This window comes from Pseudorasbora parva, chromosome 1 (genome assembly GCF_024679245.1).
Source record: "Pseudorasbora parva isolate DD20220531a chromosome 1, ASM2467924v1, whole genome shotgun sequence".
NCBI classification, from domain to species: Eukaryota; Metazoa; Chordata; class Actinopteri; order Cypriniformes; family Gobionidae; genus Pseudorasbora; species Pseudorasbora parva.
Window position 1 is genome coordinate 34,458,872 of NC_090172.1, and position 141,523 is coordinate 34,600,394.

General features: G+C 37.3%; 4 protein-coding genes and 1 long non-coding RNA gene across 6 annotated transcripts in view; 2 read left to right on the forward strand and 3 right to left on the reverse strand.

Annotated features, from left to right (window-relative positions):
• Positions 1–28,407: 28,407 nt before the first annotated feature.
• Positions 28,408–30,787, reverse strand: LOC137084196 (uncharacterized). The gene is made up of 3 exons (XR_010906716.1): positions 30,634–30,787; positions 29,364–29,448; positions 28,408–29,108 (listed from the first exon to the last, which is right to left on the reverse strand). It is a non-coding gene; the product is annotated as an uncharacterized lncRNA (long non-coding RNA).
• A 4,659-nt stretch (positions 30,788–35,446) lies between these two features.
• On the forward strand, positions 35,447–52,602 carry rnf32 (ring finger protein 32). Its single transcript, XM_067438607.1, has 8 exons — positions 35,447–35,521; positions 36,748–37,006; positions 37,090–37,232; positions 39,755–39,787; positions 40,545–40,669; positions 40,769–40,849; positions 42,461–42,677; positions 51,078–52,602. The coding sequence occupies exons 1-8, from the start codon at positions 35,513–35,515 to the stop codon at positions 51,291–51,293; spliced, it is 1,083 nt and encodes a 360-aa protein (XP_067294708.1). The 5' UTR covers positions 35,447–35,512; the 3' UTR covers positions 51,294–52,602.
• Positions 52,603–52,699: 97 nt separating this feature from the next.
• On the reverse strand, positions 52,700–121,448 carry lmbr1 (limb development membrane protein 1). The gene is made up of 17 exons (XM_067438596.1): positions 121,221–121,448; positions 97,380–97,452; positions 94,505–94,544; positions 94,039–94,178; positions 93,349–93,452; positions 84,084–84,210; positions 83,909–83,977; positions 83,142–83,206; positions 82,961–83,033; positions 74,056–74,145; positions 69,690–69,766; positions 69,473–69,550; positions 65,789–65,862; positions 65,510–65,600; positions 64,520–64,586; positions 55,473–55,634; positions 52,700–55,245 (listed from the first exon to the last, which is right to left on the reverse strand). The coding sequence occupies exons 1-17, from the start codon at positions 121,281–121,283 to the stop codon at positions 55,160–55,162; spliced, it is 1,479 nt and encodes a 492-aa protein (XP_067294697.1). The 5' UTR covers positions 121,284–121,448; the 3' UTR covers positions 52,700–55,159.
• Positions 121,449–123,253: 1,805 nt separating this feature from the next.
• On the forward strand, positions 123,254–134,136 carry nom1 (nucleolar protein with MIF4G domain 1). Its single transcript, XM_067438620.1, has 12 exons — positions 123,254–124,401; positions 124,716–124,828; positions 124,980–125,117; positions 127,714–127,771; positions 128,839–129,165; positions 129,346–129,456; positions 130,226–130,396; positions 131,209–131,330; positions 131,773–131,905; positions 132,369–132,500; positions 132,739–132,848; positions 133,150–134,136. The coding sequence occupies exons 1-12, from the start codon at positions 123,439–123,441 to the stop codon at positions 133,325–133,327; spliced, it is 2,556 nt and encodes an 851-aa protein (XP_067294721.1). The 5' UTR covers positions 123,254–123,438; the 3' UTR covers positions 133,328–134,136.
• Positions 134,137–135,804: 1,668 nt separating this feature from the next.
• The window catches only part of mnx1 (motor neuron and pancreas homeobox 1), a 9,839-nt gene continuing 4,120 nt past the window's right edge, over positions 135,805–141,523 (reverse strand). For both annotated transcript variants that reach the window (XM_067450230.1, XM_067450240.1), the window contains 3 exons: positions 138,004–138,694; positions 136,617–136,777; positions 135,805–136,386 (listed from right to left, as the gene is read on the reverse strand). In XM_067450230.1, coding sequence (XP_067306331.1) covers positions 136,105–136,386; positions 136,617–136,777; positions 138,004–138,496 — 936 coding nt within the window. In that variant the 5' untranslated portion in view covers positions 138,497–138,694 and the 3' untranslated portion in view covers positions 135,805–136,104. The remainder of the gene's footprint in view (positions 136,387–136,616; positions 136,778–138,003; positions 138,695–141,523) is intronic.

A 141,523-nucleotide genomic window follows, 5' to 3' on the forward strand; every position in this document is an offset into this window, starting at 1 on the left:
TTCTTTTAGTGTATTTGTTTCATCAATACTTTTTTTTTTTTTTACCAATGTAAGACTATTGTGCACCAGTGGTTCACAATCTTAGTATAGGAGTTCTTAAAGCAATGAAACACACTGTGATACCGATCTCGAACATTTGACAGATATTACACAAATAAAGTAAATGTTCTCATAAATGCTCACTGAATCTGGAGGCCAATCACCACCTCCTTACATCAAGAGCAGAAATTTACACTATACAGTAGCTCTGGGCCACTGACCACCATCAATATTTTATCAGGCCCCAACCCTGACACATAATTTTTTCATGTGACACTTAAGCGGCTGTGGAGATGGAGGTTCCTAGGCATGTCAGAAAAACTGCATTATTTTGTTCACTGGGATAAAAGATTGTTAGGAATACGAAATGTTATTTCTCTCTTATGTGTGCACACATTTTTCAAACATGACATACATATTGTAGATAGTCATGCAAGTTGACCTACAGCAAATGCATGATTTATGAATGCAAGAGCTCTATAAGCTCCCGAGGGAATTATTGCCTGCTTGAATACAAAGGTGTGGTCATAACCTAATGATATTGTTTTTATTGATAAACAATGCATGTGATTTCTGTTTCTAATAAAACAAATCCAGCAAAATACTGTAGGCATGCATACTGCACATCACAGAAAAAAATGCTCATTGTCAAAAGTGAGTTGATTACAATTAAAGTCGGATATTATGGAAGGGTGTGAGCAAGAAAAAGAAAAAAAGAAGAGTGTCCTGTTTGCCCAACAGTAGTATTTGAACGACAAGGATGAGAAAGGATTTGTGGTAAAAAGGAGGTGTGGTGGGGAGGGGGGATAGGTGGACAAAAAAAAGCACAAAATCTTTTCAATAACTCTGCCGAGTGTTGAGGCCTCAGCCCTGCCTGTCTGTTGCCCTGGGTGCGTGTGAAATGCTTCCCGTGAACAAAGTAAGCCATGGGCGCATCCCAAAGGCCTTTGTGGCCAAAGCCTGGTGAAGAGGCTCTTCACAGCGCCAGCAAACACAGACTACAGCCTCTCACCACAATTTTGCAGATCCTCCCATTGTGTCCCAACACACATTACACACTCGAGAGGGAAAGAGGAGAAACAAGGCAAAACTAATGAAAAGCTTTGAGTGGCTGCTCTTCTCGGAGCACACCCACTCTAAAGCCCAAGAACTGCCCCAGACGCACACACGCTCACATACCTCACTTCCAGATAATAATTGCTATTGAAACACTTATTTGCTGTTGTTACCTCCACATCCTGCCACATCAAATGGGATAGTTTTGCTGTGGTGTTACTCCAATGACCTGGAGGAGGGACGTCCTATTCCTTATCGTCACGTATCATGTAAGGCACACACACAAAAAAACGATTTCCTCCTCTCTGAAATAGTTAAAAAGAGGTTCACCATCAAGTTAAGTAATGTGTGGGAAATGTCAAAACAGTGTATTGTACTGAGCAAACTACTGCTGGTTAGAACAAATCGTTTTCACAGAATAGTCCAGCTAAAGAATTTTGTGTTATGGGACATGTTCATAACAGCATAGATGAGACTAGTTATTAAACTTAATGGACCCAAGAAAAGACAAGAACACTTTTGGGTTTCGTTCTGAATTAGGTTTATTCATCTTTCATACTGATATTTGTTCTTATTGTATTGTCTCTTTATTTAATATACAATATATGCTTTATCATGTGTAAGTGAAAATTTATCATAATAAATTACAGGCCAAATATTTAGACCTATTCCACCCACCCATGACCATAAATCTGCAATTGCGTTTTACTCGCTGCACAGAATATTTACAGATTAAGATAAAGATGTGAAGATGCGATTAAGATAATGAAGCGAAGATTGAGATAATGCAATAAATTGATCAAATGTAACAGTAAAGACGTTTATAATGTTACAAAGATTTCTAATTTAAATAATTGCTGTTCTGATTAACTTTCTATCGAAGAACTTGCTTCTCAGTCCTAAAAGAAAATGTATTTCTGTTTCCACAAAAAGCAACAACTGTTTTCAACATTGATAAAAATAAGAAAGGTTTGTTAAGTAGCACATTAACATATTATAATGACTCTTGAAGGATCATGTGACACTGAAGCCTAGAGTAATAATGAAAAAAATTCAGCTTTGACATAACAGGAATCAATTACATTTTTAAAAAGATGTATTTAAAAAACTGTTAATTTGACAGTTTGAAGCCTTTGTAAGTATAAAAAACAATGTTGTGCACACACAGTCACCTCTCCAAATACTACGTAGTCTCTCTCACTCTCTCTGCGCAACAATAAGTATATTAAAATGAAAAAAGAGAAAAATCCTCAGTTTCAAAATTTATATTAAACATCTAAAAAGCTCATTTGTTCAGATCTTGCTAGAACTTGGTAGAAAAGCCTATATTTATTTTTGGAATTAATATTTTATGCATTATATAAAATGAAGGAAGGTCAGCGAGCCAGTCAGCAGTTAAGAACTTTAAAAATATGCACTGTGTATGAGCGCAGCAGAGGGAGGCAGACATGTGGCCCTGAGTGCATTTTACTGTATTTCATCAGAAAAAGATACATTCTCTAAAAATAGGAAGGATGAAGAACTGGATGGAGAGGGAGGGTTAAGAGGACTCTGAGGTAAAACAGGCCTGCTGATCAGTGTAAATTTAGAGACCAAGATGCTGAGTAACTTTTTTTGTATAATGTTCAGGTAGAACATTGGTAAAGCTGCAACAAATAGATCTCAAAATAAACTGCCAACTACTCCTTGAGATTTTAATACATTTCAAATGTGGAACATATATTAGTATCAAGACACTGGAACGTGATGTTGAAGTTGTTTTGACTCAACAAGCACATTTTGTCTACAAAAAACAACAGCTGAACTTTCCTTTTATGTATTACTAATATGTTTTGGTATGTACTTTTGTCATTATTGCGGAAGAGGATATGTTTAAGATATTACTGTGGAAACATGTTGTGGAACCCTCTGACATCAGAGATCATTTAGAGATAATCAGGGACTACGCTTTAAAATATTGTCATATAATTATTTGCTGTTCTAATTGTGTTCATGCCCAATCCCATGAGTACGAAACACATCATCTGCCTGAGTATCCTGACATGATTTCCACACATAGTTCTGTAACCGCATGACATTTTGACTCAGTTATCTGAAGCATGTCTCACCACCTCTCTATGTTGGGTCTTGTCCTTTTAGGATGGAGAAGCTTGTAAAAATATTCTCAAACTGCAAAAGAAAAACAACTTAGTTGAAGGGGATTCAGTAAATGGCGAGAACAAATTAGTTTTTTTCTCTTTTCTCTTGAGTGACGGATAACTGCATAAAGACATGGCAGCTCTGTTTCCCATAGGGAAAAAAATTCATTGTAAAGATACAATACAATTACTAAGACACCAGGAACTCAGTATTGTCAGCGGCACAAATGTACATTATGTGTTTCTGGATTTCAATTAACAATATTTTATCTAGTCACCAGTTGCATAAGAAACTGAATAAAACATCACATACATCATTATTTATTAGCAGGAAAACAAGTAACATAATCCAAAACGTCCAGCAAAATTGTCCTACCTTCATGATCACACCTTTATGTTTTTCAGTTTGTGGTGGAAGGGAATTCTTGTCTGGTGATTCTGACAATCTTTGTAGCAATGTGGGTAACACGAGACAAAAGTTACTCAATGGCATACTATCACAATACAAGACCTAGTCTATAACAAAATGCAAAGTCATGGGGATTCATGCGTAAACTCATCTTCAGAATATTATGGGAAATGTCCTTCTAATAAGCCTAGAAGATGATAATCTCCCAAATAAAATAGGTGCAACGCTTGTTTATAATACTTAATATGCAGCACCAGACCAGCTGTGCCCTGATACTGAAAGACACACATTGTTCGCCTCCTGTGAACTGCTGGAAAAGAACCAGCTTTGAAATGTGATTTATGTATCATCTGTGTCACCTCAATAGCCATATATTCACATCATAGAGCAGCTCTGAAGCAACTTTATGGCCAAACTGTGTTAAAAACAGTTTAAACAGCAGATATCATTTGATTAAATGGTACCAGTGTTTTTCCTGACACTTTTTAGACTCTAATTTTTACAATGGACAACATCAAGATAAGATAAGAAGCATTGAGATAAAATGCATTAAGAACACGGGGTAGTGTGCTTATAAAATAAAGCTGCATAATGCTCAAAAAAGCATTTCGTAGAGTATATTCACCATATATCCTTTGCACCTTGCAGGAGAATCTAAATATCAAAGCAAGCAAATATGGTAATTTTGACATTTTACAACTTGTGACCAAATCAGTGAATTAAAGAAAGGATCTAGCATTTTAGGAATACAAAAGAAGTTAACCTGAGACAGTTCACCCAAAAATGCCAATTCTGTCACCACAATCATGTCATTCCAAACCTGCATGAATTTCTTTGAAAAATGTCCATTGAACATGGTCTATTGTTGCAGTCCAGTGTTGTTTGGACCTAGCGGTCTTCGAAATAACTTATTTTATGTTCCACAAAAGAAAGTAAGTCATACAGGTTTAGAACAACATGACAGTGAGTAAAATATGAACAAATTTTCATTTTTGAGAACTATTTCTCAAGGGATCCTTTCATTTAATTATTTTGTTAGTTCTAAGGAATATCTAAATGCATTGATCTAGAAACTACTGTGTGTAAGTCTGAAAACGACTGCATATATAAAGCCGCCTCAACAGGTGTAGCAATTCACTTTCAAAAGCTATGATTACTGCTTTTAATTATATGATGCAACTCTTGTTTAAGCGCATTTTAACGTTTCATTCATTTTCCCCTCTCCTAAATATTAGAAGTTTGCCTCTTAAATGCAATGGCCCTCTATGGGTTTGAAACACTGATACTGCATTTACAGCAAATTGCACCTTCACTTGTAAAAAAATTACAGTGCTCAGTGTGTATTTAAGTAAGACTTGTATGCCTTTTGGAAAGCAATACGAGCAGACTCCATGACCACATGAAAAACAACTTAAAACTGACTTCAAAGAGCAATGGAAGAGCAGCAGGAGCAATCTCTGACAGCAAAAACAATAATTTAATCACATCATTATAAATATTAAGCAAAATTCTGATTTCTCTCATCATCTTTAAAGTGGTTTTTTATGATGTTTACTCCATGTAATAAAGGGTTAGGATGATTGAGGTGTCATGTGGGTGGAACCCTCAGCTTCCCCTCGATTAACATCTAAACACGATGCGTCCGTTTATCTCTAAACTATCTGCAGACACTGATCGCTCACACCGCCTGCAGCGGATGGATCTTACAAATTCATCTCCAAGCTGTTAATTACATCTTTAATTTAATTAACTCATCTTTGAGTTTATGCCGATTACTTTGTATAGATACCCAGTTTCAAAACATAAGCCACATCAGAAATGGCATATGTGTGGAAATTCACTTGTATCTAATATGTAACAGTATGTAAAATGTGAGGTCACCATAATGAATACAACTGACATTCTCCTCATTTAAAAGTATAACATTATATAACATGAGTTGTCAGCCATGTTTATTTGAGTCTCAAAGCAACAAAAAAAGCTATTCCACACCTGTCAGCTGAGCATAATTATGTTCATGTTAATTTGGTGTTCATGTTTTAATGTTCAGATAGTTATCAAACTTGAATATATCAAACTAATCAATACCATGAGCTCTGGCATTCATACCTGTGAAGCGTAGAATTACATGCACAAAACGGTTTAAATAGAACCATGATGTGCTCTTGTGAAAGGTATGAGCTTAATCTATCCTGTGTAAACCAGGGAAATTCCTATTGTTGGCAGACAGGCCTCAGTCCTCAGGCATTTAAAGTGCATGTCTTGGCTGCACACGACTGCCTAAAGAACACAGACAAAACACACAAGCACAAAAAAGAAAGGGAAAACAATCAGAAGGGTTGAAATTGTAAACCATGATAGCGAGGCTGACCTAAAGGATATCCTCTTGTGAAGGATTTGTTCTGCACAGAAAATCAAGAGGGCTTCTGTACCATGGAAACATCTACAGAGAGATGAAGACTAGAGAAAGAAAGCTACATTCACGTAACAGTGAGTGCGAGAGGACTTCAACATCTCAAAGGCTAGCTCTGTTGTATGCTACAGACAGACGAGGCAAGTCCAGGCTCATGACTGTAAGCATTTAATAAATCTTGCTCTGAGGGAGGAAAGGCCTCCAGAGATTGATGAACTGCTGACAGTTTTATGGCAAAATTACTATTGTTGCACTGGGGGCACTCATCATTAGTAAAATCAATGATAAGGTATTATCATTTCTTTTCCGACCACACTTCTCCAGCTACCAACAAGCCACACTCCTCCTCCCTTTAATTTTGTCACTAGTCTATCAGCATCTCTCTTACTGTGATATGCTGCAGGTTGCGAGGTCTGTCAAACTGAAGCGCTGCTGTGAGTTTGTCTCAGACGTTTGTACACCACTCATGCAATATTGCTTTGATCTTCAGTGACAAATGCTATGGCAAAACAATTTGGACTAATGCCTCATTATATAGACTTCCTAATGCATGAGGACAGGCGAATTAATTTGAAACGATCTCATTCAATTTCGGTGCACGCACTGGCCGTTTTGTCCAGAATTGAATGTGGCCTACTCAAATGTCAGCAGAGTCTGTGTTTGGCTGATAGTCAAAACTGTTAAATAGGTTAAGACAACACCTCGTACTTGCATTGACCTGTACAATCTACCTATAGGTATCATTTCACTTAAAAGACAGCACTAGATTTGTTGAGCACAGCAATTAGCATTTATGTAACCATCTGCAGGTGTTTGTAAATGATCTGTTAAAAAATCTACTGCAGGTTGTGTAGAAGCAATATAATGTTACTAATATAATATGACTAGTTAAACTTCTGAGTCAAGCGTTCACCCCTTGAGGCTGGAAAAAAAAATCATTTATCATCAATAAAGTGCAGGTAGCAATTAAAAAAAACTGACATCTAGGAATTCAAAATTTTACTCTCTAAACCCAATAAAATAAATGGTAAATAAACAGGATGTGGCCAAGAAATGTCTTAAAGGATTAGTTCCTTTCCAGCATAATGCATGAAGTTGTGGACGCTAGTGCAAGATGAGCATTTGTGGTTCAAAAGAATATTAATTAAAAAAAATTTTTTTTTTTTGAAAATTACCAATCGTTTCACTAGATAAGTCCCTTATTCCTCAGAGCTGTATTGAAACTGCAATTTGGACCTTCAACCCGTTAGACCCTGTTGAAATCCTGGAATGTTTTCATCAAAAACCTTAAGCTCTTTTTGACGGAAGAAAGAAAGATATGAACATCTTGGAACACATGGGGGTGAGTAAATTATCAGGAAATTTTAATTCTGAAGTGAACTAATCCTTTAAAATGATATAAAATAGCATGCCCTGCTTTAATAATTCCTATTTACCTTCTATTCTAGTTTGAGTCCAGTTTTTTTTACATAAAAAGCTTTTAATTTGAGTGAAGTTTCAAAATGGTATATATATTGTAATTGCTATAGTGTTTGCTGAGTTTCCCTCCTCCCTGAGTAGGGCAAGACACAATAGTTCTGTTGCATTGACAGCTCCTCGGGTTCTCACTGAATAGAGTGAGAGTCTCGTGGACAGCAAGCTGACATAATCTGCACAGCGCATACATCTACAGAGATGGGCTTAGAGTGGCCACAGACGCTCAAAGCTGGAATCCTTTGCAATTACAACGATGTGCTTTACATCCTGAGCAAGAGCACAGTGGAAAAGACTTTGCTGTTTCCCTGATCCACACACTCAAACACACACATACTATGCTCTATTCTCATTCAACTGACAACAGTCCGTCCTTAATGGGATTCTGCTTCTGATGAGAAGCTGGTCAAAGAAAGGTCTAGACCTACCGCTAGACAGAGAGACAACTAAAGAGACCATTCTGGACAGAGGGACACCACAAAGCATCCCCTCATTAGCAGAGTCCAAACACTCCAAACAAGAACAGCTGTCTTTCTGAGAGCAGAGAGAGAGAGGGGTGTCAAGAAAGGTCAAACAGACAAAAGTTTAGTGAGCTTTCTTTCATACAAATCACAGAGCAGTGGTCTTTAATAGAACTGAGGAATGCAACATAACATGACAATGATGCAAACTATAAACTATGCTGTATAAGGCATAAGAGACTGTGCTATATCACGAATATCGACATCTGACTTATTACTTAACAGTTACTACATCATTTTTTTTTAAAGGGATAGTTCACTTTGAAATTAAATTTTGATATGTTTTAGCTTACCTCATGGGCATCCGAAATGTAGGAGTATTTGTTTCCCCAGTAGTTTCAATTTTGATCATTTTAGGTCAAACCGTTCTTGTCTGTGCCTCACATAATGCAGGTCTATGGTCACCACCTCAAAGAGCATACACAGAGAAGTCCAAATTAAACAATCCCCCATCGTAAGTACACACTGATGGCCTAAGACACGAAACGAGCGGTTTGTGTGAGAAAACGAACATTAATTATATAGTTTTTTCCTCTCGTACACCACTACGTCTGACTGATCCGAGGGCGCGCGTGCGTGTTTCCTTTTGTGCCATTCGCGCGTTCTGGCAAGTAGTCTGCGCAAGCGCGGAAAGCGCCAGAAGTGGATCTCTCGCGCGTGTACATCTCTCATTGTTTACACAAAACAGTTGTCTGGTCCCATGGCATGAAATATTTATTTTATGAGGTTTTTCAACATTAATATGAGTTCCCCTAGCCTAAATGTTGTCCCTAAGTCGCTAGAAATTTTGATCAGTATAAAACGAGATCTGGCTGTCTTTCTCTGCCTTTGAGAAACTGACAGCCCAGACGAGCTGATCTTGAATTCTCCTGTTATGATGTCATACCAGGAAAGGTTTCCTCCCCTTCCTCTGCTTTGCCCACCCAGAGAATTAGTAGAGAAAGGAGTCAGTTTATCAGTGGATGTCAGCAGCACGGATTCAACAGCACCGCCACAAACAGTGAGTAACAGTGTTCATTAATGCCTGATCTGGGATCAGTGAGTTCTGATGTGTAGCTAATCATTCAAGTTCACACAGACTTTCTTTCTAAATCGTTTAAAACTGTCAGTCCTGCAGCTGGCCGTCTTGATGCATCAGTGAATCAAGCCAGTGACTAAAACCATCAACTTCACGTCGATTCTGTTAGCAGCATGAAACAAATCTGTTATTTAAATGATTAAACTACAGAGAGCAATTAAAGAACACTCTTTATAATGTTCAGATTGGTCAATCACACGTTTGAATGACGCTGCTCATTATGCTCAACAGAAGCTTTTACTGTAACATGTCGATGTCGTGTTTGTTGTTAGCTGTGCTGAAAGCATTTTGTGAGAGAAATAACATTGAATAGTTCACTCGTGTTTATTCAGATCTCTGAGATACAAACAAAATAAACTTGCGCTCTCAAAAACTCGGTACAATAACATTTCCTCAGCAATCTTTCCCCAGCTCTGTTTCTCTCTCTCTCTCGACTGGCAGCGCTGCAGCTGCTCAAGCTTGCCTGACTAAACCACGCCCCCTCCGCACATAATCTCATTTCAAATGTAAAGATGTCAGCCAATCACAACAGTGGGTGTTTTCACTGAAGACTCACAGCAGACACGCCTCTTGAAACAGAGCATTCTAAACAGAGGGCTAATATCAGTATAGAAAAAATGCCTTTTATTTCTAAATTATGACATTTTTTTGATGTAAAAACCATACTAACAATATAAGTACACCCCAAGACACATTAAAAAACAATAAAACAACCCATGCCATGGGACCTTTAATATATCGAAATCTTCTGCAATTGCGATGTCCTGTACGTCCAAATATGTTTAGATCTTCACAGTGAAAGGTAACACTTTTCCAAATTTCTGTGTATGAGAGACGTACACGTGCAAGAGATCCACTTCTGGCGCTTTCCGCGCTTGCGCAGACTTAAAGCCACAACGCGCAAATGTCACAACAGGAAACACGCACACGCGCCCTCGGATCAGTCGGACGTATTGGCGCACAAGAGGTAAAAACGATATAAATACTGTTAGTTTTCTCACACAAACCGCTCGTTTCGTGTCTTAGGCCATCAGTGTGTACTTACGATGGGGGATTGTTTAATTTGGACTTCTCTGTGTATGCTCTTTGAGGTGGTGACCATAGACCTGCATTATGTGAGGCACAGACAAGAACGGTTTGACCTAAAATGATCAAAATTGAAACTACTTGGGAAACAAATACTCCTACATCTCGGATGCCCATGAGGTAAGCTAAAACTTATCAAAATTTTATTTCAAAGTGAACTATCCCTTTAATACACAAATTTATGAATTAACACATTTTATTAAGCAAATTCATTAAATACCCTTCTGCTACAATATAACACTGCTGTGCAACAAAAACATGATCCGGATGCTGCAGAGTAATGCAGTGAACAAGTGTTTTACACACTGTAAAAAATTATTTAGAAAAAAAGTTACCTGGTTGCCTTAAAATTTTGAGTTCATTGAAATTAAAATTTTGAGTTAATACAATGAACATTTTTGGAGATTCGACAACCTTTATTAAAATATTATTAAAAGATTTTGTAAGCATATTGGGTAATTAAACAAATAATTTCTGATGACGCAGTGACATATGCCAAATTGTGCTATTTTCATGATTTATCAAACATTTTTATGTGGTTCAGATACAATTATATTTTTAGTTTCTATTTATTAAACAAATTTCCTTCATTGTATCAACTCAAATTTTTAATTTCAATAAACTCAAAATTTTAAGTCAACCAGGTTACTTACTTTTTTAAGTTAAACCAACAAAAACCAGCATTTTTTTACAGTGCATCGTAGCTGTTACTAAATTGTGATTTTAGCACACATGGGCCAGATTTACTGTCAGGATTTACTAAAAGACACGCAGTGAAAAATATTGGCCTGAAAAAGCATGGAGAGGGTTATTTATGTGGCTGACCTTATTGCATATGCATTTGTAGGAGTTTCCAAAATTGTATGCAAGGATAGTACTACTTAAAGGGTTAGTTCACCCAAAAATGGACCCTCAGGTCGTTGGACACCTGTAACACCATCATTCATTTTCGAAACACAAATGAAGATATTTTTGTTGAAAGCTGATGGCTGAGAAAGGCTTCAGATAGGCCTCCATTGGCATTCAGTACATTTCCAAAAATATCTTCATTTGTGTTCCGAAGATGAACGAAGGTGTTACGGGTGTCCAACGACATGAGGGTGAGTAACTAATGAAATAGTTTTTGGGTGAACTAACCCTTTAAATCAATCATGCAAGGTTTACTGGTAATCAATTAATTTACTGGTATGTGTGCCATTATTTACTACTACCCCCAAAAAAGCATGTATTGAACCAGATGCTAATTTGCACTGCTCTTGGTAGACTGTGTTGGTCATCATGAAAATGATCCAGATGCATCTGTGTTCTTTAATTTGCACGTAGCCAGTAGAACACGCAAGGAGCGATTTTTATAGGATTGCGCTCTCACACTAATTTGACCTGTTTAGCAATTTTATTATTAAAAATGAGACCCCGTCACATTTCAAACTTGTGACTGGAATTCATTCAGTTTCACCTTGAGGGAAAATGGTATTTTCCTTCTTCTGTCAACAAGTTATTAGAGAACTAAAACCCTTTCATAGCAAAAGTAAAAGGCTTCCTAGTTCAATTTACAACTAGTGCAGGCTCCAAAAGACCTTTTTCACTTTCATATCGAGTGCAAGAGACTAATAGAATGATAGTGCCATGCGGAAAGACATTTTGCCTCTTTTGTTGCAGGCTATAGTCTGAGATGAAACACGGAGGCAAGAGGCAGGTCAATTTCTGCAACACGCAAGCTGATGGACAGAACCAATTTCAGCTTCCAAGACCTCCAGACTGATTATATAGCTGAAGAAGTGGTGTGAGGCTGTCTAGACAGAGGCGACCAATGAAATACCAGTGTTAGTAAGTCAGCCTATGTAAGAAGTTCTATCCAATTATTTCTCAAAGTAGTAAAAAGTAAATGAGAAAAGTTTTCTTCATCCCTCAAGGGTAAGACATTTCTATACTTTCCCAAAATAGCTATTTCACAGTTCATAGCTCTGCAGAGTAAATTGGTATTGGATGCTACAAAAACATTAACTCATTAACACATTAAACTTACACAAAAATCTTATCTGAGCATAATTAAATACTAATAACCACAGACCTTCACAGCTAAAAATATTTAGTACATCACTGTTGATTATTCCTCTTTATCAGGAATTATGATGATGATGATGATGATACTAATTATTTGGAAAACAGATTAGGGATGTTTACTGCAGCCACATGTTTGTCTACTGTTAGCCAGGAGAGAAAAAAATCACCTGCATGAAAGAGGAAGGAATATTGGCCCAAAAACATTAACCAATAGTTAAAGTAAGTCTTTACAGCCAAGCAATGTTATTATACAGACATTAAAACTTAGAACCCAAAAGAAAACTAAACTAATATCTCAACATTTAAGTTTCCTAAACACCTGAGCAGCTTCGAGTTTAGTTGCAGATTCTCATTTAAACATGTATAAACTTGCTGCTTATCACAGATTACTGTGGCAGATGAGACTTGCGTTTGATCTTCGTATACAGGACATGTATACGTGAAGTCCTGTATTGAATTCTTTTGCACAATAATGTAAGACTATCAAAGGAAGAAACTTTACATGACCTCGGCCTGAGGTCACTCTTGTATGTTTTTCAGCTCTAGCAGTTAGTAACTCCATCCGGAGCCATCTTTTTTTCCCCCAGAGAAGTGTCTATTTACTAAACGGGCCAAACGCAACCCTTACCCTGGCTGGTCAGCTACAAAGCAGAATTGAAATGCTGAAAGATGAAAGCATGACTGAGGCTGTCACTCACCCCATCCGACCTACAAGCATCGCCACGTTCTCATCATCTGTCACTCAAACAGGTGTACAAAAGAGAGACAAAAGGATACAGAGTGAGAAAGGAATAAACAGGTCAGAGTAGACAAAGCTGGTCTGGTGTGGGCCAATTTAACGGTTTTGTGTGTGTCTATGCAAGATGCACAGCATGGGCTTTGATATGTACCCTCTTACTGAATGTATGTGTCAAGGTGATGAGCAGGAACTTGTTGGGTCCTTGATGGCTTGTTTATTAATCATGAGGCTTGTGGGATAAGTCTCTCATCACCCTAACAGGTATAATTAAGCATTAAAGGGCACGCAAAGCTTGATGTGTCTGAGTCTTGCTTTTAGGTTTCATTCTTACCTCATCCACTTCTTTTGATGTAAAAATCTGCATGAGAGGAGTTTTGCAATGGATGACATTTTATGCTGAGTCCTAAATGGCAATGTCTGAGGGGTTCCTTTCCAAAAATATGGTGTTGGGTTCCATGAACAGTTCTTGCGCATACATAACACCATAAACCCACACTGTACTAATGCTGCACTAAATGTACTAATGCTGCACTGTACTAAAGTGTACCTGGGAAACTGGGTTTCCGGAAACATAACACGGATCCTGAACAAAACAAAAATGTTTGCCTATGTCGTGAACAATAAACCCCAAAAGCTTTATATCTAAATTCAAATGTGTATATATATATATATATATATATATATATATATATATATATATATATATATATATATATATATATATATATATATATATATGTATATATATATATATATATATATATATATATATATATATATATATATATATATATATATATATATATATATAAAGATATTGTCAAAACAGCACTTCCTGCACCATCGGAACGTACTCCACGCCCACTCGTTCACAATCACCAGCATTCTGATCAGCTGACCTGCGCATCATCACCAGAGCCACATAAAAGCACGACATTCACAAACACTCATTGGGTGCGTCTCAATCAGCTCCCTAGTTCAGTTGTCAGGGCACTGTGATCAGGGATGACTTATGTCCTGATCAGTGCCCTGACTAGTGAACTAGGGAGCTTATTGAGATGCAGGGATTGTTTGGTCTTGCCCCGATCACCGCCTATGACCATCGTCTACATACCTGTTGTGCTATCAGTCCCTCCATGATTTCGCGATCGCAACTATTAACGCAACTTCAACAAATCCCTGTGAATTCAGTGCGCAATTTTGACCAATCACCGCAACTTTTTTGCAACTTTGACCAATTATTCGCGGCCTCCTGATTTTTATACCGAGCACATTCTCTGCAGTCTGAGCGCGATGCACTGAAGTTCACTCTCTCTCATATCTGAGGTAAATCATTAACACCATCACGCTTACATGTTTTATTGAACTAAATACATTACAATCAGCTAAAACAAATACGCAGTTTACTTTTCTGAACAAAAGCGCTCCAAGTCCGTGTTTCTCACACTATTCGTGTGAATCGCCGCACACACACAAAATACCGGCAGTTCAATAGAGTGCCGAAGTCATGACGTCACTTTGTAGGCCAACCCGGAAGTTAGCGGCGCATAGGTTCCCTTGATCAAAAGCCTATGCATTTTCCCCATAGACTTTTGGACAATCGCAAAAAATAAGATCTGTGTTCAACAAAGAGTTATGACCCTTACACGTTTTGTCTATCAAGATAATCTTTACAATTGAATCCAACATGTATACCGTTTGAAGCCTAAATAAAGCCGTCAGATATAAAATGCTAACGGTAGGCTATTAATGGACTACAGCACAGTCGCGGATCTACGTCATCATCAAGCTTCCTCAAACTTTATTTAAAGGCACAATATGTAATGTTTCAGCATTAAAAATATAAAAGATCACTATATCTATGTTATATATTTTTTAAAGTTGTGTGTTTACATTATCCCGACAGTTCCAATTAACTTCTAAATCCAGAGAAATTAATATTTTAATTCGAAGACACGGACCGTGTCTTTATTTCCGTTATGTCGCCCGTCTTTCACGTCATATCCACGTTTGCGTCTTGCTTCCTGCGGAACTCGGCGGAACCGCCAAACTCAAAGAGGAACACTGACAGTATAAGGGGAACACCCGTATAAAAAAGTCTGTATGATAATGGATCATGACTACTCTTTGCCTGTACGTTTTGCCAGCTCAACAAAGCGCAAACGTACGGGTGAAAAAAAATGACCCGAGAAGATTTTGGGACAGTAGAAGAAGCAAGAGACGTGTAAACCTTGGAGAAGCCTTTGAAAGATGGCGAAATCTTCGTGACAAGCTCGGACTGCAGAGAGATATGCTGATCTCGCTTTCGTTTTAATAAACAGGTAATTTAAGTAACCATTCAGCTAACATAATAATCATATAATCATAACATGCTGTATGTTTGCATATTGCATAGCGATCTTGACCACATTGAGACGCGTTTAGCTGAATACGTATACATTTTGTATTGCATCGGCTTTTCAAACAGGCGGATTCTGTGTTTTTGGAGACTGAAACTGAGACTTTTTAAAACTGATAGTATATTTCTATCCGTATATTTGGTGACACGATGATGTCGTGTAAAACGCAGATGGACTAGCTATTATTGGTTTTATATGTAGCTGGAGAAAGTAACATTAGCTTCATAAGGTAATATGCCACAAGGTGACCGTCACTTTTATTATATGTTAATACTAGCTACATATAATATCGATTTAATAATGATTTACTTATTCATATATCTCTTGAGTTCCAAAAATAAATGTTTATTAGAATGATTGATGAACGTGGGGAGCGACACAGCGCGTGTTCCAATGAACAACGTATTGCTGGTGCTGGTTCTCTCATTTACTATTTTATGTTGGTAATGATAAACTAAATTGAAATTTATTTCCTTATTGAACAGTTGATATACAGAATGTTCGACAATCGCGGATGCCATGTCAACATATCTATAATTTGAGTAACTCAAATTATGATGCGCGGTTAATATGTCAACATAGCCTACCAACTTATAGGTATGTTGACATAGCGACCGCCCGCACAACATTCTGTCTCACACATTAGCTAACGTTACTGATAAGTTTGTTAAGTAACGGTAGCTCGCTGCTATTTCATTAGATTGACATTATACAAAGTGAAAAGCCGTAACTCAACTTAACAATAATAGAGATGTAATATAACAATTACCTTGTCAGTGAACATGTTTTCTGCTGGAGATGCCAGATTCGCTGGTTGACAGTGACAATGACAACAACTCCCATGAGCCTACGCACTTTTCCGACGTCATCAAAGTACGTCTGTTGTTATTATTTTGAATGAGTGACCCCAATGGCCAAAAGTTGCATACTGCACGTTTAAAAAACACGTTCACTCATTATGATCTGCGCTGTGTATGAACACACTGTGTATTGCCCATTTGTTTTTTCCAAAAATGTTAGAAACTAATTGGGTTTATGCGTGCCTCTCTGAGATTTGTTTTCTCGTTTGTTAATGTTTTATTTATTCTTTTATTATTTTGTTAGTTTATATAAAGCTTAATATTATTGTCTATGTGATTAAGATTAGGCTATTATGCCTGATCATCGTGCCCCAAATAGACTTTAAAGAAAGAATCTTTTGAAGAATCTTTCACTGTATTATGTTTGATTGTATGTTTGCATACCATTTGCTAATTCGGCAGAAAAAAAAAGTGCTTTTACCACCTCAGAAGCACTCACGACGTAAGCTATAGCCGTATCAATTTACAATCGTATGTCCGAGAACCACTATAAATCTGGACATGTAGAACAGCGCAGCTTTCATTCGACGACTTGTGGTTCCATCTCAGGACAAAACACAACACTACAGTCTCTCCACAGAAATGAAGAACTGGTAATCGGTTACCTTAATATCACAGATTTGTGTATAACAATATTTGAAACACCACTATTTGAAAGGACTAAATATATAACTATGTATATTAACTGAAAGGTAAACTTCTATGAACGTGAGGCTGAAACGCGGGCTCGTTTTGTATTTTTATTAAACATTTACTTACAGAATTCAAAAGTGAATGAAACGCGGGCTAGAGAGATTTCCTGTTTGTCACGATGACGTCTAAAGTCCCGGCCAAAGGATGTAGTCCCTTTTAGCAACTTGTTAGCAACCGCCGTTTTTAAGACACAATAAAGTTTAAAAAAATCACAAGCAGGTTAGAACTAGTGTGCTTTATGTTATAGATCAAAACGTGAAAATATTTAGAGGCTTTGTTAACCACAGACCTTATTTCAGGCGATTTAGCAAAAACCCATTCAAAAAACCCATAGACTTTTGAGCGAGGGAACCGTAAGTGCTAAAATGCTAACTCACTTCCGCGTTTTGGCCTACAAAGTGACGTCAGAACTTCGGCACTCTATGGGGGACGAGCATCTCTTAAAGGGGCCGTACTATATTCCTCCTCCAGGTATGGTGTGCTCCCAGGTCTGCATGACAGCTTTCACATTACCAATTTTTAATACGAACTGTGCCCTGTTCTGAACTAAACTGCCAGTGTAAAAACTCCCTTTATTTATTCCCAAAATGAGAGAAATCACTGCTTATTCTGAATTTTTAAGCTTAGGCTTAAGAGAAATGAACTAGTTCTTTGAAAAACACCTGTGACCTTTGACACATGTCTAGTCTTCATGCTGTATTATTGAATAAGCATGATTTTACTAATAATAAACGTACGTTTGCAAAAGTATTCAATGAGGCCTTATATTATATACCTTCATTACCTAGAGATATAATTATAGAAAATTAAAAAAGTCAAAACTCAGAACATCTGACAGAACAGTTGTTTATGTTTTACAGCATTAAGGGCATTTTTATAACAGAAGACAAAAATCTTCAAGATACATAAAGATCATATGTGACATGTATAATGGATTGGCACCTCAAAAACAGTCCTTTGTGGTGGAACAAGCAATGCTATATATAAATATATAGTTAGCATCTTAATTTAATCTTTATTAACTAATTGTCAACTCAACTAATTTAATGTAAAGAGCTATAATTACTAATTAAATATAGTAAATGTAAAAAAATAAAGAGGTAGGTAAACTTAATAAACAAGTGTTTTCTAAATCAGGCTGCATATCTCCATACATCTCTGCTTTCGATTATTATATAATCAAACATTATTTGCTTTTGATTCAACCTTTCTGTTTATAATGGACATTTACATTTTTTTCAGGTGCAGATCTTGTTTAAAAATAAAGCTTAGTTTGTTTTAGTTTGCTGTGTCTTTAAATTGTTTGTTTTGCCTTTTTAAAAGGTTGCTAAAGGTTCTTTTTGTTCTCCTTAACAATATCCTTTTTAATTTGTATTGATTTAATGATTCAAATAAATTATGAGGGTGTTTCATGCTAGCAGCTTGGCGAGCATTATAATGTGTGCTACAAAAGCCCCTTTCACACTGCGATTCCAGCAAATACACGGATAATGCGACCCGGCATTTGTTCCCGGGCCGCTAGATTTGGTCCATTCCCACTGCCAGCGAAATACCATAATATATGTGCTTTCACGCACAACCCGTAATGGTCCCAGATCGAGTTGACACGACATCCGGATGTGACGTATAATGGCGAGCGATCTCAGCTTCAGCGTGGATAGTAAGGAGCTCCGTGGTCTTGACTTGTGTCCAGTTTGCACACATTTCTGCTTGTTTCATTTTAGTTTCTTTTGCATACAAACACTCTCTGCGTTTAAAACTCCGACTAGCTCTTCTGGCACTGCAGGGTTGTACTATTGAAAAAACAAGCTCTAGGAGTCGCACGATAACTACGTACACGTTGCGGCATTAGTTTTGGCTTTTGTTCACACAGCGCTCGTCCCGGATCGAACCCTGCAATGTTACTAGGTCCCCGACCCGGGTTCAACTCGGTAATCAATTCCGGGACGTGGTTGCTTTCACACAGAAGGCGACCCGGCAATGTTCCGGGAATATTGCGGGTCTGACGTGCAGTGTGAAAGGGGCTAAAGTGAGCACAGTGTTTTTTGAAGTAAAGGCTGGACTACAATATAGCAGAAGGTGAACAGTGTTTTCTGTGGTACATGGTAAGTCCCTTTGGGGTGCACTTTGGGCTTTTTCACCTATAAAATAAACAAAAAAGATATAAAAAACACAATAAAGAACAGGGAAAAAGCAAAAAAGCATAATATGAGCACTTTAAAACTTGTGCAACTTTTAAGAAAAGTGCCTGCAACATCAGGCATTTTAGGCCGCAACAATCACAAAAAAGGCCCGCGAAATCCTGGAGGGACTGCCTTACCGGTCTTCGTCATCTCCATCTTCCTCATCCCCACCATCTACAAAGGAAAGTTCAGTCATCATTCAGTTAAGGTTTCTCTGTGTCAAGATATCATTGTGTGTTCTGCCTGTGTCCGTTTCACGTTCCACTTACCTCTGTGTCCTCGTCTGTGTCTGACAGAAGACCAGACCAAATGCAGAGCTCTCCGGACACAGGCGGGGACCGCACCGCTGATAACTTCACTAACTTGGTTCAAGCTGTACGGTCCTCCCTAATTCAAGACACCACTCCTTCAACCCCAGTGGCTAACACGACCGTACCACCATCACCAGCAACACCTGTCACTTCTTCAGCTGCCTCTGTGAGTCCCATGGCCCGACCAGTGACATACAAGGAAGTCTTCAGTCAACAAGCTGCTGCACTCTGTTCATGATCAACTCTTCAACATAGTTCCTACGCCTTATGTTTCCGCACTCTGGCGTATTAGTGGTTGGAATGAATCTGCCATCATCACCGCATTTCACCATGGCCTTCTCAATGAGGTGAAGCAACTATTCATAGTTTATGAAGACTCCATGGGTCTTGAGTTGTTAATCCAGAAAACAGTCAGAGTATCGTAACGACTATATGCCTGTGGTCTCACCCCGCCCGCTATAAATCCTCTGCCCGTCCAACCATCTGTCGCACCTCCAGCAACTGAACCTATGCAGATAGACACATACCATCTTACCACCACGGAGCACCAACGCCAAATCAACCAGCAATTATGCCTGTATTGTGGGGGAGATGGACATGGGATTTCCAACCGCTTGGTGCGACCTCCACGTCCAGCTGTGAGTACCATCCAATTACCTCCTCATACTACTCATCTTACCAAGACCCTGGTGTACGTTAATAATTCTCACTCATCCGTTTCAGCACAAGCCCTCATCAACTCCGGGTCGGCTGGGAACCCTGCAGAAACTGAATGCCCATCACCAATGTTGCCCAGTCGACCTCAGGATAACCACAATACAGGGAAAATCGCTGGGCCGAGGTCATGTCCGCCATTTCTCCCCCACACTTACCCTCCGCATCGGTCATCTGCATGAGGATACCATCACATTCATGGTGTTAGAGGAGTCAACCGTGGACATCATCCTGGGATGCCCCATGGTTAAACCTGCACCAACCCCACATCCACTGGTCCTCCGGGGAAATCTTCCAATGGGCTGAGAATTGTTTCAAGCACTGTATCCATTGTCAAGTCAAGGTCAAACCCAAATCCTCTTCAGTATACCAACAGCTTCCAGAGCAGTCTACGTCAGTGGAAAGTCCTGACACCCAGATCAATGTGACCATCCCTCCTGCTTACCCATGGTTTCAGGATGTCTTCAATAAGCGGTTGGCCACCAAACTGCCACCTCATCGGCCATGCGACTGCGCCACTGAACTCCTGCCTGGGGCCACCTTACCCAAAGGCCGCATCTATCCACTGTCCATCCCAGAGCAGCAGTGCCTATAACCTTATTCGCATCCCGAAGGATGACGAGTGGAAGACCGCCTTCATCACCCCCTCAGGTCACTACAAGTACCGGCTGATGCCATATGGGCTGTCCAACTCACCTTCCGTCTTTCAGAACTATATGAACGAAGTCTTCATAAAATTTCTGATCCTCATCTACTCTCGAAACCTGAGGGAACACGAAGAGCATGTACTTCAAATCCTCCAAAAGCGTGAGCATGGTCTGTGAGCACCACTTCTATCTCAAGTTGGAGAAGTGTGAGTTCCAGACGACCTCAGTCCAGTTCCTAGGGTACATCATAGACAACCACAGCGTCAAGATGAACCAGAGGAAGGTGAACACCATTCTACACTGGCCATTACCCAACACCATCAAAGAGCTGCAACGATTCCTGGGATTCGCCAACTTTTACAGACGCTTCATCCATAACTACAGTCTCCTCAGCTCCCCACTCATATCACTGTTGAGAAACCGGCCCAAGTCTCTGTCCTGGAACCCATCCGCCAAAGAAGCCTTTCAACAGTTGAAGCTCGCCTTCCAGTCAGCTCCGATCCTGGTTCACCCTGATCCTCATCGTCAGTTCATCAAGGAGGTGGATGCCTTCCTACCGGGGTCGGAGCGGTGCTGTCACAGCAGCAGGGGGAACCCTCACGGCTCCATCCATGTGCCTTCTTATCAAAAGAAGTTATCCCTGGCGGAGCAGAATTATGATATCGGGAATCGGGAACTCCTGGCCATGAAACTCGCCTTGGAGGAGTGGAGACATTGGCTGGAAGGAGCGAAACACCCCTTTGAGTTCATCACTGATCATCGAAACCTCGAATATCTGAGAGAAACAATAGGGCGGATGCCTTATCCTGGTTATATCAAGCAGATCCAGACCCCGAGAACACAGAGACCATCCTCCCTCCAGCCATGCTTGTCAGTCTCATTCAATAGGCCATCCATCAACAGATCCAACAAGAGAACAACCAAAAGCCTGCTCTGCTGAGAGGTCCAGAGAGGCGCCTGTATGTACTGCCTAACCATCGCCTTGCCCTCTTGGACTTGGCTCATTCCTCACTGGGCTCAGGACTCTCACTCCTCCGTCAACGGTACTGGTCGCCCTCCATGCCTCGGGACATCTCCTGATACGTCATGGGGTGCTCAGTCTGTGCCATTGCAGATATACTTAGTAGATTGCCGGAGGGTAAGCTGGTGCCTCTGCCCATTCTGGAACACCCCTAGACTCACATAGGGGTGGATTTCAACGCAGACCTTCCTCCTTCTCAAGAGTTCCCCTGTGTCTTAGTGGTCATGGTCCATCATTTTGGGCTGAGTACACCCAGAACTCCCTCCGGCAGTCCACCACAGAGCTCACCCCGTTCCAGTGTGTCCTGGGATACCAACCTCCTCACTTCCCTTGGTCGGGTGAGCCCTCAGAGATCCCAGTGGTGGATCATTGGTTCCGACAAAGCGAGAGGGTCTGGGACTCAGCTCACGTTCAACTCCAGCAGGCAGTCCGGAAACACAAGGGACAAGCTGACGTCAGGAGAGAACCCAGGTTGTTTTCTACGTCCGCGGGTTGAAGTGACTATTATGTAAGACCTGTGTGAGACCCATGAGGAGTGCGAATTTTAGCAGGCAACCTTGCCAGAATAACACACATTTTACCCCCCAAATGCCATTTTTTCCCTGAAGAATCCCCTGAGAAGCTATTCTTTAGGGCTAGTAGTTGGCAGGTTTTGTTGTAAAAACTTGTCAACCCTGTCTGCACGCGCGCTGGAATCATAGACCGTATAAGGCTGGAAACAGGCTGGAATACACGATCTTTGCCGGTGTTGTAAAAAAATAAAATAATTTAATGATACACAGAGTACTTACCCAACATGATCATCATTTCTGAGAGAAATTGTGAAGGTGAATGCAGATACAAACAGTTTAGGATTTGGTCAAATATAATCCAAGCGCCTTTGATGACATGCATGATTACGTTACTGTTGATCATCTGTCCGTCATCATCTAAAGCCCACCTTGATGATCTCATTGGTCCGAACAGTTTCTGTTTGGGGATAATTACTCCTCTATGGACCTTTGACGGTATCCTCTCCAGGCAAAGTGGTGGTGGCGGTGGACAACACCTGCCATTTCACTGTCTCTCTGTGAATCCTCTGAGAAAGGCTGATTTATATGGCTGTGTAGTTGGTCTTTCAAAACACACCTATTACAACTGATTAATTTTGGCTTGTGTTCAATTGAGGCAATTGGACCCAAGTCCTATAATTGATGAAGAATGTTCACTATAGTAAAGCAAAGGAACCATGGACTCAAGAAGCTGTAACTTCACTGCTGCTGAAACCAATGCACTACTAGAGACTACTAGGTGTTTGTTGCCATTATGGAACACTAGTGGGAAGTTTTAATTCTGCTAAGGATACCAACAAAAAGAAAAATGATGTTTGGATTTTAACCAAATCAAATTGCGGTGGAAGAATCTTAAGGCCAGGGCAACAAAGGACCATGCTGAAGCCAAAAACCCACAAACAGGCAACAAGCCATTTAAGAGGGGAGATTATACAGCTGTGGTCCTCGACATCATTGGAGGTGAGAAGTTGCAAGCTCTCCATGGTATTTATGGTGTTGTAGGGGATGGTGAGCCTTTGATTGAGGAGGAGGAGGAGTATCTGCCAGTTCCTTATGAGGCTGATTCAGAGAGCGTATTTATATTGAATCTCAGCTTTGTTCCTGTGGAAACTGGATCCGCATTGGTTGAGCTAGTGGTAGTTGCCACAGGATCTCAGAGGAAAGGCTTGAAGCGCCGTTCATCAAACAAAGATGATGATTACAAGGCACTTCTGCATAAAAGAGACTGAAAGGGCAGAAGCACAGCTTCGTCTGGCAGAGGAACAACTGACTCTGACCAAACTGCAGCAAACCAAGGCCAGACTTGAGATCCGCCTCCTAAAGGCTACGCTCAGACAAGCTGGTCTCTCCACATCAGATGAGGAAGTCTGAAATTATTGTGGAGTATTTGACATTGTCTCTTTTTTTTATTCAATACATCTATACTTGATACTTGTTATAAATATCCTCAATGTACAGTGTTTGTGTTGTAGGTCTCAGATGAGCGGGCTGCTGGAAGAGGATGGCGTGGGGTTTTTCTTGGTTTTAGTGTTTTTTAAATGTGTTTTCATTTCAAATAAAAATAAACTTATATTGACCCCACACTGACTATAATTCTTGTTGTTCTTTACATATCTATAGTTCTACATTGTGATTTTCTATCCTCTTTGAGCATTGGTTATCCAGCACTGATTATCCAGATTTGGTGATCCTGAAAAGTTCCTATCCGGATCAGATTGATCCAATCCGATGTTACTTTAAAAAACTGGCTCCAAAAGTAAGATGGATTACATGATCACGGATCGCAAAAAAAAGGATTACTAAATCCGGATCAATTTTATGAACTATCGTCTACATACCTGTTGTGCTACTTACCTGTCTTCGTCATCTTTATCTCCATCTCCATCATCGTCTTCTTCGTCATCCTCGTCCCCACCATCTACAAAGGAAAGTTCAGTCATCATTCAGTTAAGGTTTCTCCATGTCAAGATATCATTGTGTGTTCTGCCTGTGTCCGTTACCTCTATTTAATAAACTGTTTCACGTTCCACTTACCTCGGTGTCTAGCACAATGTATGATTTTTTAACTATTTATTTGTATGATACAGCTGCAAAAAAGTATTTGAACACCTGAGAAAATCAATTTTAATATAAGGTACAGTAGCCTTTGTTTGCAATTACAGTGTCAAACATTTCCTGTAGTTTTTCACCAGGTTTGCACACACTGCAGGAGGGATTTTGGCACACTCCTCCATACAGATCTTCTCTAGATCAGTCAGGTTTCTGGCCTCTTGTTTAGAAACACAGAGTTTGAGCTTCCTCCAAAGACTCTCTATTGGGTTTAGGTCTAGAGACTAGCTAGGCCACACCAGAACCTTGATATGCTTCTTACAGAGCCACTCCTTGGTTATCCTGGCTGTGTGCTTCGGGCCATTGTCATGTTGGAAGACCCAGCCTCGATCCATCTTCAATGCTCTAACTGAGGGAAGGAGGTTGTTCCCCAAAATCTCGCAATACATGGCCCCGGTCATCCTTTCCTTAATACAGTGCAGTCGGCCTGTCCCATGTGCAGAAAAACACCTCCAAAGCATAATGCTACAAGCCTCTTGGGATTGTACTCATCATTCTCCTTCCTCCAAACACTTTTAGTGGAATTATGACCAAAGAGTTCTATTTTGGTCTCATCTGACCACCTGACTTTCTCCCATGACTCCTCTGGATCATCCAAATAGTCAATGGCAAATTTAAGATGGGCATGTGCTGGTTTAAGCAGAAGAACCTTCCGTGCCATGCATGATTTAAAACCATGATGTCTTAGTGCATTATCCAACAGCAACCTTGGAAATGGTGGTCCCAGCTCTTTTCAGGTCATTGACCAGCTCCTCCCGTGTAGTTCTGGGCTGATTTCTCACCTTTCTTAGGATCATTGAGACCCCACAAGGCGAGATCTTGCATGGAGCCCCAGTCCGAGGGAGATTGACAATCATGTTTAGCTTCTTCCATTTTCTAATGATTGCTCCAACAGTGGACCTTTTTTCCACCAAGTTGCTTGGCATTTTCCCCATAGCCCTTTCCTGCCTTGTGGAGGTGTACAATTTTATCTCTAGTGTCTTTGGACAGCTCTTTGGTCTTGGCCATGTTAACAGTTGGATTCGTACTGATTGTATGGGGCGGACAGGTGTCTTTATGCAGCTAACAACCTCAAACAGGTGCAACTAATTTAGAATAATAAATGGAGTGGAGGTGGACATTTTAAAGGCAGACTAACAGGTCTTTGAGGGTCAGAATTCTAGCTGATAGACAGGTGTTCAAATACTTATTGGCAGCTGTATCATACAAATAAATAGTTAAAAAATCATATATTGTGATTTCTGGATTTTTTTAAATATTATGTCTCAAAAGCCCCTTTCACGCTACGATTCCGGCAAATACACGGATAATGCGACCCGGCATTTGTTCCAGGGCCACTAGATTTGGTCCATTCACACTGCCAACGAAATACCGTAATATGTGCGCTTTCACACACAACCCGTAACGGTCCCGGATGTGACGTATAATGGCGAGCAATCTCAGCTTCAGCGCGGATTGTAAGGAGCTCCATGGTCTCGACTTGTGTCCAGTATTTGCACATTTCTGCTTGTTTAATTTTAGTTTCTTTTGTATATGAACACTCTCTGCGTTTAAAACACAGACTAGCTCTTCTGGCACTGCAGGGTTGTATTATTGAAAAAAACAAGCTCTAGGAGTCGCACGATAACTACGTACACGTTGCGGCATTGGTTTTGGCTTTTGTTCACATAGTGCTCGTCTCGAATCGAACCCCTCAATGTTACTAGGTCCCCGACCCGGGTTCAATTCGGTAATCAATTCCGGGATGTGGTTGCTTTCACACAGAAGGCGACCCGGTAATGTTCCGGGAATATTGCGGGTCCGACGTGCAGTGTGAAAGGGGCTCTACAGTGGACATGCATGTACAATGACAATTTCAGACCCCACCATGATTTCCAAGAGGGAGAACTTGCAAAACAGAAGGGTGTTTGAATACTTATTTTCCTATATATATATATATATATATATATATATATATATATATAAAACTTATACTATTTATGCATAAGCTATACCATCTAAATATTTTTGTTAAAGGGCTAAACTGTTATGAATTGAGAAATCACTTTTCCCTTGATCCTTTTGATATATAAAGGGTGATGGTAATATAAGAATATCCTGTAAGTTTCAGAGCTGAAATCTTCCTTATTAGTCAAAGAAAAGCTTTTATTGACCATGCTATCAATAGTAGCTGAATAAGTACAGAATCTCATTTCAATCTTGATGCTTGATGATCTCAGACTGTGGAAGGTGAGAATAGTTTTTGAAATTCATATACATTACATTATATAGGCCTGCAATATGTAGGTTGTTGCATATACATTTTTTTTTAATTCTTTTGTTGAGATTTAGTGTTACTATACCTTCAGCATAGGCCATAGTATCAAAAAATATGATAATGCTCAAAATATCACAAGCGGAAGTAGGTTTTTCTTTATTTCCAAATTCAGATAACTGATTCACTGTGATTCCCTAACATGAGAAAAATCCACAAGCTGACGTGATAAAGCTCACAAAGCTTGTTCACCCTGCCGAAGGGTTGCGTGAACTGGATCTCCTCCTCCACTTTATCCATCCTTTATTGATTCACAGAGCTGGATGAGAGATGTGGAGAGAGGAACATCAGAGAAAAATGTAAACACGCCACTCTCCTCTTCCCTTGATCTTCCATTTCCCTTCCCTGACACGTGGATAGGCCCAATGGTTCAACACTGTAATGTGAGACAAAACTATCAGCCAATCAAAGCTGTCAAGGCCCAAGGCATTTTTCTTTCCCCTGCCAATAATGTTCGTAATGCACCTTTTTACATTTGGTGAGCCGCAGGTAAATATATGCAGAATGCAGAAAAGAGATTGCCTAAATGCAAGCTATCTTATAAAAAGGCTAATAAGCCTTTTCTCTGAATGGTCATGGTCTTGTTAGGCAGATACCAAGACTTCTTGGTCAAGTCAAATCACCTTTATTTTTATAGCACTTTCTAATACAGATTGTTTCAATCAGCTTTACTGTGAACAGCAGGGAAATAATGATTCAATTATGCAAACAGAGCTCTTAAAAAGAAACGTGTTATAAAGTCAGTTCAGTGTTGATTTAGTTATGTTGTATACGATTGATTATTACATTTTGGGAATATATACTATTACTTGCCTTAAAAAAAAACATGCTCTAAAACAAGATTCTAAATAATGTTGGGTTATGTCAACCCAAAAAAATGGGTCAAATATGGACACACCCAACCATTGGCTTAAAAACATAATTTAAAATTAACCCAAAGGCTGGGTTTGTCCATATTTGACCCAAATGTGGGTTGAAACAACCCAGCATTATTTAGAGTGAAAAGCCAGAATTAAGAAAAATATGAGCCATCATAGAGTTCATGTCTTGGATGCTGGGCAGAGGAGAGGAACTTGAGCAAAAGTATGAGCGATAAACTATGATTTTAGACGTGGAACATTTTTAATTTTATTTTTTCTTCCATGTTCATGCTGTCAAAGAGATACAGCTGAGGGATTGTAAAGTGATGAGAGAGATATTTACTTCAGCACGGATGGCAGGGTCAGGCTGGCAGCCAACGGGCTGTCACCTCCTGAGGCTATCAACCAGTCATTACAAAAAAAAGTGCCATGTTAACATGCCACAGAGGTAATCTCACTGAAATGTCTAGGTTCATAACCCCTTGACCGTTTTGTAACATTTGAGTGTGACTTGAATATCAGACCTATGCCTGATTATTATGTTAAAACAATGAAAACCTGAGTGAGGTAAAAAAAAAAAAAAAAAATGTTTGCCATAGGAACTGATCTGCCTGAGACCTGCTTTTAAATATGTTAACCCACATCATGTGCAGATTTGTTTAAACAAGAAGTCAAAATATATCCATCTTTTTTATTAACAATGCTGAACAAATGTCACAGCATGCCACTTTAATAATAAAATGATGTACATGCCATCAAGCTGAGCATTGTAGTGCATGTGGTGATTTTTCATATTTCACTGCATGACTTGGTCTATATTATATGATGAGTATGCCAAACAGATTACAACATTTTTACTCTTAATATGACAGTATGTTTCGGCTGACATATTCATTTTTTTCTCTAGTGTAAAGCTTCCCACCTCTTTAGAGAAGAGAGACGTTTTGTTTTCTCAGCATTAACGATCTGCAACAGAGCATATCAAACTTTCAACTTGTTCCTGTCACAGCCAATGTCAAATAGATGCTTCAGATGTTGTGGTATGGATGAAGGACGTTTCAGCGCTCCATATCGAACCACTATTATCGAGTGTCTGTCACATGTCACCACATTTAAAAGCACAGAATTTGAAAGAGAAAGTGATTGCCAGAGGACCTGCTCATCAAAATATTTTAAGCATCCAAAGGCTAGAAAAATCAACATTTAGAGAGTACATTTATAATCAGAATGATGTTTACAGTAAAAAATATGAGAAAATATGATATGAAGTACATAAAAAACACATACTTTGGGCATTACCGTAATCATATTGACTGAGGGTACAGAAAACAGTAGAAGTGTATGTGTAGCTGGTCTGAAAGTCACTTACTAATGGACCAGATGATAATGATCAGAAGACTGCTTGTACGTACAAGGAGGCGGTGGTGATACTGAGTAACAGGCAGAGACAGAAGGTAAGTTGAAATATAGGCCTTTACTTTATAATATAAAGTATCATATTTTCTTTTTTCACATGAATCAAATACCCAAAGAATAACAATAAAGAAAACAGAGAAAATGCAATAAACTATAAATGTATACCATGGGTGCACCCTCTAAATTAACTATTCAGTCAACAGTAATCACAATCAATGTAATTAAACACAAATTAATCACAATCACCAGTGATATCACATGAAACTCACAAAGAAGTCTTTTAAGTCCAACTTTGTGTCAATTGGAAGAATGATAGTCTTAAATTTCTCCTATTGTCCTCCTGATGTTTCAGACCTATAAACAAAACGACACAGAACCAATCTCTAAGAATGTGTTCTCTTACTTGTCTGTAGAAAAGAATAAATGGAAAATTGTCCTTTCCTCTAGATTCGTGATCCTTTCAGGGTCGAAGTGGGAGGCTCGCCATCAATTATGGAAATACAATTTGAAAAAAATGTCACACAGAAAAAAACCTGGCCTGATCACAGACCAGAATATGCATCCAATATTGTATATCAAAATGACCTACAATTAAAAACAGTACACAGGAAACAAATAAAATAAATATATGTATACCATTATTATAGCAAATGACATTTCATCAACACTGGGGGGTTTTTCCCATAGACCGTAAAAAAATATGGACGACTCGACATCATCCGTTTCCGCTTGTCAGATTTGAAGCTTTCAGGCAGCCTTGCACGGCGCGGACATCTTGGGACCGAGTCTGCGCAGTAGCGATTTCGGGACCGGAGTTGCGCAGTAGAGCTCAGGAAGTAGAGCAGGAAGTACAGCTGCGATATCAAAAGCCCGCCCACACTCTCGCAGATGCAGAACAATTAATTATGTTGGTGTGAAATAAACAGTTATGGAAATGTAGAAATTAAAGCTAAAGCTCTAATCTGCTCCCAAAAATTTCGAAAAAAATCCGTTAATGCCTCAGTGACAACTTCACTCAGAGAAGCCGTCAGTCTCAGCTGTCAATCATGACGTCACACCCCCCGTTTTTATAGCATCAAATAACTAACTCAAACTAAACTTATTTTTAAAACGAACACCTGAAATGAAATCATCGTGATGATAACTGCCTTCAGTGACATAAACTAACTTTGGGGGACATTTTTTGAAGTGTAATTTTATTATTTAGTTTGCCTCGCGTCCATTAGAAATCACAGAGGGGCGGCTATACTGGGACCGGTCACCGGGGGGCGATCGAGGCGCGAAAGCTTCAGTAAATGAGAGGGAGACTGCAGGCTTGGTTTTTCCAGACACGCGCAAACCAAAATGGCGTCAGCGAAGGGCAGTGAACACTGAAGACACCATGCGGTCTAAACATAACCACACGCCAAATTAACAATCCGAACCATACTACATCACAATATAACACCATTTTGTCTCCAATGCATGAAACAAATAAAACACTATCCCATTAAATGTGTTGTCATTCGTTTTTAAGGCTAATGACATTAGTGAACTCACCGATTCAAAATGTAAGCTCTGAAGTGCTTGATCGACACAATCACACTGGATCATCCAATATCTGGAATTTACACACTGATTATTTCAGTTTAAGTGAACCTTAAACAGTTTAAGATTTATATTTATTCTATATATTTTGTCAGATCGGATTTCCCTGTCACTCTGCATCTGTCTTCCAGTTCCAGCCTGCACAAAGCGCGATCCGTGAGCAAGGGGGCGGAGCCAACAAATCAACGCTCCGATTGGCTGTTTCTCATTTCTTGAACTAATTTCAAATACATATATATTTATACATATTTTTATGTATTAGTCTTCTATAATTTCACAAGTATGAATAATAATAATGTTGTATTCATGCAATCATATAAATAAATAATATTTATAAAATAATTATTTAACCAGGGTTACATATGTCAATATGAGCACTAAAAGGAAAAGTGGTTCTATGCACTGTATCTTTGGTAGGGTGAAAAACAAGTAAATATGCACTGATAGTTTATCTGTCATCACTGTCTGAAATTACAACACAAGACTAAAGTAGTCCTCTCCTTTGGCACAACCTCAACATGCTTTGATGTATCAAAGGCGTGCTGAATGACTCGCCTGCTGAACAGTGAGGCAACATGTGTCATTTAGGCTTTTTTCTTCCTCAAGAACTGTGCTTATCTATTCAATCATTTGGATATGGAGTGTGAGAGAACATTGAACAAAACAGACAAATGGAAAGAACTGTCTGTGATGGAAGTCAAAAGTCACAACAGCATTCGATATTCGAAAATTTCGATGGTTATGATGGCCATCATTCACTGTAAAAAATAAAAATGTCCTCAATTAAAAAAAATCTAGTGACTGATTAGATCTACATTTTTCAGCTGGCCAAATTGAATTTCTGTGAATTGATTCAATTTAATTCACAGAAATTTAATTTGGCCAACTGAAATTTTAGATGTGATCACTGATCAGTCACTATAGACAATGTTTCATTGGAGACCAGATTTTTTTTTTTTTTTTTTACAGTGTTTGAAATAATGAAGATTAAGATTCTCTGGCTAATTATAAATAAGAAACAAATGTTGATTTGTATATGGAATAACAAAGACATGATTATATTACATTACATTTCTGGTAGACCATGTGGAGAACTTTATCAAACCTCAAGACAATGTTGCGTAAAATGAAAAGAACTTTGTTGTCTGCACTCAAATTGTCTGTATCAGGAAGACTGATTTGCATTTGAGATAATGTTCGGAAGCCACAAATAAAAACTAACCAAACTCAAACTCGGGGCATATAGCGCAGGGAGTTGGAAGGGTGTTGCCCTACGGTAGACGTGGAAAGCCCCCAATTATGTGATAATTCTAGTGAGCGGTTTGGGACATATTTATATTCCTTGCTCAGAGTACTTTTGCATTTATGACATTTCACCACAAACACATTCCACCAACCCAAAGCAAACGTCAGCCTCCATCATTCAGTCATTCATTCACTCAATCACATGAAATAAGCTATGATTAATGTGGGACTTGTGAGGAAGTCTTTGGGCTTTAAATGAGATGAGTTAATTACCCTCTCTCTGGATGTTTGTGTCTATGTATGTGAGGGGGTGCAACATTAATGATAACGACAATAAATCCACTCAGTGAAAACACTAATTTTCTATAAAGATTTATCATTTATGCTTTTAACAGTTAGGGGGTCAAAGTAAGCAATCAAACAGCCTGAGGCTATTCAGACGACTGTATAAGCTCTTAATAAGCTTCCTTTTTCCATTGCAATGTGTTCTCAACAGAATTAAACTCCACATGCCGCTCAGGTGAGATATCACTGCGAACTTCAGTATACCGTGGGCATTGTCGCAGCTCTTCCCACACATCCACCCACCAAGAGCACAAGGCCTTGTGCTTTAGGAGCTATAATTTTAATCGCTGACCCTATGTATGAAATCAGCAGGTGACAGAGAGGAGAATGAGGCAGGCTTGTCTCTGGAGGTACAGGAGACTCTCAGGCACAGCAGGGTCGGCACAGCTCTGTGTGTTAATCTCTCCTGGGCTACAATTTATGGCCATTATGGCAGTCTATTTTCAGCCCCTGTGATGGATTCTGCTCAATTATTGGCCATTATGGGGACGAGATGGCTTCGCAAGTGTGTTGCAGATTGCTGGGCACCACTGCGACATTCAAGTGAAATCCACTTGGCACACAGAGCAAGTCCTTACAGACTATAAGAGCGAGTGCAAAGCATTCAGACTTATTATTATATATCGTATAAGTGGATAAGGTATGTTGATGGGCAGGAAGTAACATGTGACCAAAGAGACAAAAAAGCATCACTCGCAACACTATTGATCCACACGCCATCACTAAATTTATGTCACTGTAGTTGGTTGGTTTGTGTACAACATGAATGCAGAGACGTTCCTTCAGCACAGGTCGGTCCCAGAAATTATGCTCTGCAGTCTGAGCTCAGCCAGGCTAACTGACAGTGAACATTTCCAACAGACCATCCGCAGATCCAGCAAAGACCTGTAGTACTGTGGGAGGACCCTTCAGACAGGTTAATCAAACCGCCTGATCGATTACTCTCAGCCGCCAGGAGATTTATGGGAAATCCTTTCGTGGAGTCCAAAGCATGAGGTAATGTAGCACTTAGCAAATGAAATAAAAAGATGCAAAAGCACACAGTGATTTGTATTTCATTTTCAGTGGACATGTTCTAACTATTTCGCCTTCCGTCTTTACAAAGACTGTTTCCTTGTTTTATATATTTACTTCAGTGGCAATGACACAAAAATAGCACGAAAACATCTCAACCTTTTGATTAGCTCCCATCTCAGTTGGTTGATGAGGAACGCTTTATTATACAAAAGTGACATTATATTAAAGTTCAAATAGAAGGAAATCATTTGAACTGTCAGCTATGGGTCAAGTAAAACCTCATTCATTCATTCATTCGTTCGTTCGTTCGTTCGTTCGTTCATTCGTTTATTCATTCATTCATCTCAACTAGTAAGTCATCCAAACGAGAGCTAAGCCATCAGGCAAATAGCCTAACATTACCTGACTTGATTGGAAGCTGCACATTCTGTTCTTTACCAATGCTACTAAGCACCAAGGACCAACAATCCTTGGGGAATTTCTCCATTGTTGTTTCAAATTATTCAGTAACACATATTGCACATTTCTTTCATGCTTTAAAAACAAGCTGTCTCCTTACTTATCTCTTCCCACTTTGATGTGAACATGTTCATATTCAGATTATGCCTGCCCCTTCTCTTTAAGCAGAGATAAATCGATGGATTACTTCTCCCCTTTCAAGCGGTCTGTGCCTTGCAAAGTTTGCACAGAAGTTCAGCAAAGGTTTCCTGTTCAAAACATCACAACGACACAGCCCTTGTTTCTTAGGTCAACAGCACATTGAACAAACTTTTTTTTTTTTTGAATACCACAAAACAGGTAAAATGGTTCACATCGAAGAAAGTTATAAATAAAAAAGCACTTTAAACTGTTATTTATAGAGAGGAAGAAAACAAATTGAGTTCATGTTGATGAAGACTTGACTGTACTTTGAAAACTGATTATTTACTTAAAAACATAAATGATGGGCCTCAAATCATAGGGATTGGGAAAGACAAGTTTTTGATTGAACACACTAAATTCCCCAAAAACAAATTGTCCTGTGTCTGTGGCATTAAAGGCCATAGCCTGCACTTGTTCTTGCACTAATCTCAAGAAATGCATGAGTCTATAGAAAAAAGCATGATGGTTTTCCTCTGTCACACTAAGAGAGAAGGCCAATGTTGTTTTTAAAGATATCTACACTTTTATTAATGTGATGGGTGTTGAACATAGCCAGCTGTTTGCATCATGTCTATGCAAGTTTTCTATTGCACTATTACATTATCTTGTCTTGTATGTGTGTTTTTTTTCTTCTAAAGTTATTTTTTAACATCTCAGAATGACCTCTTCGAGACACTTGAGCTCATGGTTCAGGTATGAACAAAGAAGCTTTGAGGAATTCTGCATTTGACGACAACTTGATGAGATCCTCCAGCTCATTGTAGACAGCATGTGTTTTAACCACTAATTGACCTTAATCATTTAAAGATAATATTTGTATCTCTGAACAAGCAAACCCTTTTTGCAACAATTAACACCTGTAAAGTAGGCTAATGTATATTCCTTAAATGAGACATTCTTAGAATAATACATAAGGACAAAAAAAGTTTTCCAACGCAACTTGCATTCGTCCATGTTCGTTTTATCCTCTAAAGTAAACCAGTGCAAACCCGGCCTGTGCTTGATGTATTTGGTCCTCTCGTTCTGACTTAATAAATAAATAAATCAATAATGGATGAATCTGATCACAGAAAAAAAAATCACACAGGCCATGCTCTGGCTACTAGCTATATATTTTTTTCCTGTGTAAAATTGTTAAAATCATAGTTTTTATTTTTATTTATTTATTTATTTATTTATTTATTTATTTATTTATTTATTATTATTATTATTATTATTATTATTATTATTATTATTATTTAATTTAATAAATGTTTTGCTGTTCTTCTCTATATAGGCTAATGCGTTTAACAAACACCATAAACTAGACGGTTTTGTTCAATTAATTAATTTCCTTAGCCAATTAATAAATTTGAAAAAAAGTGCATTTGAAAAAAATAACATTGTCGTTTTCAGACCTCAGATAGTACATGCATTTAAAAACGTATTATTACATTTTAAAAGTATTTCACTTTTCAATTAATCATTCGTAATCAGGTATATTGACGATCAGGAAATTTGATGAGTTCGTGGGAACGTCACACTGCGTAGAATGGAACTTCGTTGCATAGCGACCAAGTAAACAGTGTTTCTGTGGACAGCAATGCCGCGGGTGAGGTGCTTTTCTTTTCTTCACTCTTTTTGAGGATCCTCTCTGTGTTGTTGCTAGTTTGAGAGGGTGACTTGTAAGGTTATCAAAATGCGTCGCTGCTCATTTTTCGCCTCATAATTTAGGTGAACGTTTGCCTTTTGTTTCCCGCTAGTCGACGAGCTTTTGCTAGCTGTTATGGTTACTGTTCTGATTCAGTCAATTGTATCAGTTGCCATGGCAAACATATTGTCCGCCATATCAACGTGACACGTTCGCAAATTCTCGCAAACTCTTTGTAAACTCTAATACCGGTATATATGTTTATATCTGTGAGACACAGGTGTAAGATAAATCGACGCTGTAATGTAAATTGCATAATAGGGGCTTAAAAGTTAGTTTCAATCGTGACATTTTTATGAGGCTGGTGAGGTGACTAAAAAATGTTCTGCTTTACGAATTTAGTCCCGCGTATCTAATCATGTAATCATTATCATCATCATAATATCAATATAATCTACCATTGTTATGGTACTCATAAATCACTCGTATATGATGCAACGTTCAATGTAACAACATGCAATCTAGTCATAAAATAGGAACTGGCTGTAAGACACACAGTCTCAAATTCCCAGACTCTCAATATAAATATCACAGACATCAGCTCTTGCAGCTCTTGAACACACATTTTAAGTTAAAGGTTTGTTTGAACTGGAATGAAAGCACTGGATTAGAAGTTGTCTCAGAAGTTGGTAATGCTTCATGGTCATTAAGGGTTAGGTATAGGAAAATCAAGTTAAAAAAAAGAAAGAAAGACAGATAGGTCTACTCTATAATACCATATAATACCATAAATAGCATTGCCATTTCTCAGTAGCCAGTTGGTCTAACTTTCTGTCACAGTATGTGACCTGAAAGCTGTCATCATCACTCATGTGGGCTCAGTTTCGAGAATGTTTGTCATATTTATGATCTCTCGTCAAAGGCAAAATACAGATAATATCAGTTCATTACACACACACACACACACACACACACACACACACACACACACACACACACACACACACACACACACACACGTCTATAAAAATGCATGTTTCTTTTTTAATGCTCATCCTTTTTTGTCATGTAGTCTTTTGAACAATTCACAAATATGAATTATACTATTGTGATTTTTTCCCCCTGAAGGGTCTTAAATGTGTGAAATGGACTGATATTGATTTTCTGTCTCCTTAACTGAGTTTTAGGGTAAAGCAGAGAGCAGGAGACTGACTCTAGCAGCTGTAGCACTACAGGACCATATCACAAGAAGTGTTCCTATTCAAAACATTTCGTATAACCTCCCCGTATCAGACACTTCTTCTCCTGTTGGCTTTGGGGCTGCACATGTTAGTAAGAGGCACAAAAATCACAACACAAGGCAGAGAGTCAGATATCCTGAGCAGACACCTGGACAAGAGGAGAGAGAGTATGTGCTGGATCATGCCCCTCCATATCTAACTCTTGGTAAGCTGCGTTCATGGTGCTTCATGCTGAAATTTTGTTGAAAGCTCACAGTGCCTAATATGCAGTTGTTGATGATGATGCAGCCCAGAGGATGGGTCTGGTGGCAGCCCCCTCAAGAAGACTAACAGCAGAGGAGTGGGCAGAGGTCAAAACCAGGTCCATCCAGGAGGGAGACTCAGCCCAGCCCTGTGTGATATGCAGGGAGGAGTTTCGTCTGCAAACACAGGTAACTGCCCTCAGTGGCATCATGCCCATTTACATGACACCTTAGATTTGAGCCAAGTGGAAAATGAATGCAACTTCCAGAAGATTCTTAATTTGATTAAGTCCCAGATACAAAATGAAGTCATCACCTTTTGGTACTATATGATTAGTGGGGGGAAACCAAAGAAAATTTTACCATATCTTAATATCAGCACAATTCAACCAAATAATTTTAGCATTTAATGAGTTTAAACATCATTGCAATATTTAAGTATTATTGTAGGGAATCTATGTCGCAGCTGCAGTGCATTAAAGATTATAGAGAGAACAACCTCTGATTCACAAAATGTGCTTACAAGTGCAAAGATAAGATGCAGTTTAGCATTAATATTGTGGAAAAGTAACAGTAAAGGTGTTAACAATGTATGTTTTCTTGGGGGTAACTTCACTGGCAGTAGAATTTAGTTGCAATATTGCTTGGCCCATTTTAAACATCCAGCATATAGCGTTAGTTCTGGCAGGTCACGTTAGTCAAGCTCGCATCAGCTGACTGTCAGCTGATCGCGTCTACCGGAATACGATGACTATCACAGCATGCATGCATAAGCTCCTTTAGTATTATCAGCTGCAATCTCGCTTCTCCAGAGCTCATTTACCCTCCTCCATCCCCAGCTCCTCCACTCATCAGTCAGGATTTGGCATCTGAATCGGACTAAATTCCCGAATTAGGTTGTACATGTTAATATTTACATTAATGCTATCTGCTCTGCATCGTTGCTTCTGTTCTGTTTACCCTAGGGGGTTTATCACTGCTCTCCCATAGGCTGTGCTAGGCTACATGGATGCGCAGGGAGTTTTTGCCCAGAACAGAACCACACCACCAATCTACACTATATGCTAATTATCTTTCATCTTTGACGATAGTGATCCTGACAGAAATGTATATTATATCAGGATTTAACCCGGCCCGCATGTATACTTAAAATTACAAAACTACACTTTCATGATTCACAGCCTTAGAAAGAAGTGCCAGAATGGTTATTGGTGACCCCTAAAATTAGGTCCATGACACCCTTAATTCAAAATATCTTTTGTAGTCAAGATGCAAGAAAGTAATACAGGTTTGAAACAACACGAGGGTGATTCAATTATGAATTTTATTTTCTGTTTGAATACCCTTTAAAGGAACACTTTTAGTATGAAGTATGAAGACATGTTCTAAAAGACCTCAAAGCAGCAAAACATATTTCTCAGTTTTATGCAGAATTGTAATGTATTGCAATTGTAAGAAATAAATTATTGATTCAGTCTTGTGTATCTCCTCAACTGTATGTTGTCTGTTTTCTTATCTTCAATCAAGGAGTTCCTGCAGTATGTTCTGTCAGTCAGCAGATGCCTGTTTTTTTCACATATACACATGCACAGAATTTAACTTTTAAGGTCCTTGTAACTATAAAAAATTACCATAATGTCTTTCAACTTAGCTGTTTTGTGAATGAAGTAGCAGTCAGTTAGGTCAGTGTGAGAGGTCAACCATTCATTTACAGCTTCCCGATTCCCTTTTAAGTTGCCAATCTCCTTAAGAATGCTGGGGAAAAAGACCAGATGTTCAGAGAAAACAAAGTTGCCTTAGTCACATGTAAATATTAGTTTGAACATGTCTATGTGTGTTAATTAGATCTCAGTGTTTGATAAAAAGTTTTATATTTCACTAAGATGTGACTAAAAGTACATTTTTATTAGGAAACAATAATATTTAATATACTTCATATTATAATGTTATTTATTATACATTTTAATATTAAATATATTAATTTGAGGAATTATGTATTCCTCAAACAATTATCATTGGCACAAACATATTTCTATTGTAGGGATAAAAAGTAATAAGATACAATATGGTGAGAATATTAAGTGGGTCAGTTTATGTAGCAAGTTATGCATGTCTAAAATATTATTGATTTGAGAAATATTCATATGTAAAACATACAATTCTTAACTATTATATTGGTTAACATCAGGGTTTGTACAAGTTCTAATTTTGACTTTTGGAAATGTAAGTCCCGGAAACCCCTTGCAGACAGTCTTATTTATGAAGACCTTGAAAAGTGTTTGAATTATTGAATGACAATGTATATGAAATTAGAGTTTTAAAAAATATGAATACAATATTTTCACGCATAATTAACACTGCAGCCCATCTGATATAGATAAAGAGAGATTTTGCATGACTATGAGCATGGTATTGCTCATATATTTCCAAGTATATGATACAGCGAGCTTTCATTCTTCAGGTCAATAATATATTCATGGAAAAAGAATCAGGATGAACAAGGTAAGTATCTTTGTCATAGTATCCTTTCAATGGTTAAAGGAATATTTCACCCTAAAATGAAAATTCTGTCATCATTTACTCTCCCTCAGCTTGTTCTAAAACCTTAGTTTCTTTCTTCTACTGAACACAAAATAAGATATTTTAAAGAAAACAGTATACTAGATAATAAGACAGCATGTTTAATGATTTTTCCTGTGATGTTTTTATAGGTCCTACTTTCCTGTTCCCATGTATTTCACAAAGTAAGTCATAAATCATGAAAATCATGAATTGGCATGGAGGCTTTAAAGGAACACTACACCGTTTTTAGAAATAGGGTTTATTCAACTTCTTTACTACCCTTAGATATGTGGGCAAATACATTTTTGTCTCAGTGCATGCATTGTTTTAGTTTGGCAGGGTCGCCGCTAGCTTAGCTTAGCTTAGCTTAGCATAATGACTGGAATCCTATGTTGCTAGCTAGCATGTCCCGAGTAAAAGTGATCAAAAACAAAACAAAAACACCCACCTAATTACTTTTTGTGGCCTGCGTATTGACAACGAGTACAAATTGCGATGCAGATTAAGACTAGGCGATTTTCTAGGCAGATATTGACTTGGGACTATATTATGGGGAAGCACAGGCGAAGCACTGCTACTTGGGCAAAGAGCTATCACGCAACACATTGCGATCGCTCAACAGCTGGAGGACGGGAGGATGAGAGCTGTGATATCTCTGTGCCTAAAGTAGCAGTGCTTCACCTGTGCTTCTCCATAATACAGTCCCAAGTCAATATTGGCAACATAGGATTCCATTCATTATGCTAAGCTAAGATAGCGGCGACCCTGCCAAACTAAAACAATGCATACACTGAGACAAAAATGCATTTGCCCATATATAAATGTAGGAAAGAAGTTGAATAAGCCCTATTTCTAAAAACAGTGAAGTGTTCATTTAATAAAACCTTATGGGAATCACTCTGAGTTAGTGATTTAGTCCATTTGTGCCACTAATTTCAGGTGTGTCTAAAGTCTTTTGAGAAGTTCTCAGGCAGGAAGAGCTGCCCGATGTGCAGGAAGGAGCAGTATGAGACAAGGGTGATCTATGACGGTGCTCAACTCTATCGAGAAAAGTGTGCTCTCAGGTAAAGATGTAGAAGTTCATGAGGATTGACAATCTACATTCATCGAAATAGATCCCAGTCTTGTAAATAAACGTTGTTGTTTTTTTATTATTATCTAAGAATACAGGCTTTCTGGCGTGGCTACCTAGTTCGCAAATGGTACAGCAATATAAGGAAACTCGTGCCTCCGAAGAACCAACAGTTAAAAAAAGGTAACATTAATTAAGCTATTTTTACAGTTTAGTGTGTTGATTGACACTTTGATCTCTTCTATACAATGGTTTAATTTAAACAAAGAGTTTATTACTATCTATTATTGTACCGTTCATATTTACAATATTTTGAACTTTTCTGCCAGTTTTCTGTTTTTGTCTGGTAATTTCTGCAAAATGAAAATCCAAATGAAAATAATTCTTGCAAAATAATTTTGTACAAGACTTGTGTGATCAGAAAATAAGGCTTAAACATTTTGCTTAAAAAAAGAAGTCTTTTCTGTTATTTTCCATGGTGTTTTAATGCACCCATTGACCCTTCAGAGTGCAGGATACTGATAGCAGGTGAAAGTGGTTAGAGGCTGTTGGTCAGGGACCTCACTGACACAGACGTCTATTCTCGCAGCCCCTCATTATCCCACAGCCCTGGGAAAGCAAAGGTTGCCATCTAGTGAGGCAGCAACTGTCAAGTCTTGGTTATGTTTCTGGAACTGACAGCAGCATTACAGACTCGAGCAATACAAGCCATATTCTGAAACCGCTTTGAAGAACAGAGTGTTATTATTTAAAAGCACACAGATTTTGTGCATTGATCCCTGTGACAGTATTGTATACCTTTGGGGGTTGCTCTATGTATCATGTTGTATTTTATTGTTACTTGGTTTTCATTTGCATTTTATGCATACTCATTTTAGCTTTTGTTATCATTATAAAGTGGGTGTCATCTTTTATCTTATATATTAAAGAAGGTTTTTTTTTTTAACTTGTTTTTCACGTCAAGTACTTGTATTAAGTTTTGTAATAGTGCACTTTGATGAGCTGCATATCTTGTATGGCAGGGGTTATACAATTCAGGTTTTTATTATTATTAAATCATGTGTTTTTGAGCAATACATTTTCTCATTTTTTGTGTTCCTAGGAATCAGACCCATAATCTCAGTGTTGCTTGTTGCTAACATTGGCAAAATATTATGTTTATATATTTGGCATGTAACTTGCGAATGGGTTAAATGTATTCTAGTGCTTGTCTGTGTTAATCTGGACCTTTGGCATACCAAGAAGCAGTTAACCAGCTAAACAATATGGAACAAAAGAGAGAAAGAATGTAGTATGCTTATCACTTTGCTTTTAGATAGGTTTTCAATCAACTAGTCGCTCTTTTTTTCCTCAGGTACCTCACTAAGTCAACATATTAGAAAGTTAAATTGGTGACATTAAGATTGATTGTACCTGCCCTCTCTTTTCCCTGAATGTGAGGAGGCAGAGTTCACATTGCCAAGTGTTGTTTGTCCTTCTTTAAGAAGGTCTACTCCACGTTTGAACTCAGTGGAACGCTTAATGTCTGTTTAATTACTGATCAAATACAGCTATAAAGAAACCACTGATGTCATTCGGTGCAATAGCCGCCACAGGATGTGTGTGTATGTGTGTGTGTCTGTGCATGCTTAATCTTGCAGGTCAGTTTCTGGGATTGTCCAAAAAGTTTCCTTTATACATTCATTCATATTGTTATTGATCTGGCTGTTAACATCCTTTCATTGTCAGTGTAAGACTCAGAATTGATTTATGTTATGATAGAGCACCATGTCACCTGGTCAAGTCTGACTGAAACCCATTTTCATGTCATTTATTTCCTTAATCAGTTTCAGGAGATGAACGACAGCTTGGTGAAGTCATGCAGCATAGACGTGGAAGCATTCCTGAATGATATCGATCGCTCAGTGGCCATGAGTCACGACATCCTGCGCCGTTTCGACAACAAGTACAGGAGTGTTTCTGAAATGGAGGATAAAGACTGGCTGGAAGCTCAAGAGAAGGTTTGTGATAATGCCGCTGCTCCTTCACCTACACATACAGACGGAGACTGAAATACCAGTGTACATTTATAAAAGAGCAGCTCATCAATGCCTCTAATCCCTCTCTGCAGTCGCTCCTCAGTCCTGCCCTTAGCTCGACATGCCGCCACCTGTTCCAGAGCGCTCTAGCTGCACTGGCAGCACAGATGTTCCAATTCAACAGTATCAAACCCTCCATGAGATGATTGTTTACCTTGCTAATGAATGAGTGGAAATAATCCACTGTGTTTACTAAAAAACACAAGCTGTGTGGATAATGCATGCCTAGCCTTTCATTACCTGCGAGCTGAAGAAAAGATTTGGCATTTCAGTGGGCCTCATTGTTATTGCATCGAGGCAGCCAATGGCAGTGATCCACTAAAAAAGGAAACACTCATTTTTTATCTTCTGGATGAGAGGTCGGGCAGATAACTTGAGACTCAAACCTAGAGTTAGCAGAGTTCAAGTCAAAACCAACCCATTCCCACCCAGACAAACAGAGCGAACAATTATAAAGCGTCTTGTGCGAAGCAATTGGCCTTCGCTGAATAAAGGAAGCTGACAGTCGGTTAATGATTATGGCTGCACACCAACCTTCTGTTAGACTCAACTGAATTTCAACTGTGATACGAGCTGCACACAGCAGTCATAAATCTGCTAATCATTTTCCCAATATAACGTAACAGGGAAACACTCTCACGGAACGAGGCGTATGTCTGTTCATGACTGCGACATAGAACATCAGCATTTCAGAGGCCTAGAAAGCAAATGCTTTCTAATAAGAGAATAACAGAAAAATGTATTTGATGGTATGATTATGTACAAATTAACATTAACAATTGGAACAATTACGATTTTTAATGCTGTCAAAATTTGAAAGTTTCTTTCAGCTCACCAAGACTGCATTTCAAAAATACAGTGAAATGGTAATACTGTGAACGTTTTCTCTTTCAATATATTTTAAAATGTAATTAATTCCTACAGTGAGGAAAATAAGTATTTGAACACCTGTCTATCAGCTAGAATTCCCACCCTCAAAGACCTGTTAGTCTGCCTTTAAACCTCCACTCCATTTATTATCCTAAATTAGATGCACCTGTTTGAGGTCGTTAGCTGCATAAAGACACCTGTCCACCCCATACAATCAGTAAGAATCCAACTACTAACATGGCCAAGACCCAAGAGCTGTCCAAAGAGACTAGAGACAAAATTGTACACCTCCACAAGGCTGGAAAGGGCTATGGGGAAAATGCCAAGCAGCTTGATGAAAAAAGGTCCACTGTTGGAGCAATCATTAGGAAATGGAAGAAGCTAAACATGATTGTCAATCTCCCTCGGATTGGGGTCCATGCAAGATCTCACCTCGTGGGGTCTCAATGATCCTAAGAAAGGTGAGAAATCAGCCCAGAACTACACGGGAACTACTGGTCAATGACCTGAAAACAGCTGGGACCACCGTTTCCATGGTTACTGTTGGTAATACGTCATGGTTTGAAATCATGCATGGCACGGAAGGTTCCCCTGCTTAAACCAGCACATGTCCATGCCTGTCTTAAGTTTGCCAATGACCATTTGGATGATCCAGAGGAGTCATGGGAGAAAGTCATGTGGTCAGATGAGACCAAAATAGAACTTTTTGGTCATAATTCCACTAAACATGTTTGGAAGAAGAAGAATGATGAGTACAATCCCAAGAACACCATCTGTACTGTGAATCATGGGGCTTGTAGCATCATGTATTGGTGTTTTTCTGCACATGGGACAGGGCGACTACACTGTAATTAAGGAGAGGATGACTGAGGCCATGTATTTGGAGATTTTGGGGAACAACCTCCTTCCCTCGGTTAGAGCATTGAAGATGGGTCGAGGCTGGGTCTTCCAACATGACAATGACCCAAATCACACAGCCAGGATAACAAAGGAGTGGCTCTGTAAGAAGCATATCAAGGTTCTGGTGTGGCCTAGCCAGTCTCCAGACCTAAACACAATAGAGAATCTTTGGAGGGAGCTCAAACTCCGTGTTTCTCAGTGACAGGCCAGAAACCTGACTGATCTAGAGAAGATCTGTGTGGAGGAGAAGGCCAAAATCCCTTCTGCAGTGTGTGCAAACCTGGTGAAAAACTACAGGAAACGTTTGACCTCTGTAATTACAAACAAAGGCTACGGTACCAAATATTAACATTGATTTTCTAAGGTGTTTAAATACTTATTTGCAGCTGTATCATACAAATAAATAGTTTAAAAAGCATACATTGTGATTTCTGGATTATTATTTTTTTAGTTTATGTCTCTCACAGTGGACATGAAGGGGGAGAAATTAAAGAAGAAAATAGCAGGGTGTTCAAATACTTATTTTCCTCACTGTATATGATAAAGCTGAATTGTCAGCATTACTCCAGACTTCAGTGTCACATGAACCTTCAGAAATCATTCTTAATATGCTGATTTGCTGTTCCAGAAACATTATTATTATCAATGTTGAAAACTGTTGTGCTGCTTAAAGTGCCCCATTATACCAGGGATGGAAATTAACTTTTTTGTCCAACGGCCACTGTGGCTGGTGGATTTCATAATCTACCAGCCACTTTCTTGTTTTTAACCGACAATGTGTAACTGCATGTGAAAAATTAATACTACAAGCTCTACAATACTTAAGAAGTTTATTTAATCTCAAGTCTCAATGAAATACTGACATTTTCTCTTTCTCTCTTATACACACAAAAAAATCCATGAACTGATATACATTTCATTAAATGAGTAGGGCTCGGTGCGCTCTTTTTTTTTTTTTTTTTTTTTTTACCTGGATGTGGCATTTAGATGATTCGTGGTCTTTTATGGCTTCCAGTTTTAGGTTTTTAGTCCCAACAATGAAACTATTAGTTTTGGCATCTTCTGAAGCGTGTTGACGACATACCGAGCAGAACATTGACAGTAGGGATGCACCGAAATAAAAATTCTTGGCCGAAACCGAAACACCAAAAGAAATGATGCTAATTATTAGTACCATTGCATTTATGGCTAATGCTATGTCTGTGTAACTTTACTAAAAATCAAGGCATTGCAATTAGATAAATTAATATTAAAGTTTCAAATAATACATTAATTACAAATTATGCAAATATTTATTTAGCACATTGCAACAATCCACAGTATAAAATAAAATTCAAACTAAAATGTTTAACTTGACCTCACTCATTTGTATATTAAATAATTATTATTTACAGGCCTGCAGAAAGGTACAGAAATTGAATAAAGTAATCAAATGTAAAATAACTGCATATTTAATTGTTTAAGTGAAAGATTAATCCTTATTAAACTTACAAAAGCTATTCAATCAAGAGCAGTGAGTGATGTCCTTATCGTTTGTTTGACATTAAACAGAGCAGTAAAGGCTACTGCCCCTTTAAGACCTAGTGCAGGGATATGCTCGTCTTTCTCGACTGTATACAGTTCACTTGAGGCATATTCAGACTATGTCTGCTTGGATACTCAACAAGATGGACATGTTGACGTACTTTTTGTGTGAGTTTGTCTATTTAAGGGCAAGACTTGAAAGAGAACTCAATATTTGCGAGCTGTGAGACGTGTGTGCTTTCAGATGATGCAGAGACGGATCTTCTCTCAGCGCATGCTTGTTCGTATTTGCGTCTTCTGGCACTACATCCGGGTAATGACGGCGAAAACAACTGGTCATATTCGGACATACGGCCGCACTTGCATGCATTGAACAAAGTTTACAAAGAGGTGAAACAGTATGCTATTTTTATTTACTCGCCACTGTGGCCGGTAGGTGAAGGGAGTTTACCCGCCACAACTCAAAAGAACCCGCATTTGGCTGGTGCCGGGTGCTAATTTCCATCCCTGCATTATACTATTGTAAAGGTTCCTAATTTTGTTTTGAAAGGTCTTCTACAACAGGTTTACATGCATCAAAGGTCAATTTCCTATATACATTGCACATCAACACATTTTTTAATGAATCAGTCTCTAAATCCCTTTCCGAGAGCCTGCTTACAGCACCTGTCAGAAACAAAACTGCATTTACCATAAACTTCAGCTCCAGAGGCTTTCTAAAGCTCAGATTGTGTACACAGTAAAGGCTGTAATGATGGGGTTGATTTTACCATATCAATCTGAGAGCGAGTACAATGATGAAACACTGAATGATGATGAACATAGTTATTCAACCCGAACCTCCATTGCAAGGACAACATGAACAGTCTCAGTGATACGCTACTCAGTTTGAGGTACATTAAGAGATGTTGCAACTGTAATTCCTCACCATGGCATTAACAAGTGTATGTTCATCAACATACTAGTGTTGTATATTTTTTACTTACTGTGGTTAGACATGTGCCGATTTTCGATAATGCGATTTATCACAATAATGAATATGCACGATATTGTTATCGTGGGCACTTTAAAATATCGTAAATAATAATTTATTAACAATTTATAATTTTTTTTATAATGCACTCAAGAATACTTTGCCCATCAACCGTATAAATGCTCAACACCGCTGTATTCTGCGTCAAAGGGACACGCGCTCAGATATAAACAAGCCCAACGTGCGTTTGCACATGACTGAAGGAGACGCGCTGGTGAAGTGCCGCTCAGTGACAGCAGAGGGCGCTGATTAACTGCAGAATGCAGCCGGTTACCCCGGAAACCCCGCAAACAAAACAAAAAAAACGCGTGTAGTTTTTAAAACAGCCATTCGTTTTTGTAATCTCAATGTTGTTCATCACAGCACCAAATACTTAATACTTAAAGACTTAATAGGCTATTTATTTTCAAATTTAAACATTTTTATGTTTTAATCTGGACTACAACATGCCCTAATAATTAGAACTGTTCTAATTATTTGTTATTGTTCAGTAAAACTTTGAGACATACGACTTCATTAGTTAACATGTTAATTCATTATTACCAAACTGACAATGAAAAACACTTATAAAGAATTAATCATTCTATGTTAATTTCTTAGTTACTTTTTAATAACATTAAAATCAAAATCAAAATAACTTTTTTAATGGACCTAAGATAAAACTAACAATGATCATTATACTTTCTGTACCAAATGTAGCTGTTGCTCAATCTTAGTTAATGCATTAACTAATGAGACCTTATTGTAATTTGTAAGCCTACCTGTTGTTCTTTATAGCCTAATTCTTTTGCACTTTAATCTGTTTGAAAATTGTACTTTTACAGCTCTGAAAAAAATCAAGAGACCACATAACATTGATTTCTCAAGAGGGGTCTCTTAATTTTTTTTCCAGAGCTGTATATATGTTTGGTGCATTATTGTATTTAAACATTCAGTTATTTTTGTTCTTACAAAAATAGTTATTAAAGCTGTTATGCTATGGCAACACTTTTTTTTGCAACTTATTTCAATACCGTGATAATATATATTATTTATCACGTATATCGTGATAAAACTTCATCAATTAATCGCAACATGAAAAATTGATATCGGCACATGCCTAACTGTGGTGCACATGCAGGAATCAATAACAGTGCAAACCTTAGCTGAGCATTAACATAAATGACTGATGTAACATAAATATTAGTGAAATAAATCCTGCTCCATCCATTATCTTTACGCAAAGTAGTAAGAACTGCATTAATAGACAGTTTTAGGTAATAGTGTTCCACAGCTGATTTGCAGTACTTTTTTAGTAAGACAGAAATAATGTGAATTAGCTGGAAACATGGGACCCGACCCATCTTTCAAGAGCAAGTACTTTGTAAATCCCGCGTTGAACTCCGAGGTTTGAAAAGTAGTAGGCAAAATTACATTTGAAGGTGGGTCAAATTGTTTTCGGACGGACAACGTACAACATAGGTTGGCATTATGCAAATGTATTTTCTAGTGATGTAGAACTGTAACTCCGTAAGATTCGAAATACAAAAGACTTGTCTGAGTCGGTTCTTTCTTTTAGAAAACAATAACTTTACTTATCGACTTTACAACTTTGCAGAACATTTACATTCACAAACAGCTATATTACACACGGCATTAAAATGAATATTCAAATAAATAATAGGGGCACTTTAATCATTCGGAAACCGTGATACACTTCCAGTCAAAATGTTTAGCAAAAAACATGATAGGCTACTTGTCTGGCTATCACCAGACCAAGCTCGATTTAAAATTGAACATTGGTCTGGAGAGTCTGCACTGTATTTTCTACTGTACAAGAGGCGTAATCAACTGGCATTATTCAAATAACTCTGTACGCAATTGGATAGTCCTTCAACCAATCAGACCACAAGAGGCGTGATCAACAGGCAACTGCTTATCGTTTCTCTATCTGTCATCATGTTAAACCCGCCAATAGCGAGCCAGGTAGATAAGCCAGTCAGTGACTGGTTCGCGCAAAAGTATAACATAAGCAGTAGAAATTAATGTACAGGATTCCAAACAGAGTTGTCGGGCGAAATCAAATTGCCAGCAGATCAGACTGGGTTTACCTAGTCTATCATGATCAGTGCCGTTTCTAGGCATAGGCAAACTAGGCGGTCGCCTAGGGCGCCAACAGCTGGGGGGCGCCAATGAGTCCCCGCCCCAACAAGATTTTTTAGTTATTTCATATATATTTTATTATTAATATTTCGTACTTTTGCTATTTCAAGGCATTATGATTAGTTGCGATTATTGGAGTGAAGTCGCCATGATGGTGATAGTGGCACTGCTGTAATGAAATTAGATCATGTAGAGGGCGGCAGGGAACGTCGTCATCCGTGGCGTTGTAACGCTTGTGTCCGAGTGAAAAATGCGGATAGCTGGATGCAAACACGGAGGCGATTAACATCAAACAGATCGCACTTTATTCCCCGCTGAACTCTCATCACAAACTCCCTTTCCGTCCCCAGCATTACTTAATAAAACAAAATAACTGACTGTTAGCAACAGAAAACAGAAAATAATCCCCACACATGGGAGCTCAAGACTCAGTGCGCACATACACAAAATGCAGACTTCGTTTGCAGGGAGCGCGCGCAACTCTTAAAGGGGCCACACTATATTTCTACTCGTTACAGCGTGCTTTAGTTTCATCATCATGAAAAGGTCAAAGCCATCAGAGGCTCAGTATCGTAAAAAGAAAAAAGAGGAAATATAAAAAAAGAACGTTATGATGGTCGCTCTATCATAACGTTGAGCAAAACATTGCACTGAATATTAGTACTGGACGGACCACACGCCATGCTCATTTCAGGTGCAGAACATTATAGCAGTTCATTTGAATATATATATATTTTTTTACATCAGAGATAGCTGTTTAGTGTAAATTGATCAAGTAGGCTAATACTGTCAACCATGGGCCTCACTAGGCCCTTTTTTATGAACTTATGCCTCAGCCCCCCCTAAAAAAATATGTGATTAACCTTTAAAACATATGAAACTGGCGCGAGGCTTCGGCTACGGCTTCGTCCCGTCTTTTACTCTTTGTGTCACTGTGTTCTTCAATCCGCAGCGGAGCCGAGTGACATGGTTTTCAAGCTATTGTTGTCTAATTTTTTGGCCTTCAGAACATCTTAAAATACACATATGTAGATCATAGAAATCAAAATTTTCTCGGGGGAGCATGCCCCCGAACCCACCCAACATCTGTGATCTCAGTGATAATAAACCTAACTACATTATTCGATTAATGCATGTACAATATGCCCATGAAATAAGGAATTCATATTTACTTAATGAGTTGTAGTTTAAAAAAAAAAAAGGTGGTGGTGGGGGGGGGGGGGGGGGGGAACATATGAATCTCGCCTAGGGTGCCAGAAAGGCTAGAAACGGCCCTGATCATGATATACACCAAAATCAGAATTTTCAGTAATAATGAAATATGTAAGTGGATAAAGGTCAAAGGACATCTGATAAACAGATTATTAGCAGCAATTGTGATCATCTTTGTATCTGAATAGCAACTGATTCAGCTGCACATATGATTGCTGGTGTCAGCCAGAGAGATATGTCTTACCAGTATAAATCATTGTGCATTTTGAATGGTTATAGTCTCTTAAAAGTCAAGAATCACTACTGACACATTTTATGGGTGGTGCACAGTTACTGCTTGATCCTATTAGAACATTGGTTAAATTTGCAAATGGATACTGTACGATATATATGATGTTGTCAATATTTTAGCACCTTATGGAAAGCAACTGGATTGGTATATATGCATTTTAAGCTTTATCAGTGTAATTTTTAACTTAAATAATTAGCAGGCAGCATAACGGTTTGTTCTCACATACTTAGTGTGATTACTCACTGATAATGTTTTTCACTGGGAAGCTCTTTCTGGTACTGAAAGTACTTTATTACACAATAACCTAAAAATTGACACTACAAATGATTATTTTTCCTGGTTCCAATAGGCTGTCCAGCGAGGCGTGCAGGACTGCCCCATTTGCCTGAACCGCTTGAGCTCAGACAATGGCTCGTCAAGGGAAGACAGAAATGTCCTGTTATTGTCCTGTTCCCATCTCTTCCACGAACCCTGTCTGCATCCCTTTGAGCAGTTTTGCCAGGAGGTGAAACCCAAATGTCCTCTTTGCCGATCACACTACGCTAAAATGCTTGTTTTGCATTGAAGCTTGCTTTATTATTACATAGTCCAGATGTTTCAGTGTATTTACTTAATGAGACAAATTAAACTTTCAAGTCTGAATTTGTGGTTCTACATCATATGGTCCAGACATTTTTTTTGTTTTGTCAAAACCACAATCTTTATTGTAAACTGAAATGAAATACAAAGTAACCTAAAGAGAATCTGAACATTTTGCTTCACAAAAATATGAAATTCAACACTAACGGGAGAAAAAAAAAAACATTCTGAAAATACATTCACACATGTAAAAGAAGCAACAGGCAAAAACAGAAACAGAATTAATCTTTCCCTTAGAGCTGTAGATGAGAAATCAATCGAAACGAGACATTGCACACTGTAGACATTTAACCCTTGACAAACAAACAAGTCGTTTTGGTGTGTAGACAGGCCACTGCCTAGTGAAACACTGTCTGTCAGAGTTAACTAGTTAGAAAATATCACATCATCCTTGACATAGTATAGTTTTGTAGCTCTTGTAAGAACAATGTCGTACAGAAGATGGGTGGAGGACTGGAAAGAGAGATGAACAACTGAAGCAGAAAAACAGAATATGGAATGAATAGGCTTCTTTTTTCACAGTTAATTCAAGTAAAATCACTGCAAATGCCTCTATTTTGAGAAACCCAACACACCAACTGACACCCCAGTCCCCTTTGTGCTGGACCAGGTGAGAAGCCTGGCACAGCCACATCCCTCAAAAAGCCAATTAAATAAAAAACCAAAGAGTAGTATTTAGCATTTTGTCCACAAACAGTATTGATAGTTATTAATGACACAAGATGTTCTGGCATTGCAAATTATGTGCAGACAAAAGTGATACAAATAAACACACAGAGACAAATACACAAAAAAGAGGGAAAGAAAAGAAGCTTACTTCAATGACACAATTATTGACACAATACACTTATTTCCCAGATATTTTCTTACAAAATCTTCTTTGTGCAAATGAACAGGAAGAAAAGGTATTTTACATTAAACTGTTAAATCCATGACAATAAAAATACCAAAACAATGCATCATATTGAACTACATCACCCACTGAGGTGTCAATTTTAAATGACCTTTTCACAGGCTTTGAATTCAGTGTCCCTCATGTGAATCCTTCAACTTTGCAGACACAAAATCCAATCTATTCCTTAAAATGTTTCCCGTCCAAACATTGATATTCCATATCGGTGCCCTGACAAGTTCTTTGGCCAGCTCGAGTTAAAAGACACACCCTGTCGTTTTGGTATGCCGTGTTATTGACAATCACAAGAGGGAGTCACAGTGAATTAGTCAATAAAAAGGTACACACACTTAACAGTCTGTCTCACTTTTACCAGACAACAGGAGACGAAAAAAAAAAAAAAAAAGCCTGTTTAAGGCATCAGAGGTGATTTTTTTGTGTGATTTTTTTTAAATTTTTTTTATATAAACAAATGCTGAGTGATTAATTGTCTGGCCTTTTCCACAAAAAGCATAGTATGAATAAGGCTCGAGAGCCTGTTTCATATCTACATTCTACAAAAATAAAAAGAGGAAATATACTGTATATACATGTAAATACATAATTTACATTAATTTGAGGCTTGCCATAGTTAGAGAGACAAACAATGAAGAGTGAGCCATTAGAGAGAAACGACAGGAATGGCCAAACAGTTTTTTACATGTTCTTTTTAGCCTGTTGGTTTTGTCTTCAGAATGGAAATGTTTGGAAACTATACAGAACATTTTGTACAATATGTGATCAATAACATTTCAACAAAGTAAAAAAAAAAATGGTATGACACTATTTTACAGCTACAAAGAAGACCCTTCAATAAGTCTTGCTGCTTTCTACTACCTCAGCTCGGACTTCACATTAATTTCAGCGCACAATAAGATTTATTAGGCATGTAACAGACTGATGTGCCTCTGCAGTCCTGTTTCACACAGCCTTTATACACAAGATCCTACATAACGTAAGAGTGTCACCTCTAATCTGCATATGCCAGTAATTCAGTAGAACGTACAGGCTAAGCTGGCCTAAAATCCAGCAGGAGAGCGAGTGCGAAAACATTTATATTCATGGATATAGTAATCTGCCATTTGAAAAAAGCAAAGCAGCTTCAGTACAGACTAGATGTTTGAAGGCTGTTTTGCTAATAATGCGAGTAAGGCAAACAAGCTCTTCAGCGATAACAAAGTTCAAAGGATGTATGTTACTGGTCACATGCTCTCCCACTAAGGGAAAAAAAAAGCCCATATCAGTTTGTGTAGTACATATAGCATAGCAAAGTATCAAAGGTTGTGGAGGAAGTAGCAGCAGATTTAAGAACAGGAACAGGAAGCTTTATCCCAAGATTGTGCCTCACCTTCTCCCAAATATTTGGTGCATTTGTTTTACTACTATGACAACAGAAAAGCATTTCATTTCTGTTACCTTGCTAATTCTAAACTAAGGTACACTACAATCCATTAAACGTGGTAAATCATTGAGGTGATATTACCAAGAGTGACTGGCTGGTCGAAACATTCCGAAACATAATCTGCCACAACCAATTCAAGTAAACAATAACATATTAAGCTGGCTGTTGGTAGTGGCTCGAACCCATTATGTCCACCTCTGGACTTTGCCTACCGATGGAAACAAGAGCAATTGCAGTGCAAGTAGAAATTTGGCAGATAGGCTCCTCCACTGGTAGTAGTAACTCTCCAATACTACCCAGAATATGCCAAAAGTTTGAGCAAGGCACATGTTTGGGGAGTTTCCTTGTCAATTCCCATTACTTAATTCCGTCACATCCAACAAACCTCAATTGTCACAGTATAGCATTTTAGAGGAAACTAAAATCAATGCTTCCTCGTTTATAATTGATCATTTTATAAACAATAATTGATCATGTATGCATAATTGAATGTAAACAAATTCAATGGCAGACACAGGATAAGAAGTTTGAACTAACTTAACATGTCAAGCAAGCAAATTAAAGCGAGACATTTGACAGATATGGACCAATTCTGACAATTACATTTTGAGAATATTGGGCCATCACATTTTGCTTGTATATTATTGTGAATTGATCAATTTGGCATTAAAACGTTTGAAAATATATAAATATATATAAATCTCAGCGTCAAATTTTAAAGCTATGCCATTCTTAAGGGAATATGGTTAAATATTAGCCTTAAAATTAAATGTAATAATAGTGTCTTGCCAGTCAATATCAAAAATGTTTATATTTCATGCGTGTGCTGTTTTTATGTGAACTGCTCTTTTATGTGAACCTGTTTCATACAACAAGTTCAATTTAACTTTACAAAATACTGATCAGCAAGGGCGCAAAATCAACAATAACTCAGGAGGAAAATAATTTGCCCTAAATGAGACTAATGCATGCTTCATTGCTCATTGGCAAACAGCTTATTTTTGCTAATCAAAGATAAAATATAGATAATAATAATTATAATCCTCCATTGAAGGGTGCAGTCAAAAGGCCTTTTACATGTGCAGGTCAGCAAGAAAATTGCATTTTCTCACTTGAAATCAAAGCATTTACAAGCTGAAAAACAAACATTGATAACCAAAATGAAAACATTGTGAATCTCACATTGTTTTCAGCTGGAAGCATTCTGTAGTGAGTTTTAGTGGCATGTGCAACTGTATAGTAGATTGACTGCTCAGACGAGGTGATGGCCATATTCTAAACACTGCAACCGACAACAGGAGCATCTCACATTAATATATTTTCCTAATCATTATCCCTTTTCTATTTTTTTGTTTGTTTTTGATGCTCTCTGACTGTTTATCACTATACTCTTAAAATATAAGAGCCAACTGTATACACATACACGTGTTTGTGTAAGAATGTCTCGATGATTTTTCTCTCACAGAGTTTTCTGGTGCCCGTTGACAGCATGTTTCCCTGACTCTGTATCCGTCGTACTGTTTGACAGATTCAGTTTATCCAGACCTGAAACCAAAGAATTTAAAAATGAACATTTCAAACCCCAAAACTACAGTATGCATCATTAATCAGTATAATTATCATCAGTGGATTGCTCTGAATACATACAGACAGAGACACAAGTACAACAAAAGAGAACCGGAATGAGGAAAAATGTAAAGCAGAAAGAAATGTTGAGGTTAAACTAAGATGAAAGAAGTCCTAATAGAAAGGAGTCAGGCAGAATACATTACCGAGGGCTTTGAGGAGTTCCTCTCGCACGGCAGACGTGAATTTTCGGACCAGACACAATGTGGTTACCACAGCAAACAGAAGATTGTATGAAAGTACAATGTAAAAATTTCCAAGCCAATTAAATCGTCCGAAATCACCCAAGAGATCAAACCTTGTTATTCCTGCAAGAAGGGAATACACAGAAAATCTATGTGAGAGAAAAAATGCTTCTCAGATTCTCTCTCTATTATGCCAACTCTTTCTTATAAATTAACAACATTTCTGAACATCGGAACAGGCCGTTTAACATTCATTCTCTCTTTTCACAACCCACGATTCTCAAATGACTATTTTCTCTGAATTAACAGATTATCAAACAAAAGACATCAGTGAAATGAGAAGGTAAACTCACAACGAAATACATGTACCACGGTTGTTTATTTGGGTGGGAGATTCATAAAAGGATTGAAGAAAGGGGGAGATGTATGGTTGGAAAGAAAGGATTGAAAGAGCAGGTGAGGGCTCATGATGAAGACGTGATAAAAAGGAGGCAATTCTGAAAGACACTTAACGGACTACAGTTCCATCTTAATCAGATAACAACACCTAAGATAAGTCTGCCATTTACCATCTGCGGACATATTTCAGTTAGAATGAAGTTTGTTTATTGTCCACCACACAAAACCGATCGAGAAGAACACATTCTTTCTGAAACAAACTGGACAAGTAAAACTGCTGTTTTATATGACTAGATGATCCATAGCCACAGGGTGCATGCACACATTCAAACGACATGTATTTGTGGAGTATGAATTTGAGTATTAGGTTACCAAACAAGTGATTGCTTAACTTAATCATAATGAATGCAGCATGTGCAGTCTGATATTAACTCAGGTCATCACTTTATCACTTCAGACTGCAAGGATGCAAATATGATAAAATATGGCAAAAACAAAGTAAGAAATTATTTAACTAAATTATTTAAGCTCACACTGAAAAAAACAGCGTTGGATTTACATGATTTAATTGTGTACATTGGTCCCACATGAATCAATTGCGTTAAACAAACATCATTTTATTCCTATAATTTCAACATCATGGAATGAATACATTAAGTGATTCAATTAAGTAGTTTTAAAGTGAATTTTATATTTATATAGATATTCATCCACATGAATTTCATATACTTTAATGTTACACAACTGAATTATAATACTAGTTGACAAACCTCTATAGTTAAACCACATATTAGCACTATTAGTCCACAGCCTAAGCAAATGCTCCACTCTTCTCCACAATGGTAACACACTCATTTAAATTGTTCTAATAATTCAAACATAATTGAATATTCAATTCTATTAAACATAATCAAGTCTCCCCTTTTCTCATCTTGCTCAAAAATACATAAAATAACACTTATACATACAAAATAACAACATTTACTCTCTCTTTATTTAACCATATGCAAAACATGCTGGGAACTAACAAGCCCCGCCCACTTTCAGTTAAAGCAACACAGATCATTCATGTAAAAACACAAACGGATTAAGTTTGACTTCAATTTGACTTATATTTAAGTAGATTAAACAATCAAATTAAGTTTGGACAAAATGTACGGCAATTGTGTTGCTTTAGCTCATTTTAATTAAAACATTTGAACAAGCAGTAAAAACGTTTTTTTTTTCAGTGCATGAAAAGAGACTGCATTTTCCTGCATGATTTCGTTTTTAAATACTTGCATGTTCAAATTTTCTAATTTCCAAACAAATTAATTCTATTTGCCCCAAAAAGTTTGTCTGAATAGAGAGACACAATTGCTTAATTTGTTTGTCTACAAATGACTTACCTTTAAAATCAAGAGTTCAACTAGCTTCATGTTTCAAAAAGGAACAATCTGCCTCCCTCTTTCCCCCTGACTTAATGCATTATGGCTTTTCCTATTGGGCATGATTCTTTTTTTCTCCTCTCTCCTGCTTTTGGGTGCTCCTATAAATACCATTATAACTCAACCTTTTTCTGGAATACCTCTAAATAAAACATTGCGTACAACAGGCTGACTTCTGAGGACAACTTAAAACAACTTCAATGTTTCACATCAAAAATCTAATGCATCATCAGAAAATGCATAAGTTTAAAGTCAAGTTTTCATCCCTGGGCAAACATATATATTCTAAGTTGAATGTGCTTTAAACTTAGTTTTCAGACTTACCAACCAGCTTAAAAAACATTTTGTATGTCTAGCATCCACCAATTACTGCAAAAGCTCAATGGTGTAGACTTACAAACAACCTGCTGTCAAATTGTAAAAGGGGAATTGTTCCCTTCCCTAGGATTTCTAGCTTGGTAAATCTCTATTAGGTTTTTCCAAAAAGGAGGGGAAAATTAGCCTGACAAGCCAGACCCACATCAAGGTGTTTGGTCTGGAAACTCACCATTGGCGGGACTCAATCCGAGGGGTGGGATAAATGGTTGTCTTTCAAACTCCCTCTGCACGCAATTGGATAGCGCTACAACCAACCAGAGCAACGAAGGTGAAACCGCTTCTGTGTTTACTAGTAGCATGCAAGCGCAACTCGGCCGTCATTATGTTAAGCCCTGCCCACCGACTCTATACATGATGTGATTGGCCTGACCAGAGTTTGGTTTTTACAGCTCAGAAGGGTATTGAGGGTTGCTAGACGACACTAGCGGCAGATTAGATTTGCTGCCGCTAGGGTGCGCGTAGATTACTAGGCTAGGGGAAAATAACTGCAAGAAGTAATATACTCAAATAAATTTGATTTTATTAAAAGGGCTTTTCCGTACTTAATGACCAGTTAATGAGGGAAATTACCAAATTATCTACTTTAAACTGTATGGTTTAAAGGAAACTGTAAAGAGAAACACGTTTAAACTATAAACAGGGTGTATCCAATAATTTGAATAAGCACTTGGATATAGATAGATACGTTGTATCTTTAATAGATATGTTGACTTGCTGTAAAAGTAAACTTACTCTCAAAAGGTTTCGCTTATGCATGCCTGATTTTTTGCTGCAGTCACATTCACACCATTATCCTGAATTCAATTAATTGCATACAATATAATAAAAACCTGTTGTCCATCATATAAAAAAGGTTTATAAGAGGAATTAACCGAAACTTGACCGAAAAAATTTGAACCGACGCTACCAAAAAAACAAACAAAAAAATCAGCTGAAACGGTTTTGTAGGGCTGTATTTAGTGTCCAAAACAGACATTAAATTAGCACTTCTCCAATGGTGTTGTGACTCTGTTCAGCGTCTGTTTTGTGCACACAATGTAGATAAACTACAATATTTATCAACATCTACAACAACTTGCAGAACATGATAACTGTGTGCTTTGTTACTTTTTAATATGAAGCAAAGTCTCAACTTTAAAATTCTGATTTTATTACAAAATTCAAACAATAAATGCTGTTTTGGCGCAAGCACGTGTGATCCAATCATCTTATCTCCTCTACTAGTTACAGAATAAAATAAACATGGATGAACACCAGAAGGAATGTTTAAAGAAACAGAAAATGACTCCTGTCCCATGTAAATTGCTCAAGTGTTTCAATTGGGGAAAGACGTCAATAAAACAGCTTATAGGCTACATAAGGTCACGTAACGTTACATTCACCTCAACAAAACTATTAGTCCATAAACTAGATAGCTATAAAAATAACTATAGAGAACTGCATTTTGCTAAATATATGCATTGTATTAAATATGAATTATATTTTATAACCTGTTAGTGGTTTGAATGAATCTTCATGTAAATGTTTGTATTTTACCAGCATGCTGGAGTAGAAACAATTCTGTTATTAAAAAGTTTATATAAAAACTGCCTTATGTGCAATTTAAATGTTTGTACAACTCTATTTTAGCTATTTAAAGGGTTAGTTCACCCAACAATGAATTTGATGTCATTAACTCCTCACCCTAATGTCGTTCCACACCCATTAAACCTTCGTTCATCTTCATAACACAGTTTAAGATATTTTATATTTAGTCCGACAGCGTTTGCAAGTGTATGCACACTAAGGTCATGAATCAGCATATTGATTCATGATTCGGATCGCGTGTCAAACTGCCAAACTGCTGAAATCAGGTGACATTGGCGATCTAAATCATGAATCAATACGCTGATTTATAACTCTTTGAATCCTTATTTAAGGATTGAAAACAAACCAGGAAGAGAAGACAATGCTGAATAAAGTCGTAGTTTTTTTGATTTTTGGACCAAAATATATTTTCGATGCTTCAAGAGATTCTAATCAACCAACTGATGTCACATATGGACTACTTTGATGATGTTTTTATTCCCTTTCTGGACATGGACAGTATGGTGTGCATATACTTGCATATGCTCTGGGTCGGACTAAATATAAAATATCTTAAACTGTGTTCCGCAATGGCATAACCAATGGCATAAATGCCTCATTCATTCATTTATGGTGAACTGTACTCACACTTATGTGCAAATTATTTATTAAGCAAAGGCCTCGTTTTTTAGGAGACCCCTTGTAATGACAATGAAAAAGAGAAACCTGATCCTTTTTAAATAGATTTTTTTTTAAAAAAGCGTTGTTAACTATCTGTGTAAAAATGTCACAAGTCAGTTTGCCTTTCCCACATTTACAACAGGCTCCTGCAGTCTGCTTATATGTGTACACACACACACACACACACACACACACACACACACACACACACACACACACACACACACACACACACACACACACACACACACACACACACACACACACACACACACACACACACACACACACACACACACACACACACACACACACACACACACACACACACACACACACACACACGTTCAGTTTACTTAAAAAAAGTTTGGAAACGATTGCCTTATTTTTGCAAAGCAAACTAAAATGAAAAACTGAAGTTAATTTAATATTCAGCTAAAAGTAAAAAAAGTACCTAAGAAGTGAATTAAGTAATAAATATTAAGTCAGTTTAATGCCAATTCTAGTTAACATACTCTATGTTATTTACTAATCTATATACTAATCTATACTATATACTATGTCTATGATATTTACTAATCTTACTTAAGATTTAATTGTGAGAATACTTGAGTTGTTCCATTTAACTAACAGTGTTATATTATATATTATAGGGATACTTCACCGCTTTTTCATATTAAACTATGTTATTCCCTTAACTAAAACGAGTTGATACATACCTCTCTCATCTGAGTGCGTGCACTTAATCTCTCTGACACACGGTGATGATCTGATAGAATTTAGCTTAGCCCACTTAGCCCAGTTCATTCACTATGGTACCAAACAGAGATCAAGTTAGAAGCGACCAAACACCTCCACGTTTCCCTATTTAAATACAGTTACACGAACAGTTGAACGATCTAGTATGGTGACATAAAATAAAACGTGGAGCTTTTCTTAGCGGATTAAATAAAACAATCAGCTGGTGTGTGATGAGCGTTCTGGCGCAATATGGCTGCTGTCGCATCATCCAGGTGGATGCTGCACATTGGTGGTGGCTGAGGAGATTTCCCCCTTCTATATGTAAAAGCGCTTTGGGTGTCTAGAAAAGCGCTATATAAATGTAATGAATTATTATTATTATTAAAAAGGAGAACTATAATGTATGGCGGAATTGCACTTCTGAGAGTACTTCGACTCGGCGCAGTAAAAAGTCCCTGCTGAAAAATCCTCCCTCACATCTACCCCTCCCTCTCTCAATTCTATCAATGGGGGGAGGGGGAGATGTGAGGGAGGATTTTAAGATTTTTCAAAACGGGGAGGTGTTTGGTCGCTTCTAACAAGACATGTTATGTCTTTCCTATATTTTAGATTCATTGCACACCAACTGAAATATTTGAGGTCTTTTATTGTTTTAATACTGATGATTTTGGCATACAGCTCATGAAAACCCAAAATTCCTATCTAAAAAATTTAGCATATCATGAAAAGGTTCCCTAAACGAGCTATTAACCTAATCATCTGAATCAACTAATTAACTCTAAACACCTGCAAAAGATTCCTGAGGCTTTTAAAAACTCCCAGCCTGGTTCATTACTCAAAACCGCAATCATGGGTAAGACTGCCGACCCGACCCTGTCCAGGAGGCCATCATTGACACCCTCAAGCGAGAGGGAAAGACACAGAAAGACATTTCTGAACGAATAGGCTGTTCCCGGAGTGCTGTATCAAGGCACCTCAGTGGGAAGTGTGGCAAAAAACGCTGCACAACGAGAAGAGGTGACCGGACCCTGAGGAAGATTGTGGAGAAGGACCGATTCCAGACCTTGGGGGACCTGCGGAAGCAGTGGACTGAGTCTGGAGTAGAAACATCCAGAGCCACCGTGCACAGGCGTGTGCAGGAAATGGGCTACAGATGCCGCATTCCCCAGGTCAAGCCACTTTTAAAACAGAAACAGCGGCAGAAGCGCCTGACCTGGGCTACAGAGAAGCAGCACTGGACTGTTGCTCAAATTTTGCATGTCATTCGGAAATCAAGGTGCCAGAGTCTGGAGGAAGACTGGGGAGAAGGAAATGCCAAAATGCCTGAAGTCCAGTGTCAAGTACCCACAGTCAGTGATGGTCTGGGGTGCCATGTCAGCTGCTGGTGTTGGTCCACTGTGTTTTATCAAGGGCAGGGTCAATGCAGCTAGTTATCAGGAGATTTGGGAGGACTTCATGCTTCCATCTGCTGAAAAGCTTTATGGAGATGATTTTGTTTTTCAGCATGACCTGGCACCTGCTCACAGTGCCAAAACCACTGGTAAATGGTTTACTGACCATGGTATTACTGTGCTCAATTGGCCTGCCAACTCTCCTGACCTGAACCCCATAGAGAATCTGTGGGATATTGTGAAGAGAAAGTTGAGAGACGCAAGACCCAACACTCTGGATGAGCTTAAGGCCGCTATCGAAGCATCCTGGGCCTCCATAACACCTCAGCAGTGCCACAGGCTGATCACCTCCATGCCACGCCGCATTGAAGCAGTCATTTCTGCAAAACGATTCCCGACCAAGTATTGAGTGCATAACTGAACATAATTATTTGAAGGTTGACTTTTGTTGTATTAAAAACACTTTTCTTTTATTGGTCGGATGAAATATGCTAATTTTTTGAAAATTTTGGGGTTTCATGAGCTGTATGCCAAAATCATCAGTATTAAAACAACAAAAGACCTGAGTTGGTGTATATTTCAGTTGGTGTGCAATGAATCTAAAATATATGAAAGTTTAATTTTTATCATGACATTATGGAAAATAATGAACTTTTATCACATATGCAAATCTTTTGAGAAGGACCTGTATGTATATATGTATGTATATATATATATATATATATATATATATATATATATATATATATATATATATATATATATATATATATATATATATAATACACACATACATACATACATAACCATACATAACTTCCCTTCCTTTGAAATCAAATAACTGATTTCGTGTTGCATTGCTGCATCACTAGGAAGAGACTTACTTTAATATCAATTAAGTGCCCAACCAAAGGGAACACTGATCACCATAATGGTGAGAAATTTTATGAAATCAACATAAATTTATGAAGTCAGCTTATGTGACTTTCCCAAAGTATTTAGTTGTATTGTCATTAACATTCAAGATGACTGGAAAATGAGTGAATGCAACTAAGAAGAACTATGACTGCAGAAGTGGAGGAAATGAGTGAAAAGTCTATTAAGAATTGCCCCTTCTCAACCTTTTGCCCGCCCACCTGTTTTTTTTTTTTTTGTTGCTTTGGCAAAATGTTACTCAAACCAGACAAGTAATGTTTACTTGGGTTTTCTGAGTAACAAATGCATTAGCAAATAGTTCAGATATTTAAAAAAAAAAAAAAAGTTCAAAAACTTATTGGACATTAAGTAAAGTTAATTAAAAAGTTTAGGTAAGAACAAATATTGGCTTTTACAGTGCACACGCACGCACACACGCCTCACTATCTTTGTGGAGACTCTCCATAGATGTAATAGTTTTTATACTGTACAAACTGTATATTCTATCCCCTCGCACTAACACTACCCCTAAACCTCACATAAAACTTTCTGCATTTTTTAATAATAATAATAGTAAACTCTTTCTGTATGATTTATAAGCTGGTTTCCTCTTGGGGACCTACATTTTATCCCACTGGGATTAAAAAACAAAAACAACATGAACACACACACAAGTTTGTTTCACTATATTCGTGAGGACATCTCACAGACATCCATTTTTTTATATCAGGTTAATGACATTTTCTATCGCTTAACCTGGCCTCAACCACTAACATGACCCTCACAGAAACCTGTGCAAAACACTAGATTTAAATATAAACATTTGGCCAATTTAGTCAAGTCTTTTTAACAACAGCTTTCACTATATTAGTGAAGACATTTTGAATAGTATGGACATTTTGGACCTTACAAGTGCAGCCAAACCTACACACACACACCGTTGAGTATTTCTGAAGGACTTTCATCTTTCTACACACATGAAGTTTTGGCGTCAATTTGATAGCAAATGTGTTTTAATTAGTTTAAGACCCTATATGAACAAACTAGCTAAAATTCTTTGGTCAAAAACAATCCTACTTTATGCAACCTCTCCTTTCATCTAATCAATGCAGCACAGCAGAAATTTTGATATTTTTCTGAAGCTTCCAATGAGTCACTGTTTTCTCTCTCTCTCTCTCACACACACACACACACACACACACACACACACACTATTTGAACAGCTGTCTCTGTAGCTTGCCATGTTGTTTATTGCAGCTATTGTAATGGCTGTTTGTCTGTCCCATTTCTCTCTCCATTCTTGTGTAAAATCTCTATGGCAAATCCTGCTGGAATGCAACTTGTTAAGTCTTAACAGTGGAAATGAGTTTGCAGGTATGTGTAAGTTGCAAGCTGTAAAATGTATTAAAATTGTAGTGTCTAAAAACAAACAAGCATTAAATGGTAACCCCAAGAAATACACAGAGGCTTATGAGGGATAGTCTATACATGCATGTCAGAAGGACCTTACCAAGTGTTCGGGACATGACAGGCAAGGCCGAGCTCAGCACTAGAATAGATACACAGCATCCAATGATCTTCAAGAAAAGTAAAAAAAAGACATTATTCCAAATTAAATATAAAATGTTACAAATTGTTAAAATCTTTCACAGAAAATGCTAAATATTATAATTGAATAATTAGGAGGTACGGTCATTTTTTAAATTCAGATTCTGAAAATATTAGCCTGGCTCCACTTCCTATGTACATCCGCTGAATTTTAATTTTCCTTTAGTACTCCGTCTGGGAATGCGGTATATTCTCAGGTTTTCTCCGGTCAAATTTTAACCGTCCAATCAGCGAACAGAGGAAGTGGATGAGAACGATGACATTGATGTCGTGCACTAGTTTGATAGATCCAATAGTTTTAAGCTTCAACAGAGTACCCGCCCTAAAGGAAGTTAATGCTTGTCAATGAGACTGGCCAGACTCACTGTACAAATTAAATGTACGAGAGGCTAGAGTAAAAATATATTCAGGTATTTAAACTTTTGGCCCCACTTTATATTAGGTGGCCTTAAGTACTATGCACTTACATAAAAAAATAAGTTCAATGTACCTACTGTGTTTTTCAAATTGTATTGCAAAGCACCTTTGCTGATATTGAGGTGGGATACGGGTAGAGTTAGGGACAGCTGTGGTGGTGTGGGTCAGTTTAAGGGTAGGGTTAGGTGTAAGGGAAGTGTCAACTGTGTAATTACAAATTTAACTACAGAAATTAATTACAGACATGCAGGTATTTTTTTTAAATGTAAGTACAATGTAAAAACATTGTATGTACACAATAAGTGCATTGTATCAAATGATTCATTACAATGTTAGTACATAGTAGTTAAGGCCACCTAATATAAAGTGGGTCCAAACTTTTTTTAGAGAATGACATGAACTGACATGAACATTGAACTGTTGTGAATATTTGTGATAAAAGGCCATAAAACTGAAGCAGTGTTGCAGATCCTACCGTTGTCATGGTAGTGTCGTCCTTTCTGGGCGTGAGCTCCTGAAAGATACGAAGACTGTAGAAGCCAACCACAGATGAGACCATCAGATAACTGCTCGGGAGTTAAGACTAACAGAGTAGTTTCTCGTCAAACCCTTTATAAGCATTTCACTCAAGAACACACTCACAACAATCATAAGCAAAGAACTTTGAGTCCCTTCAATAAACACACAAAATCTGTGATCAAACATTAGACTGAAGCTTATGCAGCATTTGAGAATTACACACAGCAAAGGATACAACATGAGAATGATTTCGATAACCGCCTGGGCGACTCCAAACGTGGATAAAGAGGCATTGCCAATATCTCTCTCCTACCAAAACAAAGAGTGAAAATTATTGTCAAAGGTTATTTTCATAAACTTAATTTCCCCATATAACATTTCCGAACATGATCATGTTTTGTATGTCTCATAAGCGCCGGTTTAGGTTGCGGACTGAGGAAATACTCTCACATAGAGTAACTGCATGTATTGGACGTGTTTTAGCGACATGCCCAACGCATAGGCTCCTGTTACAACTGAAGCTGTGTAATCTAAATAAGACTACTGTGTTGACACCTCAGTGCTCCAGGCGGTGTGGGCAGAAAAAAGCGGCACAAATATTTGGAGCTGTTCTGAGTGAAACCTATTATGAAGAAATAAAACGTATAAAGCTCAGATTAGTGAAGTTTCCCCTCTCACCAATGAGGACAGACGGAGTGAAATTGGCGAAGAAATGAATGGAAGCAGATGAAAGAAATCTTTTTAAATTCACCGCTGCTCACACACGCATAATATGCGAGCAGGTGTTCAAACAAAAAAAAAAGAAAAAAGAAAGAAAAAGGCAGTGGTGCTCTTACAGTAAGAGGTTGCATTGAATGAATAGCTGCCAAAAATTAGGAGAAAAATGTGGAAAAAAAGAAAGACACCAAAACAAATGCGCTGGCAAACAAAGTTTTTCGATCTCAGGCCTTTAATATCTTTTGAAGTCATTGATGTGATCTAAAGGTTTGGATTGGAATTATTACAATAAAAGCCTACATTTATTTGACATAATTTATCAATGTAAAACAATCTTAGTCTGGGCTTGACAAGTAAAAAAAATAAACTAAACTAAAAATCAATCATCAGTCTCATTCTACTGATGTGCATTTGACAGTAGACCAATTCAAAACCAACAGAGCATATAAAACATCTTTAAAACTGGATAAAAATCTTTCTAACTGGATTAGATAGAATCTGAACCAGATTTTATAATGTCAATCTAGCTTGTTGATACTGATGTCAGGACTGAAGAAAGTTTACATGTGATTGAAAAACCAGAGAATCTCAACTAAACACTGGCTTGTAAAACATCAGCAAACACTCACTTTACTAAATCATCCAAGAAAGTTAGCTTGTAGTTAATGTGAAATGAGACCAAAATAGGTAATGTGATCACTGATCCAACATAAAACCACAACCCATTCTGACTTCCTTAATAACAGACTTGCTCAAAATGTCTATTAAATATTAAAGTGCGCATACAGCGAACATTCAAATCTGCATTGGCGTTGCCGCTGAGCCAGAGAGCAGTTGTCATGCAGGCTATAGGAATGAAACGGCTTCTCAAAGTGACTTCTTTTTAACCACACTAGGACTCCCTGGTAGAAGACTGAAGGTTGGAATATTGTATCTCAATGGGACCATCCTGGTTAAATAAATAAATCACAGTTTATAGTCATAGAATATAAAACACTGATGTCTACAATAGTGATGAGAATAAAGTAAAATCACCATTTGAAAATAGCTTAACGCTTTAAATACATTTTGTATCAGTTACATTGTTGATTAATTACATTGACTGATAAAAAATTATTTTTCATTGAATCATTAGTTTAAGAGATTCATTAAAAAATGCTTTCATTTATTCAAACCAATTTTCAAAAAAAATGTTTTAAATGAAATTTATTTAAAATAGACTGCAGCAATAAACTTGTCAGAACCTCAAATAAATAATATTGAGTTTAGTTGTCCAAAATCGTGATTCTCAGTGTATCCAGAATTGTGCAGTTCTAGTATGTATGTATGTATAATTAAACGTACTGTAAAGCGTTACACTTTACAATTTGTTTCATTTTGTTAATTAACGGCATGGTTTAATAACCTAGCAATGAACAGCAATTTTTGTAATAACAGCTAGGTTAGGTGGATGTAAGTCAATGTAATGATGCACACATATACAGTTTCACTTCACATCCATCCTTGACTGTCGTTTAACTAAACCATAAAACGACTGACTGATATTATTGAACAGGACAGGGATCTCAAATCTCCTTTTTTGTTCACAGCCTTCTTGTCAGGTGTTTGCTGGCAGTGTTTAACACCTGTGATTGAGTAAGTTTAAGGATATCTGTGTGTTTACCTTCCTTCAGGTGTGTTCAAACTACACTACATGTTTTGATGTGCCTCAACTACCTCTGATGTAGGATAATAAGAGAAAAAAAAAACTAATTGTGGATTATACTTTTTTCATTCTCTCTTTTTTTATTAAGGTGTTTACTGGCAGGTTAGAGGCTAAATGTCATCTGTTGACTCTTGTCAGAGTTTCAGAGGTCAAAAACAGACACATGATATATCTCTTGCTTTCCCGCTCATTTCGCTTCCCATTCCATCACTCCCTTCTGCTCCGTATGACATGTGAGATATGAGTTCGGATGAGAAACGGACATTAATGAGGCTGTTTTTAGCATCGACAATAATTCTGAATCCATGGGGAGTGACAGCAATAAGACTTTTATTGCAGTCATTAGCAATCGGTGCATCAGACAGCTTAATGCAAGCAGTGCCATTGCATTAGATCTCCTTACCTCATTGCCACATTTACGACACCCTGCCTTATCCGACGGTCTCTGCGCTAACCTAGTTACCTTAACTCGCATCAATCTCTCTTAAGAATGTTGCGGAATGCTGGCCCACCCCCCACAACATCCCAACCCGACGTAAAAACCATCAAACAGACGTACAGACACCGCTGCTGGGTTGTCGTGGTTACATGAGATCTTAAGCATGGCACCAGTCCAGCTCATCAAACGCATAAACCATTAACCAGCCTGTCAAGAGGGCCCTTCGTCTCTGAACACTGTGACAAGTGTAATTTGGGGGATTTTCAGTCAAGCATCATGCCAAGGCAAATATCGACACTAATAAAATAATTAGAATGTGAAGCGGGCACTCATATAAAGCAGCTCAACACTATCAAACCGTGGCCTGAAAAGGGATCTGCCTTTACTTTGTTGTGGGAAAAAAAAGAAAAATGTGCAAAGCAAGTACAGCAGGTGGGAGTGGTAAAGTAAGGTGAGATACGAACATCAGTGTTTGGAGGGAAGGAAAGGGTGAGAACAAAACGATGTTCTTTTTTTAAACAGGAAATGACGTAACGGTTCCCATGGAGCTGTTTAAGTATTTACCTGTCCAAGCTCAAATGAGTGGTAAACTGACTCGGACCCAAATTTAACCAGCTGTAGCTTGTAATTACCTTGTCAAAAGAGAAAACTGACACTGTTCACAAAGGTTAAATGATGGTTTCATTGCAGCGGCTTGGCTGAAAGGACTTCGACCAAGTACTAAAAACACCCAGTTAAAACAACTGAGGTCTGTGTCAAGAGTTTCACACACGTACAGTTCAGTGCGTGAGTGCTTTTGAATTGACATCAAGCAAAGCGGACAGGAGTGCAACTCTGATAAAGAGCATCAAACAGCAGCGACATGATACACATCTCGACCGGCCTTTTCTTCTGCAGCACACACCTGAGCATATCTGGAATTCAATTTGTGTCGACGCAAAGCATGATTTTAGCAGAACACAACAGTAGTGAGAGAAGGAGGCAACAAGTGAAGGAAAAATCCAGAAAAGCTGAGCATTGGTTTTCTTTACAAGTTCGTTGGCTTGCATTTTTCTTACCGTTGAACCCTTTGGCATAGCCGTCTCATCAACAAGCAGGTACACAATGTTCAGAGCAACCAGGAGAACAGAAATCGCCTGCAAGCAGCACAGATAAAAACAAGTATAAACATTATGAACAGCAGTAAGAAACATCAAACCAATTAATGAAAAATAACTGCATCATCAAGTCACATGCTTTGTGGTTCAACCCTGAAAAGTCTACATAAACACGTACCGTTCCAGCTAGAAGGATCAGCATCACTATGGGGTAAAGGAGGTTCTTTTCCCAGGCTGAGGCCTTCTTTCTCCTTTCTAGGATAGAGGGATGAAATAAACTATTCTAGTGAACAGTGTGCACACAGTCTGACTGACTATACATAAGTTTAATGTGAACTAACTTTCAGAAAATTGCACCCAATTAATTTAGTTAGTCCATTTCTCTCAGTGTCTAACAGAACAACTATAGTAAGGTGAACACAGTGTTTATTGCAGAAGAATTTTAAAACATTTTCTTTCAATTAACAAAGATATAAAATAAAGACACTATTCATAAGTGTAGAACTTCACAATAAGTTTCAATTTATTAACGTTAATTATTGCATTAGTGTCACAAACTAGCTATTTACTAGCACACGTTCTACATGCCTTCGTTCTGTCCTGTCTTGACTATTGTAATTCCCTATATGCAGGATTAGCCGCATTTTCTATTAGAAGGCTTCAAATGGTCCAAAACGCTGCTGCCAGATTTTTAACTGGGGTCCGCAAACGTGAACACATAATGCCAATCTTACTGTCGCTTAACTGGTTGCCTGTGCGTTATAGGGTAGTGTGGTGTGGCAAGCAGCGTGGCGAGGGACCGCGAGAGCGGCCGGTGACGAGTGGTAATGAGTACCAGCTGCATGACACACCAGTCTCGTCTCGCAGTCAAGGGACGGGATTATAAAAGGAGGAACGAAGGCAGCGGAAGACGAGAGAGGACCAGGCCTGGAGTTTATGTTTAGTTTTGTTTTACGTGTGTTTGTGTTAATGGGCAGTCGTCCGTGAGGGGCTGCCCACGTTTTATTTTGTGTGTTTGCGGGCAGTCGTCCGTGAGGGGCTGCCCACGGTTTTACTTTCGTTTTGTTTATTTATTTTGAAATAAATGTTGTTGAACGTTCGCTGGTTCCCGCCTCCTTCCTTCCCATCTACGAACCGTATTACAGGTAGATTTTAAAATATTGATGTTTGTTTTCAAAGCTTTAAATGGTCTTGCCCCTCCCTATTTATCCGAACTCGTGACTGTTGAACGCGCCCGGTAGGTGTCTATGGTCCTCCAGTACTCGTATTTTGTCCCAGCCTCACTCCCGACTGAAGTCGAGAGGGGATCGTGCTTTTGCTGTTGTCGGTCCGAGGCTTTGGAATAGTCTTCCCTTATCATTGAGATCTTTAACCTCCTTACATGATTTCAAACTCAAAGTAAAGCTACACCTCTTAGACCAGGCACCTGCCTAAATTCTAAGCTGCGTTTGTACTGTATTGGGGTTTCCTTTGATGCTTCTTTATGTATTTTGTGTAAAGCACAGTGGTCAACGTTGGTTGTGTTTACTGGTGCTATATAAATAAATAAAGAAAAGAAGAAAAAAAAGAAAAAAAAACTTGATGGTACCGTGTCGAATGTGAAAAGGGGGTTACCATGTTAATCTTGGACTAAATCGGCCACCGTAGGAGTTAAAACGAAATCAGAATTGAGAGGAACAGAAACTAATATTCACTGGATGCTCATATACATTTTCACCGCTAGATGGGGGAAAATATCACACAGTGTAGCTTTAATTGGTTGCCGGTGCATTATAGAGTTGAATTTAAAATGTTGTTGTTTGTTTTTAAATAATCTGGCACCTGCATATTTGTCAGATCTTTTGAATGTAAATAAGTCAGTAAGAAGTTTGCGATCCTCAGACAGTATTACACTAGCATATCGTAGAACAAGATTGAAGTTGGGAGTTTTCAGTGGCTGGTCCCAGGATATGGAATAGTCTTCAATTATCTGCATCATCGATATATGAAATTAAATCAAAGTTACAGTCTTACTTTTTAAATCAAGCATTCCATTCATTATAACTCATGGTTTGTTTTTAAGCTCAAATTTAGCAATGCATTTTTTAATTCTCTTTATTTTTTTGTTTATATTACTATTTATTATTTGTATTTTTATTACAGTTTATTGTACAGCACAGTGGTCAACTTTTGTTGTGTTTATTTGTGCTTTATAAATAATAAATTAAATAAATACACTTACCCTAAGGCTACCCTTAATATATATAACACATACATACATATAGTCACCTTGGTAGGACAATCTGACAGTGCAAGTTTGCCGAGAATGCGGTTGGGAGTCATGAAACTTTACGGTGTGAGTTTGGTTATAGTTGTTACTCCATTCCTGAAATGTTTGTGAATGTGACCCTATTATGTATTAAGGACTTAAATACAGGACTGTAGCTACTATGATAATCTATTGCTTTGTATTTTATTAGTGTGTTGAAATAACAGCTACCAGTTATTTCTGCGTTATTGAATTAGACTGAATTAAGGCTACATATAAGCAGGGGCAGACTGGGGCAAAAAGTGGCCCTGGACTATCTGGCACAAAGCAGCCCATCATCCCCGGTCTGCAACACACTTTACTACAAACTCACCAGCTCATTATGCACAGAGCATTTTTAAACACCACTTACGAACGTATAGATGCTTTTTATACAGAAATATAAATGATATATAATTTTTATTGAAATGCTTATCATAATGAATGACTGGCATACTTCTTTAGGTTATAATTAGTCTTTCCTGGTACACATGGCTAATAGAATGAATAGTTTAAGATCAAGTTTAAAGAAAAAAAATCAGTCCATATGCTATGGTCTAGATTAGAAGAATTTGAATTTAGTGCAGAATGTAGAATTTTTAATAGTGGCTTTCTAGTAGTTATACATGTCCTTTCAGGAACTTGACATCTGTCATTTTATGAAATATAGCTCAAATTGTGGAAAAGAGTTAAAAATTTATACAAAAAAATACAGCATAATAAAATGATTTCTAAAGGATCATGTGACACTGAAGTGTGGAGTAATGATGCTGAAAAGTCAGCTTTGATCACAGAAATAAAATGTATCAATCTATTCACATAGAAAACAGCTATTGGAAATTATATTAATATTTCTTAATATTTGTGGTTTTACTATATTTTTGATAAAAGAAATTTTGTCTTCTTGCAAAACCATAAAAAAGTCTTAATTATTTTCAACTAATGATTACCAGCGTGTAAAATAATGCAAGTGCACTAACTATCAAAATACATATTTATTTTAGTATATGACACTTTCCTACACGGGACATGGGCTACTTGAATATGAAAATTGCCAGTTTTACCATGTAGTATAGGCCTATGTTTGAGAATTATATTTTGAATTTCATGAATCATATTCAAATAATTGTGAAATTGCTTTAGAAAGCCTGACAGTCAGATACACAAACATCCACTCTGATATGCAGAAAAGTGCTACATTAATGTTTCTTTGTGCATTGTGTGACAGATAACATAAAAGGCATTCAAATCTGAGGAATTCTAAAAGGTCAGCAGTGGTTTGCATCCTTGGAAATGAATGGAAATTGTGAATTCTTTTAAATCTTTAACAGTCAGGAAATATTGCTGTATTGACTCATCATGTTCAGCTGTTTATCTTACCTTGGTTCAAATTCAAGTGCCGCGTTCCTCGGTTTCTGTGGACAATAAATCCTGCCTCCTTCGATTTGACTGGATATCTCAAACATTCTGACATCGATGAGCGCTTTTAGATCACTGAGACTGATCGGGCTAAATAGATTAGTTTTTTTGCCTCAAGTAGGCTGCATGGGGCAATTCGTCTGGGCTGAAGGAAGGATAAAAGCTACGGAATTTTACGTACAAAAAATCATAACTTCATATATATTTACGTAGCAACAAGCCGGCCCACTGGGAAAACACCCGGTGCTCCAGATGGCCGGTACTGCATATAAGTATGTCTATAGTTAGGAGGTTTCATTATAGTTCAGAACAGTGATGGAAAACCTCAAACATTAAGGCTTCTCCTGCTCCACTCATGAAGTGGGTCTAGATTAGAACATCTCTCTATCTCAGTGTCTGTCACTCCTGTGCCGCTCTGTCCTCTACTCTCTCCTTCTCAACATCTCTCGCTCTGATCCTGCTCTGGCACTGAGGTTGGCAGGGTTCCCTGCATATGCACCATGCTGCCTCTAAATTAATGACCGCACTTGGAGAGACAGCCACAATAAAGTTTGCATCACACTGCAATATCCTAAGTGCCTTTGTGGCCTCCTCTCCTTCCAACTGCTTGTCTCTCTGGAATCATTTATAATACCCCAAAACACAGGCTGACGTCAAAATGATACAGCCATACCCCATCTGGCCCCACTCCAAATAACTGTTCATATTTAAATATGAACACACTTTGCAATTCAACATTATTATGAGTGGATATTGCAGCCTACAGATATTTGAAACTGCCAGTTCTTGATCATGGTTCAGTTTAGTTTAATTAAACATTGTTAAAAACATCTCTCACCGAGTTTGTTCCTCTGATTGCGAATGCTGTCCAGCTCTTTGTAGAGATGTTGCTGAGAGTTTCCATGGAAATAAGAGTTTGAAATTGTACCTGAGTGACAGACAAAACAGAAAGAGGAGAAGAGAGAGGGAATTGAAACAATATACTTTTGAAAGAAATATACTTTGCTTAGTTTATTAATAGCTTCTGTAAAAAGATCAAACTGCAAGGAAACATGAGTGATGTGAACATAAATCAGTAGTTTAAACGTTATCTTTAACCTTACTCAAGTACATACTTAATATAAATCACACACGCATTAATTTACGCTTTCATCGAGTGAAGATTCAATATCTGCCGTTCAATATCTGAAGACTCAAGAAGTGAGACTCAGCTCAATGCCCTGCAAGGAGGCTTTTCTCCAAAGTTCAGCATTATTTTATATTGGAAGAATTCTATCTTCTTTTTCTTTCGGCTGTTCCCTTCAGGGGTTGCCAAAGCGAATGATCTGCCTCCATCTAGTCCTATCCTCTGTATCATCTCTCAGACCGACTATCTTCATGTCCTCCTTCACTACATCCATAAACCTCCTCTTTGGTCTTCCTCTTGACCTCCTGCCTGGCAGCTCTAACCTCAGCATCCTTTTTCCAATATATTCACTCTCCCTCCTCTGAAAATGTCCAAACCATCTCAATCTGGCCTCTCTAACTTTGTCTCCATATCCTCTCACATGTGCTGTCCTTCTGATGTACTCATTCCTGATCATATCCATCCTCTTCACTCCCAAAGAGAACCTCAACATCTTCAGCTCTGCTACCTCTAGCTCTTCCTCCTGTCTTTTCTCCTGTCTGGTCTCACTACTGTCCTGTACACCTTTCCTTTCATTCTTGCTGGTACTCTTTTATCACACAACAGACCTGACACTTTTCTCCACCCATTCCAACCTGCCTGCACACGCTTCTTCACCTCTTTTCCACACTCCCCATTGCTCTGGACTGTTGACCCCTAAGTACTTAAAATCCTGCACCTTATTTACCTCTTCTCCCTATAACCTCAGTGTTCCACTTGGTTCCCTCTCATTCACACACATATTCTTGTCTTGCTTCGACTAACCTTCATTCCTCTTCTCTCCAGAGCAAACCTCCACCTCTCTAGACTTTCCTCCACCTGCTCCCTGCTCTCACTACAAATCACAATGTCATCCGCAAACATCATAGTCCATGGAGAATCCTGTCTGACCTTATCTGTCAGCCTGTCCATCACCACCGCAAACAAAAAGGGGCTCCGAGCCGTTCCTTGATGTAGTCCCACCTTCACCGTGAAGTCTTCTGTCTCACCTACGGCACACCTTACCAATGTCCTACTGCTCTCATACATAACCTGGACCACTCTATCATACTTCTCTGCCAGTCCAGACCTCCTCATACAATACCACAGCTCCTCTCTTGGCACTCTGTCATATGCTTTCTCTAAATCTACAAAGACACAATGCAGCTCTTTCTGACCCTGTCTGTACTTCTCCATTGACATTCTCAAAGCAAAAAATGCATGCAAAATGCATGTGTAGTGCTCTTTCTGGGCATGAAACCATACTGCTGTTCACAAATGTCCACTTCTCCCCTTAGCCTTGCTTCCACTACTCTTTAGTCTTTCCCACAACTTCATTGTATGGCTCATCAGCTTAATACCTCTGTAGTTTCCACAACTCTGCACATCTCCCTTGTTCTTAAAAATTGGCACCAAAACACTTCTCCTCCATTCCTCAGGCATCCTCTCACTCTCTAAAACCTTGTTGAACAAAAACTCTACTGTCATTTCTCCTAGACACTTCCATACCTCCACTGGTATGTCATCAGGACCTACTGCCTTTCCCACCTCTATCTTAACCTCACGCTGCATCACCCTATATGCCTGTCTACTTTCCTCCGTCCTCTCACTGTCCCACTTCTTCCTAGCTAACCACTTCCTCTGGATACTCTCCTGGACTTCCTCATTCCACCACCAAGTCTCCTTGTCTTTACTTCTTCCAGATGACACGTATAGCACCTTTCTACCCGTCTCCCTGATCACTTTGGCTGTAGTAGTCCAGTCATCTGGAAGCCCTTCTTGACCACCTAAAGCTTGTCTCAACTCCTCCCTGAAAACCACACAGCACTCTTCCTTTCCAACTTTCACCACTTTGTCTTCTGCTCTGCCTTTACTGTCTTCATCTTCCTCACCACCAGAGTCATCTTACACACCACCATACTATGCTGTCTAGCAACATTCTCACCTACCAGTACTTTACAATCACTAATTTCCATTAGATTACAGCATCTACATAAGATTTAGTCCACTTGTGTGCTCCTTCCACCACTCTTATATGTCACCCTGTGTTCCTGACTCTTCTGAAAGAACGTGTTCACCACAGCCATCTCCATACTTTTAGCAAAGTCTACCAACGTCTGTCCTTCTGGGTTCCTTTCCTGAAGACCAGACCTGCCCATCACTTCCTCGTCCCCACTATTCCCTTCCCCAACATATCCATTCAAATCTGTCCCTATCACTACCCTCTCACCTCTGGGAACAGTCTGCATCACTTCCTCCAACTTGCTCCAGAATCGGTCTCTCTCATCTTGCTTACAACTAGGGATGTCAACGATTAATCGATGATCGATTAATTGTCGATAAGACATTTGATCGATAAGACTTATCGATCATCGATTAAGCAGGGTCATGCGCGTGCGTGAGGAAACGGGAGGAAAAATGAAGCGAGCGCGCCCGAGTTCTATTTGGGACTATTTTACAGCTGGAGTTACACCTTCATCATGACTGCAAGCTTACATGTGCATTCGCAGCCTTTTGTTTTGTGCAAATGTAAGTTGTAATATTGTGTTTATTTTGTGCAGGCCTATCTTTAGCTGATTTATCTCATAAGGATGCATTTGGTTAATAATTACGTTAGAGGTGAGCGGTAGTAAAAGTGTGGCGGTGATCAGCTTCAGCGTGCAACTCCAACACCACTAATAATGACTGATTGGGACTGTCATATTACACAACATTAATGAGAACACTATTGTAATAAAACATTGTGATTGTTAAGTATTTGGGTTTATTTGCCGTGTGTTTCATTGCGTTGATCCAGGAAGAGCGCGTGCACAACATGAGTCACGCATTCTGACTCGCGCAAGTAACTTAGTTCAAGTTCACTTGTGCATTCGCATCAGATTGTGCAGAAGTAATTTGTAATATTACATTTATTTTGTGACGTTATATATGTGATCAATCATATAGGATGCGTTTCTTTCAGCGAAATAAAACGCACTAACAAATGTCTTCAGTCAGTGATGGCTACCGGTTTTCATTCAGTGCTTCGGCTTTAGCGCATACAGAGCAATGCATAATAACGATGATTGGGACAATCATATTATATAACAGAAATGAAAACACTATTTTAATAAATGGTTGTAAAGTCATTGGGTTTAGGTGCCGTGTTCAGAGCGTTGTTCCTAGAGCGCGTGAACACCACGCGTCTCCCATTCTGCATATGAATATCAGCAACTCAATTCAAGTTCACTTGTGCATTCACATCATTTTGTGAAGATATATAATTTGTAATATTTTGTTAACTTTATATAAATCTGATTCATCTCATATAGGAAGCTTTTTGTTGAGTTAAATAACGTGCTAGCAAAGTTTCAGTGTAACTTACCAGTGTTGATTCAGCTCCTCGGCTTCAGCTCACGCAAACAGCAACGCACGACTAATAATAACTATGATTGGGACTGTCACATTACATAACATTAATGAAAACAATATTTTAATAAATCGTTTTGAATTAATTGGGTTTAGGTGACGTTTCAGCACGTTGCTCTTGCAAGTGCGTCCACAAATTCTGAATAACAGATCTGAGGCGGCGTTCGTGTTGTATTACATGTTATATTCGGTTATTAAATAAGTAATTTAATTAAATTATAAATAACATCAACTAATTTTACAATCCCATAGCCCTTTGTTTAGATAAAAAAAATCCTTCTCATTCATTTGGTGAAGAACATGGCGTTTTGAGCAGCATTGCACATAGTCCTACTGTCATGCTGTCGGCTATAAGCCACTGCTGTAGACGCATATTTCAGTATTATGGTTAACGATTAATCGATTAATTGATCGTTAATTTAAACGACGATCGATCATGGGAATTTGTGAAAATTGACATCCCTACTTACAACCTACTTGTGGAGCATAGGCACTAACAATATTCAACATCACACCTTCAGACTCATCAAACTATCTGACACTCTCTTTACCTCCAGGACATTCTTCACAAACTCCTCCTTCAGGATCACCCCAACAAAACTTTTCTTCCTGTCCAGACCATTATAAAACAGTTTAAACCCTCCTTCAAAGCTTCTAGCTTTTCTCCCTTTCCACCCGGTCTCCTGGACACACAGAATGTCAACTTTCCTCCTCTTCATCATATCTAACAGTTCTCTGCCTTTACCTGTCATTGTACCAACATTCAAAGTCCCTACTTTCAGCCCTAAACTCCTGTCTTTCCTCTTCTCTCTCTGCGTACAGACACACCTTCCTCCTCTAACACACTTTCCTCCTCTCATTCTTTGACTAACAGTAGCCCAATTTCCATCAGTGCCCTGTAGGTCAATGGCACGGATGGCGGTTGTTGTTAACCTGGGACCCAACCGATCCGGTATGGAAGTCATATTCAAGATTCACATGAATGAATTTGTCAAAAATTTTACATTGGATGCCCTTCCTGACACAACCCTCTCTATTTATCCGGGCTTGGGACCGGCACAATAGGCACACTGGCGTGTGACCTCTTGTGTTATATGAATTGTTATATTCTGCCACGATCAACTGCAACAAATAACAAAATCTGAGCATCACAACTGAAATCTCAAATGTGGCTAACAGTGCTATAAAACAGTGCTATAAAAGTAATTTTAATGTGTTTGATTCTTGTGGGTCAGTTTTTTAATCTACATTTTTATAGGTCATAACTTCTAGAGCGAAATAGCAAAGACACTGGTCAAAGATTCTGGTGCGCATGTTGCGATGGCCTATGCATCCGGCTTAGCGCAAATGCTGTATTAGCGTCAAAACTGAAATATACGTTGGGCCTAGGCCAGACGTGTGCATGCTGCAACTGGTTCTGACGGAAGAGGGGACTGAGGTTTCTTCAAAACACTGACTGTGTGTGTGTCAGGAGGTGAGAGTGAGAGGGCAAAACTAGAAAGGGGTTCTCCAGGAAAACCACAGACTTCTGTCTCATTTAGCTCTCATTTATCTGTTTGATTCGGGTGTTTTTTTTGTGTGCCGGTTTCAGTGGTTCGTTTGCTCCTCAAAGCAAAGGATTGGTTTGCACCGCCTCGGGGGACACACACTGGCAGATCAGCAGCAATTAGTTCAGTGTTACACCGTTACTGGCGTGCAATAAAAACATAATCTTTCATCTTTACACTGACATGAGACTGAGAAGTCAATCACTTTGATCAAAACGTGATTATTATTATGATGATTGTACCACGCCCTGTCTGGTAGAGGTTTAGGTTAATAAAGAAATCTATTAAAAGTAGAAGAAAAAAACAAAACAGGTGTGTTCCTGATCGTGTGCTTATCCATACCAGTTATTTTTAGGGAAAATCTGTACCCTCAAACCAAAACAATGAAATAGGAAATGTCACTATTAGCTGATCAGGAATGGATTGCTCTGCCAAACATGGCTCACAGTTGCCCTAAAGGGCTAACATGAGGTGAGCAAAAAGTCAGAGAAACAACGGTAAGATGTGTGTGTTTTTTTTTCCAAATGTCTTTTATGGAATAATAATTACAATAGTTTGCTGAAATCAGCATTAGTCAACCATTTGCAAAATGCTGCGGTCCTCATTTCAAGAAGAGTAGGAAACACTTGAATAAACTCTTGCTTATAGCCCTTCAATTAAGGTGACAAAGGTGCTGCTCAGCAGCAACTCAGTAGAGGGATGCTAGCAGAAGGAAAAGGAGATGATGTCATTGTTTTCTAAAGAAACTTTAGAAGTCGGTACTGCATTACGTCAGTGGTAATTATGCAAAGCAGAGAGCCATCCGGTACCGAAGAGAGTTTTTTGCAAGGTCACCCTGCCACTGCGCATCTGGGCAACAGAGAAAAGCATAGCCAGAGCCAAGACAGAAGACAAACAAATGCCTGCAACCAGGCTAATATGAAAGCATACACTCAGATAAATGCATCTAAACTCACAGCCACAGATTCCCTCACAGTTCATTAACACAAGTGCATTAACGCATACACAGAATGACATTCACACATAGCAATATATACACACAACTACATGAATGCATTCAAAATAATACTTCAAAATACACCCCATAGACACCAAATGGACCTAACATAGACCTAATCTGTATTAATGGCCTCAATTTTAAGACATTAAAGTACATAAAATCAGATGCAGATCACTGGAACAACTAACACGCTTATCAATTAGCCCATATCAAAAGGTCTGCAAGAGCGTATGCAGGCATGTAGTATCTAAATGAAGTTACAGTCAGTTGGGTAATTGTTATTAGATAGATTACAGATAAGAGAGTAAAGCAAAGTAGATAGTTTCCTCTTGAACTCTCTTCCCCTCAACCTCAACATAAAGGTTTTTATTTACAGTGCAAAAGAAGAAAAGAACAAAAATTCCTTAAATTCCTGATAAGGTAAAATTCGTCCTCTCCTTAACGCCTGAGCGAGATCTTCCAATAAGGCAGAGTTCTTAAGCATTGCCAAAATTGCATTCCGCATCCCTATTGGCCTTTTGTCACCCGATCACAGTGACTGCCACTGCGCTTCACATCAAACAACAATATCACAAAAAAGCAAAAAACGTTAAAACAGATTACAATTATTTTATCAGGTGTTCAAAGAAAAATCAGCCTTTGGTGCTAACACTACAGAACCAAACAACCAAATGAGAGGCTATTGAAATTCATCCATGGGCTAACTGGGCACTATCAGTTACATTGATCTAGCTTACCTCCATGAATTCAATAGAAAAAGCACATGTTCTATGTTGACTGGCATCTGTACACTCTGTTGCGTGCTTGAGTTGAAGCTAAAGTCTAGTTCAGCTTTAAGCCTAAACACTTCCTGCATTGTTTGGATGTTTGTGTAGGGAAGCAGCCGGGAACCTATGGCCCACGAGCTACACCTGGCTCTTTGACAAAAATCATGTGGCTCGCCAGGTCTCGCACCCTTTACCAATAAATGATCGGGGAAAAAAATAAAAAAAAATAAAAAACACAGATGGACAGACAGACAACAATAGATATTAGCTTTCTGCAGAAATAGCAGACAATTACAATTTTCATGTTTTACCTAAATTATCCCTTTGTGATAGTCTGTGCAGTTTTCAGTGGACGATACTGTTTTAAGTTAGCCTAGAAATCTAGACGCACCCTAGCGACAGCAAATCTAAACTCCATGGTCTCCATGGAATCTCCATGGTGGCCGAAAGTGTCATCTAGCAACTCTCAATACACTTCTGAGCTGTAAACGGCAAACTCTGGTCGGATTAATCACATCGTGTATAGAGTGGTGGGCGGGCTTAACATAATGACGGCCGAGTTGCGATTGCGTGCTTCTAGTAAACACAGAAACAGAAACTGGCGAACGCCGGTCTTTTGAATCAGCTTTGACCGCAGCTCTCGAAGACTTGGAGTTAAGCTCTTCTCTGAGAAGAGAACAAAGAACGGCACAAGTCATTCTTAAGAAGGGAATATATGTTCGGAGTTTTGCCGACCGGATACGGCGAAAGTTTAATCTTTCAACGAGCTCCGCTTCACCTTCATTGCTCTGGTTGGTTGTATCGATTACCAATTGTGTGAACGCCGTGCAGAGGGAGTTTGAAAGACAACCGTTTATCCCGCCCCTCGGATTGAGCCCTGTCAATGGTGAGATTCCAGACCAAACATCTTGATGTGGGTCTGGCTTGTCAGGCTAGTTTTAAGTTATTAATAACGAAACATGGATGAATAAGATATGTATTGTAATGTATTAAGAAACATGGATTAATTATACTTATTTCATATAAGATAAAAATCTTTAATAATGCAGAGCAAGATGTGCTTGATATATAAAAAAAAAAGAATATTAAAAGCGCAAGAAGATGCGGAAGAGAAATTAATGACAGGATGCTTTCTGTGCACGCTTGAGTTGAACAAGCATAGTAGCTACAGAATATGTCATTATACCCACCTTACTCAGTCACAAACACACACACACACACACACACACACACACACACACACACACACACACACACACACACACACAAATAAGAGGATTTATCCGATCCAGGCATTGACTCAACCGAACAGTGAAAGCCCTATATAATTAATTCAACATTGCAACTTATTCAGTTTGTTGCATTTTTTTATTAATTGTCTAATAAACTTACTATTATTGAAATTTTACTGATTTTTTTTGTCCAATTTACTAGCAGTTCTATTCAACAATACATAGAGCAGTGCATACAATACTGCATCATTTTTTGTAATGCATTTATCCTGAGGTTGCTCCAGATAAAGTACCCATGTAATAAGTGTAAGTCACTCTATAAGTCACTTTATAAAACTGTCTATTTATGACTAATAGTGATTATAGTGGTTATAAGGCTTTTGTACACCACCCTTTATTACTGTTAATTGATGCTTTGTCAAAAAAAAAGTAAAACAGCACTCATATAATGCTATAGTTCTTTTCTTGCAACCTCACCAAAACATTGGCAGATTTGTAGCAGAATAATTGCTAGATGTTATAGATGCAAGTAATCCGTTGTCATTCAGTTCATACAGAAATAAAACCTCAAACAGGTACTAAACCTTGATTACAAAAAGATTGTATAATGCATTTGCCCATCATACAAAAAACAAACACGCTCACCATTGAGTCTACGCTCCAGGGCCTCTTCCTGCAGCTGTATACAATAAATCTGCTCATCCAGATCCTCCAAAATCTACACAGAAAAAGAGAGGGAGAGGGTGTGAGGGAGAATGATAGAGTGGATCTTTAAATACACACACACACACACACACACACACAAATACAGTGTAATCGTACTTACTGTGGGTTTGACTAGTAACTGGCCCATCACTGTGAACATGCGTGACATTCCCACTGGAGTACACACTGATGAGATGAGACAAGAAGCTGCTTTAAACCACAAACATGCTCGTTTATGCTTTTCTAAGGCAAGAGTATAAATGCACCCTTTGAACTAAATGGTTCATGTTTATGTAACTGCTGTTACAGTGGGTAAAACAAGCGAAAAGGGTATTTTGAGTGACATCAGGGAAGATCATGTATTGATCATTTTTAGCCTTGATTGTCATTTTGACACTTTAATATGCACCTATTAGCTCTGAAACACTATAAGGTTATATTTTTCACACTCGTTTTCACTAAATTAACAAAATTAATGAATACTTTTATTATTCACCAATATAAAAATACATAGGAATAAAACATGTACCTAGATATCTAATGAACTCTATGCACATCAACTGCCTGCATACTTACAATCTCTTCAGGTATAGTATTCTCCCATAGCAAACTGTAGCAGTCTTTCTGTCATATTTCTAATAACTGTCCATCACAGCAAATTATATTGCATTATACTCAAAATATTAAAATTTCAAACTTTCAAAGAAAAACTAATTTCAAAGAAATGCGCAACACTCACACTACAAAAACTCACTTGACACTGTCCATATTTTCTTGCAATGTCTATATGCACTGCTCTGCACTGGAAGTTTTGATGGCCAATAAGGGCTAAATACGGAAGCGATTGTGCATAGAGTCCACTAACAGCATGGTTTCCTGTGAACTTACTAAGCAGCAATAGGCCACCCATCAGAGAGATGCAGGAGTAGAGGTACGGCAGATAAAACTCCCATAAATCTAGAATGAGAGAATAAGATGGGCACAGTAAACCACAGATCAATAAATATCTGGTTACATCGCATACATGCATTCACAGCAACAGGAGGAGGATTAAAAGAGATACCGTAGAGAGATTCCATGCTGGCCGCATCATTGTCGATAAGAGCAGATGCCACCCATACAATTCCCAGGATGAGGAGACCCAGCAGAAAGAGCATGACAAATGTCTCCAGCACTCGAGCCTTTATGCCCTAAAAACCAACAAACACCCACTTTAATGTTTTCAAGTTTACTTATGGCTGTAGCCAAAAGTGATTCAGAAACACACACACACACACAAATCAGCAGGTGTAAATGAGGCTCTAATTGGAAATTTAGCTGTGGAAGCCCCGGGACTTCCCTATAACACTGACTCAAAGTCAAGCCCCCTTCTCAACACAAACGCACACACAACAATAGGCCACAACACACACAAAGAAACAAATGACCTTCCTACCTCTCATTCACTGACACGCACACTTATATGAACTGTTATTACCATGTCCGGTCAGAGTTTGCGGCTAAAATGAAAAAGGTGGCTACTACTGTCTGAGATTAACTCCAGAGGCTCATCTGGAAACTATTAGGAGTTTTTTTTTCTGGGTCAGTAAGTACCTGATGTGTGGCATTTAACTTCACTCTTGATTTGCTTTGTTTCCCCAGAACCCAAATATTGATGTTGTTGTTAACTGTGAGGATTCTGATTTTACATTGTGCAGAAAACATGCACATAAACTACAAACTACTAAATGTTTGGGGTCAGTAAGATTTTTTTAAACAAACTGGAAACACTTTACAATTAGGTTCTATTTTTTAACTCCATTAGTCCATTAGTAACTAACTAATGATAAAAAAAATTAATAAAGCATTTATTATTCATAGTTTATGTTAATTTCTAATACCTTATTAAAATAAAAGTCGCATCTGTTAATATTGATATGAGCTACCAATGAACAGTTGCATTTATATTGACAAAAAAATGTTGTAATACAAGTATTGTTTATTGTTAGTTAAAATTAGTTAACACTAATGCGACCTTATTGTAAAGCAAACTTTTATTAAGCAATGATGAATTACATTGATTTTTTAAGTCACAATAAAGACAATGTAAATATTTATTTCTATTTAAAAAATGTTGTTTTAATAAAAAAAAGTAGGGCTGCACGATTAATTGTATTTTAAAATCGCAAAAAAAAAAATCTACTTCTCTCAATTATTTAACAATATTCACCATATTTCCCCCGCTTATTATTTTGTATTTAATTTTTTTTTTTAATTATTATTATTGTTATTTAGACATGTCTGTTATCCTGCATTGGTAACAAGCCTCCACTATTTTTTGTGCGTAAAGGGTTGCCAGACATCAGTAGAATATGGATTTCCTGCTCAGTGTTTTACTTTACTTATTTTAATCTGGCAACCATGCGCACACAAACATGCTCTCTCTACACTGCAAAAAAAACATGCATGTTGAGTTTAGCTATGTGCATTGTGAAATTCTGTTTGAATAAAAGTGTCATACAGCCAAGTCTGTGTTCCATCAGAGGCCACATGGACAATTTGATGCTACTAAATCTGCAAGCGAACCTTCTCTGTGACGAACTGTAATAAATTCAAACATGCTCCTTGACCATATTGTTTGCGATCATGGTTGGTGAATAAACGCGGTCTGTGCAACCTCTGTGCTGAAATACAGAGTTCAAAATATAACAATTTGGAATTATTGGAATAAATACTAGGAATTTTATTTTCACATTTACCAGTTTTCATAATGTATTGAAAACAAACATGTTTTTATTGATTTCCCATGTGATGAAACTATCATAGTTTGATAAATGAAGTCCATGTAAAGTCCATGTGCCATTACCCCTTATAATTTGAGCAACATAATCATTATATTATCAGTTTAATCATTATCATGCAGCACTACCTGCTAGCACGTTTAAAGGAACACGCCAACTTTTTGGGACTTTGGCTTATTAAGTGTATCCCCCAGAGTTAGATAAGTCCATATAAATCACTCATCTCTGTGCATCCCATAACTCACTCCCGCTAGCCTAGCTTAGCACAAAGACTGGAGGTATATGACTTCAGCTAGCCTACTGCTCAAAAAGTGACAAAATAACACCAACATTTTCCTATTTACATGTTGCAATGTGTATAGTCACAGCGCGTACAAATAACAAGGTTACATGAGACACAGCTATCTTATAAACATATACATACTGTGGACTATATTCTCAGAAGGCGCAGCACTGCTCCACTTCTGTGGAGTGATTTGCTCGCAGCACATGAGAAGCCCCGCGGTGTTCCTTCCGTAAACAAAACCAGCGTGACTGTAGCTAGTGACGAACGTGACTATTGATCATAGCTGATTTTGAGGAATTGTCAGAGCAAATAGACAAAACGCCGGTCAGACTGAGGTTGAGGGGAAAATCAGAACGAACACAATATGTGTGGAAATGTCCCTTATACACCCGGCAGTTGTCGATTTTTTTTCTCCCGTTGTGACAAAATCAACTGTAAAAAACGCCCCATAACAAGTGAACCTAATGGACAGCAAAGTTTTTTTTTTTTTTTTTTGGACAATGAACCCAGACAAAAATTGAACTGCCTGAATTAAAACTGCCAATCCCCCCTCCAATTCATTATCAAAGTAAATGCTACAGTCCAGAGAATTACCTCTAGCACCGCTCATTTGTTACTGTGACAGAGCGCGTTCATGACAACACAATACTAACATTACAGGGGATATATGGAGCACAGGAAAAAGTCCAATACAGTAGTGACCACCCTATTCATGTAACAGTGTCATAAACGTTATTAGATCTAGCTAACGGCTCTGTTACAGTAGGCTAACTTACGCATCTAAAAAACATAACGGAACACTTACCGCAGCCGCGGGTGATCTGCTTTGTCCTGTCTATATTATCCATGGGATGGCCGTATCCTTCAGCACACGTTTCATGTTTTATTTCCGAAATAGTCATCCTCTGTGAAATGTTCAGAGCAAACCCGATAGCACTTGATGATGGCTACAGGGTCTATATCCAGAGCAAGTAGCCATCGATTCATCAGGTCAGCGTTTTGGGTTGGAATTCTATGGAATATCATTGCATTTCCTGGTCTCCCCTGTTTATTGTCGCGGGCCTTCACAATACAGTGAACACCCATGATTGTAAACTATCTAGCAATTACTCCAACTCTGAGCAAACTCTGCTTCTCACCTGTGACTATACACATTGCAACATGTAAATAGGAAAATGTTGGTGTTATTTTGTCACTTTTTGAGCAGTAGGCTAGCTGAAGCCATATACCTCCAGTCTTTGTGCTAAGCTAGGCTAGCGGGAGTGCGTGTCAGACTGAGTTATGGGATGCACAGAGATGAGAATGATATATATGGACTTATCTAACTCTGGGGGATACACTTAATAAGCCAAAGTCCCAAAAAGTTGGCGTGTTCCTTTAACATTAATAAGCAGTAATTTAATCCAGCAATTACGCATCTGACTTAACCTATTGAGAGTATTTCCCTTTCCCTTCACCCTAAACCCAACTGGCCCTTCCATACATTTTCAAGCGTCTACATTTCCTGCATCCTTCATAAACGCCCGTCTCAGTCTCTGTCCTGAAGGCACTTTGTGTATGTGCAGCAGTTCACAGCTTTTCTTGACATTAAGAGAATCTAGAGCACCTCCAAGTGACTTCCTGATGAACAACATCCGCCTGGATTTTTAACCTTTCATATTTGAATTGTGAATGAATGCGTTACAAAAAAACCCAAACAACAGTGGCAATAATTTTCACTGAAAACCCACAAAGAAACTAAATTAAGGTTATGTTCCATGGTTGTTCACATGGCTAAGTTACTAGTGAAGCCCTCTGTATGTATTTAGAAGCAAGAAAACAAATATAGGCAAAAAAAGAGTTTTAAAAGTGAGGCGCAACCATTCTGGTCTCAAAAGGAGAGAGAGACGTGGCAGAGAAGCCAGAGAAGGGTTGAGCTCTTCTACTCTTGCCCATCTAAATGTGAGCACTGCTTAATATAGCAACTCTAAAATATTCAGCATCTAGTCCTTTCACACACACACACACAGTCACTCTTTCACATACACATACTGCAGTACACTCTATTAGGGATGCTGCTAATACCAGGTTGACTTCCAAGGTGTGCATGTGTGTGTGTGAGTGTAAGAGAGAGGGAGAGAGAGGAGATATAAATAGATGAAAAAGCAAATGTTTGCATTTATGCATGTTTGTTGGTCTGAGTCACCTAAGAGGGCTCTCCCTGACCTTACACACCCTCAGTCAGCGTCAGGGTCACAAACTTCTCTCTCTCTCTCTCTCTCTCTCTCTCTCTCTCTCTCTCTCTCTCTCTCTGCATAAATGGAATATAAAGCTATAAAGCTTCAATTAAATGTTTTCAAAAGTTTAATGCATGACTGCGTGTCAAGCTCAAGACAACAAACAAAGAGAGATTCCACAAAAAAAGAAAGAAAAAAAACCTCTACAAAAGTTAGATCTGACCATGCAAAACAGATAGAACAACAGACACATTCACAAACATGCAGTGTTTTTCCTGTCGACTGCGATTTCCACGCCGTGAACTATTAACTCTCATCAATAAAGGCTTAGCATGAACAGTAGTCATTACCTTCTCTTTAAGCCTGCTACACCGAGAGCAGTGTCAGAGACACAAAACAGAGCGCAGAACACGCAGGGGGACATGAATCACTGTATATCAACACACACACAAGCCATTGATGTGCCAATCTGACTAATACATTAGAAGCCCGTCAAAATGACGAGAAAACAGGATATATGACTTGAGGAAGGCACTTCACTACTTTTGAAGTTCGTGGGTGTGTTTTATTTTCTTTTTATCCCTCTTCCTAAAGTCACCATCTTTTTCTTGTTAGCATGAGGTGTCTAACAAATAAGACCTTTGAGAACGGCTTCCCGAACTAATCTGGGGTTTGTCAAGAACACAAACAGCGAGATGTTAAAAGCCAGGAAAATCAGAAATGATTCAGAAATGAACGGAAAAGGGAAACAGGCAATCGTTTATCAGTGCAAGTGCGACCAAAAATATAAATTTGCAAGTGAAATTTTTTCCTGAGATAGCCATTAGATTTACATGTTACGATTAAAAATTGTGTGCCTTTTAACCTGCATGTTCTGTAATGAGTATTTCATCACATCTTTTGTTGTGTTGACGTAATAAAATGAGACGACTCGAAGCAAAGTTACAATGGGAAAAAAATCTGAGTGAGCTCCAAAATATGCATGTTATCCAGAAACTGATGTTAAAACGGAAAACATTCAAGTACTTTATAAGTGCGGGAAGGGCAGGCAAGAGTTAACTACAAAAGATAAACATGTCAGCTGTGTGGACATGAACTAATCAGTAAGAATTCTCGTTTTTTATAGATACTGATATGGATTCTAAATATATTTTAATCTTTGCTGTTTTCAGTTACTGCCTGAATTTGTAGCACAACCATCCATAATCGAAAGGCAATTTGAAAGTAACTGTCACCTTTTATGTCAGTTTTAACTTGTTTGTTCATTTTATTACACAATTAACAAATTTTAAACTTTTTGGCGCTCTTTAATGTGGCCTGACAGATTACTCAATCAGCATTTTAATCTTGGAAAGAGCTTGTATTAAACTGCTTAAGAACAATCATGTCATGTAACGCCAAATTTACCTCAGAAAAGCCATTCGTTGCTCATAACCTCATAACGTCAACTACAAAGATAACTACAGAAAGGGTAATTTTGCTAAATATATGAACTATATAATATTTCTTATATTTTTACTTAAGCTGTTGTCTTCATGAGAAAGAATAGAAAGAACTAAAAAAGAAAATCAACTATATATATATATATATATATATATATATATATATATATATATATATATATATATATATATATATGTATATATGTATATATATATATATATATATATATATATATATATATATATATATATATATAGAGTTGATTTTCTTTTTTAGTTCTTTCTATTCTTTCTCATGAAGACAACAGCTTAAGTAAAAATATAATGCAATTATATAGGCGAATATATATATTATATATATATATATACACACATGAAGAATTAAAATGGATTTATTCTTGTTTTGGCTCTTGAAAAAAAAATTGACGTCTACATTTTTTCCCTCATAGGAGCCACTGGCTCTTTAATTTATATTTTTGTTTGGAACCCTGCAATGTGTTTTTAAAAGTACTAAAACCCACCAAAATACACATCAAGGCATCCAGTGCAATGGAGCCAAACTATTGCACAAACATGAGCTGATGGTAGTGAACAGTCAACACACATTCATTTGCATTCAAGTAAACCTCACAAGAAACATCTCAATACATGCAAACATTCACGCTTTCTAAGGCTTGACTACGGAAGATATTATCCAATCCAGTGTTGCGCCTTTTCCCGTCAAAATAGAGAAACTCATATGTTGTCATAGAAACGGGTATAGAATGGGGCGCAGGCAGAGTAAATACACAGTGTCATGGCCTTAGCAAGCAAAGCCTGGGAGCGAGAATCACATCTCAAAAATAAATATCAGTCCTATTGTGGACAGACTACAAAGGAAGAGACTGTCACACACTCACACACACACACACACACACACACACACACACACACACACACACACACACACACACACACACACACACACACACACACACGATCAATATGTTAAAGATGCATGTGATTACTAAGGAGTCAGTTAAGTTAGTGCTTTGACATAGTGATAACCAATATATTTTCTTAGTCCTATCCCCAGGTGTATCAGCGTTAGAAGACCCTAAGTACATACTCATAGGTTTATTTTTTCATGCGATACTGACTGAGGCATCAGGTTCAGGCTTAAAGTGATAGTTCACTTTAAAATGAAAATTGTGTCATCATTTACTCACCCTCAAGTTGTTTCAAACCTGTATGAATTTCTTTCTTCAGTTCAGATGAACACAAGGGAAGATATTTTGAAGAATGTCAGTAACCAAACAGTTAACTGGAGCCATTGACTTCCATAGTATTTTTTTTTCCTACTATGGAAGTCAATGGCTCCAGTTAACTGTTTGGTTACTGACATTCTTCAGAATATCTTCCCTTGTGTTCAGCTGAAGAAAGAAATTCAAACAGGTTTGAAACAACTTGAGGGTGAGTAAAGAATGACAGAATTTTCATTTTAAAGTGAACTATCCCTTTAATCCTAATCCTGCCACCTGTTGGACAAGATCAGAACTGCAGGACTAGGCTATGCATCTTTCCATCCAAAGCAGTCTTATTATAATGCCTACTACAGACTGCGTAATTTTGGAAATCCTATAAGATGATTCATTACAAATCACACTGTACAACATGGATACAATAAACTTGGGTACGACGTGTGAAGACTGTATGATGATGACACCTGTTGAATTTTAGGCTATGACACAAGATAGTATCTAGTATAGAAGAATAAAACATCTGCATGCGCTAATGGTAAAGAAACAGAGCAAGATTAAGTGCACGTTGGCAAATGTGGCTTATGTGCACTAAAAAGAGGGGGAAGTGAAATTAGAAATATCCATGTCACATTGAACAATACACCATTTAATGTTGCATAGTAGTCCATAGTAGGTTGTAGCAGCAAACAGACGGTGAGATGATCATACAATATTTCTGAGACTATCAGAAAATTATCGTAGGCTATCTTTGGTTGCAAGAACGTGACAACCATTTAGGAACCACGACCACAGAAATTGGCACGATTGGTCATCTTTCGTCTGGGACAGGCCAAAATCATACAATGTGTACCAGGCATGAAGCTTATGCCAATTTCTTTTTCTGAAAAAGTCTGTTATAATCACCAAAGCAACATTAATTTGATCTAAAATACAAACTAGTAATAGAAATATAATATTTTGGGGGGTGGGGAAAATATCTGAGCACTAATAAAAAATTATAATAAATGAGCACCAAAGCAGCAAATTTGATTTTTCTGAAGGATCACGTGACACTGAAGACTGGCATAATGGCTGCTGAAAATTCTGCTTTGCATCACAGAAATAAATATATTTTTAAAGTTATAACAAAAGTTATTTTAAATTGTAACATTTCACAATATTAATGTTTTATACTATATTTTTAACCAAATGAATTAAGCCTTTGAGAGCAGAAGACACGTCTTCAAAAAGCTTTCAATAAATAAATAGTAATAATTTCAAAATTTTGACCGGCAGTTAAATAAGACGGAGAAAGTGAAAAAGCAGTCCAGACACGCTCACACACACACACACACACACACACTATTCTTCCCCACAGATATTGTTGGTTTTGTTTATTACATTTGATGAAGTACTAATACAAACACTGGCCCGTAAAACCCACCAGCTACAGCTCACACAAGCTTTTAACAAACTACCCAGTTTCATTTCCTCCAGTGACTGAATGTAATTTGCCATATATACGTCCCCGTTTAACCATCTAACATGGAGACTGGCACAAGCAGGCCATTTGACTTTATACTTAAAAAGAAAACATGAAATCTTGCTTTTATGGGCTTCTGCAGTTGACGACTTAACCCTTCCCTGTATCAGCAGGGGGCTTTCATACAAGCGGCAGTTTCTGATCATTTCCTCTCTTTTTGCTACACGCACGCACACACATATGCTCCACTGGTCATTCCGAGACGTGTAGGCCAACATAAAGCAGTGCTTCCCTTTCTCCTGTGTTTCTGGTTGATCAATGGCCAGAAACAGTCATGGTGCAAACGAGACAAAATGAAGCAGTACGCCTTGCTCCCGTACAAATGAGTGCAGCCCTCATAAACTACAGTAGCAACTAATCTTTATGTAGCTTTGCCAGAAGGGACATAAACCAGGAGCGACTTCAAACTGTGATGAGAGTAAGACAGAGGGCAAAGTGATGCATTCCCTCCCACCCTTTCATTTTTATCTGCACGCTCTATTGTGACGGTGTGTGTTTGCTGGTTTACGGCCTCTATGAGCGCCTATGACAGCCCTTTTTGAGTGACTAATAACGCAAGGATGAATGAGCTGAAGAAATAAGACCACTCAGCTTTTGAACTTTTATCTTTTTTAGGGTGGGGGAGTGGCTGAAATTAAAATAGTCACACATAAAACCGTGTGTGTGTGTGTGTGTTTGGGTAAGTGAGGGTGAGTAAGTGCACAAACTTTGAAGTGCTGGTTTGTACAAAATGTGTACAAATTACACAGATCTTTTTAGTATCTTATGTGTCCTTGGCCATTGTATATAAACACAAAGCCTCAAGCTTGCAGAACACGCACACAAACACACAACCGCATACCTTCTTCGAACCAGCAAAGCCCTCGGACTCCAGGAAGAAATAGGCAAAAGGCATCAGCACAAACAGACAGAGATTTGAGAAGAGTGACACCAGGTTCCACAGGCCTGAACAAAGAGAAATCAGTTCAGCTAACTAACCTGATGATCAGTATCATTTTATGTAATAACAGTGTTTGAACCCCCCATCATATGTCTAATTTGACTGTGCTTTTAGTTAGTGTGGTTTAACACTGTATGCCATTGTTAAATCCATCCCACAGATTTTTCCCACCAAATTCTATAAAGAAATTAAAAACAAAACAAAAAATATAAAACCACCCAAAGAACTGCAGAAAGAAACCATCTGCACAAATAACAGACATATGACACCACCTTGTGGCCAAGGGTGAAACTAAGGAAAAATACTAATACTTGATAGTATTACCAATAAAATAATTATAAATGTAAGGAGTGTAGACTTTTGTATGAATTTTTTTATCAACAACAAAATAAAATTGTATATGTTTGGCAAAATTTTAAAGTTACATTTTAAGTAGAACAAATTAGACCTTTAGCAGCACACAAGTAACATTTAATTTCCTGTGAAAGTGACTTAATGCATGACAGGCGAATAAGGTACAACTTTATGTAGGCAACAGGCATATTTGTACAGTGACATGTAAAAACACAGTTAAAAAGACGGGATACTGACCATGAATGAGCGATCCATTGAGCCATTGTATGTAGTAGTTTTTTGGAAGGGACAGCAGGATCTCATTACTGATTATAGAAAATGGTAAGAGGAGGACAGCCCCTCCAGACACTGCCAATGTGAATGTACACAGGTACATACTGAGGGACGGAAAGAAAGAAAGAAAGAAAGAAAGAAAGAAAGAAAGAAAGAAAGAAAGAAAGAAAGAAAGAAAGAAAGAAAGAAAGAAAGAAAGAAAGAAAGAAAGAAAGAAAGAAAGAAAGAAAGAAAGAAAGAAAGAAAGAAAGAAAGAAAGAAAGAAAGAAAGAAAGAAAGAAAGAAAGAAGGGAAACAAAATAAAAAAGTGAGTAAAAAAGCATGCTATTATTTATGCATTATGATGTTAATTAAATGTTTCAGTGATATTGATATAGCAGGATTCTTTTAGCGCACCATAAAGAATGGCTCTTAACATTACTATACTTACGATATTCTGTTGACAATGGCATCCTCATCTTCTTGGTCATCTGACAGGCATAAAAGAACAACATAAAAATCAGCCAATGAACCGGACACAGATGCAAAGTCATTGGTTTTGCAATTTTTGATAAAGGTTATGTTCCTCTAGTGCTTTAATGCTATGATGTCTGGCAATCTTTATTCATTAAAAAGTGTAAGCCATCTGTTTTTTAAATCTAGTGTAAAGTCCTTTACTGTGAACTTGCGACAAAAAGCTCTAGCTACAGAGGACACAGACACGTGACAGATGGTCTAATAAGTCTAAAGCGTGATCACTCTTCATTTCACTGAAAGCTACATGAAAGCTGGTTCATCATAAATCACAAACATATGAATAAACCTTCACAATGAATCGGCCAGATGGACGCTGTCAAGAATCAAAGCAGGTTCGAGAGTAATGGGGATTGTGGAGAGAATCAGATTGAAAAAAAGAAAGGTGAGAGATGGACAAAAGACAGAAAGCAAAGAAAAGAATCAGAGTGGTGCAGGTATGACAATCACCCGGAATATCACCCGGTCTAATTCAGCGCTGGCCCCTTTGAGAATTATTCTTCCGGGTTCTGATGTCATACCTGCACCACTCTATACTGACTTCTTGAAAAGCCTGGGGTCGTATAGCTTTACAGTCATGCTTCACAACAGCACCTCAGCTCATCTGTTCTTTTATTAAGACACAGGGATTAAGATTATTTTTTATGTGACCGATGCACTTCACAGGGGTTAATGTGACCTGCTCAAGAACTAATATTGTCATCATAACTGTTTGTGTCAGAAAGGTTGGAGGGAATGTGCATACCTCAGAACATTACAATAAGGTGTTGCTTAGTTTGAGTTATAAAAGGTGTAAACCCCTTAAAAGTGTGCAAGCAAGCAATCAAATTGTTATTTTGTCATCTAGGAATTTGATCTAAATCTGAAGAACTCACAGGATATCATCAACATGTGAAAGTCAATCATATGATAGGAAAACTAGAGATGCACCGATCGACCGGTCAGGGATCGGAATTGGTAGATTTTCCGCTTGACCAGCCGGTCAGTCTCATGTTTTACATATTTTGAGCCGGTTTTTGTTGACAGCGGCACTGGCAGCAATGTAAGCTGCATGTCCTCTCACTCACTCCACTCGTCTATTTTGCTCTGGTTAACTAATGCATGTACTGCACATCATTTTACTAATCCCCACAGGTTTCCAGCTCACAGTAAAAGCGTGTGTGATCTATATAAGGGGAAAACACAGATCGGGCTCAGTAATAAAAACATCATTTTCTGTATAATGAGGAACTTCAAGGACTTGTGTCTGTGAATATTAAACTGAAAGACTATTTAAATATGAATCCTACATGTTTCTGTAGGCTGCGTCCTATAACCTAGTCTGTTGACTTTTTGCCTCGCTAACAATGGGTGCGTCTCGATCAGCTCCTTAGTTCAGTAGTCAGGCACTGACCAGGGAGTCAGCCCATTGACTTATGTCCTGATCAGTGCCCTGACTACTGAACTAGGGAGCTGATTGAGACATGCAATGACTTGTAAGGCAGTATTTGTGCTTGAAGACACCTCACAAAACATTACTGGACAGACTTACAGTCTCGGACAGACTTGTAAGGCAGTGTAACAGTTCAATGATCTACAGCAAAATAGAGAGGGGTTTGGTGAGAACTAAACAAATATTGAATTACTACACTAGAATTATTTAATTTCACTATTTAATTTCTCACTAGAAATTACATCAGAAGTGGAAAATATTGGTCAAAATTGTACATTTACACACAATGACCAGCAAACGCAAATTTTGGATGACATTTCTTTTCTTCTAGCTCAGCTGTTACAGAACGGAAAGCACAGGATTGTGGGATACCAAAGGCAGTGAAAGATACATTTATGCTGTCTTTTTTTATGAATGAATGGCGCAGGAGCAGACGCTAACACACACAAAGCACGTGTGACGCTCACAGTGTTACTATATTAAGACATGAACTATCTCCAAAGCACTGAGAGTCATTTAATGAGCATTTTACCGTACGATTTGAGTAAAACTATTGTTATATCATATACACACACAGAAACTAGAGATCTTCACTGCAAAACGCCAAAATAAAAGCTTAATTTGTGACAGAAATATGTTACTATTGTATAGTACTATGTACTATTGTATTACTATTATGCAGTATAATATATGTCTTAATGTAATATTACAACTACTAATTATAACAATCATTACTAAAACTTTATTTTTAAAGGAATAAATCACACACTTTTTGAGAGATCCAATCTTTGGCACTTGTTAACCCCCCAAAAATTGAAGGGTTTATTTAAATTGCATTAGATTAAAAATATATTAATGTTTATGCCTTCATTTTATTACCAGAAAAACTAAAATATACAACACAGAATTTCTGTAAAAAAAAAAAATTAAAAAAAAAATTAAAAAAAAAAAAGCTTTCATAGGGCCATAATATTGTAAACAAATAAATATATTTGTGTTTATTTAATATTTCTCTTTATATTATTGCATTTATTTGTGCTGTTTGAAATTTGTTTATTTGTTCTAATTACTGTCTTATCACTTGTTTTTTTATGAAAATACAATTTTTTTCATTACAGAAAAGTTAATTTTCGTTTGTATATGCTGTCGATTAAAGTTATTTGAAAGAAAATCGGCAGGTCACACTTAAAATCGGTCCAATTGGCCCATTTTTATGGAAACTTATCTATAAAATCCTAGAATATCTCAAAAGTGAAAAGCTGTATTTATAAATAGTTTTTCTACTAAACTCTAAAATGGCAGATATTATAAATACAACTGCATGTGTATGGTGTAACAGTTTGATTAGTCATATACTTACCGCTTTTCCTCTTGTAGCGTGAGATGACACAGTACGATACAATGTACAGTACTGCAAACAGGAGGAAGCAGACCTAGAAAATATGAAAGAGATGAACACTGATATTCTGCAGGGGTTTTTACATTGTACACTTTTCATTGCCCATTTAACTAAAAAGTAGTAGAACCTAAAGACTGAGCATCTTCTGACTGAGGACATACTCATCCTTTCAACATATTCTTGTGTACACATAAAGTACACTCTTATACTATGATTTACTCAATTTCTTTGGTGAAACATTTTTACACTAAAAAAAATTGTGTACATTTTAAAGCAGTGAAATCAATTATACCATAAGAACTGAGTAAATGTAAGTAAAAAAATTAAGTAGATCTGAGTAACTGCATTTGTTACATTAACAAATTCAATTAAGTAGAAAAAATTGGGTAAAAAGCATTTAAAAACCAATATTTATGACTAATATGAACAGCTTTTATTTATGAGTATTACTAACTTGTATAGTATAACTTTAATTTCTTCTAAACCTTTGTAAAATACTCCACAGTCCACACAAACACACTTATACATGACATGGTCTTTATTGTCGACGAGTACAGCAATAACGTTACAGCATATATTACTGTTTTGACATGTAAATAATAACAGTCATTTTACAACATTTAAACTCATGTAACAAACATTTTAGAAGTAAAAATTAAACATTTAAAAGTAATTCAAGTGTAATCAACCGGTCTGTTATCCCATTTCAAACACAAAATGTTTCTGTGTAATACTTCATTAATGATTCATTGAGTCATTCATTTAAACCTGTTTTTGTTTTGTTTTTCACAAATCGATTTGATTTAGATTCACAAGCTTACAATTTGATTAGTTTCAATTTAATACTGATTATGTTGGATATATATCAGATTATTGTATCTGATATCCAAAATAATCAATATTGAATTGAAACTAATCAAACTGCAAATTCATGGCAAATTTTCTCAATCTCACCTAATGCTGTAAATTTATGGGATTCAGTTGTAGACTAGGCTACATTAGACTTCTATAATATTGAAGGTAAAAATTAACTGATTTGAATGCAAACACTTAAAATACACTCGATGCTTAAAAACAAATTATATTGTTGACTTTACAATTACACAATCATATTTCTGCTCCAATTAGTTTTTTTCCCCAAATATATTTAAATGTTGGCTGTCATAAAAACATGCCAGATTTATTAATACATGCATTAAATATCGAAGAACATTAAAAATTATAACGAATAGCCTATGTAATATGGTGCTTAAATTTAACAAAATGCTCCTCTCTATTTTTTTTCTAGCTGACTAACAAGTTTAAGGACACTGGATATGTTTTTCGGAGGTAAATGTGACGTTATTTAACATTGTTTACAAGCTGTTTTATTGACCCCCTTCTGCGGTTTTGAAACACTGGTTGAGCGATTACATGAGACGTTATATGGATTTCAATTAGTTGTCCTGTATCTTTTAACACACTTTTAGATGCTCATTCATGTTTATTTCCCACTGTAACTGGTATTTAGTTGAAAGAGAAGATCAGTTCATGTGCGCTCCGCGCATCCGCTACTCTTGAGCTGAGCTGCGCCACACTCTTAGAAGAAAAGGTTCTATCGGCGCTATACATATTTGGAACCCCTAAAAGGTTCTACATAAAAGTATAGTTGAGTATACTCCAAAGAACCTTTTATGCTAAAAAGGTTCTATAATGACAAGAAAGAACCCCTTTGGCACTTAAAAAAGGGTTCTATATAGAACACTGCAAAAAAATGCATTTCTTATTTACTATTTTTGTCTTGTTTCTAGTCTAAATATCTAAACATTCTTACATTAAGAAACATTTACTAGACAAATACAAATTATTGTCTTGTTTTGGGGAAAAATAACTCAAAATTAAGAGAGTTTTTGCTTAAAACAAGCCAAATTATCTACCAATGGGGTAAGTATAATAATGTTGGTTTAAGATTATTTTACTTACTCCACTAGCAGATTATTTTGCATATTTTAAGCAAAAACTTTTCATTCTGAGCTATTTTTCCAAAAACAAGACAATTACTTTTGCTTGTCTGGTAAACACTTCTTGTTTTAAGAATTTTTAGATGTTTGGACTAGAAACAAGACAAAAATACCAAGTAAGAAAAGCATTTTTTGCAGTGAACCTTTTAGGGGTTCCAAATACATAGCGCCGATAGAACCTTTTAAGGTTCTATATAGAACCTTTTCTTCTTAGACGCCACAATGCCAAAATGGTATTTTTTTTTCTTTTTTTGTAAAAAAATGAACCTAATTTGTTACTATTATTTTTTTTTATTATACTATTATTTATGAAACAAAGTCTCAGATTTCAAAGCACAAAGTTTATTGTGATTTATTGGATGGGAGGCGGGCTACAATGTTCCTTTCATTCATCAACTGAAAACAGGATAAACTAGGCCTAATCAAATTTCTTGGAACTTAATCTAAAATATTGGTTCGTAAAAATAAGAATCCATTAAAATCGACATAACGATTATTTCGATTATTATAATGATTATTTCAATACTGAACTCACGGCACGATATATGTATCCAATATATATATTTTTGTACTTTTTTATTTATTATTATTTGTGTATTATCAGGGCCCACAAAAATTCCACCAGTGCATTATTTCACATTATATTAAACATTATGTACAGTCGCTGTATGATTCTATAATAAGATTATTAATGTCATGTCACTGAAACTTCGTAAACGTAAATTTTTTCCCCCTCACGCATTACTCACACTTAATGCAGGCAGCATTCTCTCCCCATGCTCGCTGTGCCCCTCCTCTCCTGCTATTAATGCAGTATGTAAGAATGAACCATCCAAATTGCTTTGAATTATCATACTACTAAAAATAAATGTAATCTGGTGATTTAAAGTATGTTTGCGCTTTGACTTAATTCTGTGTTTAATATATTCATCATATAAAAAAGGGCTGCAGTTATCGATTATTTTTGTAATTGATTAATCTAGCGCTTAATCGGTCGATTAATCGGATAATAATGACTTTTTTTCTTTATTAAAGAGCAATGCTAAATATAGAGAAAATAAGACCGGTATCTTAAAATTAACATCTAATTCGTTTTCTTTTTAGAAAAATGTTGTTTTATTGCTGAAATTGCATTCATTAAAGGTGCCCTAGAATGAAAAATTAAATTACCTTGCCATAGTGAAATAACAAGAGTTCAGTACATGGACATCACATACTGTGAGTGTGAGTCTCAAACACCATTGCCTCCTCCTTCAATCTTGTGCATGAAAAAAAACTCGAAAAAATAAGTGCTTCCTAACATAAGGCCAACCGTGACGCAAGCGTTGGGGATCATTTATATGTACGTCCCAACATTTGCATCTGTCCAATTATGTTCATTGTCAGGCGGAACTTACGGAGACGAATCATCGGGACTGCAGGTAAACAAGCAACACTCGAGGATAGCGAAAACGGCAGCTCTCATGGACACAAATGTCATGTTCCAGGCTGTGCAGGGGACGTGAGGACTTGTCATACCCTTCCTTCCCACAGATAAAAAATGTCAACAGTCATCGTTGATGTTTATAATTGGATACCACAACAATGTAATTCAAGATCGTTCATTTGTTCGGCCCATTTCAAGCAAGCTTCACTCAGCGTCTTTAACTGAAGAAAGGGGCAACTACAGCCATATTCCTGCAAGCAATAAGTAGCAATTTTATTCACTTATTGACTGTTTAAACAATTTTTTTTTCATTAAATTGAAAGTTTCTTGGAGAGACAGCATTGTCTAGATAATGCAAGATGCTAGTACAGTAACAACAGGAAACACCAAGTACCATACAAAACTAAATAGTGTGTCTAATGACAAAGGGTAATATTATTTTAACATTTTAACATGCAATATCTTTGACGAAAAAAAGACGAGTCTAAAATCACTGGTTTTGTGATTGAGAGGAATGAAGAGTGTTTGTGCGGTTGCCAGATTTCAGTAATTTAAATCCTCCAAACAAAGCTTTTCTGTGAAAAGAACAAGTATACTATCCGGTGTTTTACCTAAACATGTACAACCTGGCAACCATATGCACTTGTGCTCTCTTGCGCGCGGATGATCTGAAAACACCAATAAACAAACAAGCTGCATTTTAGCAATCTCCATTTGAGAAGTTCTGCTTAAAGTGTCATTCAGTCGGTCTGTGTTCTGTCAGAACGTTCAGGACTCACGAGACGATTTGCTGAACAACTGAACTGCTGTGAGCTGCTAAAATAAGCCAATCAGAGAAGAGCTCTAATTTTAATATTAATGACTCTTCCAAATAAGGCAAAAACAGAGCATTACATCCTAGGGACAATTTATAGGATTGTAAATGGACCTGTAAAACTGTATCTCGACAATTTTTGCCCTTAAATAAGCCACATACCCTGTAGATATAAGAGAACCATTTAACATATTTCAACTCATTCTAGGCACCTTTAATAACTGTGAAACTAAACAATTTTAATGCATACAATTGACATATAAAAATCTATTTAAAATTACTTAAAAAAGGTAAACATAATTCAATCTAAAACTTAACCTACAACCAATAAACCAAAATAATAGTAATATAAATAACAATAATGCCTAAACATTTTATTTATGTTGTGCAAATTAACTTTCATGTTTCAGCTTCAGCTCAGGTTATGACTTAGCCTAAGCATACATACTGTCTTCTGGAGGCATTGTGGCTTTTGTAAGAAGCTAAAAATAATGGACAGGAAGAACACTTAAAATAAGAACAAGAGTAGAGATGGGCATACTAGAGATGCGTGGATCAGCTTTAATTTCACCGAATCGTCTGTTAAAAACAAACCATCCATCCGCACCCAATCATCACAAAATCAAATCCTTAGTGTTACACTGCTACCAAGCTACACTGAAGGTTACTTTTAAAAAAACTTTTGGCGACATTACATTTCTTAACCTAAACCAGGGTTGACAATACATTAGGGGTGTGCATTGGCACTGCCTTCACGATTCGATTCGATTACGATTCACCAGGTAACAATTCGATTCAATTCGATTCTATGATGCATTGTGATGCATCAAAATTCTACTGCACACAAAGCAAATTTTTCATCAGTCATGAGGCAATACAAGCAGATATTAAACAACAGATTGTATTGGCTGCTATGTGTCTCCTATATCTTTGACATAAAAGTTATTAAATCAAATAAAATGTAATTAAATAAAATTAAATAAAATGCAATTAACCCTTAAATGCATGACTGTTTCACCAAACATTCTTACATATTCAGGTCGTTAGCGACCCAGATCTATATTTAACATGGATAGACCTCTACCTGTCGTGATAATATATAAAACTCCTGATTTTAGAGTAACAGCTACAGAAGAATAAAATAAAACCTATTTCGTTACCTTTTGGAGCTTGGAAGGATTCAGTCTGAGCAGATGTTTAATACCATCATCTGTCCTCGTCAGAGCTCGTTTACCAGTATATTCAGCATCTGCCTCATATTCGCCATCTCCAGCATATTCTCCAAACTCATTTTCAATGTCTTCAAAATCAATATTTTGATCACTGACAGCTTCTTGACCACATCCATCATCAAGAGACAGTAACACTAACATATGATTGTGTTTAGTACTTGCTTTCTGAAGTAAATCACTAACCCATTTCAAGTTTTGCAGATTATAATTATTGTTTCGTTTTCTGTCAGAGGTAACTATGAGTGAAACGTCACTTCATCATTGGGTATCAGACATTGCCACCTTGTGGAATAAAGGTGAATTGCGCCCGGAACCGGAAGTATTTGAAACTTCACAACTTTATCATCCGCCAGAAAATAAACAGTGACATAATCGATTATGGCACTTTGCCGCATCGATGCTGAATCGTTCATACCCCGCATCGCGATGCATCGCCGAATCGATTATTGTTGACACCCCTACAATACATCACACGGAGGAGTAGCCGCTAGAACATGAGCAAACGCGAGAGATGAGTTTGTTTGTCTGAATTGAATACATCGCACATACAGATACATTTTGAGCTAACCATTCATCATTGCTTGTTTTATTAAGTTTGTATCTATAAATACGATTAAAGTGTAATATTTAAATTACACAAATCAAAAAAAATATATATATACAGTATTGTTCAAAATAATAGCAGTACAATGTGACTAACCAGAATAATCAAGGTTTTTAGTATATTTTTTGTTGCTACGTGGCAAACAAGTTACCAGTAGGTTCAGTAGATTGTCAGAAAACAAATGAAACCCAGCATTCATGATATGCACGCTCTTAAGGCTGTGCAATTGGGCAATTAGTTGAAAGGGGTGTGTTCAAAACAAAAAAAAAAGGGTCTACCTTTGACTGTACAAACTCAAAACTATTTTGTACAAACATTTTTTTATTTTTCTGGGATTTAGCAATCCTGTGAATCACTAAACTAATACTTAGTTGTATGACCACAGTTTTTTAAAATGAACTGCTTGACATCTGTGTGGCATGGAGTCAACCAACTTGTGGCACCTCTCAGCTGTTATTCCACTCCATGATTCTTTAACAACATTCCACAATTCATTCACATTTCTTGGTTTTGCTTCAGAAACAGCATTTTTGATATCACCCCACAAGTTCTCAATTGGATTAAGGTCTGGAGATTGGGCTGGCCACTCCATAACATTAATTTTGTTGGTTTGGAACCAAGACTTTGCCCGTTTACTAGTGTGTTTTGGGTCATTGTCTTGTTGAAACAACCATTTCAGGGCATGTCCTCTTCAGCATAGGGCAACATGACCTCTTCAAGTATTTTAAAGGGGGGGTGAAACACTCAGTTTCAGTCAGTGTCAATCTTGAGTACCTATAGAGTAGCATTGCATCCTGCATATCTCCGAAAAGTCTTTATTTTTTTAATAATTATATAAGAAAGATGCGCTGTTCCGAGTCTTTCCGAAAAAAGCAGAGCGGGTGGGGGCGTGTCGTGTGAGCGGAGCTAAATAATGACGTGTGCTCGCTGCTGCTATGTTGAGTCGAGTGCGTCGCGGGAAAAAAACTTTATTCAAAATAAAAATATGGCTTTTAATCAGATACAGCCATACATCTATGATCCGGAATCAGACCCAGAGGCTGCAGTTGAACAGGAGCAGCAGCAAAAACGACTAGAGCAGGACGTCTCTATGTGGTATAAGTTATACACTAACTATATAATATGCTTAGCGGCTTGTGTTATTTACATATTTATACTTGAATTATATCGTCGTATTTTTGTCTTTGAAGGTGTACATGTGGGAAGTGCAGTTGTGCACGTGTGTTTGTGTGTTTACGCGTGGTTTGTGTAGACAGTAAGCGGACTAAAAAAAACACAGACATTTGAAGCAGTCTCACTCACCCTTCTAACGTTGGGACTGCTCCATCATTCAGCATTAGGCGATTGGGAAAATCCGGCGTCGAGCTGGGCCTTGTTTATGAAACAGTCGGCACCGAAATGCAGCGAACAGATATAAACATTCGCGCAACTCAGTTGCTGATCCGGAAAAGCAAATTACATCCACTGTTGCCTTAACGCGGGGTTTTTGGCGAATCTGTGCAGGACTGTCTTGGTCTGGCAACCAAAAACGCACTTTTTTGGTGACATTGTTATGTGCACATCACCTGTGGAGCATCCTACAAGCCAGCGCTTTGATGGGCGTAGCCTGTTACTTTCGCTCTCTCCCTCTCTCTCTCTCACGCGCTTCCGGTAGAATTGTCCGTAAGGCCCATACAAGGAAATTCCGCCCCCATTAACGTCAAAGGGGACGCATGATCTCAAAAAACTTGCCGAAACTTATGACTAACCGGAAGTAGTATTTTTGACAAAGAAATACTCCCATCAAACGTCCACCTTAACTTTTGAAACTTTGTCTATGTTTAGTATGGGATTCCAAGTCTTTAACAGTGTAAAAAGATCAGTATGCATGAAACAGCATTTCACCCCCCCTTTAACATATGCAAACTGATCCATGATCCCTGGTATGCGATAAATAGGCCCAACACCATAGTAGGAGAAACATGCCCATATCATGATGCTTGCACCTCCATGCTTCACTGTCTTCACTGTGTACTGTGGCTTGAATTCAGAGTTTGGGGGTCGTCTCACAAACTGCCTGTGGCCCTTGGACCCAAAAAGAACAATTTTACTCTCATCAGTCCACAAAATGTTCCTCCATTTCTCTTTAGGCCAGTTGATGTGTTCTTTGGCAAATTGTAACCTCTTCTGCCAATGCCTTTTTTTTAACAGAGGGACTTTGCGGGGGATTCTTGAAAATAGATTAGCTTCACACAGACGTCTTCTAACTGTCACAGTACTTACAGTACTTACAGGTAACTCCAGACTGTCTTTGATCATCCTGGAGGTGATCATTGGCTGAGCCTTTGCCATTCTGGTTATTCTTCTATCCATTTTGATGGTTGTCTTCCGTTTTCTTCCACGTCTCTCTGGTTTTGCTCTCCATTTTAAGGCATTGGAGATCATTTTAGCTGAGCAGCCTATCATTTTTTGCACCTCTTTATAGGTTTTCCCTCTCTAATTAACTTTTTAATCAAAGTACGCTGTTCTTCTGAACAATGTCTTGAACGACCCATTTTCCTCAGCATTTTCCTCCACATTTCCAAATGCATGTTCAACAAGTGTTGGCTTCATCCTTAAATAGGGGCCACCTGATTCACACCTGTTTCTTCACAAAATTGATGACCTCAGTGATTGAATGCCACACTGCTATTTTTTTGAACACACCCCTTTCAACTAATTCAACTAATTGCCCAATTGCACAGCCTTAAGAGCGTGCATATCATGAATGCTGGGTCTCATTTGTTTTCTGAAAATCTACTGAACCTACTGGTAACTTGTTTGCCACGTAGCAATAAAAAAATATACTAAAAACCTTGATTATTCTGGTTAGTCACATTGTACTGCTATTATTTTGAACAATACTGTATATATATATATATATATATATATATTACTGTATATAATATATATATTAGTGTTGTCACGATACCAAAATTATGACTTTTATACGATACCAGACTAAATTATCGATACTAAATCGATACCACAGTTAAAAAAAAAAAAAGATAAGATGCTTAATATGACAACAGAACTTGTTATTATTCATTCTTATTTTTTACTAAAAATTCATGTGGCCAGCATGTTCCTTAGGGTTGGGCATCATTTTGATTTGAACAATTATTGATCAATTGATCAATTACTATTAAAATTATCTCAAAAATTTTTGCTATCTCAATGTATTTTTTACAATGGGGTAACAATTGTGTTGCAATAGCTTACACACAGCACACGAAAGCTTGATTTCGAATGGTAAATTGAATTTAAAAAGACGAGTAAACAGTAATTAAATAAGAACAAATAAACAGATTACAAACAATAGCACAAATAAATGCAATAGAATAGAAGATACAAATGAAATAGACTGCTTTATTTTTTCAGGTAGGTCTAACATTCAGATAAGAAACTGAATTAAAAAATGCATAGTAATTACATTTAAAACAACATTGGATAATGTTCTTTGTAAAAAATTCAATAGCGTACAGATGAAACTATTAAAGTTACACAAGTTGATCAGTCAAGAGCAGTTGATCGTTTGTCTTTTTGTAGTTTGAATAACAAATGACTGCGGTCCCTTTAAGACTAACGGACGCATGGATCCTAAACACTGTTCCTGTTACTCGTTCTTCATTTCTTCCTGAACTGTTTGCGACTGTGTTTACGTTAATACTCTTACATTTGTGCACTGATTATTCTTTGAGTGTATTTGACCAATAATATGCTGGAAAAAGAAGCAAATGTTTGCACTTGTATCATGTCAGAGGCGGCTTTATTACGGTAGGCTATGTGTGTGCGCTTCAGATGTGAGCACGACATCTGCGGGGATTAGTAGAATTAATTTATGTGCAATCCCGCGCGAAATTCAGACCGATCACACACTAACACTAACACACTGTCATGAGGAAAAAGTCAAGCAGAACGCGCGTTCGCCTTGCTCAGAGGTTAACCGGGCTGAGTGAGAATATGCCGGTGTGTGTCAACTCGCTTTCGGTCGGAGAGGAGAGCACAGCTGGTATCGATACTGTAAAAACTGAGAATCGTATCGTTTCAGATATTTCAGTATCGATATATATCGAAATATCGATATTTTTGACAAACACTAAAATATATTATATATATATATATATATAAAATACTTGGATGATAAACATGAATGAGAATCTGAAACTGTGTTAAAAAATACAGGACAACTTACCAAAAACACTATCATGTCACAAAGAATAGCTCAATCAGCATTTCAACCCCATAAAGATTTAGGATACCGGTTAAGTAAAACGGCTTGTAAACAATGTCACGTCATATTTACCTCAGGAAAAAAAACATATCCAGTCCATAAACTCTGGAGAATATTTAGCTTTTTATATGCACCACATTATCTTCAATATTTAATGCATGTATCAAGTTTTGACAGCCACCATTTAAATGTTTATATTTTTTTAAAAACTAATTGGAGTAAAAAATATGATTATGTAATTATAAAGTTAATATTATAACTATTATTTTTTTAAACATAATTTAGTATAATTTAAGTGTTTGTACACAAATCAGTTAATTTTTACCTTCAATATTATAGTAGGCTAATGTAGAACAGACTCCCAAATTACCATATTAGTTCAGAGATTTGTTTTATTTGCCATGTATTGTACTGATATATATCCAAAATAATCGATATTGAATTGAATGGAAAGCTGTGAATCGAAATCGAATTGTGAAATTTGTGTCAATGCCCAGCCCTATATGTTTACTTACCTGGTGGCTAGACTGGCTACCTCATATGTTCAGTGTCAAGCTAAACAAGCTGTCAAAGAAACTGTTCAGAACAGGCCACTTGCTGCACTTTTGAAAATTCCTTAGTTATACTGTACTTTATTTACTTTCAAAGGCTTGTAAGCTACAGTTTGCATTGTTTCAATAAATGGAACAAATTTTTTCAACAAATCTTTGATTAATTTTGTCCAGCATTTGCAAGCTGTTGACTCTCTGTCCAGTCAGAGAAATATATTGTGTAATTGATGTTTATAGTTTTCAGTTCAATTAATTAAATCCAAGTAAATGGAACACTCAAAATCACGCTGTCCCCGTTAAATCTTTCAGAAAATTATGTACAGTACAGGACAAAGGTTTGGACACATTACTATAATGTTTTATAGTAAAGCCCACATTTATTTGATAAAAAATACAGAAAAAATGTAATATTGTGGTATATTATTACAATTAAAAAAATCAATCAAAAAATAATTGGTTTTCAATTTATTATACTTAGTTTAAATGATCATTTATTTCTGAGATGCAAAACGGGAATTTTCAGTATCATTCCTCCAGTCTTCAGTGTAACATGATCCTTCAGAAATCATTCTAATATGATGATTCATTTTCCAAGTTGGAAACAGTTCTGCTGCTTAATATTTTTTCATAACCTGTGATGCTTTTTTATAATACTTTGATGAAGTAAAAAAAAAAAAAAAAAAAAAAGAAGCAAATGTTTTAAAAATAAAAATCTTTTGTAACAAGAATGTACACTGCTGGTCAGTAATTTGGGGTCAGTCTTTTTTTGATAAAAAAAAATGATAGTAAAGGAGATTTATATTATTTGAAAATATGTTTTTATTTTGAATAAATGCAGTTAATTTGAACCTTTTATTCATCAACTATATTAGGCAGAAGAACTGTTTCCAACACTCATAATAAATCAGAATATTAGAATGATTTCTGAAGGATCATGTGATAGACTGGATGCCACATGTGACACTGAGGACTGGGGTAACGATCCTGATAATTCAGCTTTGCTTCACAGAAATAAATGATAATTTAAAGTATAATAACTTGAAAACCAAATATTTTAAAATGTAATAATATAAATCTGTATTTTTGATCAAATAAATGCAGGCTTGATGAGCAGAAGAAACTTCTTTAAAAAACATTACAAATAGTAATGTGTCCAAACCTTTGGTCTGTACTTTAAGTGTATCGGATTATATTGAATCGTATGGTTGGCTGAATATCGTGGTATATATCGTACCGTGAACTGAATATTGTGCATCGTATCGTGAGATTAGAGTATCACTATAGCCCTACTGGTGTCTATAAAAGCTTTTCTTTGACTAACAAGGAAGTTTTCAGATCTGAAACTTACAGGATATTCATCACCCCTTTAAGCTTGAGAGGATTTGACTTTAAAAATGGAGGAACAGAAATCCCTCAGGTTTCTTAAAGAATATCTTAATTTGTGTTTGGAAGTTAAACAAAGAACAAATGATGGTGAGTAGCTGATGACATAATTTATATTTGTGGTGGCCTACATTTATAAATGTGTGTTTGGGTGCATTACACCTATAGGCCGACTACAGAAAGTTGAGCCTTGTATAAAACAACTATATATCGTTTAATGATAAGACTTACCTGTATAAAAAAAAAATCTAAGCAGTAACGCCCAATTAGCCTAAATTATAAAGTATTACCTCTGTTTTATCAATCAGCACTGGGGTGTATTTTAAGAGACACTGATGGATCTGTATGTAGACATGCTGGTTAAGCTTGAACTTTTACTCATATTACACCTTGCTTGTAGCCTCACAGAACTAAAGATCACTAACAGAGGTCTGCATTACATACATGCAATGCGCAACCATAAAAATAAACCTACAACAGAGTTAAGGTAGGATCTGGCCTGTTAATACAAAGACGTCATTCAAACTTAAACCCCTAGTTTCACAGAAAAGGCTTACTAAAATGCATGTTTGAGTAGTTTAAATTGAAAGAAACTGATATGATACATGTTCAAATATGTCAGTGCCATTGTTGTGTCTTAAGATGCACACCACCACCAGTAATGTTTTTTTTTAAGGCACCTTTATAAAAGTTACTTAAATGTTCTAATTGAACTAATGCCTAATCCTAGTTCAGCCTAAGCCCTGTTTGTGAAACCGGGCCAAAGTCACCAAACATAAAATTAAAATGGACCTTTCTTTTTTTTCTTTTTTTTACAGAATGATGCCGTGCTAATTATAAAATGTTTTTTAAAATCCATATCCCTTGAAATCTTTAATTAAAAATGTTAACCTCCTGTCCTGCTCAAAATGGCATGGTTCTGGTGGAGGCTGAGACTAAATATCTTCCACAACTTACTGTAATCTGGCATTCAGAGCTGCCTCAATTTCTTTAGCAGCTCCCAACTTCCTGCGATTCAATCAATTCCCGCCCTACATTTTTCTCATGCCGTTTCATTCCGACAAGTGAAGAAAAAGTGAAAGTGACATGACATGAATGCCAAGTCTGGTAACCCATACTCAATTTGTCCTCTGCATTTAACACACTAGACACTCAGTTGTGAACACACACAATGCAAAGCATGGACGCACTCGCAGCCATTCACTACGGCACTCGGGGAGCGATTTCATCGGTATTGAATGTGCGCTGTTCATTCACTCTCCTACTGGTTTTGAGAATCAAACTCAGTCTGACTCTCTAACCATTAAGCCACAACAGCCCAAAATATAATATATGACACAACAGGGAGGAAACTTCCAGTCTTCTTCCAATTGAATTTTCTCAGTATTACATCAAGTTGCTTAAGATAAATAATATGCTTGACAACCCTTCGTAGAGTGAGGCACAGAAGTTATGTGGGCTTTACTGGAAGACAAATCCAAAGTATTGCCATTTGCCAATCCAAAACTTTTACAAGGTCTTGAAATATAATGCCTAATTGGGGGTGTAACAATATACTGTATCACAACATATTTCAATACAAAGATGCAACAATATTGTGAATACTAGTAGTGACAATATGTGAATAGTTGCTATGTGGTTGTATCAGTACTGTATTAAACTACTATAGAGCTCCGGAGGTTGACGTCACACAGCCTAAATCCGCCATTTTGGCAGGCAATCAGGGGAGCGCTAGAGCGGCTGTAGCATTGCTATCTATAACATATTTTAAACCTGACTGTTTAAACCTTACTATTTCAACATGATGGACAGCTTATGTGCACCAGGATGCCAGAACATGTGGGAGAAAGCAAATGGGAAATACTTTTATCGTATTAAGTTGTTGAATGCTGTGAATTTCAGTTAATTCTTCATTCTTAACTACTTTTGCCTCACGTAAATAATGATAAAAACAAGTTCCCATTAAATACGATACTTAATCGTGAATAACATAGGTGCTTTTATATATAAATAACATCAAGAATTAGGCTATTTGAAACTAAATTAAGGATCAAGAAATAAATACTGAAACAGTATTGAAAAAATAAATAAAACAGAAATTACATTGCCTGATTAGGACTGATTTTATTTTACATACACAACACGGACCTACGGACGCAGCGGCGCGCTGTTTTGGGTCGTGTTAACCGCTAACATGTTAATCTATTCACATGTTTTCTATCATGTAAAACAAGAGCGTGATGCAGTTCAGTCTGCCTCCTATTCTATCTGTTATTGTTACTCCTGATCAGAGGCTTCCGTGAATACAGGGAGTGCAGAATTATTAGGCAAATGAGTATTTTGACCACATCATCCTCGTTATGCATGTTGTCCTACTCCAAGCTGTATAGGCTGGAAAGCCTACTACCAATTAAGCATATTAGGTGATGTGCATCTCTGTAATGAGAAGGGGTGTGGTCTAATGACATCAACACCCTATATCAGGTGTGCATAATTATTAGGCAACTTCCTTTCCTTTGGCAAAATGGGTCAAAAGAAGGACTTGACAGGCTCAGAAAAGTCAAAAATAGTGAGATATATTGCAGAGGGATGCAGCAGTCTTAAAATAGCCAAGCTTCTGAAGCGTGATCATCGAACAATCAAGTGTTTCATTCAAAATAGTCAACAGGGTCGCAAGAAGCATGTGGAAAAACCAAGGCGCAAAATAACTGCCCGTGAACTGAGAAAAGTCAAGCGTGCAGCTGCCAAGATGCCACTTGCCACCATTTTGGCCATATTTCAGAGCTGCAACATCACTGGAGTGCCCAAAAGCACAAGGTGTGCAATACTCAGAGACATGGCCAAGGTAAGAAAGGCAGAAAGTCGACCACCACTGAACAAGACACACAAGCTGAAACGTCAAGACTGGGCCAAAAAATATCTCAAGACTGATTTTTCTAAGGTTTTATGGACTGATCAAATGAGAGTGAGTCTTGATGGGCCAGATGGATGGGCCCGTGGCTGGATTGGTAAAGGGCAGAGAGCTCCAGTCCGCCTCAGACGCCAGCAAGGTGGAGGTGGAGTACTGGTTTGGGCTGGTATCATCAAAGATGAGCTTGTGGGGCCTTTTCGGGTTGAGGATGGAGTCAAGCTCAACTCCCAGTCCTACTGCCAGTTTCTGGAAGACACCTTCTTCAAGCAGTGGTACAGGAAGAAGTCTGCATCCTTCAAAAAAAACATGATTTTCATGCAGGACAATGCTCCATCACACGCGTCCAAGTACTCCACAGCGTGGCTGGCAAGAAAGGGTATAAAAGAAGAAAATCTAATGATATGGCCTCCTTGTTCACCTGATCTGAACCCCATTGAGAACCTGTGGTCCATCATCAAATGTGCGATTTACAAGGAGGGAAAACAGTACACCTCTCTGAACAGTGTCTGGGAGGCTGTGGTTGCTGCTGCACGCAATGTTGATGGTGAACAGATCAAAACACTGACAGAATCCATGGATGGCAGGCTTTTGAGTGTCCTTGCAAAGAAAGGTGGCTATATTGGTCACTGATTTGTTTTTGTTTGGTTTTTGAATGTCAGAAATGTATATTTGTGAATGTTGAGATGTTATATTGGTTTCACTGGTAAAAATAAGTAATTGAAATGGGTATAAATTTGTTTTTTGTTAAGTTGCCTAATAATTATGCACAGTAATAGTCACCTGCACACACCAGGGTATATACAGCAATCCTTAAGTTAAATTTACTACTTTTTAATACCTTTTTACTACCTTCAGAATATTTTTAAAACCATCACGACACTGAATTGCAAGTGTTAATCAGCGACCTTTCTATTATTTACACAGATTTTGACATATATAACATACAAAAAAGAATAGATTTAGAATCGACACCAGGAGGAAATCTGTTATAAGTTATCATTCAGACACAGTAAAATAGATCTCAACATTTACAAAGGTTGGTTAAAGAGAAGCATTACTGCATACACATTTGATTTCAATTAATAATTGGTAATTCAGCAATTAAATCATTTAGTGTTTTTTTCCCAACAACAAAACCTGTGCCAAATATTACATTTCTATAACTGTGATAAGTTGTTGAAATTAATCACACATTTTTTCTGTGATTAATCGCAATTAAAAAAAATGTTTTTGTACGTTTTTAATATATTTATTTTAATATAATATATTTATATATTTTTATATATATTTATTTAATATAATAATTTCACAATTAATCAACTTAATATAGAAACAACATAAAGACAGTATATTTTAAATACTTGTTTAAATGGCATCTTTTTTATGAATGAAGGCCAGTAGCCTATTACTGATATTAATACAGCTACTGATTTTTTTTTAATTTTTAGTGTTCTGAGATGATGCCGAACGACCACTGAATAAGACGTCAGCGTCAAACATACGTTGAGACAGAGACGAAAGATCTTTGATTATGTGCCCAAATATGCTAAAGCCCATATTTAAATGAACTAACGCAAACGCAGATAGAACTTCAATCAGAATAGGACACCTGATAGTCTGAAAAAATAATACCTAATTTGGAAAAAAATAATACCTATGAGACCACATTTAACACTTTTAATGGCCTTAAATTTGACAATTTGGATTTATCACTTTTTAATACTTTTTAAAACCCCGCGGACACCCTGACACACAGATATCCCCCTAAAATAGCTAAAACTAAAAACTAAAACTTCCAAAAATATTCAGCTTTGATATTAATGAGTTTGTGTTCATTGAGAACATGGTTGTTGTTCAATAATAAAATTAATCCTCAAAAATACAACTTGCCTAATAATTCTGCACTCCCTGTATTTAGTTTATAAGTAGATATAAAGGCTTCAACTAAGTTTAATTGTGCAACGCAAAAATATTTAGGAGTGCATAGTGCTTCAACGTTGTAAGTGCCCATTTACGTCAAAACTATAGGCTAGTTGTGTAACTTGCGCACAGCTGGTACAACAGGTGTCCTGAGAGGAAAGCTATCCGTCCCTTTATCGAGACGTGTGAAAAGCACCACGGTGGCAGTGTTTTTTGTTTGACCAAATGGTGCTTTAAGGCTGTGCCGGTGAACATTTGTAGCACCACCGCGGTGGCTGAATAGCTCCGGCGTTGGTCGGCCAAACATTTTTATTTATTTTTTGTATGTGTATGCTTTACGTGGATATTATGACACGAGTGAAGCACAACTTTATTTACAAAATAAATACTTGGTCCGCAATTAAATGTTACCTTGCAGCATAACATTCATGCCGAATGAGAGAAGTAACTTGTGAGGGGAGCCAAATTCAAGCTTTGCATTTTTGCGATCATGGAATCTCTTATTTATTTTATCAAATCATGAGAGACGTAAATGAAGCATCTCGGCTGGCATTAATGATATGTTTTTTATGGCTGCGAGGTAACATTTAACTGTGAACCTAATATTTATTTTGTAAATAAAGTGTTGTGCCTCACGTGTCATAATATTCACGTAAAACAGCATTTACATACAAAAAACAATTGTTTGGCCGACCACCAAGGCTACAGCCTTGGTGCTACAGCCACCAAGGTGGTGCGGTTGTCATGCTCACCGGCACAGCCCTAAACCACCGCGGTGGTGGAAAAAAAACCTGCCACCGTCACAGCCCTAGATGTTATGTATAATCTATTTAGTTTTGCTATGTACAAGTCTATGTCGTTCGAATTAAAGTGCACAGTGAACTCCGTTGCCTTGAAACTCATGCTGGTGCCAGCTGTTCTTGCCTGCCAAAATGGCGTCGTAAACAGAATGTGTCACGTGACCTCTGGAGCTCTATATAATGTTGAATATAATGTGTAATAGTGCAATGGGGGAATATTTGTGGGTTCTGATGCCAAATGTCTTATGTTACCAGTAAAAATTGGCCTATTCATTCACCCTTTCATGACAGATCATACAGGTTTGAAACAACTTGAGAGTAGGCATGTGCCGATATCAATTTTTCACGTTGCGATTAATTGCTGACTTTTTATCACGATATACGAGATTATCACGATATTGAAATAAGTTGCAAAAAAAGTGTTGCCATAGCATAACAGCTTTAAGAACTAATTTAGTATAATTGAATGTTTAAATACAATAATGCACCAAAAATACAGTTCTGTATTTCTGTTTCAAACAGATTAAAGTGCAAAAGAATTAGGCTATAAAGAACAACAGGTAACAAATTACAATAAGGTCTCATTATTTAATGCATTAACTAAGATTGAGGAATAGCTACATTTGGTACAGAAAGTATAATGTTTTTGGTAATGTTAGTTAAGAAATACTGATCATTGTTAGTTTTATCTTTGGTCCATTAAAAAAGTTATTAATTATTATTAAACAGTAACTAAGAAATTAACATTACTTAGAATAATTAATTATTTATAAGTATTTTTCGTTGTCAGTTTGTTAATGAATTAACATGTTAACTAATGAAGTCGTATGTCTGAAAGTTTTACTGAACAATAACAAGTAATTAGAACAGTTCTAATCATTAGGGCATGTTGTAGTCCAGATTAAAACATAAAAATGTTTAAGTTTGAAAATAAATAGCCTATTAAGTCTTTAAGTATTAAGTATTTGGTGCTGTGATGAACAACATTGAGATTACAAAAAACGAATGGCTGTTTTAAAAACTACACGCGTTTTGTTTGTTTGCGGGTTACCGGGGTAACTGCTGCATTCTGCCGTTCCATCAGCGCCCTCTGCTGTCACTGAGCGGCACTTCAGCAGCGCGTCTCCTTCACAGGTTCAGTCATGTGCAGACGCACGTTGGGCTTGTTTATATCTGAGCACGTGTCCCTTTGACGCAGAACAGCAGTGTTGAGCATTTATACGGTTGATGGGCAAAGTATTCTTGAGTGCATTATAAAACAAAATATTAATTGTTAATAAATTATTATTTACGATATTTTAAAGTGCCCACAATAACAATATCGTCCATATTCATTTTCGTGATAAAGCGCATTATCGAAAATCGGCACATGTCTACTTGAGAGTGAGTAAAGAATGACAGAATTTTCATTTTAAAGTGAACTATCCCTTTAACGGAGTTCACAGCAACGGAAGCAAAAGAGTCAAGATGCAATTTATTCAGCAGCTCATTTCAAATTCAAAGACCGCAATATGAGAAAGAGTGACCTAAGAACTGGTAAGATAATTTAGTCTCATTCATTTTTATTGAAGATGATTGTGTATTTGAGAATCTAAGAATTATTTGAGGTTACATTTATGGTCATTTGCAGCGATGTGTTCTGCAGTAGCACCGTCATATCTATCTGACTTCAACATATAGCCCATAACACGCTCTCACACGTTTATTTTTAACCATTTGCCAGGAGTAAAATGTACACATGTGGTTTAAACAACCAGATACATTTACATTTGTCCGGTTTTGTCTGAAATGCTTTCATACCACCTTCTGAATTGGTTTGTTTAGTGATTGGAAATAAATAGGCTACTTCTCGAAAGAATCGAAAATGTGCCATGTATTGCGAGATTTTGGGAAACAACCTCCTTTCCTCAGTTAGAGCATTGAAGATGGGTCGAGGCTGGGTCTTCCAACATGACAATGACCAGAAGCACACAGCCAGGATAACCAAGGAGTGGCTCTGTAAGAAGCATATCAAGGTTCTGGTGTGGCCTAGCCAGTCTCCAGACCTAAACACAATAGAGAATCTTTGGAGGGAGCTCAAACTCCGTGTTTCTCAGCGACAGGCCAAAAACCTGACTGATCTAGAGAAGATCTGTGTGGAGGAGAAGACCAAAATCCCTCCTGCAGTGTGTGCAAACCTGGTGAAAAACTACAGGAAACGTTTGACCTCTGTAATTACAAACAAAGGCTACTGTACCAAATATTAACATTGATTTTCTCAGGTGTTCAAATACTTATTAGCAGATGTATCATACAAATAATAGTTTTTAAAAAAAAGCATACATTGTGATTTCTGGATTTTTTTTTTTTTTTTTGATTATGTCTCTCACAGTGGACAATTTCAGCCCCCTCCATGATTTCTAAGTGGGAGAACTTGCAAAATAGCAGGGTGTTCAAAAACGTATTATCCTTACTGTACATAGTCAGTTACGAGTGCTAAGAAAGCATATGGATAGCAATATTTAATTTGCATAAGCGATATTATTTGCATTTGCTATATTCAATAAGTAAAATGGCAAAGTAAAATTAAATTTACATTTCCTATACCATGTGTACAACATTTGGAGCAAAATGATAATTCAATAATTTAATTTAATATAAAATCACGCTGTATATATGCAGTCCTAGTTTCGGTTTCCCTGTTTGAATGATGAAAATATACCTGCTTATTAGGGATGCACCGATGTATCGGCCGCCGATATTTATCGTCCGATTTTTGATCAATTTACAACCTTCGGCATATCGGCTATAGCATGAAAAAGGCAAAGCGATGGTTTTGTAATAAACTGCATGCATGAAGGCACTGAGCTGTATAATGTCTGCTGCATAATCTAAGATTATACTGTAATATTCCTGCTGCGCTGCTGTCTGTGATTTAATGTTTATCAAACAACAAAAGACCAACAAATACAGGGCTCGACATTAACGCTTGTCCGGGACAGGTGGGTTTTTTGAAGGGACAAGTTAAAAGAGAATTTTACTTGCCCGACGGACAAGAGCCTGATTAAAACAAAAAATAACTTGCAATCACCAAAATGCAAGAATGATTGTGCATTAATTTAGTGTAAGTGGTGATCGATAATGGTGGATAATAATATATGATGAACTGACAATAACAAGGTCGCGCTGTTGACACTCATGCAGCCCCTCGATGAGAAATTACAACACTAGAGCTTTTAAGCTGTTTCCTGAATACCATCACAACTGAAAATGACACTGCTTTCATATGACAGTTTCATAAACAATTAATTAACATTCACTAACATTCACTTAACATCACTTACATTTTAGATGCAATATTGAGTGTTTTGTTCTATTTTAGCAGCGAAAATCGTTCATTTGCAGAACCGTAAGGCGTCCCACAGCAACAAGTGTGCTACTGAACGATTCAGCGTTTGAATGAACGACTCAATGACTCGCTCATTAAGATGGCCACCTGCTGCCACCTACTGGAGGTTTAGTTTCACGTTTAAACATTTCTTTCCAACATTTCTTTTTTTTGTCTACTCAAAACTACAAATATCTAAATATTATTTAACGCAGTTGTTATTTTTCAGTGTAAATTATTTAATTTGATTGGTAACAGCCCTTATAATGTCTTAATCTAATGTATTTATCAAATTTAACAATATAAAATGAAACCTGAAGCATAGCCTATATTTAATAATAGTAGGGGGAAATGCCCTTTTTATAAAAGATAAAAATATCACAGATTTGAAATTATATATATATATATATATATATATATATATATATATATATATATATATATATATATATATCAGAGTTTCCGCTAGAAAAAAATGGTGCCGGTCAAAGTAACCGGCAGAGGTTTTGTTTTCCGGACATTTTGATGATATGCCGGTCAAAAACTCCTGAAAGCAGTTTATGTAACTTTAAAAAAAAAAAAAAAGACATAATCAGGCCGTATATGCAACATGTTTATTAGCCTAACTTTCAAATAGACAGAAAAAAAAAAAACATGAACGTCCGATTGGCGTCAATCAACCAATTTTTAAAACTCATAGGCGTAATTTGCGGGTGGGACAGGTGGGACATGTCCCCACCACTTTTTTAAAACATCTTGCTTCACGGATGAACCTAACTAATACAAACAAAACATCTCTGGTTAACTAGAAGAGTATAATTTCATTTGTTTGTTAAATAAAAGGTGATCTGGCGCTCGTTGCCACTGTTATCAGTGGTGCAGATTTCTCTCGCGGCTCATGCAGTCTTCACACAGACGAGCGTTTTAATCTAACGCTTAACGCCGTTAGCAGGGACTTTCTGTTTGTTCCGGTCAGATCACGAAACAAAATGCACAAAAACTGTCCCTGCTCTTGATGTACAACCACTGATGGTATTCCGTTTTGATGAGAGAAAAAATAGGCTATGAGGGCATATTAGAAACGAGAACTTCTGACAAGTTTAACAGACTAGACCAGGGATTATAAGCAAAGTGTGCAAATCTTTGTACTGCTAAAAGATGCTACTGTACTGCTAACTAGCTCGTAGGCTATAACTAAATTAATGTGTAATGTTTTTTAGTTTGCTGATTTAAAACATTATCAAAACACTATTTTAATGACAATTTCAAATAAGAGGGCATGTGACAAATATCGGTTGAGTCATCAACCAATAACTGTTTGTTAAAATATCGGCCCCCCAAAAAAAATCATATCGGTGCATCCCTACTGCTTATACAGACAGATATTTACTTATGCACAGGTGCAGAACACACAATAGTTGATGGTTTCCTTTAGTCCTTTTGGTGTGTTCAAGCCGAGCTCTTTGGCCAAGAGGCAGACGTGGGGCAACAACACAATTGGCTTTCATCGCCGCTAATTCTGTGACGCCGGCTTGGTGTGTCCCGAGAATACTTACTGCACTGCAGCTGATAACAATTATCTCCCTTCTACACACCTAAAAAACGACTCTCTTAAATGCAAGGTAAAATGTCAAGGTCAGTATATGAAATATACTTTAAAAAAATATGACAATAAAAGTCAAAACTGCAACAGTGAACCAAACTTAATTACGTATCTTATGCATATGTCATTGCTTTACTTTCTAAAGATTAACTTGCCTCGTTTAAAGTGTTTAAACAATTTAAAACAGGAGGCAAGTTATTAACTTGCAATTCAACAGTTTTGCCATTGTAAGGCAGAGAGACAGCAGCTGGGAAACCCCTACAGTTTTCGGGCTGTTCTTGCAAGCAAAAGCTGCAAATTTGTTCAGTCAGCCATGCCAGTTTGCACTGACAGATTATTTCGTGATATTTAATCACTTACAGATCATGAGAACAGGTTTGCTTACGGTGGAAGGAGAGACACATTACATCCTGACACCCAAAATAAATACTGCAAATCTGCAAAGCTTATGTGTACACCAACAACAGTAAACAAGCTGTCTGTGCAGACAGTAAGGATTACTCAGCTGGTCAAACTAACTACCACATAATGGTCAGTTAACGTTAAGTCTGCTGTAATCCTAAAAATTCTGCAATGTATGTCCCAAAAACATAGCATTCACGGAGCACCATGCATATATATACAATATCAGACAACAACGAATAACTTAACCACAGCTTTTGGCTTTGTTTGAAATTAAAATAGATAAAATGCCACAGAAAGGAGTCAATGAGCTCAATATTATAGCTAACGACAAGCTAACAGGCTAGCTAACTAGCCTACTGAACCTCATTCAAATACTGCACATTTTCTGCAGAGAAACTATCAAAAGTTTTAATTATAGTAACCCAATTTATATTTTAATTTCAAGAAATATACGCAATGGAGGCTAAATGCGATAAAGAGCAACAAACACGGCCAGTGTGCTGTACGTTACACTTCATCAGTCTCTGTACTTACGATGTACTCGCGCACTTGGCTGTGGAAATTCTGCTCTCTGATCGTCACATCGTCTTCTTCCATTCTTCATATTGCAGAAACACAGTCATTAGCAACACATTTTTGTGGCGAGTCCATTCGCTGTAAGAGAAAACGCCTCTATAGGATAATAAGATCGCGATGAAGAGAGCTCAACTGACTGACTGCCTGACAGTAGTGGCGTCTCAGCGCCTAATAAACGATCAAAACAGTAAAAATATGTTGCGTCATTATTCAGCGACACACGACAGGACAGGAAGGCGTATGCACACAGGTGCACAGCTGTCACTGAGAACAGACTAGAACTATTTGAAAGGATGACATATTTCAGCATGAGAGCATGTTTTCCTCGTTTGGCCAAACACATAATTTAAACAAAGTTACATAAATTATCACTAAAGACCTGTATCATTTACTGTGCTTCCAACACCAAGAAACCATTCGCATCCATCTTTTATCTATTCTCTATACCGTTTCTCCTATGTAGGGTCACAAGAGTGCAGGGGCATCTTGGATCGAAGGCAGGGAAATCATCTGAGGAAAACATCCTGGTCAGTCAATAGGCTAATAAAATACAAATGGTTAACACTTTATTTTACCAGGTCCAATTGTTGCATGTTAGATGTAGACTAATAGCAGTAGCCTAGTCTACATTATTATGCATAATAAATACATGCAACTAAACTAAACCCTAATTGTAACACTTACCCTATGTAACTTGAATTAGGCCTATAATAATGACAACAACAACATTACCATAATAATAGTAATATGTTTTTCAAAATTAGAGTAATTGCTGTTGCCTGCATAAAATATTAGTAGCCTATATTAGGCTCTAAACAAATGTCTTGGGATTAGGCTACTCCAAAACACACCACCTATGGCAAGCTGTTTGGACTTTTATTCATTCCCAGGATATGAATTATTGATATCAGGAATTAAAATTCTACTATAGTAACAATGGAAATCTTTAATATCAGGAATTACTTCCCACTAGTAAAAAATGTCATCATCACTCACATAAATGAAATTGTTGATGTCAAGAATTAATTTAATTAAAAATCTTGATATCTGCAATTGTATTTTCACAAGTGAAATGTCCCCATAGGCTGCCATTCAAATTCAACTGTTGATATCAAGAATAGACTTCTTAGTTGAAATTCATATTTCACATAGGCTATCAAAAATACATTTCTTAAAAACCATGATATTTTATATCAATTATTATGTGGTATAGTGCATGTCTATTCTTGATATCAACAATTAAACTTCTAGTAAACGTTTAATTTATCACTATAGTATGGCAAGGCATTTTGACTTTTATTAATTCGCAGGATATGAATTCTTGATATCAATTACATTTTTAAAATGCTAATTCATAAGAATTGAATTTCAACTTGTAAAAATTCTAATTCTTGATATCTGTGATTGTATTGTCACTAGTGAAATGTCACCATAGGCTGCCATTCAAATTCAATTGTTGATATCAGGAATATGAAAGCCATTTTCAATATCTCAATTTATATTGGCATCAGGAATTGAATTATTGATATCAACAATTAAATTAATATATAAAAAATGCTGATTGTTGATATCAAGAATTTAATTATTGAAATCAAGAATTTAATTTGAATGACAGCCTATGGTGACATTTCACCAGTGAACATACAATTACAGATATAAAATATTATAGTTTTTACTTGAAATGTATCAAATCAATAATTTGATTTTTGAGAGACAGAATTGGATCATTGTTGATATCAAGAATGATAATTTTAATAGAGGAATTGTAATTCCTGATATCAAAATTTTCATTGTCTATAGTAAAAAATAATTCCTGATATTAAAAATAAGCATTTTAAATAGTGAAAGCTCACACTTTGATATCATGAGAATTCATGAATGATAAAAGTTAAAACGGCTTGCCATATACTGTCAGTCTGTCACGCCGATTCATATCAAGTTCAACAAGTACGCTCCAACTCAGTAGATGGCGATAAAGCCACTCAACTTGGTCTACTGTCATGTCGATCGTTTAACGAAGAAGAGACAACATCAATGGCTGCCCCCTGCTCTGCATGTGTTATCTTTCCGACAACTCTCTTTTGCGATATATAGCGATTTTCCGTCTGTAAGCACGAGACTATTGACAAAAATAAATACAAATTATATGGACCGTCAGATATAGTTCACTTAGAAAATGAAGACAAAGGCGCAGCGCAAGAGCAAAGGGAAAGGGGGAAGGCAAATCCACAAGGAGAAACTTCAGAAATTCATGGACTCAGTTAATGACTTTGTGAAGAGCAAAGGCGGCTTCGATGAAAATGAAAACAACCAGAGAGGAATCTTTGTAAAAAGGAAAAATAGAAAAGTGCTGCGTAGAGAGAAACGTAAGTTAAAGAAAGCCAAGATGAAAAGTCACTATATGGGTCAGTCACTCCCGAAGCCCGGCGAGGAACCTGCGCAAAACTCTCCCGCTGTCAGTGAGGAAAATACACAGAAACCAGTTGTGAAGCCGATTGGAAATCTTAAAAATTCCGCTCAGAGAAAGCAGGAGACAAATAAAGACAATATTAGTATTAAAGATGGTGCAGAGGAGACGACTAAAAGGAAAGTCCACTTCTCCGAGCATCTGCCAAACCAAAGAAAGAAATCGAATCTGCTCGAGAGCAGAAAGCGGTCTCTAATTGAGGCCAATATCGAAGAGGACAAGGAAATAAAAAAATTAGAAAAACGCCTCGGTCTGAATAAAAGAAAGAACAAAAAGACTCTGCCTCAGTCATTCGCCAACGATGGGCTCGATTATATTTTAGGAATTCTTGAGCCTGGGGCATCTGCGACAGGACTGTATGAGAGTGATGAAGAAATGGACTTGGACAAAGCGAAGGATAACTTTGATGATTTGGAAGAGGACAGCGACGGGCAAATGACAGATGATGAGAACAAAGGTGACAGTGAGGATGAAGATGATGCTGATGAAGAGGAAGGAGATGACGAGGATGATGCGCATATGGAAGAGGAGGAGGACGTGGAAGAAGAGGAGGACGTAGAAGACGACACACAGATAGAAGATTATGGTGACAAAGAAGAGGAAGATCACACAGATGCGTCAGAGGAAAATGATCATGAATCTGAACAAAAAAGACCTGAAAGCCATGAACCAGTATGTCATTGTTTATCTGGATATAGTTTTTAGTATTTATTGTATACTTTTTAGGTCTAAATTCAGTTTTGTCACGCTTATGTATTTTTAGTGTATATTGTATTTATATACAGTACAGATTGTTTTAAAGCAATTTTGCAAGAAATAAACTAAACATAAACAGTGTTAATGTTTCAAAATTCATCAATTAGAAAACTCAATGAATCTATAGCCTAGCGGCTCTAGTGTACTGGTCATCACTCTACTCACAGTCTATATCATGCTCGTCAGGAGTATGTTTTGAAACTGATATTTGTGGTTTTCTCTTTTTATAGAATCCTGCCACAGTCGGCAAGTACGTTCCACCTCACCTACGAGAAGCCATGGACAGCAAACGAAAAGCCGAGCTGGAGAAACTGAAGCGCCGTGTGAAAGGTCTGATAAACAGGTATGGTGCCGTGGAAGGGATACCCTACATAAAAAGCACCATTTGAAGAGGCTTCATCTTTTTTAAATGTATACCATCTTTGGCGAACTACGTTAAATTCAGCCAATGTTTTGTTGATCAGTTGTTTGCTAATCTGCCCTCTTTTTGGCAGATTGAGTCAGCCCAACATGGCATCTATCAGCAGTCAGTTGGAAGAGCTGTACATGAGCACCAGCAGGAAGGACATGAACGATACACTCACGGACCTTTTGCTGGCTGCCTGTGTCACACCTGCTCTCATGCCTGAAAGGTTACCGTATACTTCATTTTTTAACCCAGCCTTTCATAATTTTTTTGTAGCATTTCATTTAAATATGTTCATTTGAGAAAGCCCACATACTGATGTTGTATTTAAACATTATATTCTTCTTCTGAGACTAAAAACCCTGTGCAAACCCAGGGCTTTCAAGCTACATTTACCAGGGTCAGGGGACAGACCTTCCAGATTTAAAAAGCTGGAATGTGCTATATAACTTTTTCCCAGATTTTTTTTGCCCCAATTTGCAGTCTAGACCAGTGGTTTTCAAACCTGTTCTGGAGGACCCCCAGCCCTGCACATTTTGTATGTCTCCTTCATCTAACACACCTGATTCAACTCATGAGCTCATTAATAGAGACTGCAAGACCCGAAGTGGGTGTAATAAAAGAGACAAATAAAATGTGCAGGGCTGGGGGTCCTCCAGGACAGGTTTGAAAACCACTGGTCTAGACGCATCAGTGCTAGTTGCTAAAAGTCAGAGCCAATCTTAAGATTTTGAGCAGTCCAAGTTTTTAAGATTTTGTAGACAAACACGTAGTGTATGATGGGCACAGACTTTTTTAGCTTTATATTGTCTCTGCTTCCCAATTCGCATACTATCCATACTAATAGTCTTCGAAAATAGAATTAGTATGTCCCAAATCTTAGTTTGCTGAAAAGAGTATTCCAAAGATACATGGATGGTCTACTATTTCCGATCAGAATTCGAAGTGCGGATTCGATGGACACTCTTAATGCCTGATATTGCCTACAACCCATGGCGAGTTGGACGAGGATTCGATTAGAACTACAAACGCAGATAAAAAAATGGTAAAAAACTACAAACATGATGGATGTGCGAGTCAGGCGGTTAAGTAGAGAGGTTTAGAAAAAGGTTTGAGTGATCAATTATCAGTATTTATCCAAACAAAAATATATTTATTCAGTGCTATCCACATTATATTTCACCTGCAGCAGCATTGTGAACGTTTGTAATGACACGTTTGGCCATTAACTTTTAATTGTGTCGTTATATTTAAACTGTAAACACATGAGGAGAGTCTCTGGATTAAAGACCAACACATGGCAAATCAACGTGCTACTACATTTCTCTCCCATACGGTAGGAGATTAAACTGAATGTGGAGGATTTGAACTGTGACAAATCTGAGGATGATTGACAGGGCAGTTAAATGGTGATGGGATGCACGTAACTAAACAGAGTCCGTTAAAAATGACAAAGTAGTATGTCCCGAAGCTTTGCATACTTACATCAAAAGTATGTACTTTTTCTTCACAAAAAGAGTACATACTTTTAGGACGTAGTATAAGTAGGCGAATTGGGATGCAGCATGTGACTCCATCCAGTTGGAGGATATCAAACATGTTCGATATTTTGAGCTGATTTTAGAACACACCATTTTAATTTGTCATGCGTCTCCGAGAAAAGAGTCAAGTGATTATGTGAGTTTGTGTTCTGAACAACGTATAAGTCTGACAGTGTGATCCTCAGTCTTTTAATGCACGATGCCTAGTTTTTCTCTATAACAATTTAGAAAAGTTGACAAGTGTATGATACCTGTATGAAGTCGTGTAGCTTATTCCAGCATTTACTGTGCTATATCTTTTCTGACTAAAAAAACTATGTCCAAGCAAACACCCAGAAGACTCTGGAAACCATCCACTAACATCCTAGCAACCACTCTGAACACCCTAGCAACCACATAGCAACTACCTGTCAATCACCTAAAACACCATTGCGACCACCCACAACACAGTAACATCTCCCTAGCAACTATTGCTGTGTCTCATTTCAGAAGGCTGCGTCCTCCGGAGGTCGCATTTGAAGGCTGCATAGGTCATAAGGCCGTCTCATTTAAAAAAAGTGAGCAGGACACTCCAAATGCGACCTTCGAATGCGTCCTTCTTTCACAGGATTTCGGAGTGTGCATGAGGTGTAGCCTTCGCGGCTGGAGATAACCCACAATTCTTTGCATTGCCGTTCACATCCGTCATATATATTTTTTTATATTATATAGGAAAAAAACTGCAATACTGCTAGATATACATGCGAGCGTAGGAGTGGTGTTTAAAATGTAAGTTCAAGCTTGTTTTTATTTTTTAAGCTCTATTACCTCAAATAGATAGTTGTGGTTAACAGGATTACAACGCTTTAGTTCTTTTTAAACGTTTAGAACAGTACATTACTGTCAAAACAAGAAACATTTCATAGTAATTTTTAAGTTATAAATAAATTTCATTCATATAAACTGGCGTGAGAGCGCAACTAGGCTGAACGTGTTGGCATAGCAACGTGATACTTCCTGCCTGTGTGTCCTACGAAGGACGTCTCGTTTAATTCTGATTAAGGACGCTCCGTATACTGCATCCTACACAGGACGTGTCCTCCGGAGGACGCAGCCTTCGAAATTTAACGAAATGAGACACAGCTTATGAGTTTTGCCAAAAACTTATGAGTTTTGGCTGAGTTTTGTACAACAACCCTTAAAAACCCTGTCCTTAAACACTTAAATTAAATATGACCATAAAACAATACACAAACAAATACCTGTAAATATTATTATTAACACTAACACTCTCTCTTCCAGGCTTCTTATGGAGCACATCCTACTTGTCAGCGTCCTCCACCATAGTGTTGGCCTAGAGGTATCTATTTACTTTACTTCATTTTACAGATTCATACACTTGTCATCATGGCAATATAATCCACACTCGCTACCAGGGACCCTAAGCAATTCCATGTATCGGGGCCTAACACATCAACTATGCTCCCATTTACTTTTGTAGCCCTCAAAGTACTGAAGAGTTTACCCTAAGTTTATGTGAGATGGGAACAACTTAGCCTTACTAATACACACAGATACTCACTAATAAATCAACTAATATGTAGCACAATGAATAAACTTTAAATCTTAAATCTTTGGAAAGTTCACCCAAAAATGAAAATTCTGTCATTTACTCACCCTCAAGTTCTTCCAAACCTGTATGAATTTATTTCTTCTGCTGAACACAAAAGAAGATGATTTAAAAGAACATGGGTAACCAAAGAGTTGACTTGCCCCATTGACTTGCATAGTATTTTTTCACTGTACTATGGAAGTCAATAGGGTTCATCAACTGTTTGGTTATCCATGTTCTTCAAAACATCTTTTGTGTTCAGCAGAAGAAAGAAATTCAACTGAATTGTGCACATGCATTTTAGACTTTTTCTTGCTTTATTCCTAGACATCGTTCCAGCATGAAATAAATGCATGCCCTTGAATAAGCAGGCTTTTCTACCATATTCAATTGAACTACTGGGGTAATATCAATGACATTTTAAAATTAGTGTGAGCTGTAGAAATGTATTTTCATATTTTAATAAGCAAAGCTTGGGCTCACAATAGCTCTAAACTTTCTTCTCGCACATGTGCCACACTAATGGAATGGTCCACTCTTTTCCATGATGTGGGGGCCAGTATTTGTAAAGAGGTAATAATAATGTTACAACTTAATGGTGATATCCTGGGCAAACAAAAATATCATAGAAAATGAATATATACTTCTGTTTTTTTTTTTTATGGGGCCCTAAACAGCCACTTACTTCGTTTATTGGTCAAATCCGTCCCTGCTCACTGCTGTATTCAGTGGCATACTCTTATAAGAATTTCTTTTATAGTATGTAGATTTGTTTCACACTGGATAATTTCTCACTTTCTCTCGTTTTCTCTTAGGTTGGAGCTCATTTTCTAGAGACTGTAGTCCGTCAGTTTGATAAAACATACAGTCAACTTGATGCTATCGACAAAGAATGTGACAACTTGGTGTCCATAATTGCCCACCTATACAACTTCCATGTGGTTCATGCTCTCCTAGTGTTTGACATTCTGAAGAAACTGGTGACACGTTTCAGCTCGAAGGATATTGAACTAGTCCTGTTGGTGCTGAAGAACGTTGGGTTTGCTCTGAGAAAGGATGATCCGCTAGCTCTTAAGGAGCTGATCTCAGAGGCTCAGCGAAAAGCCAATGCTGAAGGAGAGCGTTTTCAGGACCAAACAAGGGTGAGACTCATTTGTCCTGTAAAGAAGTCTCCTGGTGCTTAGAAGTTATCATGTTATATTGACATTTTATCATTAAATGCAAATTAATATATTATCCAAAGCAACTTAAAAATGAGGTCAAATTGAGATGAATCACAAATGAGGTGAAGTCTTGAAGTCAAGTTTATGTTGGTTTTTCAGATTCGGTTTATGTTGGAGACTATGCTGGCACTAAAGAATAATGACATGAGGAAGATTCCAGGTTATGACCCTGAACCTCTGGAGAAATTAAGGAAACTGCAGAAGACTTTGGTGAGAAAATGACTGATATTATTTTGCATCACTGATATGTTACTTACATTGGTAGATTTATAAGGTGGACTTGAGATGCAAATGTGCATAAAGTGGATAACTAGTTAATGTTCACATTATGATGATAGCCCTAAATTCATTCGAGCCTTAATGGATTAGTTCACTCACTTTTAGAGTGAAATAACCCCATGATTTACTCATCCTCAAGCCATCATATGTGTATATGACTCGAATCTTCTTTCTGATGAACACAATTAGAGTTATATTAATAAATATCCTGATGCTTCCAAGCTTTAAAATGGCGAGGTTTGAAGCTCAATAAAGAGCAGTCATCCATCATAAACGTACTCCACTCGGTTCTGGGTGGTTAATAAAGGCCTTATGTGTAATAAAAATGTCCATATTTAAAACTTTAAGTAAAATATCTAGCTTCAACCAGATCACTTTTCATATTCAAATTACAACATATGACCTTAGACTGCAAGAGGCGTTACTTTTTTTAACTCTAATTGTGTTTATCAGAAAGAAGAAAGTCATATACACAGAATGTCTTGAAGATGAGTAAATTCAATTTCATTTACATTTAAATTGAACTAATCCTTTAATGGCAAAATGTTTAGTATTATTGATACCAAATTAACGTTTTACTGTGTCCACTAGGGGTCAGACTAACTCCATATTTTGGTTTGGTCACACACTGATCTGAGTTTTGTACTGCATTTTCATAGTAGTTCAGATTGCTCATACACTAACACAACCCTCTTTATAGATTCACAGCAGTGCCAGTGGCAGTGATATGAAGTTGAGAGTCTCACTAGACAATCTTCTGGAAGCTGAATGCGTTGGCCGCTGGTGGATTGTGGGATCTTCCTGGAGTGGAGCACCTATGATTGATGACCATGGGATCAAGACAACCACCACATCCACCAAAGGGGAACAAGTAAGTTTATGTATGTATGTAGGTCCTTCTAAAAAAATTAGCATATATGATAAAAGTTCATTATTTTCCATAATGTAATGATAAATTAAACTTTCATATATTTTAGATTCATTGCACACCAACTGAAATATTTCAGGTCTTTTATTGTTTTAATACTGATGATTTTGGCATACAGCTCATGAAAACCCAACATTCAATCTAAAAAATTAGCATATATGCAAATTAATATTTAGCATATATATATAATATAAAATTAGCATATATATATATATATATATATATATATATATATATATATATATATATATATATATGTATATATAATTTATTTTTTTTGTAGCTTATTATTTACAAATACTTGCAATGTATAAACACAAACAGTATAGGGTAACACTTTACAATAAGGTATAATTTGTTAACATTGCATTGACTTACAAAACCTAATAATGCGCAATACATTTTTAAAACATTTAAGTTTTTAAAAAAAATCATGTTTGTTCATAGTGTATTAACTAATGTTAACAGATACATTTGCTTTAATATGTAGTAATAAGTGTTGAGATTAACATGACCAAAGATGAATCATTTCTGTAGGAGTATTGTTTATAAGTTCGTGTTAATGCATGTAGTGAAGTAATGTTAACAAATGAAACATTACCTTAAAATGGTTAAAATGTAAAAAAGTGTTACGAAATATAGTTATTTCTGTTCATAGACTCTGGCACCTTTGAGTATTAATTGGCTTTATGAGAGTCAAGGTACATGCATAAATTGTTATTTGAAATTGATTATTTCTATTCGTGAATTTGCAGCACAGCGCAAAGATTTTGGAGCTTGCACGCAAACAAAGAATGAACACTGACATCAGGAGGAACATTTTCTGTGTACTTATGTCAAGTGAAGACTATTTGGATGCCTTTGAGAAACTTTTAAGGTTTGTCTGCATAGTTTCTGTTTCTTCAAGTAGATTTTCAATGACATATCATAGGCCATTTTGCCCTTTTGAGACACTTGCAAGTCTTGTTTTAATCAAAGTTTCATGCAATGCCAGTACTGATATGAAATGCACTTTTTATTTACTTGCAGACTGGATACTTATGTAAAAGATAAGATTTTAAAAAGTATCTTTACAAATGAATGGATCTGCTTTATTCGCAAGACATTATTTAATGTGTGTTAATTTAAAAAGAGAACAAGAATGTTAACAGATCTTCTGAAAATATATTTTTGGTGTGGGATGCCAAATACTTAAATTACTTGCTAAGTGACCTGCCTGTTTTCATCCTGTGTATTTCAAACATGATGCACTATATTTGTAATATTTTTCATAAACCAAGAATTACCCAATTTAGACAGTGGATTCTTTTCTCTCTCAGGTTAGGATTGAAAAACCAGCAAGAGCGGGAAATTGTTCATGTTCTGATGGACTGTTGCCTGCAGGAGAAAATGTTTAATAGATTCTACGCAGTTCTGGCAGAGAAACTTTGCTCACATGATCGGCGCTTCCAGGTAAAGTGGAGCAGCAGTAATTTTTCGTCTCCGCAGTGATTTCTGTGTTAGGAGTGTGCTTTTTTCACTAGGTGTCACTGTTTAACTGCAGTAGGAGGAGCTGCTGTGTGTGTTTTGTATGTCTTAATTTCTGCACACAAAATTGATGCTTAAACAAAGAAAATTCAGATGATTCCGAGTACTTTGGTGTAATAGTTAAATTAGCTAAGGTTGTTATTGAGATTAGAAAGTAATATTACTCTTATCATGTGCAGTATGATATACGATCAGCTAAGTTTTTAATATAAAAATCGATAATAAGAGTCTGTCTGTTTACACTCATTTGTAAACTTAATTGTACATTTGTTTACACTCATTTTTATTACTGCATGTAATATAGATTGTAGCTGTTTACTATGGGTCAATTACAATTAACATCCATTTTGTAAATGTAAACCCTCTCTGCTTTTTTTCTGTTCTTTAGATGACCTTTCAGTTTAGCCTATGGGATAAGTTCAAAGAACTGGCAAACCTTTCCAGCAGGTCTTTCAGTAACCTGGTCCAGATGGTCACTCATCTTGTCCATAGGAAGAGTCTCTCCCTTTCTATTCTCAAGGTAATATTTGGTAAAGTTCATCCCTCTGCACAGTGCCGCCACTCCCATCACGTGTTGCGCGTAAGGCACCAAGTGCTGAGGGGGGCACCACGAAACACTAGAAGTGCATGTATGATTTGTGTATAATGTTGTAGTATACAGTATATATGTGTAATGTCCTTCATCCTCTTTATGAATCACTTACATATTAGTTAAAAGATGGCTTAATTTTCTGATAGTCTTATTGTGTTTTTAAAAGGCTATCGAGTTTGGGGAGCTAGATAAGCCCAAAGTCAAATTCCTGAAGCAGATTCTTTCGAAACTCCTTAAAGAAACCGAGCCAGAAGATCTTGTCAATATATTTGGCAGGTGAGTATTATTTGTCTGCAAAATTTTATTTAAGGCATAAATCAATATTTTGTTATAATCAAAGGCAAACGTCTGACATTGCTAATTAAACATTAGTGTTGTTTCAGCGACATTCATCATAATGGCAGTATAAATTAACTTTAAAAGAGAAAAAATTATCTTAATTAGCTATAACAATTCTTACATGTTTATTTGTGAGTGTGAGTTTATAAACAATTTCAGTAAAATGAGTAAAAAGACCAGATGTGTGGGACTTGTGTGTGGTCTAGTGTGTCAATATCCATCTACCATTGTGTCCCAGGATCTCTGGAATTCCCAATCTAGGAATGCTTCGGGAAGGCTTGAAACTTTTCATCAGTCACTTTCTGCTTCGGAACATTCAGACACAAGAACCATCTGAGCAAGCCAAGGTACTCATGGACAGAGCCGAGGTCGCCACCAAAGCCATGGAGGCCCGTGATGCCAAAATCAAGCTATAGAGCACACAAATCTGTGCATAATGCATCAGACTCAAGTGAACATTTCTACGCAGGGCAATATTTAAACCTCTATACTTTAGGACACATGCAGATCACTGACATCCTAAAGCATTTTCTATTAATGGCATTCTGTAGAAAAATAAAAACAAAACAAAAAAAATCGTTTTTTTTTTATTTATTTTTATTATTACATGTATTACTACACATTGACCAGAACAGATCTCAAATTCTGTATTTTTGTTTGGTATTGACTTGCATACCTGAGTAAGAGAAAGAAGAATAGAACAGTTGTTATTCATAAGATGTTTGGTTTTATTGTCTCTTTTAACAGTGTCAGGCTTTCTGTAATGTTTATTTAATTGAAAATGAAAATTGTCCTTTTATCTGAAAACTATAAGAGCAGATATTAAAATAATAGAAAAGAAAAAAATAAAATAAAACTGTTTGTGACAGAAATTTGAGTGTTAAAGAATAGTTAGTTAGAAAATCACAATAGCCTTTTTTTTTTGAGCCATTCTCATGTCCCAAGAAGAAAAAAGAGAAAAACTGTCATTCCTCAGTCTAATCCTCATTAATTTCCATAATTAGTGTTCAATAATGTGTTATGTTAATAAATTCATCCTGTGTAAGAGATAAATTGCTTACTCCATGTAAACAATATTATATTAACTTAATTTAGAAAAGATTGCAAACATCCATTGTTTTCCTCTTTTGAAATATGGGTTCATACAGTTTTTTGGGGCAGTGTTCTGGATGTGCCTGACTAGCATAACATAGCAGAGGGTTACCATTAGATTTGATGCCCATGATTAATTCATTAGCAACATTGTCAATCAATCGACAGCATAGAATTATCAGATGAGCAGCCATCATCTGGGGTCAGGCAGAGCCCTTGCAGCTCTACAACTAAGTGTTCAATTATATTTGATAAATTAAACCACATACCTCGGTGTCAGAATAAACAGACTGTCGCATTAGAACCTGTAATGATGACACATCAGTCTGGCTGATTTTTTTTTCTCCGGTTTAGAGCTGGAAAAGGGAGGGTTACTTACAGGTGGCCTGCTTTTCCACCCTTTGACAAAGACATCATTGTCACCATATGTGAGGAGAAGTGTATAATGGGAGTCCAGCCCACTAAGATACACACAGGTGACTGTAAATAGTGTGTGCTATTGTCTGTCTGTGTGAGACCATAGGAAGGTTGATACTGACCCTAGTTTGAACTGGCAATAGGAAGCAAAGTTGCCTTTGAACTGATAACGTCACAGTTACAATACTGTATGTGAGGATGTTACATGTTTCTGACTGTGCAAAGGACCGTGGGAGATTCGTGCATGTGCATAGGCCTCAGCCGAACATTAACTGGCCCCTACTGACAACATAGTGCATAATTTTAATTTATATTATGTGGCTTATTATCCACTCCTGCTTAATAATGTTTTTATCCTGCATGTTTTGTCTCGCCTTTAACATAAAAGTGGTTAAGCTCTTTGTACTTATGCAGCTGGGTAAACGTAAAAGTATAGGGTAAATTAGGTATTAGTTAAATCACTAACTAATGTTTAAAATTGACTACTACTACTCTGTTTGTTCTGGCCTAATTAATTCTGAGAATGTTGCTGAAAGTGGCTTAGTAAATGAAAAACAAGAGCATTTCAGATCACATTCAGTGTCCGAGTAGTTCTCATGGCCCTGGACTGATAGGAGGGGATAGTGATTATATTTAAATGTCCTCTAATTGATTCGAAGAAGCTCCTTGGCAAAGACCAGATGGATCTCTGGGTTTATTGCCCAATAAAGCATGTCGTTATTAATAAAGGAGGAAATGCACTTATGCGAAATAGACCTCAATTAGATTGCCGAAAAGACCATTAAAAGAGTCGTGCGGTAGAGTAATCCAACATCTCTTTCTTTATCATTTTCATTTCATGTCCTTCCTAAGTAGGCCACAAGCGCTCTGTTTTTTTGCTATTTCTACAGGCTAATTTTTAACATTACTCTGTGAACATGACAGAAACCGACTTCCGGATAGATCGCCTATAACATGTCTAAAATCAGCGGAAAGGTCAGTCTAATTTCACTTAAAGTCTAACATAAATATAAAAGACACCTAAAATAGCCCCTGTGATGTGCTCTCATGATGGATGGGCTTTGTCTCAAAGGTTCATTATTGGGTGCCCATTGCTGCAGAGGTGAGAAATGTTTCGCAGTATTCGAGTATGCTTACTCGCACATTTGCACGGATATGAGAGCTCTATAAACAGCGATTCCCATGACCCGACCATGCCACTGACAACAGAGACCGCTTCACATCCAGCCCTGTTGAGGGTTTTTCCTTCACACTTGTAATGGAATAGGCTATAGGCTACGAGTTCAACATTGCAAAAAAAAAAAAATTAAAAAGGCGCTCCGAAATTACAAACAAATTCTTTTTATTCACATAGCATATAACTGATGAGCCTAAACAATAATTTAGCCTACATGCATTTTAAAAGCGATTCGTTATAAATACATTTTATAAAAATAAACAGATCACTGCAGATCGGATCATCTTGATGCTAATTATTGATAGGGCTACTCATGTATTTTGCTTGATGAGATGATTTTCCCACATGCTCTGCAGCCACAGGCTACATCAGCTACCTTCAGGAGAAGTATCCAGTCAATGTTTGTAAGTGTAGGCCTATACAAACAGCTCATGATAACATGCATATCACATACATACGTTGCTGTTATTGATGTGTTTTTTTGTTTGTTTTTTTGTAAAACAAGTTTCATGGTTGTGGACTTATATCGCTGGCATTGGTTCGTTCATCCTCTGAAGAACAATCAGATGAATTCAGCATGTAATTGTCTCCTTCTTCGTCGTCACTGTCTCTAAAGTCCCGTATTCTGTTACTTTTCACCGAATCTACCTTCTGGTAGTCCTTCTCTAGTCCGTCCATTTTGTCCTGGTTTCCTTTACCTTTTTGCTTCTCGGCCTCCTGTGCGGCTTGTTCTTTAGCCTTTTTACTGCGCTTCCATTTCATTCGCCTGTTCTGAAACCAAATTTTCACCTGGAAATAAAAACATGATCGAAATTTCTCATTCATAAACACTTTAGTAGGTAATCGAATTTAGCATTATTCGAAGTTATTGATGATAATCAGCCGTATTTAAATTAAATAGGCTAGATTAATATTATCATTTATCAAAAAATAAAATACCTTTCAACAAATTAATTTAGACATTTTTATTACAAAAGTATTTTTCCAAGCGATGCGTTAAAATCCGATGGTTTAATTACCTGTGTCTCTGTTAGCATTAAAGATGTGGCCACTTCAAAGCGTTTTGGTCTCGATAGATATTTGTTCAGCTTAAACTGATGCTCAAGTTCAAGGAGCTGCTGGCTTGTGAACGCGGTTCTTGGTCTTCTGCACTTCCCGAGTAAGTTTGACTGCGCCTGGCCTACAGAATGACAAAATTGATACAATTTAACATTTAGCCCATACGTTTAATTCGTAAAATATGCTACAGCAGAACTAAAATATTTTGATGTAGCCTATATTTTTTTCAAGGAAAGATTCCACTTAGAACCAAAACAGATTCGTAGACTACATATTGAGTTCTGCAAATATGTTTTATTAAAAAATGTTTAAAGAAAAATAACCATAGCCTATAGGCTACACGTGGTCTACAAAACTATAGGCCTAATGCAAAATCAAGACATCAACATGCATTTTCGTAATAGGCCTATTCAAAGGAGCATAGCCTATATGCTATAAAACCAGAAGTGTAGCTATTTGATGAACATGCTACTGCACTGTACCGTTAAATAATGTTTGAGAGTTGCACGGGTAGACCTGTAGCCTAGGTCCTGGTTTTCACCAATTTTTTTTCATTTTATTTGAATGTAGGCTATATATGCCAGCAACAGTGTTAATGCATAGTTAGGCTATAGCATTGGTGAACTACATTCAAAGTGGATTCTTTTAACACCATAATTTATACAATGCGGACGGCAAGAAATGTCAAAAGCTCTCATTCTTAAAAGCCCCCAGAGCAATTCCCAATCACACATAGCCTCTATGTACCACGCCATTGTCAGTACATCTGGTAACATTTCCACCCTGTCTGATTTGTTTGGGAGAGGTTTGAGAAAATCTGCAGACGAGCAGCGGAACAGAGAGACAGTGTCTACAGTGTACACAGTTGGCAGGCTGTGGTTTTCACACTCGTCCGCCACTTTCCCTCTGTCCATTATCTGTCCATTTTAGCCCCTCTTTGAAAGAGTGCTCGGTCAGTCTCAGTCAAAGAACAGCTTTACTGACCCTGCACGCGCTTGTTATATCGGGCTATAATCCGTTTCTCTGACAAGTCTCACGGCAGTTGCTATTTATTGGGGTTGCGACAAAAATCTTAAATTATTATTTTTATTTATTAGGTCTACAGCACGGTAGAAGACTAAAATAAAGTTGAAAGTTGAAAATAAAGAGCGTTATTCTGTAAACTCAAAATATGGTCCAAATTAGGCTAATTAAGAGCCTATAGCCTAAAGAAATAAAAATAGGTCTTGAAGCACACCATTCCAACTAATTTGATTAATAAATAATATGCTAATATTATTAATAATAAAATGTATCTATTTAGCTATTTATTTATGTAGACATACATTTGGAATGTAGCTAACTCACCACTGAAATCTGCCATTTTGGGCAGCATCATTCCCGCAGTTGAGACCCTAAGCCAGTGATCGAGCTGAAAGGAGCTGGCGGTGAGTTTGAGGGGGTCATTGGGATGATGATGGTGCGACCCATGTGGATAAGAGTACGAGAGCGCCGGGTGCTGTCCGAGCGCTGCTGCTGAATATGTGTACATTGGATGACCGTAGAGAGCTTGAGGAGGAATCCCGGTGCTCTGGGGGTGTAGTCCGACCATGCCCGAATGTGGAGAGTTTAAGAAACCCGGTTTGGGAATCAAGCCGCAAGACGATATCCTGGGGGGCGATGGAGTCTCGTTCCGGAGCGCTTCGGAGTTCGTGTTCAACTCTGACGCCTGGACACTGTCGGAGGAGGATGATATGGAAGATGTGGGCAGGGAGGTGACCAGCGCCAGCGGCGAGGTCTGTACTTTTGGTGGATCGACAGCTAGAAGCGCGTCGATTCGAAAGTTTTTAGATTTCTCCATCTGGCCCACCTCACGAACAGATTCACGCGTCGCTCGCAACTTTACAAGGCTGTCACGAGTGTCACCGTTCCTCTCCTTAAAGTTATGATCTTGGCCAAGGTGTGCAAGCCAGAAGTCCACTTGTCAACTGCTGCCCGAAAGGGTGTGGATTGGTCATTCACGTCATCCTTGTGGATATCCGATTGGACAGTGATTTCACTGTGTTTACAGTGCGCATATAGTAGAAGTTCAAATTAGTCCTCAAAAGATTAGAATTTTCTCGTATCGTGGGAGTTAAGGGTGGGGGAAACAGAATGGGACAAAAAAATCTGCAGCATAGATAACACACAATAAACAAAAAAAACAAAACAAAAAAATGTTTTAAGCATTAAAAAGCAATGATTAGCTATCAAGTTCTCGTCTGACAGAATCATTGCATCCCTTAAAGAGTTTAATAGTGTTATCATCACGAAAAATCTTTTTTTGTTTGGTTTTTTCGATGGCTTAAGTAGGATATTAAAGAAGATGTCTAAATTAGCTAAAACTGGTATCCACTTCATTCGGATGCAGATCATTTAGTCAAATTATAGGCTATAGCCTAGTTTCCTTAAGGGCTATTTGTTTGAAAAAGAGAATGAGAACCATTCGCAAAGAGCTGCTACTGTATAAGTACACGTACAATTATGGACGTTCTAATTATTTTTATTTAATAATGTGAATTAATAGCAAAATTAAATAAATCATTAAGCAGACAAATTTGTGAGAAGACTGCCCTCATACCATGTCAGACCTTGTCACACTTTTTTGTAGGCTACTTCAGTGAAAATGTTTGAATAGCCAATGATATGAATTTATATATATATATATATATATATATATATATATATATATATATATATATATATATATATATATATATATATATATATATATATATATATATATATATATATATTATCCTATAGCCTATTATAATATTTAAAACACGTGTGACAATTTGCCACCTCCACATATAGCCTGGAAAATATTGAATATGAAAAATATGCCAGTCTTACTTTACTGTGATCATTTGTTTATTTGTTTACCATACATCTGTAGAAATAGGCCTATTAATTTATTAGTTGGATAGTAAAATTCACACAATTATTTTGAATTAAATTAAGATAATTTGAAATACTAAGAAAAAACATTATTGACTTTTGACTCCAAACCTTTGACAATTTTTCCGCTCTTATAGCATACACTCGATGTTGGCATATTTGAGCAAGGAGCAACTTGCATCCATATAACAACGTTAATGAGATAACGTGAATGTTATTTTAACGACTATGCTATAGGCTATTAAACAAACAAAATGCCAAAATAGCTTAAACTGAAACAGGAGATTGTAAACCAACCCAGCATTTATAGGCTAATTTATAGGCTATATTTTATAGAATAAATTTATTCTAAACATTGGCAAATCAGACCTTTTTTTATTTTGAGAAAAATCTAAAGGAAAAAATATTGACTTTATATTAAAAAAATGCCTATCCGGCTTTCTTAAGTTTTGCACTATTAAAATCTAAATTAGCTATATTTCCTCAAGCAGCTGCGGCACATGGTGGGATGGGGAGTAAGAAGATCTGTGCCCTGTTGTGGGGTCTGTTCCTCTTATAAGCCTCTTTAAGCTAATGGAGAAGGAGGTCAGAGAGAGAATTATTGACACTCTGTTGCCCTTAACCTGTCTACCAATAAAGCGGATTAGTTTTACTCAATTCATCAGCTAACCGCTCTCTCGAGACTGGTCTCATGCGTTTATTTGCTCGGGGGAAATCAACAAGTCACGGGCCGAAAGCATAAGAGTAACAGGAACAGGGTGCCGTAATGATAAACTTACCGAGCATTTCTGAAATAATAGGAATCACCTCACGTGTAATTGCTAACAATATGGGTAACAACTATCATTACAATGCACACTGTATAACCCATGCATATTTTGGCTAGACGATGCTGATTTAGCCTACAACGCAACAAATGCCTATTTTTTATTTGAGTTTATAGTTAGTCTGCAACATTCTTGCCAATCATGTTCTTGTGTCTTGAAATGCTATATATACACGTTACAACGTTCTTGTGTCTTGCTTCCTTTGTCTGCTTCCCATCAGTTTTAATTTCATTAAGGGATCGCATGAATATTTCTATTAAAGCAGCAGTGAAATATGAAGCCATGGACCTGCAGCGATCAGAGAGATTTATGGCTCTTTTTCATCACATCAGGGGAGAGTAAAATTATTATTGCACCCTGAGATAGAATAAGGGCCTGAAACCAGGGACTCTCCTCAAAGCTGTTCATTTGCTCGGTAATTACTTTCACAATTAAGTGGAACACATATCACAATGACAAATCGAAATAGTTTATATATTAATTATCCATGGTAAATGTGTTCATTATGAAAAGCCAATTTAACGGGACCTCCACTGTCTCTTTTATTGCAATAAATATTTTCGATCATAATGGCACAAATGGGCAGTGTGATGAAATGTATATAGCACTGGTTTTAAACACATTTAGAACTCATAATCTTTTTATCAATTTAATTATAGGGAACGGTGTACTTATACAATGAATGGTCTCAGACTCCAAGTATCAAAAATCATTAAAGAAAATCTGATTTCAGCGCTTATAGGTGCATGAATTCCCCCAACACTGAACATGAAGATAATTCATTTTAAACGTGCCTACTGCATATAGCCTACTACCAAATCCTTCTTGGCTATCGAAATAAGCGTTTTTCATCAGTTTGCTTTGATAAGTCTGATTATATCTTGATTCACTGGACCAAACAAAGCAGCTCGAAAGCCAGGTGTCACTTAACCGAGCATACTGGTAGACTACACTAATGTGATGAATACACACAATTCAGTCAGTGGTGTAATTTCAAATGTGCTTAAAAACGAGATGACCCACGACTCCCCTCTCTCCGTGACATGAGCCCGTGATTGACGATGTCACCAGATGTCAGGCTAATTCAAATGAATTCATACCTGACATAAGCCTCAAAGACC

Coding starts and splice junctions, on each gene's coding strand:
- rnf32 (XM_067438607.1), top strand. Junction 37,233..39,754: donor AGTTTCGTCTGCAAACACAG/GTAACTGCCCTC, acceptor ATGTTTTTATAG/GTCCTACTTTCCTGTTCCCA. Junction 42,678..51,077: donor GGCTGGAAGCTCAAGAGAAG/GTTTGTGATAAT, acceptor TGGTTCCAATAG/GCTGTCCAGCGAGGCGTGCA.
- lmbr1 (XM_067438596.1), bottom strand. CDS start 121,283: ATGGAAGAAGACGATGTGACGATCAGAGAGCAGAATTTCCACAGCCAA. Junction 94,179..94,504: donor GCCATTGTCAACAGAATATC/GTAAGTATAGTA, acceptor TCCGTCCCTCAG/TATGTACCTGTGTACATTCA. Junction 83,034..83,141: donor AGTTACTAGTCAAACCCACA/GTAAGTACGATT, acceptor TTTTCTGTGTAG/ATTTTGGAGGATCTGGATGA.
- nom1 (XM_067438620.1), top strand. CDS start 123,439: ATGAAGACAAAGGCGCAGCGCAAGAGCAAAGGGAAAGGGGGAAGGCAA. Junction 124,829..124,979: donor GTGAAAGGTCTGATAAACAG/GTATGGTGCCGT, acceptor TCTTTTTGGCAG/ATTGAGTCAGCCCAACATGG. Junction 129,457..130,225: donor GGAAACTGCAGAAGACTTTG/GTGAGAAAATGA, acceptor CCCTCTTTATAG/ATTCACAGCAGTGCCAGTGG.